The sequence below is a fragment of the Abramis brama genome (assembly GCF_963993115.1).
Source record: "Abramis brama genome assembly, chromosome: 21".
Lineage (NCBI taxonomy): Eukaryota > Metazoa > Chordata > Actinopteri > Cypriniformes > Leuciscidae > Abramis > Abramis brama.
The window spans coordinates 24,131,789-24,275,967 of NC_139983.1; the positions used below are offsets into that span (position 1 = coordinate 24,131,789).

The window sequence follows — 144,179 nt, forward strand, 5'->3', positions numbered from 1 at the left end:
CCAAAATAAAAGTCTTTATTTTATAGAATAACATACAATAACGTTTGATGTTGTTTCTTCTTTGACTGCACACTCTGCGACCCACCAGTTGAGAAACACTGGGCTAAATGATACCATTGATGTCAGATTGTATTTACTATTTCAGATTCAAATGTTATGGACAATTCAGTCCTTCTTCATTCAAGTAGACAGGAGCTGTACTTGTATGCCTACACACAGAAAATAACTGCCGGGAGGTATAACCAAAATGGCCAAGTGAACTGCTTTAAAATGACTTTAATTATGCTCTCATAACTGGGACTGCTGAAGCTTATCCTGTATTAGCAGAGCCAATCTACACAAGTCAGAGGAGAGAGCTGAATCCTTTACAGAAATCTCTTGAAGTACCTCACGACTTTACTAACACAAATGCAACATATTTCTAAACCACAAGCTCTGGTTTGCTTTTGGGCTACATATCATTTCCAGATGGAGGTCATGAATAAGAGTGATAGAAATAAGTTGAGTGAAACAGGAAACTAAAGAAACAAAATGGCAGGGAAAGAGCAGGACGCAAAAACAATCCAGTTCAACGCCACACAACTGCCCGGCTGTCAGTTAAAACCACAGCAGCATAGAGCCCCACTATGAGACACTGGGAGGTAAGGGCGACAGGAATCTCTATGTGCCCTTACACTAAAAACAAAAAGTAGAAATGTACTGTACGTTTCGTGACTTATGCTATGGTGTGGGCGATGCAACTGTGATTCAGACTGCGATTCAAGAGCCAACACAAATAAAGAAGAAAAAAAAAGAAAACAGTTGCCAACATGTTCTTTCATTCTTGACATTGTAAAACATATGTAGTGCTTTAAAAAAAAAAAAAAAAAAGCCTAGAGTGTGTTTTAGACACTGTAGTGTTTCCATCTGTGTGCTGTGATGCATGGTTATGTGAGTTTGGCCAAAAACAGCTACAATTCATGTCTGCCATTACCGTCTCAGTATATACAAGCCAAGAAAAACACAGCAGAATCCAGAAATTTAATTGTAGGTTGAAAGGTTGTAAACCCCATTTGATGATCATTGTATTTTTTTGTACTTTAAAAACACAGCCACAAAATGAGTGTAGTGGCTTCACTGTAAGGGTCATTGACAAATAAAAGTGTACACAATAAAGAAAATAAATCTCTTAAAAAAACTAGTTTAAAATATGTGCCAAGACAAATGTAATATTTATATTAATGTTGATTTAATATGTGGTACTGAAAAACTTGTAGCATTAAAAAAACGTTAATGTGAGTACACATCATTATATAGCCTATACAGTCATGTGAAAAAGAAAGAACACCCTATTGAATTCTATGGTTGTACGTATCAGCAGGACATAATAAAAAAAAATCATCTGATCCTAGGCAGGTCTTAAAATAAGGTAAACACAACCTCAGATGAACAACAACACATGATATGTTACACCGTGTCATTATTTATTTAACAAAAACTAGGCCAAAATGGAGAAGCCATATGTGCCAAAGTAAGTACACCCTTACTGCTTCCTTAGGAATTAAGAGGGTAAGTGGTGCTGCTAATCAAATGTCTTTGATTAACTGATCATCAGCAAGTGTGAACACCTTTATAAAAGCAGACGTTTTGGCAGTTTGCTGTTCTGGAGCATTCAGGTGTTTAACACAATGCCAAAGTGGAAAGACATCAGCAATGGTCTTAGAGAAGCAATTGTTGCTGCCATCAATCTGAGAAGGGTTAAACGGCCATTTCCAAACACTTTTAAGTCCATTATTCTACATTAAGGAAGATTATTCACGAGTGGAAAACATTCAAGGCAGCTGCCAATCTTCCCAGGAGTGGACGTCCCAGCAAATTTACCCCAAGGTCAGACTGTGTACTGCTCAGAGAATCTGCAGAAAACCCAAGAACTACACCTCAGACTCTACAGGCCTCAGTTAACAAGTTAAATGTTAAAGTTCATGGCAGTACAATTAGAAAAAGATGGGACAAGTATGGCATTTTTGGAAGGGTTGCCAGGAGAAAGCTTCTTCTCTCTAAAATGAACATGACAGCACAGCTTAGGTTTGCAAATTTGCATCTGAACAAACCACAAGACTTCTGGAACAATGTGCTTTGGACAGATGAGACCAAAGTGGAGATTTTTGGCCATAATGCACAGCGCCATGTTTGGCGAAAACCAAACACAGCATATCAGCGCAAACACCTCATATCAACGGTCAAGCACGGTGGTGGAGGGGGGATGATTTGGGCTTTTTTTGCAGCCACAGGGCATCTTGCAGTCTTTAAGTCGACCATGAACTCCTCTGTATACCAAAGTATTCTAGAGACAAATGTGAGGCCATCTATCCAAAATTGGGTCATGAAACAGGACAATGATCACAAGCACATCAGGAAATCTACAACAGAATGACTGAAAAAGAAAATAATCAAGGTGTTGTTCTGGCCCAGTCCAAGTCCCTTAAGGGTCTTTGGATCTTAAAGAGAGCTGTGCATAAACAAATGCCCACAAAACTCAATGAACCGAAGCAGCATTGTAAATAATGGTGGACCAAAATTCATCCAAAACAATGCGAGAGACTGATAAAGTCATACAGAAAATAGTTACTTCAAGTTATCGCTGCTAAAAGTGGCTCTATTATTTAAAAGTGGCTAATTATTTAAGATTTATTGACCTTGACACAACCACATGGGTCTGCAGGGGTCCTCTCTATGATATTCCTGTTATATGTTTTTTTCTGCATGTTGGTCGCACACTAGTCTATGGTCACACCACATGAATTTGATTTACCGGATATAATTTTTGAAATATTAATAATCAAGGAAGCAATATTGATAAAATATATACAAATTAGAATAAATGATGATACCAAACTACACTAAAAAATGCTGGGTTGTTTTAAAACCAAATTTGGGTCAAATATGGACAAACCCACCCGTTGTGTTACATTTTTTAATTACATTTTTAATCCAATTATTGGATTACAAACCACCTCACATTATTCTACCAACAGTTTGCATGGTGAGTGAACCTTTGGATAATTCCATCACTGCTGATTTACTCTACATTAAGTCATTCTCATATCAAGTGTTTCAGATAATGTAAAATAATTGCATAAGTTCTTATCAGTGGCCAAACCCCAGGAGCACCAGGGGAATGCAAGAGGGACAATGGCTCCCACCTAAACATTCCCTGCCCCTGAAACCATAGCTGGGCTTATCTGTGCATATCTATGTAGTCATGAATGGAAACCCCTAACTAGCAGATGGCAGCCCCATTCGTGTGCTAACAGCAGATTTACTTTAATTGTTCCTAATGCTCCTTTGTTTTGGGGCTTCTCCATGAGAAAGGGGCCCCAAACAAGCTGCATTTACATGTAACAATTAAACTATAATGACCCTGCAAGTGATTTATTGACATGCGTTGGAAAGGTTTTGTGTAAACTTTGCGCTTGGAGGTCTCTTCAGAAATGATTGCTAAAACACAAGCAGAGGAGAATGGAAAGGCCGACAGTTGATTTCACACCTGAAAAACGAATTAACAGAAAGCACTGATAACAATAAGATGGTAATGCTGCAATGTAGTTATGGCAAAAAGGTTTCTGTTGACGTGATCGGAAAACCGTCCTTAGTAATGAAAGACAAATATATTTTTTTACTTAGTTTGTATTAAAAAATGAATAAAACAAAACACAGAATGTAGAACAAACATATCCACACAAATAACATTAATATCTCTTTCTCTGAAAGAAGAAAATGAACACACCCATGGGATGAAGTATGGCGTATTTCCTATATATATATATATCAGTTAATACAGGAAAGACAATGGCTCCCACTAAACATTCCTGCACTTTTGTGGCTTCAGCACTTTTCCGCCTATTGACACGGTTCTCAGCACACACTGGCATCCAGCAAAACGCTGCAAACTTCTGGCCTCATTAACATCAAAGTAAATCTGTGAAAGAGCTTGTTTTCTTTTTCCTCCTGCAGGCATTAGCCAGTGTAAAATAGGCTCAATGTCCTTCCAGTGGACCATGCCATGTGAACGTAGGACAGGAGAAAAAGTTAGAAGGCTGTATTTTTCTTTCTGCTTTTTTTCCCTTCAGGTCAATTATACCTGAAGGGAAATCCTTTTAAACGCTCCTTGGCAGCGTGTAGGATTGGCAGGGAGATCAAACAGCCATTGAGTAAGATGCCTATAAATATAACACATTCATTTGTCTCAAATTCCCCCCCCCACCAGTTCCTCTGGCTTTCTCTTTCTCAAAGCACTGCTCCCGAGGCTTTAACCCTCCTCATGTACACTGCTGAGTTCACATCTGGAACCAGATGGCTGAAGCCACTTCTGAAAGCGGCAAGAAGTCGACCTGCAGACAAGTAAAGGCAAAGAGAGCCCTTGGGTTAGACACAGTCTGTTCCAGACAGACACAACGGTCATGTTTTCAGATGATTTATAATACTGAACAGAGGTAGTCACCACTTTATTGAAGGCCTGCTCATCGAATAGATATTTATTTGATGTTTCAGAGGTTTTTGTGCTGCGTTTTTTTCCAAAGCGAAACGGTCCTGAGGATTTATTGCTACCATTTTCCTTGTAAAACACATTCTTTCTCAAATAACACACTGCGAAAATCATTATTTTAATCATTATTTTTGGTTTACTTTAGAAGAAAATTTATGAGATATTTCAGATAATATATCTTGGATGAAGTTTATGTTTCATATTTAAATTGTGCCTGTCGTCATTATTTAAAGCATAAATCTAACAAAATTTAGTAGAGATTATGCGTAAGACATTTTTAAAATTAATTGCTAACTAAATTCAAGATACATTTTCTGAAAAAAATTATGTTTTTTTAAAAGTAAATTTAAAACACTGTTTTCACTAAATTTGGTAAGGATTATATAAATATTTTAAAGTTCTCAATTTTAAACACACTTTTAACATAAATCTAACAAAATGTATTGAGGTTTATTCATAAAATAAGAACAGAATTGCCAATGGGCTGAGAAAAATATTCAAAATATTAAACAATTAAAATATACACAATCTTGCAAAAATGTTTTACAAAATATGGGTACCACTTTACAATAAAGGTTCATTAGTTAACATTAGTTAACGTAACATGAATTAAGAATGAACTATAATTCTTCAGTATTTATTAATCTTAGTTAATTTCAACATTTACTAATGCGTTATTAAAATCAAAGATTGTATTTGTTAACATTAGTTAATTCACTGTGAATTAACATGAATAAATAATGAACAGCTGTATTTTTTATTAACTAACGTTAACAAAGATGAATAAATACTGTAACAAATGTATTCCTCATTGTTAGTTCATGTTAGTTAATACATTAACTAATGTTAACTAATGAACCTTCTTGTAAAGTGTTACCAAAATGTATGTTGTTTTAAAGATGTTTAGATAATTGTACTAAAAGACAAGACAAAAACAATACTTTTTATATATATTTTTTCTGTTTTGAGTTATACGTGGCTTTAACTGATTTTAAACTCAAAGTAAAAAGATTGTTTTTGGTTTGAGAAAATATAATTCATTATGTTGAGTGTCACTTTTTGCTTCACCAAAGAACAAATCTCGATTCTACTGTTGTAATCTAGTAGTCCAAAGCAAACACTGACCTGTCCAAGTTCGTTCGCTGCTGAGAGAGAAGCTTGTGCACTGTGGATGAGAACTGCAGATGAGCGCCGCCTCTCTGGCACTGTGCACAGACAGCACGCAGCCCTGCTGGTTGTACGACAGCCTGCATCTGTATTCCATATTCGCAACACTCCTCATTCCTTTCAGGACAGCATAATCTGCACAAAGAGAAAAAAAAAATGCATCAAAACCATTCCAGGATCCACTCAACACTGTTGTAACACCCATCTGTAAAATATTAGCACGTTCAGAGACTTTAAGAGAAAAGAGTCCTCTCACAGTAGAAGTGGCAGAATCTCGTGTTACTAAATGTGTGAGCGCACATGTGGGGACAACAAAAGAGCGGTGGCTCTGCCAAAATCTCAAAGTGTGGAAACTTTTTACAAGAGTTGCTGTGAACGCGTTTGGACATAAGATTTGAAGATTCTTTGACAATGCTTGGCTGTTTTAATGCCTCTGTGCAGGTTTATTGTGGCCATGTGATTGATTTATGGGTGTCAAAGAGGTAGCGATAGTCTTACGGGGTACAAAACTTGCCCTTGAAGATGGATTGAGTTACACATGTTTCATGACTGAAGTACATCTTCTTTAAGGTGCCGTCAGAGACACATCATGCTGCGAGCTCTGGGTATATCTGGAATGCTTTTTTTCAGTAGTAATGATTGAATATGTATGTAATGGGAGCTGAAAACTGTTAAGAAGTATAATTCATCACTAAAACCAATGCATTACCTCTTGTTATTGATGGCGGCAAATTCTCCAGGTGCAGACCAGATTTGTACGCGTGCAAAACCTCTTCAAAGGCGACCAGGGTTTCATTAATGCTTTGCTTCAAATTCCCTGTGACCAGAATGTAAAATTAAGCTTTCATTATACAGCTACTTTTGCTGTGATAGCCAAGTTGAGTTCATCAAGATGAATTTCAAAGCAAAACTCACCTGTGGAGTTCATTATTTGGTGAATAAGAGGTTTCACCAGTGGGGGAGCTTGATGAGGCAGCAGGTAGGTGAAAAAATACCTGAGGAGGAAAATAATGAATTCATATAATTCATCCGAGAACTCTGGCAAGAACAGCAGAGTGGTATTCACGCTGCGAGATCAATATGCTAACAACTGATTCCCTGACATTCAGCAGGGTGGAGAATTAATCATTACAGGCAAAGAGGGGAGAAGCTGTCCTGAAACTCCCCGCACCGACCATGACGGATTCTTGTACAACATCTCTTTTTATTATCTGCCTCAGACAATAAAGATGGAATGTGGGAAGTACTCACCTGTAGGCATTGTAGAGGTTCCTCATCTCGTTCAAGCCTTCACAGATTTTAGAGGGGGAACATCGTAGGGTGAAATTGCGGAGCGGAAACTGCAGCAGGCAGTCCGAGTCCTCCTGACAGGCTGGTTCTTGAATACTTGCATCATCCAAGTCTGTTAGCTTGAGTTCTCCTGACGCCATAACAAACTGTCGAGGCTGGAAATCCAGCAGGGCTACCGATCCCAGCGGCGAGTGCGTCAGGTATTGAAGAAGCCGCACTAAACCAAGACAGACCTGAGTGCAAACACAATCAATAGTTACTAAAACTGACAAAAACAGGCCCATGCTGTATTCATTTGTCGATCAGTTTTTGTTACAAATTTTATGTACAGGTAAAACCTATATATACTATTAAATAATTAGTATTATAATTACTATATACTGCTATTAAATCATTTAAATGGTCAGTTCATATGTTACCAATTTTATGAACCAATAAAACTTTTTTTTGTATAATAATATGATATTATATAATTTTTTTATTATATACTGGTTTTACAGTCTTTCTGGCAGTATTTCTGAGATGCATTTATTTGAGAGACAACATTATATATAAAGCTTGTTTTCAAAGAATGTGTGAAAGTGTGTTTTGTCTCATGCACTGGTAGAATGTATCACTTGTTTGTAACTTGTTTAAACTTAAAATGCGCATTAAAAACATGATATTTGCATTGTGAATAGCATTGATTTTTTTTTTTTGCACCTACATTTGATGTATTGTTTTACAGCCGAATTTCCCTCGGGCATCAATAAAGTAAGTTGATACTTCTATATGCACAACGTAAACTATATAAATCTGTAAATATGAACTGTAGTTTTACTAACTAGTCTTCATCATTATCCATAGTTTTTTCTTATATAATGTTTTAACACTGGAGAGCATAGCAATGGTATCAAGTCCCCTTTGAATAAGAAAGCGTAGCCACAGCTCTTTAAAAACAGAGGTGGATGAAACCAAACACCTTTTGAATAACTCTCGACCACGTGTTAAGACATTTCAGAGAAGGTAAGGATGTCAAAGAGACACTCGATTACAGCCCTTTAGCTTAAACGCATTTGTCATCATCAGAACCTATCAAAAATCAAAGGCACGGAGTTTCAACACCTGCTTCTTGTATACCAAAGTGAACGTGAAAGAAAATACTCTCGCCTCGTGAAACTTGGCATCGCCCTCTCCCTCAAACAGTGCAGAGAAATAATCAGGGTAAAGTAAAAGGATGGACATCTGAGACAGACATCTGTCCCTCGGTACTATTTGATCAGGCTCAGTTGGTATGGAGATGGGGCTCTAGTTAATCCACCCAAGCTGAAGAATTCCATCCACCCCCACCTCAGGTATGCCCTGTGGGGGGACAGTGGGTGGGGAATCTCTGATTAACACTCCATAGGAGGCCTGGGGGGTGGTGCTCTTACCCGAAAGCGCTCTTCCCAGGGGCTCTGCAGGAGCTGTATCATCTGAAGTGGCATCCCTTGCTCCAGAACTGTTGTGATGCCACCAACCAGAGCGCTGTCCTGACATTGACCTTTCAGCTGGAATGAACACAAAAAGATCAGTGGATGGATAAACTGGGGCAAAATGCAATGTGTGGCACATATTAAACATTTGCATATCTAAAACATTACATAACAACAGCACAACCTGGAGAATTGCATAAGGGTGATTTTCTTACCTCTACAATATTGGGGTGCTGCAGTTTCTGCAATAACACAATCTCCTTCCTCAGTTTGAAAGAAACAAGCTCATGACAGCCCTGTGAATCTTTAAAATCGTCCATGCACAATCTCATGTCAGTGCCCTGGTGGTTTACGGATTTCAGCGCCACAAATAATCCTTGTGGTAACTCTGCTTTTAACACTGTTTTAGTGTAACCTGAACCAAGAAAGTCAACAGCTTTTATGCCACTAAGTTCTTCACAACCAATAACAGTTTTAGCATTGATATAGTTTACACTCTCACTTGTGGATAAATGTGGATCCTTAAACCCTTCTAAAGATTTTATATTATCAAATGTAATGTCCAGGAGCTCAAGTTCTTGTTGTCTTTCCTTAAGTTGTTGGAGTAATCTCTCGCGCTCTGGAGTTAAACCATCTGGGCGGGCAGCATCACCAAAAGGTTTGTTCTCCTGGAGACCAAAGTGCCATTTTTTCAGAAAAACGGTTAAAGAAAAAAACAACAAAGCAAGAAGGAAAAAAGTACAAAAGGGATTCCTTGAGAAAGTCATGGTAAGTTCTTGTAAGTCCAGTCTGCACTGTCAAAATCCAACACGGTGTGTTCGGTCATACTTCTCTCTGGCACGGACAGAACGTGCGCACTGTAATTTAGTGTAGTAACTGTGAGCTGTGGTAACGCCCCCTGGGCGTGTCCTACCGCTCATGGCCAAATAATCACCTCCCACACAATGCAACCTCAATTGACACACACACAAAAGACGCTCTGTGTTTTTTACCATTCCATTGACCTTTTGAAGGATGTATGTTAAAGATAATGTACATTCAGACCCCCATTATCGCAAAATAAATCCTTACAGGGTTCAGGCAAGAGGCGAACTGACTGTTAGTGAACGAATAAATAAATAAAACACACTGACATGAAACATTGATTGCTTGAAGTGCAATTAGATTATCTTAGATGATAGCTTGAAGAAAAATAGTCCATTACAGAATTTAATACATTACAACAAAATAAATGTATAGCCTCTTGTTTTTATTAATCTGCAATCCAAGTTACTGTTTACTGTAGACCAGCTAGCGAATTTATTTAGCTTTCATGTTCTATATATATATATTTTTTAAATAAGATATTTTTTAAAGAATGTTGATAACCAAACAGTTGACCCTAACCCTGTAACCCTAACTCATTCACTTCCATAGTAGGGGAAAAATACTATGGAAGTCAAAGGGGCCGGTCAACTGTTTGGTTACCAGCATTCTATAAAATATCTTATTTTGTGTTCAACAGAACAAAGAAACTCATTTTGGGGGGAACTATCCCTTTAATGTGCATCACTTAGAAACTGCAAGGTGAGCTTACCTCTTTATGTCAGTAGGTGGTAGCAAAGTATCTTAGTATCTTAGTACCATGTACTTCCTTTTATATTTAACATGCATACCAAAGATTCAATTTTCAAGTTTGTTTTTTTAGAATGTATAGGGGAATATTGGTTATTAAATACAATATTAGGATGCAAATATGTGTACCACAGATGGTGAAAATGCATCTCACATGAACAAAACACTCTCATCCTAAATGTCAAAAAATACATCATGGGCCTTTTATTAGGCCTGGTATTAATATACTTCTTGGGTGATTCTATTGCAAATGATCGGCTGAGACACTTTACCGTTTACAAATGGTATTAACATGCATTTCCTGTGAGATCAGATTTCATCATGTTGGTTCAAAAAATCCTAAAACATTGATGTAATAAAGTCACACAGAGTTAATGTCTAATTTAACACATTATATATAAATGTGGTCCAATTTTTGTTGTACAGTTGAAGTAGTCTTAAAACTTAACATTTCCTCCACTTAGTGTCTGACGAAGAGTGAATTATAGTTGCTTGCAGTATTATTGAAAGCGTTTTAAAACTTTTACTGGACTAATGTGTGCAAACAGTGACACTAACACCAATCAAATCCACCCGGTAGGCTACACATTAAAACCAAACAGTTTAGAAACACAGCATAGAAATGTTATTTCACTCATATATCTCTTGCCACTGAGCCTTTTCTCACTGCTTTTTTATTAAGGAAATGTGTCTTTCTGTCTTGAAATACACCAAGGAAATAAAACAATAATGTAGCACTCACTGGGAGAAATGTGCCACTAGAGATTACTATAACTGCCAAAACAGAAACACCCATGATCTGAAGCAAACATGCTCGAATGGATTCCAGAGACAACACTGTGGGCTTAACACATATCATGTCAAAACTCGTTGAGTTAAGGCGCATGTGAGAAAAAGTATTTTTCTAGCACACTGTCTGTAGAGAATAGTGAGTCATAATAATAATAAATAATATATTACTTCGGTGCCATTTAAATTTGTAATGAATTTCATTAGTCTCATCATCACAGCTCAGTGTGTGATGTTCCCTTTCTGCCTATATAAAGCCCAATAACAGTGTAAAATAATGTTGCCTTTATCACAGTCGAATAACACTATAAATACATGGTCGTTTGCATATAAAATGGATATTCTATCAGCAGTATCTGATATAAATGGTTGTATCGCTTACATTTATCGGGATCTGCTGGACCAACCACTCTTTGTAACCAAGATCATTGTAGCTTTAGAAACAACAGAAACATTTCCTCCAGGAAAAAGGGGACCTGCATGCCATTAAATAGCATATTATATTTTTTTTCTTGAAACAAATTTAAATGGTAAAATAATAATAATAATAAATTGTAGGAAATTATAATGAATGCCCTTGAGAACAGTTCCCAAGAAATCTACCTCATTTACTCTTGTGTGAATGCATGCTATGATTTTACTGAGTTTGCTTTTTTTCAACAGCTATTGCAAAAAAAAAAAAAAAAAAGTTTTTGTAAAACATTCACATTTAAAATCACCATGAAATCAAAATGAACAATTCTTATTTTACTGGAATATTGTTGTATTTATTACGTGATTTGTTTGTGCACATAATTTTTTTTAATTAATGTGCCCTCTTGTTCTTCAATCAAAGTACTTCCCCTCCTTCTTGCAGCGACATTCACTCTTCTCTGATGACGTGTTTACTGGCGTGAGGGCGGGGCATCCTGTCACTCACATAAGATCACAGCATTTGCAAACCACCACCATCCAATCAATTCCTGATGGACAAAATGAAGTCCAGCCCTAATTTTTTTCTTGTTTGACAAGCCGTTTCGGATTTACTAATAGGAAAGGACTGTTTGAACTGTTATAGATGTTTGAAACCAACATAGCTAGATAAAAAGCATAATTGTGTAATAGAACTTTTGACTCAAACCCATAAAGTTATTAATGAGATATACACCACTATATTCCATTTCATTTGACAGTTAAATGATAACTGTTAGCAACGTATTGCATTGTATGCAGCAAATGATTGCGGTCAGCTACTGGGTCACATGACTTTGGAAAAAAATACCAAATCATTTTCGACATTTCGATATGGCTTTGGCTACAAACCCTTGCAGTGTTAACGCGATGTGGTTTTGTTCTCCAGCACCACCCTCGGGTGAACAGCGCGCGCTCAACTCACTGTCAACACCTCAGATCACACGATGAAGCATCCTCCATATACACACTAACGCAGGCTTTGCCTTCAACAGCACGAACACAACCCGATACGATTGCATTTCTGCACAGAATTATCTGATAGTGACAGGCGGATATTAAAACACTAAAGCATGGATACCGTGTCTATTTCTAGAGTGCGTGATGATGCTGAAATCACAGATTCATCCACGACAGAGGGACCTTCTCAGGAAGAAGCTCAAAGGTAGGCTACGTGTATACTGTACGCTACTGTGGATATCAAGCATTATAAGGCTAATTGTTGGAGGAAGTGTGCTTGTGAGCGAACGCAAGTCATTTAAAAGGTTGCTTTTGCAAATAATCAGAAATAATGAACGTGACGCTTTTTAAGGTGTCTCTCTATCAGACCCACTTTGGCTTTTGTTTACAAGGGAAAATACAATTCTAGGGAAAAAAAACCCGAGCAATAGGTTGAAAGTACAAGGAGATCACGTGTAAATACTACTACTACTACTAAATAGCCTACTATAATTTATTGGATTTGCGCTTATTTTATCTGGCACGAGTCACGACCGCTGATCAGTATGAATTATGAATTATTTTCAGGGTAAAAATCATGCTAGCCTAATGTATATTTGACTGACAATGCACATGCCATTAAAAAGATAAAGATTAAAAACTCTTTAAATTCTTGCAATGAATGACAAAATAATGTTATAATGTTTTAAATAGGCTAGGCCTATATAATAAGCACATTGTGTCATTTTTTATTTTATTAAACATTATAACATAATCAAGACATTCCTGTTATGCAGTACACTTTTTAGCTTTGTGAATAGTAAAATTAAGTAAAGTATTTCTAAATGGTATGCCATATCATAAATGTGGTATAATCATCTAAACTTCATTAATTATAGCTTGTGAGGAACTGATGTGATATCAACTTTAAGTTAATTTGAATATTTTTTACTGCAATGTTAATTTCATGTAATGTATTTGAAGTGAGATATGATCTTGACATTCCTGATGTTTTACATTTGTAAATGTAAATCTATTTATTAGATTAATAATAATAAAAACATTTTCGGGCTAAATCCATGTTAATTTGCATTTGTTCAAAAAAAAAAAAAAACTACAGTTCATCTACTATTCAAAATGACATTTGAGAAATATTCCAATTCCTTTAATGAATGGCAAAAAAAGGAGAGGAAATCTTTTCTTTCTATCCTCATTAATCAGGCATGTTTCATTTGTCTGGAGTAATTCTAATAATGAACTACACGGGGATCTAGGACTCTAAATGGAGGTGTTAGACGACTGACTCTGAAAAGGTTAATCACGGGGCTCATTTGTTACTCTGACTTAGACATTTTGCTTTAGCATAGATTCCCTGTTCTGCTAACATCAACAATGATTAACTTTCATGACAAAATCTTTCTGTATATCAAAGTATGAGCAGATGGTGAGATGCGTTCTCCAGCTTTGGTGGAGAAGATCCAGTTGAAGCTGCAGTGACTCATGTTTGAGTGTGACCCTCTCAGGAGAATCCTTGTCTTTATATTCCAATGCCATCCGCACACATTGGCCTCCCTTACCAGCGTTTGATTTGTTAATCAAAGGTTTTGTTCCATGTTATTATCTGTTGTTTATGTTCCTTAAAATGGCTGCACACGATACACACAAAAGCAAATGCTTCATCTCCCAAAACTGTCACAAACAGCCTTGGAGATTTTATAGTCTGGTGGCAACGGCATTAATCTGAATCTTTTGGTAAATAATTCAATTCTGAGATGACAATCAATCAACTTATGAATGATATTTTTACTCTCATCAAGTTTCATTCAGCCTGCATGTGTTCCTAGAAAGTATATGGTTTAGTAAAAAGGAAAGTTAATTATTAGATTTTAGGATTAGTAATTCAAATTCAGACCATTTAAAATCGAATTGATTATTAAAAATACGATTTTAGCCAATGTACAACAGCTACTTTGCACTTTGCGTGCAAGAAGATGTGCCTATGAGCAGTGTCATAGAATCGGTCCAATTATTTTTGATCTAGACTGAGTCACCATGTATCAGTGGCCTGAAGTAAATCTCGTGCAGTGTAAGTGTCCATTATACTGCATGATATTAGTCAGTGATTGTCAGCCAACATGGCTGATGTCCACTGAAATGCTGAGTGCATTTGTTCAATCAATTCAGTTTCTGTTACATTTCAGGCATTTATTCCAGATCATGACTCCTACCATGTAAGTTCCACAGAGTATTGAAAGCTTGAGGGAGATGGGAATATAAACTGAGTGATGTTTTGTGCTGAATATTTATATGCTCATAAGATTTGGTGCAAAGGGAGCAAACAAATTAAGTATTAATAAATATTTATGCTTGCTCCAGTAAATATTTAAGCCGAATTTAGTTAAAGAGGTTATTTTATGAGCAAATTCGCTCTGGAAATTACAATCATATCCATTAACCTTAGTTTTCCCTATCCTTGAGGTATTCAGAGTCATCCAAAGTGCAAGATTTCTAGTGTCTTTCCTTGTCTGATGATGGACTGATTTCACCCTTACATTCTGACAGGCCACAACAATCACTTCCGAGTCCTGGCAGTGCGGACCGCCAGACACGATGTACCAGCTGCAGAGCTGTCAAATCAAATTATGCCTGTGTTCCTTTTGATAGCCATCAGAACACCTGCAGCATGCGCACAACCTAAACCCATGATCCTCATCAGATGCTGAACTGAAGTCTTTTATTAACATATGTAGAAATTTGTAACATTATTGATTAATTCTGCAGAAAGCCTTGTAATGGGAATCTACTAACAATAATAAGCGAATTCATCACACATTACACTGCATTGTAAAATTTCCTGATGCTATTTTTACAGCTCTGTGTTTAGTAATTGATCCACAACAAAGATTGGCATGTTTTATTGCAGGCTACTCCGAAAGATGGAGTTAATGGAGATGAAGCAGCTCACATCCAAATACACAATGTGCAGATAAACATTTGAAGCATTTAGGCCAACCAAGATGTTCAGTAATGGGAGAGAGAAAAGGCATAAGGGTTAAGAGTCAAGGCTTTGTTTAATCATTATTCAGACACGTCTGGTTCAAAAGTCTTTTTATTTTCCTTGCACATGATTTATCCTGGTTGTTTATTTTGTCAGTGGCTAAATGGGTTTAGTCGTGCATATTATAATCCGCCCAATTTAGTTTGCACATTTAAAGAAACCAAAAAGGCATCTTATTTGTTCCTGGGATACATTTATAAACTTGAACAGCAGTCATTTGTTTGTTCCAGTGTTTGCATTGCTTGTCTCCCTGGTAATACTAAGAGTCATCTATATCTGTGTAATACAAGCTTGTTAAAAGCAAATAACTTAAAACGTCATACTTAGTAGGAGTTGTTAATGTTTAAGAGAGTAGTTTAATGTTTTCTCACACCAAACCTGAGACTTTATTTGAAATATGTGACCCTGGACCACAAAACCAGTCACATGGGTCAATTTTCTGAAATTGAGATTTATAGACTATGGTTTGTTAGGATAGGACAATATTTGTATCCGAAATTCAACTATTTGAAAATCTGGAATCTGAGGGTGCAAAAAAATCAATACATTGAGAAATTCGCCTTTAAAGTTGTCCATTTATGTTTCCAATTGTGCTGCATTCACTCACAAAAATAAATGTTTATATATTTAAGGTAGGAAATTTACAAAATATCTTCATGGAACATGATCTTTACTTAATATCCTTATGATTTTTGGCATAACATTTTTTTTTAATAATTTTGACCCATACAATGTATTGTTGGCTATTGCCACAAATATACCCGTGCGACATGTGACTGGTTTTGTGATCCAGGGTCACATATGGTAAAGAGGGATAAATAGAAACATGGTTTATATCATGACACATTATTTGATCAATAAAGCTTATACTGTATACTTTAACATTTCAGCACAGTAACAACTGATGGTTCCCCATAAAGAGCCATAATAAATGTTCATAATTAGTATTGTGAATATACTGAACGAAGAAAAAAAATGAATAGGCCTACTGAATCTTAAGGTTTGGTTCTTCAAGGTGATCTGCATTATTCAGCAGTACATTTTAAGCAGTTGTCGCACTCATATTTTTTCTGAGCAGTTGAGTTGCAAGTAGGCCTACTAGTGAGATTTTTTTTTATCTAATCTGAACAGGCTTTTTATGCGGTTGACAGGGTAAACTGATGGAGTCCCTCCCACTTGGCCTAATTGGGTCTTCAAGCATTTCGCTGATACATTTTCCAGACATTGCTTATCTAATATATAGAAGACAATCACTAACTATAATAGTTGTAAGCTTTAAACACAAATGTTAGAGGCACATTAAGTTAAGTACACTTAAGTATTTGTGGGACAACTTTAAACATTCTATTTGTTGGTCAACATGATGGATTCAGGCATTCAATGCGCATGATCAGCAAATATGCAAACGTTTCTTTTTGTTCATGTCTGACGCTAGCAAATGATTAAACGTTCAATATCAAGTAATCAAGTTACCAAATTGAAGTGTGTATAAAAACAAGTGAAATCAGCAGCAAAATATGACGTTAAATGCGGTAAGAATAAACACATTGTGGTCTCAAAACAAGAAGCCGTTTACAGCTGATTTGGCACTTAAACAACTTAGTCAATCATAACCTAAAAATTATTTTGATTTACAATTAATTAAATGATTAATTTAATGACTGGATCAGTTAGCTCTTAGCTCATCAACAGCAGCAGTCAGATCAGTTCATTTGTGAACCGGTTCATACAGTAAGAATCGGCTTTAAAAAAAATCATCGCGACTCGTGAATTCTTCATGTCGAAATAACCGTAGGAATGGTATGTTTGTATGTATGTTAAAAACATCTGATTATGCGATTATTTTATTTGCAGTGAAATCCCTGAGGTTTCGCTGTGTCCTCCGGACAATGACAGCACAGAATCTCAGATGTGTCCAGTCAAGATAGAAGAGAACCAAGTAGACAGCGACAGTCCATTCAAGTCAAACTCCTCTACTCAACTCCACCGTCAAGCATCGCAGGGCTCTGGCTCTCATTCACCACAACGCAAAAGATGCCCCTGCTGTGGCCACCAGCCTTCGAATCAAAGCAATGTATGTCCAGGTCAAAAGAATGCTTACCATCAAGCAGACTTGCATTCAGCGAGTCCTGTTAAGACTGTCCATAGCTGCAGTCCATCGCATCTGCCTTCGTGTCACAATAAAATGCAGTGCCATTGGCTTCATGGATCTCATGATGGCAGTAACCACAAACCTGTACAGCGTCACATGGTGACAGTGAGGTCCAGACACTTTTTCTATTATTAATATCATTCTAATGGACATACATCTAGTTGATTGTAAACATTTAAATATGTTATATCTCTATGTTTGTCTTCTTAGTAGGAATGATGGCCTGCATAGGATACCAAGGAGGTGAGATGCTTTTATAGCAACTGATGATAAAGATTTGTTTATAATAACATCACATGAAATTCAATATTAGGATTACTATTTACAGTAATTAAGTAGCGCACATTAACAAATTAGCCTTATGTTCAATATTAGATTTAAAGGAATCGGGAAGAAGCATTTAATGTAATGTAATTCTAAAATGCAGGGTGGCAAATACCAGTAGTATGATGCAAGTTAATGTGCCATACAGCAATTAGATTAAATTTGACCATTTGAACACCATTGATTTTTACAGCTATTCCCAGGTCATAGTGGAGTACCCGATGACTGTACTCATTTCATGTACGCTAGTTCTGTTTGCCTGTTCCCTGGCTGGGATTTTGACTGGTCCTCTGCTTGACTTTTCAGACCCTTTGTTGGTGAGTATTTGCATGTCTATAATATAGAAATAATGAAGTTTAATGCTTCATGTTAATGCATCTGTTTGTACTAAAAAAAGAAAGGAATTCAATTAAACATACTAAAAGTGATGTAAGAAAATAAGTATCAAAAGTTGTAAGATTAAGTTTAAAACAAGCAATTTTAAAATTCACAGTTGCAACAGTTACTGAGAGATTTAAAGTTTGAAAATTACAAGAAATTTTTACATTAATGCCCCATTTCACAGACAAGGCTTAAGCCTAGTCCCAGACCCAAAATGCGTGTTTGGGCTGTTTACTGAAAGCAACTTGCACTGACATATCTTAAAATATGTCAGTACTAATTGTTTTGTCTCAAGATGCACACAAGTAATGTTTTTTGCTAAGGCACGTTTATAAAAGTGACTTAAATGACCTAATTTATCTAAGGCCTAATCCTGCCTTAATTTAAGCCCTGTCTCTGAAACCAGGCCTAAGAGTTTATTTTCTGCTTGAATACATTTCTGAGAATAAACTGGCCAACGCTGGACTTTAGATCTTTAGAATTGTAAATTGGCCTCTCAAAAGACTTCAATTAATTTTTATAATGACTTCAAAGAGTTTCTGCTTACCTCTCATGTGTCTTTGATCGGATCGCACAGGGATTTGAACCTCGTGGAACAGACATCAGTATCCGTCTAGCAACCTGGATGAGGTTACAGCAAAACACTGGGCCTGGAAAATCATTGTCCCCAGTTCCATGGCAACTCACAGAAAGAACTACACCAGGGTATTTCTTGGCAATCGTATGATGCTAAACATACTTTAAATTTCTACTACTGATATTTTCACTAAATCAGACTTTTGCTTTCAATACTAAATGATTGTATGTTATGTTTATATTGAAAAACATATTTGTCTTACAGAGAGGGCACAATTAGATCTGAACCTCAGTTAAGAGAACGATCAAGGAGAATGTTGCACAGAGATTACGCTGAGCACAACTTTTTTTGTAATGCCCCAGGTGAGATTTTATTCAAGCATTTCCTAACCTAATAAATCAGTAAATAGAGCACAGCATGTTTTATGTGATGCTGTTTTCTGTCACCTAATCTGTGGTTCTGTAGGAGAGCGCTATGCTCAGCTGGTCTTCCGCTCTGGAAACTCTGCCAGTCTCTGGAGTCTAAAGGCAATTTACTCCATGTGCCAGATGGAACAGACACAGGTAAACCAAGGACTATATTTTTCCAAAAGGATAATATTCTCAAGTTCTCAAGAAAAAATTAAATGCAGTTGTTTTGTTGGATATGTGATAGAATCTATTCAGTGTGTGTTAATAATCAAATTAATATATTACAGGATGGAATCATTAGTGATCATTTGTAATCATACAGTAGGTACTTGTACAGGCAGTTTGGTTCTGAATAAGAAGCTATACAAATACATTTTCAATTTAAAAATAAAAGATTCATAAATATTTTTTTGGTCAAAGTCTATATTTTTAGCATGTATATATGCAAATGGTATGTACAAATACCTACAAAATATGAGATTAAACATGAAAACTGAAAGCAATACAACTTTTTTATATTTGCAATCTTTTTGCTGTGAAATGCAAGTAATTTTTTTCATTATCATTTTAGATTCGTTCAGGGACACAATTTGATCAACTCTGCCAGGTCAGATCAGAGTTGTACGGCTCTACAGTGGAAAATGAGTGCTGTCCAAGTTGGTCTCTGGGAAACTACTTGGCTCTTCTCAATAACGTTTCTTCCTGCTTTAGTCTGACTCCACAGCATGTTTCTGAAAGCCTTGGTCTGCTCAGATTCTGTGCCCCTTACTACCATGACAGAAGCCTGGTTGCATCATGTACTGAGAGAAGTAAATTTGGCCGTTGTGCATCTGTCCCACACCGCTGTAAACTGTCAAGCATCTTCCAGATTCTTCATTACCTTGTGGACAAGGACTTCCTGGGACCACAGACTGTTGAATACAAGGTCCCGTCTCTAAAATATAGCGTAGTATTTCTACCAGTGGAGAAAGGTGATCCATTGATGAAAATTTATTTGGACCATCTAGAGGGCCGCGAGCTCACCTACAACACCACCACCATAACAGGAATGGATTTGGGAATTAAACAGAAACTTTTCAAGTATTATTTGGCATGGGACTCTGTCTATCCTGTTCTTGCAGCTCTTGCACTTTTGTTCACAATGGGAATATATCTCAAATCACCATTTATAGCAGTTATGTCACTGGTGTCTGTCCTTTTATCACTTTCCACCTCATATTTTTTCTACAAAGTCGCATTTCGCTTGACATTTTTTCCACTCCTCAATCTTGCATCAGTCCTTGTCCTTTTGGGAAGTTGCCTAAATCAAGCCCTGACTTTTGTTGATTTCTGGAAACTACAGCTAAGCCACAACCCTCCAGCTGTCCCCGAGAAGAGAATGAACCGGGTTTTACAGGAAATAGGATACTTGATATTAGTGTCAGGTCTGACATCTAGCATCACGTTTTACTCAGGCTACATAAGTAGCATCACTGCTGTGAGATGCTTCGCTGTATATCTTGGCAGTGCTTCATTAATAAACACATTATTTGCTCTTGTTTGGCTTCCTTGCACCCTCATTTTGCAGGAACGCTATGCTGAGCTGTCTTCAAACCCTGTTGCAAAGGCAGCGTGGAAGCCCTGCTGCTCAAAAAATACAGGTGGATTCTGGGAGACAAGTTCAAGAAAGCGCTGTCTGTTTACCTTGAGGCAGAAGCTTCGGACGTTAGGCCGAGGGTTTTCTGACACATCGAACCTGCTTTTTTTGAAGATCCTGCCTTGTGGAGTAGTGAAATTCCGATACATATGGATCTGTTGGTTTGCAGTTCTGGCAGTCGGTGGAACGTACATATCATGCGTAGACCCTGGCATGAAACTGCCAACTTCGAACAGCAGGACAACTCAGCTGTTCCGTTCCAGCCATCCCTTTGAGAGATACGATGCTGAATATCGTCATCAGTTCATGTTTGAGCGAATGAAACAGGGAGAAGATGAACCCATGACGCTGACTCTAATTTGGGGCATCGTTCCATCAGACGATGGTGACCACTTTGATCCAAAAAGTAATGGATCTTTAGCTCTTGATCCAGGGTTCAATATGACCAGTCCCCAAGCCCAACTGTGGCTCCGGGATCTGTGTGGAAAAATTCAAAACCAGAGCTTCTATTCTCCATTATCAGCTGACCAAGAAACCGGAGAAGTCAATTTGTGTTTTGTCGAACGTTTGATTCACTGGGTTTCTATACGGCGCTGTTCAGAAAGCGAGGATGCATTTAGCTTTTGCTGCAATAATATTCCCTTTCCGTACCCACCAAGTGTTTTCGAGCAGTGCCTTAGCATGATGGTGGCAGAACAGTATGCAGAGGGGCGCTTAACCAGCGGTGGAGGCCTGAGGTTTGATTCGGAGGGTCGAATCACTGCCCTTGTAGTAATATTCAAGACTGTACAACTTTACAGCTTCAACTTTGGCAGAATGTCACAGTTCTATCAAGAGATCTTAACATGGTTTAATGGGGAAATTTCCAAGGCTCCAGTGGGACTGCAGAAAGGATGGTTTGTAAGCCAGCTAGGCTTATATGACTTCCAGCACTGCTTGAGTTCAGAGACATTGGAGGTGGCAGGCTTTTCGGTAGCTCTCACATTTGCACTGTTCTTACTGATGACGTGGAATATTCCATTAAGTGTGTATGTGTCCATTGCGGTGGGAGGAAGCGTGTTTGCTACTGTTGGTCTCCTTGTGCTTTTGGAATGGCAGTTAAATGGTGTGGAAGCACTCTTTATTTCAGCAGCTGCAGGTCTTTCTGTTGACTTTGTGGCCAATTACTGCATTTCATACAGCCTGGCCCCACACAGTGACAGACTGGGCAGGGTTGCACATTCCCTAAAGAGAATGGGTTACCCGGTAGCTACAGGTGCTGGGGCATACTTTTGCGTGGGTATTATTATGTTGCCCGCAACTGCATTGCTTTTCAGGAAGCTTGGGATCTTCCTCCTGCTTGTGAAGTGTGTTGCATGTGGCTTCGCCACTTTCTTCTTCCAGTCGTTGTGTTGCTTCTTCGGCCCCCAAAAGAACTGTGGGAGCATAACCCTACCTTGTGTTACAAAGCAAGCCACTGAAAATATACTGTCGTCCTGTTCGACTACAGAACAAGGGACCACCAATCCCGCAGCTAATGGGGCATTTGGCTGTGGCACAGGTTCTCGGGTTCGAAGAAGTTTTAATAAAGAAAGCGAAGGCTTTCTTTGCCCCAACCAGCAGCACCATAGAAAGCGCCAACCGATCGGAGGACGGGAGCCAGAACAGTACGAGCTGCAGCCACTTGCTTGCCAGCTGAGCGACAGCTTCGAGAATAGCACTTGCACCAGCAAGCTGTCCAACAGACCTTCTGTCCTTTCCGACGACATTCAGTTCTGTGGCCTTAGTCCAAGGCAAGACTATGATCGAGTCAGCATTGAGGCTGACAGCGCAGTCATGTGTAGCAGGCACCTTAAGGGTTGCAACCCACCTCCAGCACTCCAGACCTCATCCCCGTACAAAGAGAATATATTGCGTCCTGTAGTTGCTCCTCCACAAGATGCATCTAAGGAGAAGGTTTTGTGCAAGAAATGCCGAGGCCAGACGAGAGGTGGGCTCCAACTTTGGAATGTCTCTTTATCGTCTTCCTCAAGCATGGAAGAAATCATGATTACTCAGACTACAGACACTGTCAATGAAAGGTCACTCTCAATAGATGAAGCCACTAGCTGCCATCTACACAAACGGCTTTTGTCATGTCAGTCTCAGAGTTCCATGGAGGGACTCGAAGACTCCAATGAGATCTGCTTAAGTGAAGTAGAACCTGCTATCTTAGTCTCTCAAGCTGTTAAGATCGAGGAAGAGTTACAACCTGGCCACCTTAATGGCAAGAGAGACACTTTACGTCTGTCCTTGAAGGAGACTGTATATGACCTTGCCTCCCCGGGGTCTGGTAGGGTGAGGACCACACAAAGTGAGGTGCCAGTTATATTGCCCAACAGCAAACCTGACATGCCCGATGTCTGGATAAAAAGGGACGGAAAAGGTGAAGGTGGCAGCTGATCAATATTGTCAACACACTGAGCAAATCTAAAAAAACACAGCATGGCCAGTACTTTATATGTTGGGCTGAACTTTTGTACTCAGGAGCAATTACATTTCGGAATTTGTCTGAAAGAGACCTAGGCAATGTTTTTCAAACATCAATGAATTGTTTCAAAGTATACACAGTGCTTAAAAAATTTCAAGAGGAGACTGTTTTTTTTTTTTGCATGATTCCTTGCATGTCATGTAAATATACACTGAATGTGCACCCACAATAGCCTTTGAAAAAGCCTTTCTTCAGGGGCCTTGAACTGCAAACTTACAAACACTTAAAGAACAATTGTGCCTGATCTTTTACACAACCAAGCCATGAACTTTTAAACTAATTTCTATAATTTTAAGGCTACAATCATTATTATCAATTTCTTTACTGTTATTTAGACTCAACAACTAATTAAGTCCTTCAAATAATTTTCAGTTTTTATACACAAATTATCAAGCACTGAAAACCAACTAGTAATTTTACGCTTAACTTGGCATAAATGTGCTTGCTACTGTGGCTATAACTGTTTTACCCATGAATACCTTTTATTGCATGTTATGATAAATATTTTCAAACCAATTTTTGTTATTGCATAGCCATAAAAGTACCTCTTTTAAAAAAGACAATGACTGCCCATTAGAATATAGGCCAATTACAAAAGTATGTGCTGTAGTTAAAATGCTTCAGTGTGTGGACATGTTTCACCCATGCCCCAGATTTATAAATACCTGCAATATGACATTTGAACTCTATACAAGACTGTGAGTGTTACCTCCATGTTCAGTATGTATTTGAAAGATATGCATTAATCAGAATGCAAAAGGTTGTATGTAAAAAGTGGTGTTTTGTGATGTGCACAAAAATGGCAATTATAAAACTGGAATCAAAGGTTAGTTAAACCTGTTACACTGAGAGAAAAAAAGTTTGCTAGAAAGAACTTTCTCTTTTTTTATACTCAGATTGAATTAATGTTACTTCTTTAAGGCCAGCAGATGTGTCCTTGAAATTATCAAAGCATCTTAAAATACAAAGTGCCAAAATTTAAGAATGAATTGTGCCAAACGTTGTCCCTTCCCCTCCCCCTGAAATTATGCAGCTGTATTATAAAACCTGCTGGTGTGGAGCTACTGTTGTTGATAGCCTGTGTGTAAAATCAGATTTGAAGTTGTCAAAAGATAAACTATGATGAAGAATTTCAATAAAAAAATTAAAATATTTTTAATTGAGGTTACACTGCAGTCTATCTCTGACTTTGTGGGGTGGTTTTCAGGTCTCAACAGGTTGAAACTGGACTTCATAAGATGCAATTAAAATTTTGAATTTCTATGCATAACATGGCATTTTGCATGAGGCATTTTAATTAAAATTACTCCCACCTGTAAGGGGGAGAAGGAACTTCAAATTATGTACAGTATATATATAAACATTAATTTGCATTCCCACAAAAAAAGGTCTGTTTTATTGCTGTATGTTAATGTCAGATGAAATGTTGTCCTTATCAAATAAGGAATTGAAAAATAAACAGACAAAACACAGAAATGCACCGCCGTACAGACTAATAAATTCATCAATTTAAATTAAGAGAAATTCAGTCATTTTGAATTCACAATTAATGTATTCAGTAATCGAAGTGTGTTAAAAAAAGAAAAAAAACTCATGCGGAGTAGTATCTGGTAACAAATGTTGCATGAAAACATCGGATTTGAGTTTAATCCTGAAGCCAGTCTTCTTTGGCCCAGTCAGGCAGTCGGGTTGAGTATTCAAAGTCAGCTCCTTTGTAGCGTAACGCATGTAGATACATTATCAAATCCTTCTCTTTTGGGTCAGGGCGCACAATTTTACACTCGCCACATAAATTATCTCTGACAAAAGAATTTGATTTTGCAGTTCTTGGGGCTTCATCTGAGATCGAATTCTTTTCTTTTTGAGCACCATTCGTCTCGCCCTCAGACTCGACTGCAGATGTGCTCTTGTGAAGTCCTTGGCTGCCTTCTGCCTTCACTTCACCCAGAGGCACTTTACAGGAACTATCACCACATGCACCACCACTTGACTCAAGTACCGTTATCTGATCATGGTGTTCTTGAGCACCAACCTTACATTCTGTCTTCGGCCCTTGTTTTCCTGAGACCTCTTCATCAGGCAAATCCAACAAGTGCAGACTCTCCTTCGAACGATGTTCTTCTATAAGAGCTTCTAGAAGCTCCTCATCACTCATTCCTACCAGCCCTCCTTTGGCTCTATTAGGACCCCATGCAGAAGACCCATATATGGGATCGTTGAGGATTGGGAAGCCGAGGAACTGAAGATGGACACGAATCTGGTGAGTACGTCCTGTGAGAGGCAGACATCGGACCACACTAGAGCGTCCGTTATAGCTCAGTCTCTGGAAGACTGTGCGGGATTCTTTGCCTTTGGGATCCACTCTGCAAAGGCCCACCCGGAAGGACACTACCAGGATGGGTTCCTCACACACCACCTCACCCTCTGGAAACTCCCCCTCCACACGGCACACATATTCCTTTTCTATCTGTGAAAAACAGAACAAAAGTATGGTTAAATCTCAATGCTTCAAAGTTTAAAAACACTTCCAACAGATATCCATAACTTTTTAATTAATTTTACAAAAAATGGATTGAATACCTATTCTCCCAACCACTAGAATATGGAAATAACTTTTACTGTCCCTTCTGATCACGCTGAAAAGGTGATCCTCTGTATTTTTGTCTAAAAAAAAATCTAAATCAAGTTACATTAGAAAAATTACAATATAAGAAGTCTTTTTTTCTGAGTGATACAATAAACTGTTATCGATTAAAACAAGAACAAATATCTGCCAATGGTTTCAGAAAAAAACAACTTAATTCAAAGGGAAAACAAGATTTCATACACCAATGACATTTGTTTTTGTTTTAGGCATAAAATCTTTTTTTTTTTTTTAAACAAGATTTCATATAATTTTGCATCAAGTAAATGTATTTTAATTTAAGGATGTTTAGATATTTTAATGGGAAAACAAAACAAACAAAAAATACTGAGGAAGACATTCCTCTATTGCAATGCATGCAACATTTAATGCCACTTAATGAATTTTAGATTTTTTTGCTCCGATTTAAGACCTTTTTAAGGCCTTCATTTGTTGAAGGGTGAATTAAGACCCAAAGCAAAATATTGTATATTCTTGTTCTGATATGAATAAGATTGTTTAAAAACTTAAGTACAATTTAAATGTGATGAAATGTCCACTGATATGAATTTGCACAGCTACAATTTTAAAGCATAGTTTATGCAGGGTTCCCACACCTTATTTATTTTTAGTATTCCAGTCGTATGCAGTTATTGAATAAAAAAATTTTTCTTTTGAGAGATTGCATAAACATTTTATTCTTATTCATTAGAATTTTCTTATTAGTTACAAATTACACTAAAGATAAAACAATTTTACAAGATAGTGGCCACATTACCAATTAACTAAATTAAAACGAGGGAACAAATTAATAAAACAGTAATTGGAAGCAGATTATTCATTTGTAGCCACATTATCTATATATTTTTTTGCGGATATCATGTGCAGGGTTCCCTGTTTTATAGCTGAGCAGCACACTTAGAAAAAAAAAAAAACTGTACTGAAAATAGACACTTTCATGACGTTTCCAGGCCTGGAAATCAAACTTTTGAAAAATGCATGATATTTCCAAGTTGTCCATGATTGTGGGAACCATGTTATACCAATTTAAATGAATGCTCCTGGTTGAACACTACTTATTGACAGCATTAAAATCTATTGATCCTCATCAGAATATAATTTTGACTCATCCCTCATTGAAAGAATGAACAAAAAACCCAGTGTTGACAGTTACATACTTACAATGGAAGTTTCTAAGGGAGAGTTGACAAACTGACATAAATAGTCATTTGAAACGGTTTAATTCATGTTAAGAATGTTACTTAACAAAATATCAATATAACAATAATAATTGCAATTTTGACCAAGTTTTAAATTTAATAAAAAAGAAAAAAAAGAATTGAGTAATTGCTTTTCTTAATCCATTTGCCAACTCCTTCTCTATCCATTTGTCAATCAAGCAAAAATAAATAAATAATGAAAATAAAAATAAAAAGAGGCATGTGGGAGCAACCAATACACTTTTTAACAATAAACCAATATGATGTTTAAGACATGGCCTTTCGAAGTCATAGTTTACATACACAATATTTAGATAAACTACATAAAGACATTGACTGTATAAAACACATGCCTGCCAGGTTATACCAGTGTTGTGAGAAGCATATTACAACTTTTATGCACACTTATTTGCTAGTAGTCACGTGCCATGTTTTATGGAGGATGTGTCTTAAAATTAATTAGAAAGTGCATTGGTTCCTCTCAAACTGTCCAAGGGAACTTCAGCATTGTTAACTGTCCAATAAAATGTTTGACTTGATTGGCAAAAGGATAAATCAAAGCAATTTGTAAATGTTTTATAAATGCAATCATTACTTATTACATGCAACTAAATAGGCCTATATTTTTAAAGATGAATTAAACAAACATTTTTAAATGTGTATTTATTTGTTAAATTGAAAAATGATTAACTTACATTTTTTATTCTTGAATTAAAACATCAATAAATTATTTAAATGAGTGATCCTAGTCCTCTATAAGTCTGTACTTCACACCAAGTAGATTTTGATCAATTTTCCAAAGCTCAGGAATGAGTCAAAGTAATTTTCTGTGATGACAGAGCTTAACTTTACTTAACCTACGATTCCTTTAGTAAATGTGAAGGGGGTAACAAACAATGCAGACATTTCAAGACTGTAAACCAAGTAGGCGTCATTCAGAGAGTTTGTCTTACCTGTCTCTCACGAACCATTTCGTCCAGTTTTTGGGATACCTCGAGTGTACGAGCAAACAGCAGCACACCTGAGGTGAGGCGGTCCAGTCGATGTACTGTGTGAAGGCCACTAAGGCCTTTCTCCTTCCCCAGAATGAAGATGACAGTATTGTGACGGTAGCGCCCACAGGGATGCACAGGAAGCGAGCCAGGTTTATCCACCACCACCACTTCACCATCATCCACCAGAACCTCCATGGGCTGCCCGCTCACAGGGGGCTCGTGGCGATGCACGGTGTTCCTCAAAAAGTCATTGTTCTAGACGAGCAAAAGAGATACAAAACAATTAAACAGGACCACATACACAGAAACAGTCGGTGAGCATTGTCACGTGATCTCTTACCTTCAGTGTTATATTCAGGTCATCCACAGGCGTTTCATTCAGTTTAATCCGCCCCTCTTTGACAGCCTCATTGTAGTAGTCCAAAGACTCCGTGCGAAATTCACTCTTGAAAACGTCTAGTAGAGTTTTACCAACCCAACGTCCCTTACAGTAAGTCTTAAAATCGAAATAATAAGGATGCACTTTGCGCAGACCGCCTTCAAAATAGTAGGAGGTTTCCGCAAAATGTTCTTGGCTGAAACTCACACCCGCGTTGCGTTTCTGTGGAGGAGGCACGTACCGCTCTCCGGGACGCAGCTGTTTTCCGCCCCTCTTTCGCTTCTTACCCGGGCCTTGTCTTGCTGCCTGATCCGTCTCCTCATGTTTACGTTTACCGCAGTTTGTTCTAACCGTGCTGTCCGTATCACAGCTGTCTTCTTCCATGGTGGCCCCTTTAGTCTCCATGTCGTTTAACTGTGTGCAGCGCTGTTGTTTTGAGAAATTAAAGGAGACTTGTGCACTATTTCTACTGACATTTAACGCTGTTCGTTGAGTTCCCAGAGTTTTAACACTCACGGTTTTGTTCCGATACAAGTGTCTCAGGAAATTATTGTTTTCTCTTTTTACAAAGCAAAGTAATGAATTGAAACCTGCTACCTTCCCCTTCACACACGTGAGCCATGCCATCCAGCGGTTCAATGACAATGTTGTTTCCGTCTTGGGTTGATGACATCACTGTGACGTCACGTGTTTGCGAATTATTTGCATGTTATCGGTGTAAAATCTGCTTTCATTTTATTTTTTTCTGAGCCTGATGAAATTTACCGTATACATATTATTCCAAGCTATTTTTGCCTGAAAAATGGATTGCTTCTTTTTTTATTCAATGACAATAGTCAGCTAATTTCATCTCTTTCACACAATATATATGCATGCATGTTTTTCCCCCTACATTATGTTTTAATGCAGTGCTATATATTGTTATATTTCTTGGCAATTAAAAAAGTGTATATGATAGTTCATAAAACACATAACATAGATTTGTAATTTGTAAAAAATAAAAATAAATAAAACAAGGCTTTGTATTGTTTACATTTAATTGTGTACATTTAGCATGTAGATTATGACAGCATTTCTTAGATTAATTAAAAATGTAAATCAAATTACACACCTGATTAGACAACAGCAACACTTTAACTAAACACCTGACTCTGATCTGACAGAATTAAAAAGAAAAAAAAAGAGAATACATTTTTAAACTCATTCTTAATTTCAATAGCTAAACGTATTTTTGTTTCCCATTTATTTAAGCCTTGACATGTAAATGAGTGAGTAGTGAGACATCAAAATAATTCATCAAAAGGTAGCATGGTAGCAGTTACATTTAGAACTGTACTCTATTTTGATTGCTTCTTGCTGTCTAGTATGTTAAAGCTGAACACACAACCACTTATAAAGCATACTGAGATCACAAGCCTTAGATATGGAAGCTCTTGCTCCCTCAGTTTAAGTATGTGAAGGGACAAATTACAGCATTGATTTCAATCCACTGCTGCATTTGAACTTCAGTTTTTAGTCAAGAATCCGAATGATCCAGGCGAGTGTGTTGCTAGGCAGCAGGTGAGATGGGATGAGAGGTCTTCCCTCAGCACTAAGGGCTTGCTGAACCACAGCACCAGCGCCATCTCCTGCAGGGGCAACCATACTGCAATCAGAGCTCATCACTGGGAAGAGAAACAAATGTGATGAGCTACAGTGCAATATAAATCACTGCGTTCTGAATCTGATTCATCTCATAAGGACTGATACATACCTTGGCCACTGGTGGTGTTTGTCTGTCAGTGGGACATAAACCACACCCATCAGCGCTTTCCTGAGGAAAGTGCCATCGCTCTGACGGTCATACTGCTCGAGAACTTGGCTTCCACCCTCCGGGCCCACAGGCAAAACAAGTCTCCCACCTGGTTTCAACTGTTCCAAGAGCTGTTGATGCACATGTTTAAATCAGACCACTGGAGGCTGTATAAACAACAATTAAATCAAATGCATAATGTGCATACAGCTTTAGGGAGTGTAGGAGCAGCTGCTCCAACATGAATGGCATCATAGGGGGCTTCATCAGGAAAACCTAACCGTCCATCACCCACTGCAAAAAAGGCACAACACAAAAAAATATTTAAAACATTCTTATAATTTCAATAGCAATATTCATAAAATGCAAACAAACAAGTCAATTTGGCAATGTTTGTGCTTCTTGTACATGTATAAGAAATAACACAATTTATTTGAATCTATTATTTTAATCCCTCACCCACTAATTTAATTCGGCCAGAGGCAAGCAATTCTGGATCGTCCGCCTGGACATTTTTCATAGAGGCTTGCACCAGCTCATCTATGTGCTCAATTCCCACTACCTTTCCAGAGGGCCCTACCTGCAGTATAAACATAGTTAAACATATTGAAAAACATACATACATACATATACACTCACCTAAAGGATTATTAGGAACACCATATTAATACTGTGTTTGACCCCTTTTCGCCTTCAGAACTGCCTTAATTCTACGTGGCATTGATTCAACAAGGTGCTGAAAGCATTCTTTAGAAATGTTGGCCCATATTGATAGGATAGCATCTTGCAGTTGATGGAGATTTGTGGGATACACATCCAGGGCACGAAGCTCCCGTTCCACCACATCCCAAAGATGCTCTATTGGGTTGAGATCTGGTGACTGTGGGGGCCATTTTAGTACAGTGAACTCATTGTCATGTTCAAGAAACCAATTTGAAATGATTCGAGCTTTGTGACATGGTGCATTATCCTGCTGGAAGTAGCCATCAGAGGATGGGTACATGGTGGTCATAAAGGGATGGACATGGTCAGAAACAATGCTCAGGTAGGCCGTGGCATTTAAACGATGCCCAATTGGCACTAAGGGGCCTAAAGTGTGCCAAGAAAACATCCCCCACACCATTACACCACCACTACCAGCCTGCACAGTGGTAACAAGGCATGATGGATCCATGTTCTAATTCTGTTTACGCCAAATTCTGACTTTACCATCTGAATGTCTCAACAGAAATCGAGACTCATCAGACCAGGCAACATTTTTCCAGTCTTCAACTGTCCAATTTTGGTGAGCTCGTGCAAATTGTAGCCTCTTTTTCCTATTTGTAGTGGAGATGAGTGGTACCCGGTGGGGTCTTCTGCTGTTGTAGCCCATCCACCTCAAGGTTGTGCGTGTTGTGACTTCACAAATGCTTTGCTGCATACCTCGGTTGTAACGAGTGGTTATTTCAGTCAAAGTTGCTCTTCTATCAGCTTGAATCAGTCGGCCCATTCTCCTCTGACCTCTAGCATCAACAAGGCATTTTCGCCCACAGGACTGCCGCATACTGGATGTTTTTCCCTTTTCACACCATTCTTTGTAAACCCTAGTAATGGTTGTGCGTGAAAATCCCAGTAACTGAGCAGATTGTGAAATACTCAGACCGGCCCGTCTGGCACCAACAACCATGCCACGCTCAAAATTGCTTAAATCACCTTTCTTTTCCATTCTGACATTCAGTTTGGAGTTCAGGAGATTGTCTTGACCAGGACCACACCCCTAAATGCATTGAAGCAACTGCCATGTGATTGGTTGATTAGATAATTGCATTAATGAGAAATTGAACAGGTGTTCCTAATAATCCTTTAGGTGAGTGTATATATATATATATAAATATACACATAACATAATATAAGCACTGATGGGTGTGGTTTATGGGTTTATAATACTATATACAGTACAGTTTGGAAACATTACTATTTTTAACGTTTTTGAAAGAAGTCTCTTACGCTCATCAAGCCTGCATTTATTTGTTAAAAAATACAGAAAAATATTGGGAAATATTATTACAATTTAAATAATGGGTTTCTATTTTAATATACTTAAAATTTATTTCTGTGATCCGGAGCTGAATTTTCATCAGCCATTAATCCAGTCTTAGTGTCACATGATCCTTCAGAAATCGTTCTAATATGCAGATTTATTATCAATGTTGGAAGCAGTTGTGCTGCTTAATATAGCCTTTGATACTATTTTTCAGGAATCTTTGATGAATAACAATATACACAAGTAATTTTTCAGTTTAAAAAAAAGAAAAAGAAATTAATACTTTTATTCAGCTTTTATTGATTAAAAATGATGGTGAAGATTTATATTGCTGGAAAAAAATTATATTTTGAATAAATGCTGGGTTTTTTTCTAATCCTGAAAAAAGTATCACAGGTTCCAAAAAAACATTAAGCAGCACAACTGTTTCCAACACTGATCATAACATAGTATCAAATAAGCATATTAGAATGATTTCGGAAGAATTGTGTGACACTTACAACTGTTTCTATATTTTTTGAAATAAATGCAGGCTTGATGAGCATAAGAGACTTCTTTCAAAAACAATAAAATAGTAATACTTCCAAACTTTTGACCGGTAATGTATATATAGGACTAATATACTGTATATTTGGAGTATACCTGCATTTCTTCTTTTTCTGATTATTTGCAACAGATATTTGTTTTTATAAAAAATGGGGGGATACATTTTTTTTTATATATCAAAAACTTTCATGACATGCTAAAACAAGACTGCACTCACCATTCTGGCAAAGCATGCAGTCAGATACCCACTTCCTGAACCCACATCCAGGGCTGAGGCTCCTTCTTTTAACTTGTCACTGAGAACCTCAAGAGCATGTGCATGCTGCACAAGCAATCATTCATTAGAACATATTAAATATGACAGTTACATCTACTTTTAGAAGGGGTTGTTTGACTTACCATATGCGGGGCACTGATTGTAGCTTTGAATCCTTTATAGAGAGAAAAAAAAACAATGTGTAAGTGAAAAATGGCTCTGCACTCTTTTCAGTTTACTTCATCTATTTTGAAAGCAACATGCCTGCTGTTGAAAGAAATCACCTATGGACTGGGGAGAATCAGCATAAGGGTGGTCTCTGGAATAAATCCCTCTATCGGTGGCAAGCATAGCATTAAACACTCGGTCACTGTGGATGACTCCATGATCTGTCACAGAAAAACACATTAAACTCTATGCTAGTAAATCTATATCCATTAAATTATATAAATCTGTGTATTGACATACATACGTACAATGACATCCACGTATTGTTTTTATATGACTATCTCTGTCTATTTATATATCTATCTCTCCACTAACCTCTCAAGCGAGTGATGAGCTCTATATGTGTTTTGCCACTAGAGATCCATGCCATGGTTCTGGAGAGCAGCAAACCCATAGGGACCGCTACTGCAGCCAGTCTGAGCACAGTCTGCATTGCCTGACCGGCACCGCCCTGCAACAAATCACATTTTTATTTCTTGTTCATTCCACAAAAATAACTTTCATGTCCAGACAGTCTGTAAATTCACTCTGAGATACACCTGACCTGAGTCTTCGGTTATTACCCTGCTGAAAAAAACAACTTAAACAACTTATTCTTTGCCAAGCTGGTCTACAAAATCTATAAATACCTTTTAATCCAGCCAAAAGAGCAGCCTCATCTAGCTGGGAGAAATAAAAGCAGAAAACCTAGGCTTTTTCCCCCCAGCAGGGTACATTGAGAGTTCTTAAAAGGATATGCATGATTTTTGTGTAAATTAAAAACTAAACGAGTAATTGAATTTGTGATTCATGTTATACTGTGTTTGCTCCTTTTAATAGCTTTAATGTCTGGATACCTGTCTTTAGACCTCAGACCTCAGATGCGTCCAACATGCGTCCTTGATTCAGGTCAACAAACGTGAGAATCGGATCTGACCTAAATGTTGCAAGCCAGACAGCAAATAGACAGTGAAATAACCGGAAATAACAGAAGATTATTCTGTACGCAACAAACTGGGCTTTAAAATGTTATACGTAGTTTTCTTATTGCACAACTAAAGCATCACTGAGCAATAAAAAGAACAATATGCAGCACCTCAAGCATAAATTTACACAATTTTGTTTTAAAATGCTAGGTAGACTAAATGCATAACTGTCAAGACAGATCAAATGTCTTACTTGTAAAATTCGACCCGATGTCAACGTGCTGAAGAAGTAAACGGAAGTAGCGTTTCCAAACGTATCTCTTCGACCAATCGCATTCACGGAATAATTGACGGACAGGTGTGACGGCCAATCATATTCGATGGATAATCCCTGCCGGTTACGTGCATCTCAGTTGTAGCAGAGAAGGCAAAGCAATCGGAAGTATGGGTTTTACATGCTAACCCTTGAATTTATTTATCCTTTTAATGTGTCATTTTAAGTCTGTGCTGCGTTGAGAGCATTGTACTTTAAGGTAGGCACCCACTGCTTTAGTTTTATGACTGATAATGTTCTACAGCTCCATTATGCAGGCTTGCTTAAGAGCTAGTAATGTCAACAGTCGTTAAGATTTTTGAGACCTTGCTATGTAAACAACCAGCAAATGAACGCTATTAAAATGTTGCATTATTTATTCACAGAAAACTTGACAGGCCTGCCTTTTTTATTTTTAACCCATGATTGTTGATATCCCATGAATAACACGCGAGTTTGTTTATAACTTATTTTTCATTCAGAAACGTGATGATCGACGACATCGAAATCCATGCGGCCCGATCTAGTGGAGAACTGTGGTCTGAGATCTGCTCAAGTCTCCCAGAGCCTCAGGAACATGATGGTGGGCAATTTACAGACTCATTTGAGCCTTCCTCTCCAGGCAACCCACATACAAACTCCCCCAGAGCATCTTTCAGCCCCTGGGAACCAATGGCTGACTCTGACATTTACATTGCCAGTTTAGGTACAGGGAATTGCATTTGATAATCATGTTATTTAAATATGGTCTGTTGATTTGTTCTCTAAGAGCGTGTTATGTTCCTACTGTTCAGAAAATCGATTGAAGAGGATCAAGGGACAATCGAATGAAGTTACATCAAGGGAAATGCTCCGTTCCTTGTCCCAGGCTAAAAAGGAATGCTGGGATAGATTCCTCCATGATGCCCAAACCTCAGAACTGTTCCAGGAAGGAAACTTCGATCAGAGGTTAGGATGAGGCATCTTGAACTATTCACCCTCGCTTATATCTGCAGAATGGATCATTGTCTACAAGTATTGTAAAAATTCAACTTATATCATTCAGCTCACTTTAATTGTAGATTATAACCAATTTGAATAACATCTCTTTGTTAATTACAATTAGAAAGAAAAATATTACATTATTATACTTTATTCAGCAAGGATGCATTAAGTTTATCAAAAGTGACAAATCCATTTATAATGTTACAAAATATATCTATTTTGAATAAATGAAATATTCCCATGATCCTGGGAAAAATTGCATCATGGTTTCTATAAAATATTAAACAGCACAGCTGTTTTCAACTTTGGTAATTTAAAAAAAATGTTTCTTGAGCACTGAATCAACATATTAGGATGAGTTCCTGCTGTTAATAATGGTACTTTTTCTCATTATATTTGGACCGATCCTTTAATAATGACTGTTTTAGGCACACCAGCACTACAAATTTTCGAGCTCAAATCCTTTTAGCTAACTTATCAATGTTGCAAACATCTCAATTTGTAAACGCAGCGTTCACACTTGTAACACTTTACTTAACTGTCACCCCCTTTTTTGAGCATAGACTTGAAATTGAACTGTCCAAACTGAAATGTTGATTCATGAATGCTTTAGAATACAGACCCAAGGTTGGTCTCTTTTTAAAGAAGACACTTAGAAGATTATTGCTAAAGAGTAAAATGAAAGATGTAAAAAAAAAAAAAAGTTATAGAAGTTTACTGTAAAGCAGACATACTGTACTAAACATTTTATGTTTTATACAAAATATATATTTTACAAAATATTTCATATTTTTCTAAAACTGTTATAAAAAAGCCACATATCTAACCAAGTTGTGTTCCAAATTTGAAGTTGATAACACAAAAATTGAAGTTCCCATGAGATGAGAAAGTGCCAAGTTACTGTAACAGTTAAGGGGTTAAATTGCAAGTAGTGTTGCTTAAATTAATTTTAAGTTCCATGTTCTTTCATCTATTATTCAATTTGCTTTTGCTGTGTTAAATAATGGTATCAAATCAATATATTTTAGTTGGGTATCGTATCAAAGTCATCATTTTGGTATTGTGACAAAACACTACTGAAGACTTAAAGGGATGGTTCGGCGTAAAATCAACCTAGGGTCCTTTGCACCCTAACCTCAAGCCAAACACCCCCCCAGAAGCCTTTTTTTGTAGTGTAACGACGCCCAGTTCCAGGAATGCACTAATATTTTGTTGGTAGTACCAGTTTGCAACAATTATTAGTTAACACTAAGTTGTTTACACTTAGTGAAAAAATAATCATTCGTCATTACACTACATCCTTATGCATCGCTTTCTGCCAGGACTTTTACATGCTTTTCCCAAATCACTGAAGTGACGTCGACGTCCGGGTTAGCGGTAGCATGAGCCGTCAAGCAAGTGTTATTTAAATAAACTCCTGATGTACTTACAAACTTTCCAATGCCTCGTTTTATGAGTACAGAACCTATTTGTACTACTGTAGAAGTTTGGTACCATTACAGGCTTTATTACTGGGGTAATTTACGAGATACACTAAGCCATCCGGCTGATATCTCTAGATAAGCTCTAACTTTAATAATGTTCAAATAAGGGAAAACAGGCTTCTGGGGGGGTGTTTGGCTCGAGGTCATGGTGCAAAGGACCCTAGGTTGATTTTACTCTGAACTATCCCTTTAAGTAATGGCTGCTGAAAATTCAGCTTTATTTTAAAATATATTTTAAAACTGTAATAATATTTCACAATGTTTTTTATCGTATTTTTGATTAAAAATAAAATGCAGCCTTGGTGCGCATTTTAGACTTCGTTCTAAAATCTTAGCAACCCCAAACTTTTGAATGGAAGTGTAATATATAACAATCGTGCATGTAACAGTGCCTTTTACTGAGAAAAGGCATAAATTAATGGAATAATTGTGTGATGTTGACTATAACCTCTGCATATTTACTCTTCCAAAAATAGGGCCATTCCTCTATACCAGACTGTTTCAGCATATATCATTTCTTGAATTTCTCACTGGAATGGTCTACTTTAGATTACACAGTAAAATGTCAGGGGGAAGGTCATGACTCTGACTTGGCCAATCTAAAAAACTTAATTATTTCAGCTTGAACCATTCTGTTGTTGACTTGCTCTTGGATTGAGTCTGTGAACCAACATCGCCTGTAACAAGTGCAAAATATGTTTTGCTACTTAGCCAGATAAGATGCCCACATATAACTCCCATGTTTGTTTTAAGAGCCTGTTTTATTAATAATTATGACTTGGGTCAAGATTTTAGGAGCCATTCATTCTGATTATGTTGAACAAATGCCATTTATTTCTATGGTCAAATGATTTTAGTGTGCATGTAATTATTCTGTGTTGTCTTTCATGCAGTGCTTTGGAGCAGTTCAAGCGCTGGATGTCTCCTGAAAGGGTGGCCATCAATGCAGAGGAGCTGGAGTTACTTCTTTTGCCCACACAGAACAGTGAGGCTCTTGCTAGCTCAACCCAAACTGACAAGCCATGTGAGGAGGAAGAGTGCCCAAGCCCAGAGAAATAATCACATTCCAGCGATAACCTGACCAGCAGTATTAGGGGAATGAAGAGTATATGGGCTCTTGTTGTGGAAAGCAACTAAATTATGATCCATTTAATGGGATCATTTGTTTCACATAGATAAATGAAGGTGACTTCAGTTGTTTGTCTCCCTCAATCCAGTTGTCAATTCAAGGTACATTACTGCATCCTTATATTGAAAGAAATACACGAGTGATTAAAAAAATAAAATCTCTATCTTGGAGACATTTCAGAAGTCATGTATATTCTGAACAAAGAAAAAGAAACAGCCAGACGAACTTCACTACGTTATCATGAAACATTCCATTTATGTATCATCAAATGAATTTTATTATTTACTTGTGATTTTCTTTGCTATTTACTCCTTTCCTGTAGTATTAAAACTTGTATACACTAATCCAAACATACATTTTTTTCATTACATTATTTCATTTACACATTTGTATGAATTGATAATCTAATTTCTGGCAGGTTCATTCTCCTGAATTTAAATGTAGGTTAGTGGACTAAATTAAACATGAGTAGAGAATGTTAAGTGTTTCTAAACATGTTAGTAACTGTTCGCTTTATTCTAAAAGGATAATAAAATCTTTGAAGGAGCCGTAATGAGATTCCTTTGTGACCTTTGTAGTGATGCATACTGATATGTTTGCCCAGCAGTAACCAATAGACGTCACTATTGTTGAATATGGATGAGTCACCATTAGGGCATTCCTGTCATTTTATTCTGGAAGCATTATTGCCTTGTTCCTCAGCTGACCTATTTAATATAAAATGTTATTCATATTGTGTGTGTAAAATTAATTCTTTATTGCATGAGTGCTATATTTATTATTAAAATGTATGTTTTCTGCTTCCAGTTTCTTCCTCAACATCATAAGTTGTTGTTGAGTTAGTTTACAATATATTTGATTGCCTTCCTCGATACATTAATGAAGCTGGGGGAGAAAATCCAACATTGGTCAACGTCTCTTTTGACGTCCGTTTTCTGTCTCATTTATTTATTTATTTATTTGTAAGGGTAGTTCTTAAATTACTAATACGAAAACTGTATGGTTGTGTCTCAAAACCTCGCGAGCTGCTGCGCGTTGGACATTAGAAATGCTCGATTCGTTAAAACGCAGATATGAGGTCCAAAAAGTGTCTTGGCAGGCAGCTCAGTTCTGTATTTTAATTAAATGTGTTCATTTTTAATGAAATATTTTTTTATTTAACATGGTTCTTATTTTTGTCGATTTTATTTCTTTTTATTTGTTCAATTTATTTGGTTACATTTATTTATTTAGCAGATGAGGTCTGAAATCGTGTTGGACCCATGTAATGGTTCATGATAAGATTATGTAAGCACTGGCAGGCTGGTCGTTACTGAAGGTTCCTCACACTTATTGCGCATTGACGTGTAGAAGGACGCGCGTGTCTGGTGGCGATCTTCGCGCCGAATGTATAGCCTACACAAGTTGTGAAGCTTTCAAGAAGGACATTTACAAGGGTCGCATTTAATAGAAAACGTAGTGATTTTCTCAGTCTGTGAAGAAGTCTTACCTGTATCCTTTTATAGAGTAAGTGCTTTTGGATCATGCATCATCCACTGAAGAAGTGATCAAGAGGACAAAGGTGGGCAATTCATCCTTATTGAAATAATGCTGTGTGTGTATCGCAATAATGTTTTAATTAGAAAGCTAAATATAGTCATACTAAACAATCTGACAATGTTGCAAGGATTTTTAATTGATTAATCAGTAAATCAATAAGTGTCTGTAAATGCAAATATGCAGAATTACAGTCGTAAGAATATTTTGAACTTGAAAACATGCATTTGATGGATGTTAGATTAAATGATTGCTCATCATTTTTTATAATTTCATTCATTCAAAGAAGTGTTTCGTCCTCTAAACTCATTTATCATCAGGGGAAAATATGTGAAGTTAGGATCGTTGCTTATCTCACACTCTTGAGTTAGCCTATATGGAATTGAATCTGACTTTTAGGTTTGTGGGCAGTGACTCCACCATTACAACTGTTAAATTGCCTCTCTCTCTAGAGCTGAGAGAAGGATCTTAGTAATGTAACTGCTGTCTTGTTCATTTAGACTTGAGGTGTACTGCTATTCATACAGTTTGGTGGGAAGCAGCATCATTTTGTGATGATCCAACAGATCAGATCACAATTACTGTATTCTAATTGAATGCAACATGCAGGACTTTGCCAGTCTTACAATGTTCTGTTCATGTTCAGAGTGAACACTCAATGGAAACTGCCGTTATTTCAACTGTTAATGGCTTTTCAGCAAAATGCAAACAGTTAAGCCATCTATTGAATTAGCTTAAATAATAAGCAGGCTCTGATGTTTTCTTGTTCTATTATTTCTTCTTATTCCATTGATCCTCTACAGTTAACACTTGTAAATCGAACATCTTGTAAGGGTCCTCTAACAGATAGAAGCCAAAATGCCTGCTGAAGTTATTCAGTCTTAGCCAATTTTAAAGTGACTTCTTACTCACAAGTACGTTCAAATGGTTGTTCATGGAATTTTATTTCAAAGAGATAAAAGTGGTTCCTCCTCGGTACACCAAATGCACTGTAGATTTCAGAAAATGATGAAAGACTTAAACGTTTTGCTATCTCTTGTGTAGAATCTTGCAATGATTGAAGTCAAAAATAATAGAGCAGAGTCACGAATCACTTCAAGATGATATTTGTACATCTTGTCACTTATGTGAGGTCAGAGAACCGATCAAAGAGAAGATTTACTTGCTATATTTTCTGCAATACACCATGGTCTGTTCATTTAATCAGTATAGTTGTAGATTACTTTGCCATTTAAGTCTTTCCTTTATATGAAAGATTGGTCTTGTTCTAGAGACATAGAGTACATGACCTATCCACTTTAAATTACACAAATAATCCATCCAATCCGGTCTGGTGTGGTGTAGTGATCTGTTGATTTCACAAAGGACATTTAGATCTAAAGAGTTACTGAACTTGTTTCAGACCAAAATGCTTCAGCATTGGTTCTCAAAAATGGGTCCAGATTTCTTAAAAAACGCTTACCTCAAAATTCCAAATGAGATATAAAATAAAATTTTATATATAGGCTACATTGTTTACATTTCTATTCAATTTATTTCAAACAGGTGTCTGTTTGCTGTCATCACACCATGGACTATCTCCATAACGAATCGTGGATAAACATGTCTTTAGATGCATCTGCGTCTTCGTTCAGTGGACTCCAGCTCCTGATGGACCTGAAGCCGCTCTTCATCCCTCTTTATGCCGTGCTAGTCCTGGTAGCGTGCTCTGGAAATCTTCTCCTCCTCATCCACATCGGACTGAACAAGAAACTTCACAGCACCACAAACTTCCTCATCGGAAACCTGGCCCTGGTTGACCTGGTTATGTGCCTGTTCTGTGTTCCCCTGACCGCGTTTTACGCCTTTGATGAGCGCGGATGGGTTTTCGGCCAGTTCATGTGTCACTTTGTTACCCTGATGCAGACTGCGACTGCGTTTGCGGCAGTCCTGTCATTAACCGCCATTGCGGTGGACCGATATGTGGTGGTCGCCTACCCTATTCGGCGGCGAGGAGGTCGTTCCTTCTGCGTCTGGTTGGTGGTCAGCGTATGGCTCTGTGCTTTGGCAATGTCCACCCCCACTGCTTTGCACACGGTGTACCTGGATCTGAGTGCAACTGGCCACGAAATGGCAGTTTGTGAGGAGTTCTGGCACGAGGAGGAGCTCGGTCGTCTAATATATTCATGTTTCTTCCTGCTTCTTTCCTATTTTGTTCCTCTAGCAGCAGTTTCCATTTCCTACTGTGCAATCTCCTGCCACCTGCAGCACAGAGCTACTCGGCTCATGGCCGCTACGCCTTCCAACCAGGAAAAGTGGGGGCGCAAGAGGCGCAAGACTTTCCGTCTCCTCCTGGTGTCTGTGCTGTCATTCGCATTCTCCTGGCTCCCCTTGCAGGTAGTCAACCTCATTCGCGACCTGGACACCGACTTCGCCATCCTGAGCAAGAATCACGTCAACGTGATACAGGTGTCGTGCCACTTGTTAGCCATGAGCTCGGCTTGCTACAACCCCTTCATTTATGCTTCTCTTCACAAGAAGTTCCTGTCATTTCTATGCCAGAACATATTTCAGAGAAGAAAACCTAATCGTACTCAGAGCAGCCTCACAAACTCCAGCCGAATGATCCGCATGAATACTTCTAGTACTCAAGCTGACATTCCCATGGCCATTAGTAAGATCTCACAAGATTGAATGTGCTCCACACAGTTGTTGCTTCTTTAGGTTCTAGAACAGTCTGAAGGCAAATTCTGTACCATCACAACTGTTTTGTTAAACCAATGACTCTTTTCTTAAAGCTATATATGAAAATCTTCATTGAGCCCTGAGGGAAAATGTTAGCCTGGGAAAACCTAGACAACTTCTGGCAAATTTAGATTTGCTCTGCAAGTAGTCTGGCAAAGATTTCTAATCAGTCGAAATCGCGGCACCAATCAGAAAAATTGGGGCGGGCTTTACACAATGACGATCGCTCTGATTGGTTTTAGGTTTATCCAATTGCAGAGGCTTTTGAGCGACGTCCATTGGTGAAGCGCACCAACTTTTAAATGCATTATTATATTCAAATTGCAAACACATGAGGACAGTCTCCATGAAAGACCCACTGGCAGATGAACGTGCTACTACATTTCTCTCCGAAACGGTAGGGAATTAAATTAGATTTAATAGAGGATTTTAACTGTGACACGATGATTGACAGGGCAGTTTAAGTGACAGGATGCACGCGACAGATCCGTCCGATAAAGATGACAAAGTAGTATGTCCCAAAGCTTGCCTACTTTTTTGCTACACATTCAAAAGTAAATACCTTTTCTTCACAAAAAGAGTACATACTTTTATGGCGTAGTGTAACTTAGGCGAATTGGGACGCAGCATATGGCTTTACACGATGACGATCGCTCTGATTGGTTTTAGGTCTATCCAATTGCGCCCAGAGGCATTTGAGCGACGTCCGTTGGTGACGCCCCTTTGGAAATGAGTTATTAATGAAGCTTTGCCAGACCATAACTCAGTTACTACTGAGAATGGTCTGGTTTTAACCAGACTATAGGAAAATGTATGTATCTGCTAGAAATGTTAAACATGTGAATATCTCTTGACCAGTAGATGGCGCTGTGCCAAAGCTACTCGTGTACCCTCAGGTCATGCTTGTGATGACTTGTACCAAGTTGTGTGTGAATATGCTAAAGCTTTGCAGAGATATAGCCTCACGTCCATTTTGGCCTGCTCTTCGTCTAATTCGTTTGTGCGCTATTCATACATGAATTCCATAACTTTTTGTCGGCATGGTCTGGAGGTCATGAAAATCGGAGCATGTTTAAACAGTTTACATTTGTTTCTGTTTATCAAAATTTCGATGTCTTAAGTTAATCCTACACAGGGTTATTCCAACTACGAATACACACAGGTGGTATCAATGAAAGAAAAAAAAAAACTCAGTGTGCTTCTGTATTCATTTAGTGGCATTGTAAGGCAATGTATTAATTATGTATGTCCATTTGTTTAATGTGAAGCACTGCACTCAAGTGTCCATTAGAGGTTTACTTAAAACAAAAACCCCTCTGTAATACAATTCAATGTAATACATCAAATAATAAATTCAACGCAATAAAGGTGTAGCAAGCACAGTATGCATTCTCAGTATATTCTTTGATAATGTAATGTTTACACATTACATATAAAATGTTGGTAACACATTAATAAGGTTCCATTTGCATTAGTTAACTACATTAGTTAACATGAACTATCATTAAAAAGTACTCCTAAAGCATGTATTAATCTTAGTTCATGTTCATTTCAACATTTAGTAATACATTTTTAAAATCAAGAGTTGTATCTTTTAAAATTATTTAATGGACATGAGCTAACACAAACTAATGGGAACTAATTAATTGAATTTACTATCATTACGTATTACTTGTTAGGTAATGCATTAACTAATGGGACCTCTTGGTAAAGTGCTACCAAAATATTTTACATAAAAAATATTACAAATATTATTATTATTATGACTGTTTATTTATTTTTCTTTTGCAAGATGAGTCAGTCTCTGCTTTAGCAGTGGGGGCTTTTTCAATGATTCTTTATGCAGGTTACATCAGTTTGAGACAAGTGCCAGTTTTCATGAGTGAGTCCATTAAACCGATTCATTTAGAAATGGAACATATGATAGTTTTCTCAACATTATTATTTTTTGTTTTGTTTTTGTTTATTGAACTGTTGTATAAAACTGGCTATATAACACTGGCAACTGAGCTTCCTCTATGATTTCCGGCGGCTTGAGCTTGCTTGTGTGATATTGCATTACATAAATTTAAAATAGATTTAAAATATTTTCATATATTTATATAGATTATTTTTATAAAATGTCTTGATATAATTTATCAAAGAATTAAATAAATAATATGTGTCCATCTCTTGCATATGAATATGATATATTCATGTGGCTTTAGTTCATCAGATAGTAAATGAGCCAAATGCAAATGACCTAATAAACATCCAGCATTTAAAATGATCATGGAGCACATTTCTGTTAAACCATTAAAAAAACAAAACAAATCATACACACTCCATGACCTCAAATCATAGCCGATTACATTTCAGTAATTTCTAATTAATGCAGTTATGCTTGTTATACTTTAAACAAAAAGCTAGTGAATGCATCTAATATTGTAAATTACCTCAGATTTATTATGCATGGAAGTACACGAGGAGTCTAGTGTACGCCCAAAGATCTTAAATGTAGTGTGGATTGTGTTTTGTACACTGCACAATATTTAGGTATTACTGCTCACCATCTTCAAAAGAAAATGCACAAAACACTGTCAGGCTGCATAAAAGGCCATGGACTCTCTAATACTGTATTATGAAAGTACTTTCATCTGTGGCACCTTCTGTTCATTCTTCCCCCCTTTTTGTTTTATTCACTTGGCTGCTTTCATATTGTTATGCATCAGAAAACAGATGAAACATAAGTGTTAGACCACTGATGGTTTTTCTAATGTCGGAAGACCTTTTAGTGATTTATTTTTAGTTTTCCTTTAAGTCGTCTGTGCCCTCAGACGTACATTTATTAATTTTGCACTGAAATCAGCAGGATGTGGAAAATAATGTGCATAGTTTAATTTGTGTGTACAGTATTGGTCTAAATGGTGCAATTACACTTATTCAGTCTCTTATTCAGAATCATAGACTTATAAAATGATGCATTTGGTCAAGGAAACTACAGGAGTATAAGGGATAGAATATAGCACACATTAACAAGATGAGAGATTATTGCAGAGCCCTTCTGCCAAGTACATGCTTGAGATTTGCCAAATCAGACAGTAATTAAGAGCGAATTAAATCGCTATCAGCCAGGTGTTTCAGAACATATTCCTTGCATTCGTTCTCTATTAACACAAAAATGCAGTCTCAGAAATTTGCATTTGTCTCAAACAACTCTGAGTTTCATAAATGTACCATGAAACACCAATCAAATGTTTGTACATTTACATATTTGAAAATGCACTGTGAAGCACTCAACATAAATGTCTACACTGGTAAATGTTCTGCTACAGGTCAGTCTCCCAGACTCAGCACACTGAATAATTCAATCCAGAAGTGCTAAAAAGTAAAATAAAAAAGTAAAATAAATAATAAAAAATGGCAGCACACAGCATTAGTAGGTGTGTAAAAACAGAGCCACTGTCGCTGATTACTCTTGGGCACCAAGCTATTAAATATTTACTTTATAAAAATATACTTATTTAAGATTAGATATAATATAATGTCTCTTGGTGCAAGGTAAGAACGAGATTTACAGTATGATAAAGGATGTTTCAGACTCTTTGTCCTGTCTGTCTGTCGTCTGTCTGTCTGTCATCTGTCTGTCTGTCTGTCTGTCTCTCTGTCTGTCATCTGTCTGTCTGTCTGTCGTCTGTCTGTCTGTCTGTCTGTCTGCCTGCCTGTCTGTCATCTGTCTGTCTCTCTGTCTGTCATCTGTCTGTCTGTCTGTCTGTCTGTCTGTCATCTGTCTGTCTGTCATGTCTGTCTGTCTGTCTGTCTTTCTGTCATCTGTCTGTCTCTCTGTCTGTCATCTGTCTGTCTGTCTGTCATCTGTCTGTCTGTCGTCTGTCTGTCTGTCGTCTGCCTGTCTGTCTGTCTGCCGTTTGTTTGTCTGTCTGTCTGTCGTCTGCCTGTCTGTCTGTCATCTGTCTGTCGTCTGTCTGTCGTCTGTCTGTCTGTCGTCTGCCTGTCTGTCTGTCGTCTGTCTGTCGTCTGTCTGTCGTCTGCCTGTCTGTCTGTCATCTGTCTGTCTGTCGTCTGTCTGTCTGTCATCTGCCTGTCTGTCTGTCTGTCGTCTGTCTCTGTCTGTCGTTTGTCTGTCGTCTGCCTGTCTCTGTCATCTGCCTGTCTGTCTGTCGTCTGCCTGTCTGTCTGTCGTCTGTCTGTCGTCTGTCTGTCGTCTGCCTGTCTGTCTGTCATCTGTCTGTCTGTCGTCTGTCTGTCTGTCATCTGCCTGTCTGTCTGTCTGTCGTCTGTCTCTGTCTGTCGTTTGTCTGTCGTCTGCCTGTCTCTGTCATCTGCCTGTCTGTCTGTCGTCTGTCTCTGTCTGTCGTTTGTCTGTCGTCTGCCTGTCTGTCTGTCTGTCTGTCTGTCTGTCTGTCTGTCTGTCATCTGTCTGTCTGTCGTCTGTCTGTCTGTCTGTCTGTCGTCTGTCTGTCTGTCTGTCTGTCTGTCTGTCTGTCTGTCATCTGTCTGTCTGTCGACTGTCTGTCTGTCTGTCTGTCATCTGTCTGTCTGTCGTCTGTCTGTCTGTCTGTCTGTCTGTCTGTCTGTCTGTCGTTTGTTTGTCTGTCGTCTGTCTCTGTCTGTCGTTTGTCTGTCGTCTGCCTGTCTGTCTGTCTGTCGTCTGTCTGTCTGTCATCTGTCTGTCTGTCATCTGTCTGTCTATCATCTGCCTGTCTGTCTGTCGTTCTGTCATCTGTCTGTCTCTCTGTCTGTCATCTGTCTGTCTGTCTGTCTGTCATCTGTCTGTCTGTCGTCTGTCTGTCTGTCTGTCTGTCTGTCTGTCTGTCTGTCTGTCTGCCTGCCTGTCTGTCTGTCTGTCGTTTGTTTGTCTGTCGTCTGTCTCTGTCTGTCGTTTGTCTGTCTATCTGTCATCTGTCTGTCTGTCGTCTGTCTGTCTGTCATCTGTCTGTCTGTCTGTCGTTCTGCCATCTGTCTGTCTCTCTGTCTGTCATCTGTCTGTCTGTCTGTCATCTGTCTGTCTGTCTGTCTGTCTGCCTGTCTGTCTGTCGTCTGCCTGTCTGTCTGCCGTTTGTTTGTCTGTCTGTCTGTCGTCTGCCTGTCTGTCGTCTGTCTGTCTGTCGTCTGCCTGTCTGTCTGTCATCTGTCTGTCTGTCGTCTGTCTGTCTGCCTGTCTGTCTGTCTGTCTGTCGTCTGCCTGTCTGTCTGCCGTTTGTTTGTCTGTCTGTCTGTCGTCTGTCTGTCTGTCGCCTGCCTGTCTGTCTGTCATCTGTCTGTCTGTCGTCTGTCTGTCTGTCGTCTGCCTGTCTGTCTGTCATCTGTCTGTCTGTCGTCTGTCTGTCTGTCGTCTGCCTGTCTGTCGTCTGTCGTCTGTCTCTGTCTGTCGTTTGTCTGTCGTCTGCCTGTCTCTGTCGTCTGCCTGTCTGTCTGTCGTCTGTCTCTGTCTGTCGTTTGTCTGTCGTCTGTCTGTCTGTCATCTGTCTGTCTGTCGTCTGTCGTCTGCCTGTCTGTCTGTCATCTGTCTGTCGTCTGTCTGTCGTTTGTCTGTCGTCTGCCTGTCTGTCTGTCTGTCTATCTATCTATTTATCTATCTCTTACAAAAAAAGGTTAAATGGGGTTCAATATAGAACACTGGGGTTCTTGACTCAATTTTAGTAACTCTTTATGCCAAAACAGTTCCATAGGACAAATGTCTTAAATGACTGCATAATACTTTCATGTTCAAGTTTTTGCATTTTTTTCCAGTGATAAAGTATGTTTATGAGACGTTTAATTCATAACATTTAATCAAAATCAAAAATTCATTAAAACAAAATTGATTAAAACTAAATCCATAACATGATCCCGTGATAGGAACCACTAAAAGGTTCTATATATGAAGCTCATGACGGAACCCTGAAAGGTTCAATAGAACCTTTTCTTCTAAGAGTGTAGAAAAGAGTCATTACGAACATCCTTCTAAACATCTCTTTCAATGTTTCAGTAAAAGAAAGAAAACTGTGGAGTTTTGAGATGATATGAGGGCGAGTAAATAATGGCACATTTGAAAGCTTCACAAGAAATGAGAAACAGACTCACCAGAATGGCACGTTTATGGATGAATATTCAAAGGGAGTGTGGGCTGAATATTGAGTGCAGGGAGAAATTGATTCAAAGCTAATTACAAGAAAACAGAGGAGGTCCTTGTGTGCTTTTTGTAGAGTCTGGCTAGTTTAAAAGATGAAAAGTAAATTGGCATCTGACAAAAGTGGGGAACAAGCCTCTCAACAGAGATGCTCACCAGCAAAAGGGTATCAATTATGGTCCATCTAAAGTGCTCTCTCTCCCTTCACCTCTAAGTTTCCCATTTGCCACTATCCTGCATCATGCATCTGGAGCTTGCTCTACACATACTAATACCATGTTTTCCTGTTAGATTGCTAGTGTCAAAATTGTGATTATATGGCTGCCTGCATGAGTTTTATTTTAACAATAGTTTGAACTGCATAAGGAGTATCTCCAAATCTGCTGAACTATGGACTTAAAGTATATTTTCACAACCCTCCCTCCTGTTAGATTGAACAGAACTGAGAAAAAAATTGGATAATTGGATGAAAAACCAGTAATTGCAGTACATTCATGTTCATTTCCACATGGATGGACATGCAATCAAATATGCATTGGAGCAGATTTCGTCTTAATCACTGCAAGCTGAAACAACTGTTTGCTTGCTTGTCCATGCAGAAATAGAGAAAAAAAAAGACTAAACCACTGCAACGGATTATTCTTTTTTTAAATGGTTTATTCATTTTCTATTTCAAATCTGCTTAATATGACTCATCATATGAGAAAACAAGAGAAGCCAAATTACTTGCTGACACTGAACATAATATACATCATAGGGAACTTCCTCCGCTCTCACATATAATTGCCCCTAGAGATGATGGTGCTAAATTTAAGTGTTTTTCTTGGGTTTCTTTCTTATTATAAAGATGGAAACCATATTTATTTAATCACATTTTTTTTTAATGTTCACTATTAAGTAAAATGAGTTTTTTTGTTATGTGTACATGGTAACAATAATAACATCATTACAAAGCCAGAGAAAATTACAGTTCCTTTATACATGTTTTGGGGGATTTTTGTTTAATCTCCAAAGAGTTTAAAAAGGATTCAAAGTCATTATTTAAATTTAAGATAATCAGTTTAACAAGAGCTAATTTTTCTTGTCTATACGTAATCGTCCCAGTATAATAATTAACAGTACTATCAGTCGTTGCATTGCAAAGAATTCTTTAGAATTCAAAGAATCTTTAGAATAAAACATTACATCAAATACATGTACATTTCCAAACACTGAAAGGTTCCTCAAAGAACAGTTAAAAAAAGTGTTGTATAGAAATAGTCTCTAAAATTACAACACAAACATATATTTATATTTATATTATATTTTAAAAAGTTAGTTCAAAAGATAGGTTAGGAATTACCCTCCTGCCCATCATACAATAAGTGCACAGCAGTGTAAACACATTTAATTGAAGTGTTTCAGTCCATTCTCATGTCAGCTACATGTTACACTCTGCTAGACAAAATGCATTACTGTCTTTCTTTTTTGTTCAATCCACCAAATTCACTGTCCACTTGAGAGACAGAGGCGACTCTTTGCAAATCCCCATATGCAAATGAGGCCTTCAGTATGCTTCTGAAGGCATTTAAACTTCCATTTCTGATCGGCCCCATTTTGTCAGCATGTTCCATTCCTGCTTCACAAGCTTAAGTCTTGATGAATCGCTTCTCATAGCAATTACACTGTCTCTGCTTGGCGGTCAGTCCCTCAGATTTAAGAAAAGGTCTCCATAATGGTTTCAGGTTAAGACCTGAGATCTGGGAAAAGCAATGAGTGCCCAAGGTCCAGTGGCTAACCCATTTATGCCGACTTATTATCCGTGGCGGCAGGAGGCAGCTCTAATGAGTAGCACACAATTACCTGAGAGAAGGAGAGGGTGACCAAAGGCAGGAGGCAATGCTTATCAATCAGTCTTATTTGAATGAATCACTCGCAGAGCGGCAGAGGTGATGCATTAAAGCATGTAGTGCCAATGAGCTAACCGTGCTTTCTGGAAAATATGTCACACATGACTATAAATTTCACTGGGTTAAAATTGCATTGTTAAGAAAGAAAACACAGGTAAGTAGGTAAGTGTACAGGCTAAGTCAAGTTTTAGCAAAATACCAATAGCCCTAAATAATCCAAAAACCTTTATAAACATTTTAAACAATATAAACATTTATTTTAGTTCCTCTCACTCCACAACAAATCCTTTAACTTTTTCAGTACTCAGAACAGAACAGGAATGAAAAATGTAGGGCCTGTTGACACCAAGAATGATAACTATAAAGATAGCGTCCACACCACTGGATGTAACTTGTAACGCGATATTGGGCTTTGTATGATGGGTTGACCTAATTTCAACATGAAGCTAAGGCGGGACATATTGAATGGCCCCTCCCCCTTTTCAAATAGCCAATAGCGTTTAGTTTACCTCACAGACAGCAAGTCCTACTTGACAGCACCATGGAAGCGAATCCGAGCGCTGATGATACGTTGGATTTAATAGTAGAGGTGTGAATAAATAGCCATTTCATTCTTAACCAACGTACAGTTGGAAAACGGAATAAAACTCGAGCGTTTGAGAAACCGAACACACATCTCCAACCCATATTGCTCCGTGACGTGTCAACGGTCGCTTTGTCCAGGTGGTATTTATAGCATAAGGGGCGGAGCTTTAGATTCTTGAGAGCATTTGATTGGACAGAAGATGTGATGAGAAGCTGAAGTCCGCGGTGATGTCATAAAAATCTGTCATCCATTTTAGCGGAAGTGAGAGATTGTAAGTTTTGAATGATTATCTCCTAAATGCGAATTTTAGAACAGACCAGCTTATTTATAACCTTAAGGCTAACATATGCATACTAAAAGCTAAAAAACTTACATTTTGATTTCAGGGGGCCTTTAAAGTCAGATGGATTCTGATTGGCTCAGTGTTTTTATCGTTAATCAGCTGAGGAAAAAATCTTTACTAAAATGATTCAATGATATTGTTCCTGTCATTATTGTTATAGTTGTGGTGTATTCATTAAAATTTTGAATTATTTTTAAAACTAAATCTTTATTTTTATCTTTACAGTTATCACGCTTGTTGTGAACAGGCCTTATAAGTATAAAGCAGACATAAATCAGATAATGATGGAGAATGTATGGCTATTATACCAGCCTTAACAGGAATTTTCATTTAAATGCTCAAATGGAGCTCAACAACCAGGCATTTATGACACAGCGGTTGTTAAGTAGTATTGAGAGCATTGATGGATACAAAGGTATTGTCCCCTCTTTTTGATCAAGAGCGGGGTAAAGTAAAATGAAATGAAAAAGGTCTGTATTTTTTCATTATGCAAATGCATGACTAAGTAGAGTTCAGTGACCTCCATCATTAGTGTTCAAGGTAGAGTTGCTACTGGATGGAGATCTCATTGTCATGCTGCACCAGAAAACAGTGTCTGGTTTACAAACACTGGTGACTCTGGATGAGGTAAGAAGTAGACAGCGGGGGTAAATGCTTTAAAATTATTTTTCACAGAGAAAAGAAAGTCCTGAGTAGTATCTCTTCCATTGAAAATGACCAATGAAACATATGAGAAAACAGCATTACACTTGAGACTAGGTGCTCTTCTTTTGAAAGATTTCCTTTTCCACAACTATAAATGCATGGACATGAAATATTGATTTGAGTTAAATTCATTTTATAAACATATCTGTATTTCATCTTACGGCTTCCGCTAATAAAAAGCAACCACCTAGCAAAAAGACGAATACTGCAACAATATTATAGTGATATTGATACTAAAGTCCTCTTATTTTCACTAAAATAAGTACTGAGATGGGGGAATTTCAGGTTCAGTTATTCATATGATTTGGACGAGAGGACTAACATACAGCTGCTTGTTTTGAAAGTGACTTTGTTGTGAGCTGCGTTTCATACATCACTACACTATTGACAATAGACAACTGACCTTTTTTGCTTTATGCTTAACCTTTACCGTTGTCTGGCAAAAAGTTTGTTTGCGAAATCCAGTCATTTCAATAAGAATCTTCGCAATCAGAAAAAGAAAAAGCTACTTGAAAGCTGCTTGGTTTGACAGCGACTTCTAGGTAACTACACTATATGGACCTTTTTTGCCTGCAGAAGTTTGCTGAAATTTTGCTAATAGGTATTATTTTTCATTTCATTTTACTTTACCCCGCTAATTACCTATTAGGTATAATAGGCATGCTAGTCATGTCAAAGCAATAACTAAATCAGCATATTATCATCTGAAAAATATTGCCAGAATTAGATGCTTTGTTTCCAGACAAGACTTAGAGAATCTTGTTCATGCTTCCATCACCAGCAGGGTGGATTATTGTAATGGACTCCTCACTGGCCTTCCCAAAAAGACCATAAGACAGTTGCAGCTCATACAGAACGCTGCCGCCAGGATTCTGAGCAGAACCAGAAAATATGAACATATCACACCAGTCCTCAGGTCTTCACACTGGCTCCCAGTTAGATTTAGGATTGATTTTAAAGGATTATTACTGGTATATAAATCATTCAATGGCCTAGGACCTCAATACATTGCAGATATGCTCACTGAATATAAATCACTCAGATCATTAGGATCATATCAGCTAGAAATACCAAGGGTTCACACTCTAAGCATGGCGAGTCCGCTTTTAGCTACTATGCCAGCCGCAGCTGGAACCAGGTCCAGAGTAGATCAGATGTGCTCCTACAATAGTCACTAAGTAGCGGAGGTAATTATGTCCATATATAAGGAAATATCTGACACTGAACCAGTTTACATTGCTTGTTTTTCTGACATTGAACAATTACAATCAAGTATTCCACAAAGGACACCTAACTGTTAACCAAAAGCCAAATATCTTTTTAAGGATTGTTTTAGCACTCTTGTTTTTTTTTTCTGTCTCCATTCTCAAACTGCCACTTTATTCTGAAGCCTTTTTTTTTTTTTTAGCTTTTTTGTTTTATTTTCAAGAAAGTTGTTGATATACATTTGAATGCTCTAAAGAACTCTAAAATTCAATTGCTTGTAAGATTCGTTATGGTATTTCAGAATTGTATGTATTGTAACCCTCTTAGAATATTTACTTAATATTTAGAACTTTTTAGAATTAAACAAGAAAATTGTGAGATGGGAATTTGATCATAAAAAGTGGCCTTTTTATGATCAAATTCTCATCTCACAATTTTTCTTGTTTAATATCTCATATTTCTCATCACAGTGTGGAAGTAAAATGGATTGTGAAAGACAATACCTGCTGACTTTAAATTAGTATTAGTAAATTTAGTATTTATGTTTGTTATTATGTGTATATCTAGTATTTATTATAGCCTATCATATTTTGTATTTTGTACATTTCTTTGTGCATATGTGTTCAGAGAAACAGTGGGCCACATTCAGTTTTACCTCACTAATAGTCAGTATGTCTTTCATGTGTCATGCTTCAAAACTCAGACAGGTGCAGAATATATAGAGTAAAACAGCTGCAAGTCATTTCCTCCCTGGAAACATCCATCATATCGAGACACTCTCAAGCTATCAGAAGCGTACTGATTTCCCCCACTTAGATATATATCACACTGTTCCTCCACGCTCTCTGAGTTTAGTTTATAGTAAGCATTGAAAGATTTACTACTTCTAAAAAATTCTAATTCAAATCATACCAAAACCAAAAATTTATATTATGATTATTTTTAGGCTTTGTGTTACTATACTACTCACAGACACATCTTAAAAATCACTGTTCAAAACTATTTGGTAATGAATATCAGGTGGGTTAACCATTGTCCATATGAGCGAGTCATTGAATAATTCATTCAACCAATTCAGTCAACACTGATTCATTCAGGAATGACATTTAACTGCCTTTACAAAAGAATCATTAAATAATTAATTTACCTGATTCTCTCGAAACAGATTGCTCAGAGTGATTCTTCTTTGACACTGTTGATGTAGCAAAAATAGATGGAAAATGACTGACCATATTGTGTAAAACATAATTTACTGACTACTAACTTCTTGTGTATTTAACTGTTGTACACAAACAATATCACATTTTAATATGATTTTTAAAAATGCATTATACGGTTTGAAATCAGTGTGTGGCTACTGTATATTAATAGAATTTACAGTTAAAAGTTACCTAAAAATAAGTTTCTTCACAGAGATATAAGCACACAAAGCAAGCATTTTTTTCCTGATACATCTGTTGCTCTCTCCGAAATATTGTGTTTATTATGCATTTCTTTTACTGACATTAAAAAGTCAAGGAGGAAATGATGATATTCTATCCGGAAAAAAAAAAAAGACAGAAAAATGCATATACATTTATATTATACATGTCAACATAAAGAAAAGACAGAAGTAAACACCAGTCCTTGATGATTTAATTTCCTCTCCCGTCTATAAGCAAAGCTGCTGGTGTGAGCAATGGTATATTTTTCTCTTTTCATCTCCAAAGCCTCACTTATCTCACTTGGGAGGACTGAGGAAAAAGTGCACTATCCAAGTCTCTCACAGAGATAAGTGAGATCGAATACAAGGACTGATATGCGAATAAATCAGATGCCTCATGAATATTTATAATGCTGCTTACCTGCTCAATTAATTTACAGATTTAAATGCCATGGAAACATTTTGAATCTCTAGCGGAGTGCATTTGGTTGATAAGGGATGAGTTGCAAAATTTGATTTTGCTTTCTTTCATAATCTAAGATTTGATTACAGCTCTGAAATGGTTTTGAAACTTGTTTATATGTTGGACTGAGAATAAACAATACATCTGTGTTGGTTCTGCATTATAAACATCTGCATTTTATGATTTGTTTTCCCTGCTATGAATAGATTTTAAACATTCGTAAGGTACATTTACTGTCACGGGGACACACAGGAAAATAGGTAGATCCAAATGCAGTATGGCAGTAGGTGTTTATTAAAGGAACACTCCACCGTTTTTTGAAATAGGGCTTATTCACTTTCTTTCCTACATTTAGATAGGTGGGCAAATGCATTTTTGTCTCAGTGCATGCATTGTTTTAGTTTGACAGGGTCGGCGCTAGCTTAGCTTAGCATAATGAATGGAATCCTTTGTTGCCAGCTAGCATGTCCTGAGTAAAAGTGATATAAAATTTTTTTAAAACCCACCTAATAACTTCTTGTGGTCTGCGTATTCACAACAAGTACAAATAGTGATGCAGATTAACACTAGGCGATATCCTAGGCAGATATTGACTTATATATTAAGGAAGCACAGGCGAAGCACTGCTACTTGGGCGTGATATCTCTGCGCCTAAGCAGCAGTGCTTCGCCTGTGCTTCCCCCTAATATAGTCCCAAGTCAATATCTGCCTAGGAAATCGCCTAGTGTTAATCTGCATCGCTATTTGTACTTGTTGTGAATACGCAGGCCACAATAAGTAATTAGGTGGGTTTTTAAAAAAATTTATATCACTTTTACTCAGGACATGCTAGCTGGCAACAAAGGATTCCATTCATTATGCTAAGCTAAGCTAGTGCCGACCCTGTCAAACTAAAACAATGCATGCACTGAGACAAAAATGCATTTGCCCACCTATCTAAATGTAGGAAAGAAGGTGAATAAGCTCTGTTTCAAAGAACGGTGGAGTGTTCCTTTAAAGTGTAATCCATCTTGTAGTCATCCAGGCAAGGTTCAAAGTCCATGTTAGCAATCCAAATACAAATAAACAAAACAAGAAACAGGCAAGGAACACAGAACTCTGAAGTGTGGTGAGTGACCATATACAATGACTCCGTGACAAGGACTAAAACAGACAGGGTATTTATACACAGAAACTAAACAATGTAATTAGAAACAGCTGTGTGCAATGATGAGTGATGAGAACAGACAAAGGATCGTGGGAAATGCAGTTCCAGAGTGAATGGTGACAGTATGGGGAAGAGACCTCTAGTGGACACCCGGGGAAACACAAACCAGACACTGTGACATTTACCTATGCACAAATTTGCATTCGCCTAAGAGCATTTTATTGTTAAAACATATTCAATATTTTCCTGCATCTCCTGACCCAAATATAACTTTGACATGTCTATATGATTTCAAATAATCTAGGAAACAAAGTAAAGCAAAATGATTAAAATAGCAACAGTTTGCTCTTTAGGGTAAACAACAGTTATTCTGTAAATGTAGGCATGAGCCAATGAAAGCACTTGTTTATTGGACAGATGGCAACATCAAATTGTGCTTATCTTACAACATTAGCATAACTGAAGGACTAAAAATATCATTATTGCTTCCAAGACATTAACATCATTTTTCACACAGATCATTAATAATGCAAACAAAAGATTGCAGAAGAATCTAATTTAGCTCATGGTGTGAGCTTCATTCAGGCCCTCTGCTGAAGTTTTCAGAATTCACCAAATGCACACATATTTATACACGAATCAAATGTCAAATAAGACCTGCCGTACACGGCTGTTGCAAATCCATATTTCTGTAATGTCAGCAGCATGACAATTTGATTTAGTAAAACGTTTGCGGGGCATCATATAAAGCAACACCAGTAGAACATAAAACACGAAGAGCAAATGCCTTTCTGGCTTCAAATCTATATAAAGAAATATATTACAGCTAGCAGATTTTTCAATCTGATTGCAAGTACTTTCCCAACTGGTCTCCATGAGGATTGAAGCATCCAGGCAGCAAGATAAATCTACAAGTGGATTGTACTTGTAGTACACAGAGAGGGCACAGAGAATTTGAGAATGCCAAGGAGAAAAATTAATTCAGGAATTTCAGGAAAATTCATTTCAAGTCACAAACTGGACAGCTTCAGTAGGCTCCTGAGATGACGCTTAAGAGACAATATGCACGTATGTAAATGCATCATATAAGCAATTAATAGAAATGAAAATGCATGGCAGTTACATGCAACAAAATTTTGGGTCACACTTTATATTAAGTGGCTTTAAGTACTATGCACTTACATTTAAATTAATAATTTGATACAATGGACGTATTGTGTACATTTATTACATGGCTTGGTTGAATTCCAATGTAGAATGCGGCCTGTTATTTCTTGATAACAGACCCCTGCGAAGTATAACACACCGTTGCCATGAAAAACAGAGCGTTGCTATGGACGCGGAACGGACTATTTTCTTTAGCGGAAGCAATACAATCGTTTTTAAATCAATAAACTCCTTTTTAAATTAATATTTTGTGTCAAATTATTTATTTATTTTGTAGGTAGCCATGTAATAAGAGGGATAATGTATAGCGAGGAGGTTGTTATAGCGAATAACAACAACCCCTTCAGGCTGATTCCCGTCCAGCCTGTCGGGGTTGTTATTCGCTATAACAACCGCCTCGCTATACATTATCCCTTAAACATTGTACTTACATTTTGAAAATACCTGCTTGTAATTACAGCTGTAATAAATTAATGTAATTAAATTTGTAATTACACTGTTGATCCTTCCCATACACCTTAATCCACCCTTAAAGCTACCCATACTACCACACCTGTCCCTAACCTTACCAGTACATTGTACTTATTTTTCGACATAAGTACATAGTAGCCTACTTAAAGCCACTTAATATAAAGTGGGACCAAATATTTTTGTTGATTTGCATTATAAGGCGACGTGGCAATGTTGGATGTTTTACTGCATAATAGTATTTGCAACTGCTAGCAGTGCTTCATTTCTCTAATAAGACAGTGTTGTTGGGCAGAAGAGGGTCCAGGTAGGTCCAGCATGACACCCTGTGGCAACTCTGCACCAGTGCAGCTTGTGTTCACTAAAATATATTAAAATATAAGTTAAAATTTTAATTTTATTCAGTCATTCTCAGTTATGCATTGAATAACAGCTTGTTATGTATATTCTTCCTCATGTTTTTGTTTGAAAAATGTGTTTAATAATTTCAGTAATAAGGTTTTTTAATACACAATGTAATATTAATTGAACATTGATTTAATTTAAGTTACAGCAATACACAAAGCCTACAGGAAAAATACACACACATCTGAGGAAAACCTCATTATGTAATATGGATTTTTTTGAAAGATGCCTCAGGATGGGCTTTGAGAAGCTGTTATCATCTCACAACCAGTGTTAAATGTAATGATGTGCTTTATGGTTTATTTGGATCCACATCAATACATCACAAGTCAAGGAACTCAATTCGGTATTAGTAAAACAAACAAGACAAAGGATTTGATGCTCATATATTATTTATTCCTTTTAAATATTTTCCTCTTATAATATACATTTCTATCTTAAATAATACAAATGCGCTGTGCTAGATCTATTATTTCAAAGAATGCCCAGTACTTCCATGCTGCACTGAAATATATATATTTGTATAGACACGCTCGCCCACATACACACAAACAGCCATTCATCAAAGGAGCAAAGAGCTTGGAATTCATGGTCAGTTTTGTATACAGAGGAATGAACGTAATCCTCTCTACCTCTCCTCATTTTGGTACACAATATGTTGTATTTGCCATCCAGAACATTCTGCTAGAGAAGTATACATTTCAAAAATACATAATTTTGACAAAAACAGCAACCATCAAGGAGTCTACTCAACCACATTGCCAACCAAAGCAAAAGCTCTGCTGAAAATGTTCCACGAAACCGCTATGGCATTAACACGTCTAAACTGGCATATCTGACGCTGGGAGATAACATTAACTGAGAAAAAAAACAAACAAAAAAAACAGAACGGAAGATCAGGACGAGATTATTTCGCTTCTGCTTTTGTATAGTTTGGTGTATATATATATATATATATATATATATATATATATATATATATATATATATATATATATATATATATATATATATATATATATATATATATATGCAAAGGGCGTATAACTACTAAACGACAGAGGTCATATCTCAACTTCATCACAATGACATAATTACTTCCGATTGATTAACATTCACTTAGATCTGAATAATGTGAAAGGAATGGATTCAAAAATACCTCAACAAATCACATCTGAACATAAAAAACCTAAGTCAAATAGTCTTTACATAAAAAACAAAACAAAACAACAAACAGGTCTCCTTCTTCATCAGAGGTTGACCTTTTTTGGAGTCCCTGTGAGTACAATATCACTTTGTAACTCTTGTGTAAAGTCCTCTTGATTTTTGAAAAAAGTCCAAAACAGGGAAGTGTAAAGGTCAGCATAGTGCGATCAAACAATCTTATCGACGCTTTTTAGCATAGATAAAAATGTGGTGAAAAACAAGCAGGCCAAAAACGCGAAGAGGCTTGAGGAAAAACAAAACCAATCAACCAGTGTTTCTTCACATAGCAGACTGTTAACTATTTAAAGGCACAAACAGACCATATAAAACAGCTTCCTCATTTCATAATTAGCGATCTTGTAACAAAACTACCATGTAGGACGAGAAGCAAAGGGCACATGTTGAAAGCAGGCCTGTGCACGCGAGATAAAGTTTGTCCATTCACATTTGTAACTGACAGTTTGCGAGTTCTCTCGTATCTTTGTACACGTACAACAAATACACAGTATTTTCCTGCATTGGAGATCAGTAGCAGGTGACATTTTGAACTGAGTCAGACTGCTGACTTGGTGAATGATACATTTTAGTGCAAACTAATGGAGTAGCGAAGGTGGATGTTAAGGAGTGGCGTGATAACCTTTGGTTTGCTGGGAAGGCAGAAAACGGGGAAACTCGGTGTAGGATATAAGGCAAGTCATGATGGGCGACGGGAGGACGAAAGCTCATTACACATTGGTCAGTCAACAAGAATGGTAAGTTAACCAAATGCATTCTGGAATATTTGGTCCGCCACAATAAATCTATGATCCCCCACACCCTGTTATGATGACTAAATGAATGATTGGCCAGTGAGTTGAGGATCAAACCGATTGGTGCCTCCTAAAACACGGGGCTTGTGTTCAATTTATCTAAAAATAAATATTTTGAACCTTCCATCTACAGATAATTAGTTCAATAAGGGTGCGTTTACTACCAAAAAGAGAATATTAGAGCTCTATTACATATTTCAAGGTCATTGTTAATGTACCTGCATTAATTTTTTGTTCTTTTTACACTCATTCAGCAAATATAAAAGATAACTGCAAAAATAAATACTCGAATTCATGGAGTGAAAAAAATCACATTTTGGCGATCGGTACCTTTGAACTCAAGGTAAGTTGTGCTCAGAATGCCGTTATATAAAGTCACAAGGGATAATAGTTGAAACTTAGTTTTTTTTTCAGGAGTGCTACGCCGAGAGCATTTATCCTAAAGGAAAAAAAGTGGGAAACAATAACAACTCCCTAAAGACTTGTGGCCGTCCAGTTGATAGGACTTTGATTGTGTCATAACGTTTTGGATTCTGGTTTCAGTGTATGGCTCCATCCAGACCTACTGCAGGTTTTTCAGCAGACGGCCGTAGCGGTAGTCGTAAACGTGGCGGCAGACGAACACCAGGTCAGGATCGATGTCGTTGGGCACGCAACGATGAGCTGGAATTACATAGTCGGAGGGAGGGACCAGGGGGCTACGTCTGGGTAAGCCCTCCTCATGACACTTCACCAAGGCACAAAATCTGAAACATTAAAGATCAGATTTGTACAAAGGATAGGAGGTGATGATACATTTGACACTTGGCGATAAATATGATCGCTTACCTACAGTACTGTGCTAATGTCAACACATAGCACTTATCCTCGATACATGCCACACTATTTTCATCCTGATGCCGAGACGCGAAAATCTCATTCTGGAAAAATTCACACAGCTTTAATATTTTATATTTAACTTAAGGGAATCCATGCTGTAAGTGTACTAAATAAATATTGCAAAACATACAATGTGAAATGAAAATGCAGATACATATTGAATCAAATACATGGAAGTTGGAAGATACAGGCATGTTAAAATATCATTCCCTTCATGAATTATAGTAGATATACAGTGTTCATAACATGTTTGAGAGTGCTGGGAGTCATTTGTTTGTCCAGTGTCCCTATTCCAGTGGTTTACTGAACACAGGAAACTTGTGCTGCCTACTTCCTATATGAAACTCATAATCAAAGGAAGTCAAATGTTGACATTGCAAGTCCCCGGAGGACCACACGGCTGTGCCATGAGCAATTCTAGACTCACCTCACAGTGCATGCTGGGAATGCGACCCCCCTGAGTGTGTTCTGGGCGGTAGTACCAAAACAAGCTCATCATCAGCTCCCCTAAAAGTAGGATTCAAGAATTGTGAGCTCTTCTGTGACTTTCATTGATGTATTAGAGAAAACAGCGTTTAGAGGAAGCCTTACCTGACTCAGGGTCTTCCCAGAAGGCGGAGACTTTGGCCACATAAGGCAAGGACTTCTTCCTGGGACCTGAGCGCAGTAGCACGGCGTCTCTGACCCTGATCACCTCTCCATCTCTCTGCACTCCTTCATAGCATCTGCGCAGGGATGTTGATTCCTCACCCTTCAATCAAATGAAAAATATAGAGTTCCACATTTTATCTCATTATACACTTTTGTATCACGTTAGACATGTACAAAAAAAAGGTACACATTTTAAAAACTCCAATAAGGGATCAATTTGAAGCCAGCTGAATTATTTAAAGCTTTACTTGATATAGATCAATCAAGTAGTGGGTGGGTTGTCTGAACGACTAGTCTCAAAATGCATTTCAAAAATTGCACTAATTTTAACTTGACACACTGTCTTTCAAATGCAACATGTGGAGAGCTATGAAAAACAGCATGAATTATGACGCAATTATAACAGATGTTAAAATACATCTAAATGCATGACTGCAGAAGCGAAAGGAGGAAAATTAAAAAAAGGACTCTTTAAATAGGTCAGCTAAAGCACAGCATGATGTTAACATGCTAATTGAGAGCACCACCGCTAAAAATATAAAAACTAACACATGGATTGGTAACACTTTAGTTTAGGGTCAAATTCTCACTATTAACTAGTTGCTTATTACCATGCATATTACTAGGATATTGGCTGTTTATTAGTACTTATAAAGCACATGTTAATGCCTTATTCTGCATGACCATATTCTACATCCCTTAATCCACCTGATCAAATACCTAAACTTAACAACAACCTTTCTAACTTTTAATAAGCAGTAATTAGGAGTTTAATGAGGCAAAAGTCATAGTTAACAGTTAGTTAATAGTGAGAATTGGACCCTAAACTAAAGTGTGACCTATGGATTTAATACTGAAATATATCTACACTACCATTCAAGTTTTGGATTAATAGAATGTTTTCTATTATAAGTATCTTATTCTCATCAAGGCTCAGGCTGCATTTATTTAATCAAAAATACAGAAATATTGTGAAATATTATTGTGAAATGTGAAATTTATTCCTGTGATCTGTATTCAGTTTTGTGTTCCTGTGGTATTTTCAGCAGTCATTACTCCAATTTTCAGTGTCATGTGATCCTACAGAAATCATTAATTGGTGACTATAAAACATTTCTTATTATCATCAATGTAGAAAACGGTTGTGGTTTTTGTGGAAACCGTGATACTTTTTTTTTCTGTAATGAAAGTTCAGAAGACAGCAATTATTTGTAAGTAACAAATAAGTAACATTATAAATGTCTTGACTGTCACTTTTGATCAACTTAATGCATCCTTGGTGAATAAAAATATTAATTTCTTTAACAAAAAACTTTCTACATCGAAATTTTGCACAAATACTGATGAGGAAAAATATACAGTATCTACCATCATTACATAGTAGAGTCTTTCATGAATTAAAATGACTTGTTTTTAGTACTCTATTTGACAAAGGGTAAAACTAGTATCCAAATTCCAATAGACCTTATGTAGTCCCCGCCCATTTTCAGTACTGTGCTCTTTGTGTTCTGTCTACCAGTTTATACTTCCACAGCATGAAGATAAGATCTTACAGATTTATGAATGAACCACTTGTTTTAAAATCTTCCCAGTCTACTGAGATTTGTTATGACATCCGCATTAAACATTACAATGGTCATGATAACTTTCGTTAACTCTACAGTATGTAAATCTGCATGCTTGTTTCTGGCGCATAAGGTCTACAGAGAAGCCCAAAGAACAAGTAAAGGCATGACTCTGCTGTGTGGCGAACTAAATAGTTCTTCTGCTGAATCCTGAAGTAATGCGTGTAAAATTTCATAAACTAATTTTCTTAAAGTTATTTATAAGTTCTTAAAAACACTAAAATGGAGAAGAAAACAGCAGCATGAAAATACTTGTTTAAAAGCACCTCACTGGAATTTAATAATCATGACCTTACCAATGAACGCAATACAATGTTTACTACTGACATTTTGCAACAGCTGTTCAAAAGAAATTTGCTTGGGGCATTATTTTGTAATTTACCAGGAATAATAATAATAATAATATAATTAATGCAATATCTTTCAATGAATCGCTGCTTTAAAAGATGAATGAAAATTCTGCCATTAATTACTCACCCTCATGTTGTTCCAAACCCATTCGACTTTGGTTCAACATCGTAAACACAAATGAAGATGATTTTGATGAAATCTGAGTGTTTTCTGTTCCTCCTTCGACAGCTATGCAATTGACACTTTGATGCTTCAAAAAGTTCAAAAAGAGATCGTAAAACTAATCCATATGAATCCATACTAATCCATATGAGCGGTTCAGTCCAAATTTTCTGAAGAGACACGATTGCTGTATATGATGAACAGATTGAATTTAGTCTTTTATTCACATTTAAACATTGATCAGTGAACAAATTCAGTCGAACCTGCTTAATGCGTGAGAACAAACCTCTCGCTGAAGCTCACACGTACTGCGTAACACGAGAATGAACCTCATTGGTTCTTGCACATCAAGCAATCATGATTGAGTTTCCATTTACCATATCTGATGTGTGAGTTGATGAACGTTTATATGTGAATAAAGGCCTAAATTCAATCTGTTCATCATATAAAGCAATCATGTCTCTTCAGAAAATTTTGGACTAAAGCACTCAATTCATATGGATTAGCTTTACGATCTCTTTATGAATTTTTTGAAGCGTCAAAGTGGTAGTTGCTAGCTGTCAATGGAAGGACATAAATAATTCAGATTCGATTAAAAAGATCTTAATTTGTGTTCCGAAGATGAACGAAAGTCTTACCGGTTTGGAACGACACGAGGCTGAGTAATTAATGAAAGAATTTTCACTTTTGGGTGAACTATCCCTTTAAGTCTGGCTCTGGGCACCTCCTGAATGTCTTTTTAGGAAACTTTCAATACGCCAGTCTGTGTTGACACCATCCCCGGACAGGGCAACGTACCACGATGAATACTTCCTTTTCTGTTGCCACACCAACAGGCATCCAGCCGTTTGTTGCCCGGCGACGACTGATCTTAGGCTGCTTGGCAGAGCCGCTGCCATGGCCTGCTACCAGTTGGCCATCCTTAACATGGGGGCAAACAGCAGAGTCCCGCACCCCAGAACGAGAGCCACTGGGCGGCTTGGCCCTCTGAGGGCATTCCCGTCCCACTCTAATCTGCACCTGGGGTCGACTGGCATCGGGAAGAGGCGTCTGCAGGTGGGGCACTGACTGGGTGGATGGAGGCACACTGGAGATGGGGCAGATGGACAGAGGCAGGGCAGAAGGCATCGTGATGGATGAGCTGTGGTCATCCAGAGGGTAAGAGTAGTCTTCTACAGAGCGGAGAAAGCAAAAATCATTGGTTCATAAAATGCTCAACATGCATTTATGATCATAAACACCATATTGCATGTAATACAACACAGCAGACTAATGCAGTCATAAATGAGTCAGTGTGCCAGATGCTGCGTGGTCAGATGCAAAGCTAAGAGCTGTAACCACAATTATATACAACCTTGAGGGGATTGGATTTTATGACAGGAACTACATATCAATTTAGAAATGTGGAAACAGTGAAGCACTTGATTATTAATTCATTATTGAACTCGAACAAAACAATGACGGTGCATTATCATTTCAATAACATCCAATTGCTGTGATCCAAGGGTGTCGTAAAGGTTGTGTGGGCAGTTAAAAAAAAATTCCGAGTGGATGAGCCAATCTTGGGAAACCTGTCAATTGCCTATGTGGTTCCCATAGTGATGAGGAAATTTGAGGTGTGAGCAAGTACATGTGATGCATTCTTCTGGTAATGCATAAAGAGACAAGAAATGTGCATTTTTAGGGTTCATCTTGACCCCAGAAATTAAATTCTGTCATGATTTGTTCCAAAGCTGTACTGTATCCTGATTTTTATCCATGGAGCAAAAGGTGATTTTTTTCTTCACATTTTGATCTTTCGTTTTCCCATACAATGATAAGTTCAATGTGACCACATGGTCTTAAACTATCTAATATTCTTTAAAATATTATTTTATAGAGATATTTTCTAAATTAAATCATAAGTCTTCCATTTTTAAATTAAATTGGAAATCTTGTGAGACTGCTGAGTTTCATTTTCAGTCATTTAAATGCAGTTTAGTCTATCTGCATGGTCAAATCAGGGTTAGAGGTCAGACAGTGAAGGCATGAAGACTTGTCTGAAATTAATTCTCTCTTATCTCTTGATTTTCTGTTTTACTGGCCACTTCACCACTGCAGTGAGGGAAGAGGAATGACTCTTTAATAGCTGATTAACAAGTTGGTGGTTTTAAACTGCAGCAGGGCAGACTCCTCTCATGCAAAAGATCAGGTCTATCAGTATTACCCTACTCATCCCCTGAGGTTTGACATCAATGAATAGCAAATGCAGACATTTTATTACAATCTAGACTCCAAATCTAATAGAACCAACAAGCGTAAATTGAACACCAAATCTGACCAAATCAAACAGCCAAGTGCACACAATGACATGCCGTTGGAGTGGTAATCGCACTCAGTCTACACAAAAAAATAGATAACAATACTTAAGATAACCCAGTTCACAGCGCTTGGTCTCTGTGGATCGAGTCTGGGTAAGCGTGTAAGGAAAAACACAATCATTGTACATTCACTCAAGCAAGAAAGTGTTGCGTTATTGGAGGAAAACTTCACTTCCCCCTGCAGTATTCAGACAGTTTTAATAAATTTACACTCAGTTTTAGCTCGCACAGTATTGAACGGTTCAATACAGCACTTTGTGCATGTGAGATTTTCTTAAAGTGTAAAGCTTTGCACTTTCAAAAATTACACAATTTCCACATCCATTTAAATATACCAACTTCAAATTAATACTAAAATGCCTCTGCTTTGCTTGTTTGTCTTGTCACGGTGAAAGTCATTCTGTACCTAAAGAGAAACCCACAGAGAGTCAGATTACTGTCTCATTAACGGAGATTACGGTGAGTGAAAAATTACATCGTATAACGGAGCCGTGTGGTTAAAAACCAACAAGGGAGCATCTCTGCGGAGGTCTCTGCCTGTACCGAGGTTCACATGCGTCTGCGAGACCACAGCTGCCACCTCACAATGAACAGACAGTTCAAGTCTCCTGCCAACAAAAATAACCAGCACCCCTTCCCCACCTGTGGCAATTACTCACATGCAAACCAACAGCGAACAGACTGCAGGGAACATGCAGCTACAATGACGTGGCTGGGGAAGGGAATTTCATTTCTTTTGTCTCCTATTCAAGCAGTTACTTTTTTCCCTGCAACCTTGACAGGGTTTCTCTTGACATCTTTTAATGTCTTTTAATGTATTTCTTGTGTACACCTTTAGATCAATCACTTTGAGACTGTGTGAGCTCATTCATAAAGATGTCTACTGCTGAGACTGGGTCAAGGCTGAGGATACAAACATGGCATAGAATGATGAATGTGGAAATCCTTCCATCCATTTAAGAGATACATTTTCTCTAAAAATAAGTAATTTGTTAATTTACATAATGATATTTCCATCTCTCACATTATAGGGGAAAGTGAGGCAAGATGTGCCATTGTCACTCTTTTTATGTATACCTTATGGATAAATAAGGTAAATAAGGCTTAATACAAGTCAAATTGTATTTTCATTATTTTATTCATCCAGTCAATTTTCTCCTCCAAACAATGTGCAAATTAAAATGTGTGTGTGTGTGAACTGTGAAATATTATTAATTTAAAAAATAACTATTTTAATATATTTTAAAATGTAATTCATTCCTGTGATGGCAGGTCAGTCTTCAGAGTCACATAATGATGATTTGGTGCTCAAAAAACATTTCTTATTATTAGAGACGGACCAATACTAAATTTCTCTGCTGATACTGATAGCCGATTATTCAGAATGATATTGATATTCATGATATTACATGATATTGACCTGGTATTTATTTTCATATTTAATAATTACACAAATAAAAACTGAAATGTATGCAACTCGGTTGCACATACGTTTTTTTTATAGATAACAAACGAACTGCTAACGCTGATTGGGCGATTACATGAGACTTAATTCATTTCGGTTACATCATTTTTTGTGTGTGTGTGTTATAACTTGTATTAAAGTGGAAGAGATGACTCGTGCTCCACATTGCTGCTTGAACGGAGGCGCTACAGCGATCTGTCACGTCACATTTAAGAGTGCCAAAACTTTATTTATTGTTTGAATTTTGTGATAAAATGGACAGAATTTGAAAGCTGAGACTTAAAACAAAGCGCAAAGCTCTTTGCGATTATTGGATGGGAGGTGCTACAAATAATGTTTGATGTAGGGAAAAAACGCAGATCTGGCAACCCTGGCTTGAACTACGGGTGATTCATAGGGTCAAATAGAGCCAGCTTTAACATCACTGTTTTTTTTTTTTACTGTTAATGTATTTTCTGTATTGTCACATTAACTTGCCCTAAATTTAACACAAGAGAGATTTTCTTCACACACAGTATGAGTTGCAGTCTGAACATGTTTTTCCACCCCCCTTTTGATTGGCAAGATAGAATTGGACTGGATCATCTTGTTTTTAAACAATTGGCTGATGGCCGATAGTAAAAATAATTGCTTTTATCGGCTGATACCAATTATTGGCCTATACATCGGTGCATCTCTACTTCTTATTATCAATGGTAAAAACAGTTGTGCTGCTTAAATTCTTTTTGGAAACTGTTTCACATTTTACATTTTTCATTAATCTTTTAATAGAAAGTTCAAAAGAATAGTATTTATTTAAAATAGATCAATCTTTTTTGTAACATAAATCTCTACTGTCACTTTTGATGATTCTCACGTACAGAGAATCATTAAGAAGTGCAGAAGTGTATTGTCAACACTGTTGTGATTTATCAATATAATAGCTTAGAAACTGAAATGTTCTAGCATAAATTTCTTAGTAAAGAAAAAAAACACAGTTGCACTATTATTCGAGACACGCTGCCAGGTAGAATTAATTCATACTCAACTACCCTCTCCCTAATGCATTCATATAAATGTTATATTTACTGTGCTACTTTATTGGCATCTGATTTAGAACAAGCAGAAATCTGTGAGGAATATAACGACCCAAAGACAAATGAACTGATAAAAATAAGCTGTTATGTTGGAGCAATAGCCTTGTGGGCAGCGCTGTATCATATGCCATAGCTGTGCACAAGGCAACCCGCGTTCGAGTCTCAGCTCCAGGTTCAGGCTTATTCGTTCATTAATGACGTCATCAGCGATTAATCAACGTCGACCTGACTTTAATCACAGAAATGTTGACTTTAAAAAACCTATCTGTTGCATTTACTGTTTGACGCACATACTGTATGTGCATATTTGCTTTATGAAGTACTTAAACTTTAACAGTGTCTTGCAAGCTTGCAGTTCTTTACTAAATGCAGCCCTACTTAAACATAAAATGTGGCACAGTTTACCAACTCTCACTCTCTCCTCCATACTTCAATCACAAAAACAGCAGGCAATCTGTTTCAGATGCTCAAACATCCTTGTAAAGTTAAAGCGAGAGACATTTTTATCTTTCATTCCATTTCCCATCCTACCTTTTTCCATTTTGTGCATGCAGCTGGAGCATCCTGCGTTGTACGAGCAGCCCCTGCTAGCGATGGGTTGCGTGGGTCTGTAGGCATAGCTGTTGAGCCTGCAGGCTTCTCCGTAGCAGGTGCCCACAGAGTTACAGTATGCCGGATGAGGGATCCCTGTGGTATGGGAAACTGAAGAGGGTAGCAATTTTGGTCTCTGGACCCCACTAGTACACATCGCCAGCTGGGGTACTGACGAGGGCGTGTGGCTTCCTGGATTTGAGCTTACGGGATGCGCCGGAGTCCCGTGATGGGCAATGTGGACATAGTACCCAGGATAACATGGATAGGAATGGGCACCGATGGGCATCGCTGGATGCGTCAGGGTGTGAGGAGAAGGAAGAAATCCCTTCAGAGAATGTTCATCGGTTTCCGGGAAGGTTTTCTGGCCGAGGAACAAGGCTAGTCTATGGCAGTACTCCACTGATCTCTCCTGGGAACAGCAGTAATATGATTTCACATCAGTCTCCGTTTTCTCTTCCTTCACAGGCTTCAGGGGAAAGCCGAGCATGGATCTGCACTGATATCCGGGGCTAATAAAGCCATGGCTTCCTGTGCTCCCGTCCCACAATGCCTCTGTGTGGAGGGCTTGCTTCTCACAGAGGCTGCAGCATTGCTGCGCTACTTTTAACTTGGACTGACAGGCCAAGTTGTGCTGCTGTTTACGCGATTTAGACTGTAGCTGTTTACCTCGCACCCCTCCACCGCTCGGTTTGCCATCTGTTTTACCTCTGCGCTTCACTCCAGAGGACGTGCTGGTCAGCTTGAGCAGGGCGGCCGCATTTAAACCAGCCAGGCGCTTGGGAGCAGGACTGTTTAGAGTCTGGAGATCAATAGCGTTGGCTTCCGCCTTCGCTTTTTTGGGGTTTCGACATTGTTCGGTCTCTCCGATACACGTGCGTTTTCGGTTATCTTGGGTTTTCCTGGAACAATCATTATCTTTCGCTGTGTCTTTAGAATGACAATTGTCTCCTTTTGTCTGTTGCTGCTTCTTTGAGAGTTTTGATGTCTTTTGGGGGTCCTCTCTGTCCAACAGCAGACTGTTAACGGCCTCTGCATTCAGAGAGGCCAGCCGTCTCTGGCGAGGTTCGGGGATGAATTCTGTGTATAAGGCAGATTTATCTGGTTTCACTTTGCTTTTTGGTTCAGGCGCTGACCGGCAAATCTTACAGGCTTTCTTGCGACACTTGCAGATTTTCGCCTTCCCCTGCATTTCCTTCACCTTGGCCTTCATGCTGTTCCTACACGTTTCGCTCTCATCCAAGCGCGTCAGTACGACACAGCAGTTAAGCGCGCTCACTTCACCCAATCCATGTCGTCCCCTGAGGGGGTACAGCTTCCGGTCTCTCTCGGTGGTCTTCCCTTTTATTTCCTTACCTTTTCTTCTTTGGGTAGAGCATGTTTTAGCCTTCTTTTCTGGCCAAGTTCTGTCCATAGTTGTCTGACAGCTCACCTGGTCCGCAGATTCACTCTTATATCCACATAAAGAGTTCCTCTGCCGTGCATGGGTCATCACACTCTGTCATGCAAAACCTATAAAAATAAATATACAGCATTTTTTAATTATTAATTTCAAAGCTGTAACTGCTATGATTAAATATATAATGTGTACAGGAACCATTAAGAATTTCATAACCTTTACTAATTAATATTAATGCAACTGACTATGTAAACTAAAGCTGAAAAATCAGCACAAATGTGGCCTTATGTGCCACCTTAATCAGGTTTCTGGTTTGGCAAGAGTTTAAAGAATTTTAATTGGTGGGACAAACATGGTTACTAAACTGCGTAGGTGCAATAAACAATTTTTAGCATATGTTGTTTTGGCCTTTTGTAACAAACATCTTTCTACGTGAATTCACACAATGCATAAATAACATTCTTTTAATATTTTATCTTAGCAGGCTAGTAACACTTCTGATATTTTAACTTTGAGATTTTACATAATTACTTTAGCATATAATGGCATCACAGGCTCAAGAACTGATTACATTCGACTAATAGACCTGACACAGTGCCATAATTAGCCTATGTCCGTTATTTAAATGAATGATGATGTAGTTGCTAAAACATACAAAGAGACAGCAAAACATAATATTATGACATTGTGTGTTATGATTGATGTGATAGTACCACAATGTCTGAAACCTAGGTCAGCTATTCCTATTTACATCTTGCATCATTTAAAGGGACATTTATCAGAATGAACATTCTGTCATCATTCATTCACCCTTGTGTTGTTTCAAAATAAGTAATTTTGCTTTTTCTTCTTCTTGAAATAACAAAAACATGTTTAAGATGCCCTTTTCCATGTAAACTCAATGACTGGACCTTTCAATAGCTTTAATAAATGACGTAAATGAATAGCATTGATCTGATGACGAGTAAATAATGACAGGATTTTCCTTTAAGAAACACCTGATCTGTAAATATTACATAGTCAGGGACAGGGTGCTTATCTTAAGTGCCCATTAAACTGTTGCTCTCCAAATAAAAACTATTTGATTTGAAATTTTGTGGTACACAAGGTTGAATACTTGTAACCTCAAATGTCAGATGAGAAATTAATGCTAGAAATATTTCTGATGACATTCTGGAGATTTAACATGTCCAACATGTTTCCCCGAGACCTATTGATTAACTGAAAGGCAAGTCAGGGGTCAAACACACACAGAGACATATGACAGTAATTGGGCTCCATGTGAAACTTAACACTAACTGACACAAAACACTAACTGCTTTGACCTATTGACAAGTTCCTCTTTCTTTAAAAGGAACAGAAGTCCTTGAGGCTTTCCAGCTGACTCTGAAGTTAGACCAAGCTATTATTAGCCAAAGACATCTTTTAATGTTTGATGCATCGCTTTAGTTTTAAATATGATTTTGGAGTTTTATGTTCTGTATTATTAGTATCACTGTGCTCCACCATGAAAGACAGAAGAGCTTTGGAAAAGTATGAATGCTACAGGCTTGCTTGGATTGTGTGAATAGATCCATTTATTCATGTGCTCAGTTATTAAGTTTGACAGCTGCTGTATTTGAATCTCCATCTGTCAAATAAAAGAGGTCATCATAAACATCAGTCATCCTCAGACGCAAGCAGTGCTCTCCTTTACAATGCACAGAGCAAGTTCAGCACCCGCGAAAGAAACATTTTTGTGTTTCACATTTCCAAAACCCAACTGTAAAATATGGACACAAAAAGGCAACTGTAGCATTCTCTCATTTCAGCAACAATCCTCTTCACTCCTACTGCTCTACCATTTAAAATCATCCACCCATGTGCCAGATAAAGAGGGGAATCATTACTTCCAATACTTCCAACCACAAAAGTGACTACTTTAAATATTTAAACAAACAGGTTATACTAAAAGTAAAATAATCAAACATACACATTTACAGTAAAGATCAATAATTATCTTTATGATATTATTTATAATTACAGTTATTAAAATATTCATAAGGTTTATTAAGTTTTGTTGTTGTTGTTGTTAACACTGAAAAAAAAGCATGCATTAAAAATATTAAATATTGTATATATATATATATATATATATATATATATATATATATATAAACATACAATCTCCAATTTACCAAGAATCAGCATTAACCCAGAAAAAGAAAAAAAAAATCTATAGGTTGAAAGCATATTAGCCTACTTCTCTTCTCTTGCTTTATAAAGTCATTTAAAGATTACCACAATTAAATCCTACAGTGTGTGTTCACAAATGTGAAAAGCTTTAAATAAAATTTCTAAGTGCCTCTAAAACTAAATTAACAGTCTGTAATTCTGGGAATGTCACAAGTTATTGATCTAAAGGGAAGTGTGGCTCATAAAATAATAGACTAAGTGCTGGCCATGTCCAATTGAGTGACAAAACACAAACTCTCCAGTGGAAGGTAGCTGGAGGATGAATTGTTGGCACGATATTGTGGAAAATTAGAGGTTCCCTTTCTAGTTTAAGGAGGGGTGAAGGGAAATGGACTGCTGCCCATAATTTACCACCATTCCGGGTGTTTTTCTTTTTTTCGGGTTGAGGTATCAACCCGACTTTCTGGCAAATATCCGGATAGCCTGGCGTTTCGGGCGTAAAACGTAAACGTTAAATAGAAAATGTATCCAGTCTGCGCTTTGACGGGTGGGTTTATGCGGTTTAACGTGATATCTGACGTGTAGAGACGAAAGAAGTTGTTCTTTCCTTCGTGTGATTTGAAATTCACCCCTCACTCACTGTACACAAATAGATGTTATTATTTTTTCCTCCTACACTGCAGATACAGAAGGGAAAGGTGTGGATTGGGGGAAAAACTGAAAAAAAGAGGAAACAGAGTGAAATGTACAGCGCGATTAAAGTAATCCGGGATAAAGGCGGCAAGCGCGTGCTGGAGGTGTATGATGATGAGAGGAGCTCGCGCGGCTCATAGGGCGTATCACACACATACATACATACACACACTAAAAAACAGCGCTGTTCGCCTCACATCCTACGGTTTCTACCACCGCATACCTCCCAACTGCGAAACCGAACCAGCACGGTCAACTCGAAACCGAGCAATTAATGTCAGTGCTGAAAATGACACTAAACGGCCAACCGTGAGAATCAAACGCCGAAGCGGGTAGCGCTCGGTAGGTCCCTGCCGAAATTTCCGAGCTTCGCGATGGTATCCAGAGCACGATAAAAGAACAGTTTTCGCAAGTCTCACTAAAAAGCGTCTCTCGAACCGAATTCATACAGCAATGATTACGAATCATATGTCATATTTCAAGCTATTTCCCCACTAGAGGAGAGAGCGAGCGCGAGAGAAAAGCGCATAACCAAGATAAAACAGATTAGTAATCCTTCATTTACCTCGTCATCCACTCACTCCGCTGTATTCCCGATCAAATAATCACATTCCGCGAGCAACGAGGCTCCTGTTGTTGGGCTATTACAACAATATCGATGTTCAACAGTGAAATGAAACGAGGGGAGCACACACAGCTGACAAGACACGTTTAATCGGTGACCTACTTCCGAAGTAGCGTGCTGCTCGAGATAATATTCATGCGCTGCATTCGTGAGAGCCGCTGCTGCGCTGGGACGAGGTCTCGTTGGCATCACTCAGGTAGTTGAGTGATGAAAAATGCAAAAATGACAGGCATCGGCTCAGATTTAGACCCCATCACTCCGTAAAACTCACTGTTGGTCAGTGCTTGGTCTCACGCAGCGAGCAAGTCCCTTGGATCAACAGCTATTACATAATGGACAGCCTTGGACTATCTCATCATCAGCAATACTCAGAAACTAGATAATGAAATAATTGCCAAAGGGAAAAAAGTTTGCATGGGGTTATCAGAGCTGTCTAGGCACGACTTCTAGTTTTAAAAGATTATAGGCTAATTACTCACATGTGGTGACTTAATGCTTATACTCCTACTTCCAGGAACAAGCTCTACTTCCATATTCAAATCTAATTCAAAATGGTTGGTTTTTGACCATTACAGAATGTTTGTCAAGCTTAGGTCGTCACCTCTTTAATGTGAGATGCATGTGAAAACAAGTACTCAGGCTAATATAAACAAATTACACTGTAAAAGACATCGCCTACAATCACTAATCCTATTTTATGGTTTTAGAACACAATTTCAGCTGAATAATGATTTAGAGTCATTCTGTGTCAAATCAACCAGAGGTTGAACCATCGAGGGCCTTTAAAATGAAGATATTAAAAGGAAAGTTTGTTAAGAAGCAACAGAAGGATATTGAGATACAGTACCTTTAATTCTTCTTAAGTTACAGGCACACTTGAAGCAAAAAAAACCACAAGTGCTTTTTCATATTTGGCATAACTGTCACCGTTGGCATATAGCACAACCAAGATTGCTAAAGTCGACAGATTTTACTAATAGACCTACCAATCTCTATGAAAAAATAAAATAATGATGCTGCCCCCCTCAAAACAGTGGATTACTCAGTAAATACATCCATGACATTTAATATTTTGGTTTTCATCACTATTTATGTTTGTCTTTAGATGAAAAAAATAATGAAAGATGAAAATTTGAGCTGGGGAAGTTTCCAAAATTTGGTTGATTTCCAGTTTAAGTAACATTTCCACAGAGAAACTGATGTTTGTTTAAAGAATGCACCTAAATGCCTTTCATATGCATATGAGATTTATGGATTCAGTGTGAGAAAAAAAGTGTCGCTATGTGTTTAGTTTGTTCAATACTACTACTTCCACATAATTACTAAAACAAGTTCACAAATAATGTTTTGTTATTAAACCAAGATATTGAATAGTGTGTTAGACATTAATACAAATCTAAATCCAAATCTCCAACATACACTAAGAAAAGTCCATGCACAGAACTTCCTTGTATTGTTTTTTCACAGGTGTTTTACCTGTATTTTAAATTACTGTATTAAACTGTTTTATGGTCAAAGGAAATGTCCGTAAACTTGATGAAAAAAGTACTGGTAATCTTCTGCCAGGACATTATCTGTTTTTCCAGAGAATTTTTTTCTTATGGTGTACTTCTCCTTACTTGTTCCTGTTTCACGAGTTCACACTTACATACAATTAGAGGGGGTAAAGTTTAATGCGTATTTGGTGTGCTGTCCAGGGGGGAGGGCTCCGAGCTCGGAGTTCGGCCCGAACCCAGAGTACTCCCCCCCAGTATGTAAGTGGTTAGGACTAGAAGTGTGGAGAAGGGGTGGTGGAGGGATGCTGAATGTATACCTCTTACCATTGATTGCTGAGTGCTCTCCACTTGTGTTAATTATCTGAACGTGCTCCTGCCGAACTTTAATAAAACATCATATGAACTGAATTCGCAAAAATGTACAAATAAATTGAGTCATGGTCTTAATGCCTTAAAGTCAATGTTTTGTGTTGTTTTGAAACAAGTGTATAATATCTGGATGCTGTTGTTGCTAAAGAAATACTAATACAATAGATTTGGTGATACATTTGCTTTCTCTTGAAGGACAGTATCCAGTTAGAGACTCAATAGAAGGATGAAGGAAGATGGGGCAGTTGAGTGTGAAGACCGCATTGTAAATTAATGGGGAAGTATAGCTGAAGTTTTACAGCTGCAGCCTGAACAAAACACTATTTTTCTAAGATAACCAACACAGAAGGATGATATTTACACTAAGCTTTAAGTTACATAAACAACACTTAATGATTTAAGCTTGAAAACTTCACAAAAGTGCTGACTGTAATGAAGATATGACGTCTGAAAGAAATTAATTATTAGGAATACACGTGTGGGTATATGAAGCTACATGCAAAGTTGATATGCTTGAGAGCTCTTTGAGCAATCCATAATGATAATCATGTATAGATAGAATCTCAAGCTTCAAGGTCCTACAAAGGCTAATCTGAGAGAAACGCTGCAAAAAATACTCAAAAGCTTCATTTTGTACATATAAATTGATGCGTTTAATACCATTCAGAAATGTGTTTAATTTAGAAAAATGAATGGAATTTGCATACTTAGACTAATAAGCTCAACAGATCAAATAGATAAGCACTACAAATCTTCACAAAACTTGCTCGAGGCCAGATCTTAACACACACAATGAAACATTAACTAGGATCTCATGCTCAAAGATTCTTCCTCTGAGGCTGCAATGTCTCAGATAAGATAGGGTATCAAATAGAGATGTTAAATGAACGATCCCTAAAATGTCTGGTTATCCTGTTGATTATGCCGTTTTAATCAGGGAGCTTTTAAAACACACTGCATGTGGCAGGATGGCAAACACAGCCGAAGCTATGACATAAATCTTAGAAATAAAAAGTGGGAGGAAATATTAGACCTTTCTTAGACCAAGCCCATTAGTATCTTGAGTGGAAAAAGCTTTAGAAAGCGAAACAGTGATTTTCTGCTTCATGATAAAAGCAATTGTCTGTGTCATATCAAATTTCCGTCCGTCATTTAAAACAGAAAACAACTGAACGGAGGTAACAATCAACACTGCAAGCAAAGCTCATTTTACACTGACACGAGCTCATAGCATAAACCTCAAAGTAAAGATGTTTCTCCAGCAGATCAGCCTTCAGCTTGGCCTTCTAATGAACGTGATTATCCTACGCTACTTGAAATGTGTTTTCATGTTGATTTAACGAGAGAGAGAAAACAATTTCAAATAGGCTATTTAACTCACATAATTCAGCCTCATTTAACAGACGCTCACTGCCTTTGATAGATCAGATGGTAAAGCAAAGGACTACGATTAAAGCTTGGTCGTACGTATGTCATTGATGCCAACAAGAGGAAATTACTCTTTTGAATTTCCCTATGAAGATCAATAAAGTTCTGCATATTAGTATAGAAATTGGTAAACAAAATTCAAACACAAAAAAGTAAACTAAAACATTAGTTTGTTTTAGTATCCTTCTATATGCAGAGGTGTGAAGTTCTAAAAATGAAGCTCTATCAGCTCAGGTGGCCATGAGCACACTGGTACCATGGGTTCATTTGCACACTGGCATTTGAAAAGCAGTGAATTCACTGAGAAGAGGATGAAAAGGCGTTAATGTTAACCCACTGCGTCATCACACCAAGAGTGCAGAGGCACAGTCTGATACTGACACTAACACATTGTCCAAGAGTTCACTGTCCACTGAGCGACCTTCTGCCAGTTTAGCTACTCAGAGTTTACTCCATTTCAGAGCACTAAAGTGAAGCTTTTGGAGAAATTTCTTCCTAAATTTGCCTCAGCTGCTCCTCTCTGTCAACTTCCACATTAATGCAAGATTGGCATTCATTCACAGAAGAAATTGAACGGTCATGAACTTCCAGATGTACGTATACAGCAGCACTCATTCCAGGACAAAAGTGGCAGAAGACATTTATTTGCATGTTAGTGATTTTATGAAAGATTTATAGGCCTATTTTACTTTTTATGCATGCAGGCCTTAATAAAACTTATTTTAAAAGACATGCGCAATAAAGTGAAATCATTGGTCTCCAGGTTGTCTAGACATTGACAAAAAGCCAAAACCAGTTCTGCTTCTAACAGCAATTATTGTAGAGAAAAATACACTTTTAGATTAATCGATTAAACCAAACTAAATGACCATTATCACTGTTCATTAATGCAGATTTAAAAATTATGTTTACTCAACAAACCAATAAAACAACGGAGCAACACACATGGGACAGAACATATAGGTTAAGTTTTGAACTACTTGAGCTTTTCCTTTTCTTTAATGCTTTCTGTGCAACAGTTCTACAGTCAAAGTACTTGAAAGATATTCAAAATACACTGCCGCATTTATCTTTCACAAATATCTTAATGATCTTGATAACATTACAGCTAGTGGTCTTTAATGACATCTGCGTGTGACAATCAAAGGCAAACTGAACAAAAGGAACATAAATACAAGGGTTTCACAGGACGATGACTTGATGTAAAGTCCAATATTATATAATAAAATCTAATTCTCTTATCAATATATAATCACACTCAAATGAGAAAAGCTGAAGGGTTCTAATAAAAATATGGCATCTAGCTCTCCAATTACCCCTCTACTGATGTGAAAAATATGCAAGCTTTAATATCAGTGGCTCTAAAAATTTGGCTCTCTAAATGAACAGCATGCATTGTATAACCAGATTTGCTAATATTCAGTCCCACTGACTGAAAAAACTGTTTGTAATTTGTACAGAAAAATAAACTGTAAAAAAAACCAACAACCTGTTAATAGGTTAACTGTAAGTTACCTTACCATATATTATGAAAAAACGTAAATGAGTTAACATTATATATAATTTTACTGTAAAATGCTATCAAATGTATGGTTTTTGCAAACAAAAACATGAATTGCCATTCAACTTAAAACAGTAAAAGGTCATTCCCAGAAGTCCCTGCGGGACATCAAATATGATTAAAGTTTATATAAATAATTTAACTCTTCTCATTTTTGTTATCAGATGTATGTTACACCTTGATGGCATTTTGATGATCCTGCGCACCATTTCTGTACGAGTAGTGCCATGTTTTATGGACAGGCTACTTACGATGATTCCTAATGTGGTTTTCTATTGTACCACCTGTATTATTATGGTTGTTACATTTTAAGGTAAAAGACAAATTTTGATAATCAAGTATATTCGTACATTAACGTATATTAACATTATATAATGAAATGCGGTTAGAAGTGGTGCAATATAGGTACACTGTAAAAAATGATTTTTTGGTGAAGTAAATACTACTGGAAAAAAAACAATGTAATTTACATGAAAAAGTTAGTTCAGGCAAGAATTAAAAAAAAATAAGTAAATTCCATATCAGTACTTAATTCAAGCGAGTAGAAATGAAAGCGTAAATATCAACTCAATAAAATTAAGTAAAAATTACTCAACTTTTCTGATACTGGGGTTCCCATCATGCACTGGACCTTGAATAATTAATGAGGTTCATTTTTCACTGGTTTCCAGCTGTATTTACACTGTTTTATCATTGCTTTTGTTGTCAGGATTAGTAACTTGCCATTTTGTGACATTTCGAGTAAATTTTCTGCTCAAAATGACACATTCAAACACAAAAATGATCCATCAAATGTTACCGTCATTGTGTATTGTCTACCAAGTATTGAGGTCTTTGCATTCACATGAAGCTTAACATCTGACATGATGTAGTATAAATTACTTAGATAATCTAAGTAAAGCACATACTATATATGACTGGTATAATTCAATATTATTGTTTGAGTCAAATGTAATGCAAAGGAAATTTCAACTAAATCGATATTAACTAGCCAAGTTAAAATTACTTATTTTCTTTGTTACTTTCACTTAACTAGGTTAAGTAAAGTTTACTTAATTCCATATTCCAAGTAAATTTAACGTAAAGATTTCTAATTAAAGCTACTGATAAATATGTTTAGGATTTTACTTGGCAAATCTTTGTAAATTTACTAGCATTTTCTGAGTGGAAAAAGTTGCCTAGCTTTTTTCAAGTAAATCCTACTCCAAAGTTTTTGTACCAATATGCCATTCCGCAATGGTGATTTCTGCAACCACAGCTGCTGTTTTTTTTGTGTGTGTTTTTTTACACTTTTTCTTTTTTTACACTTCTTAAAATCTAGTGAGATCTTACATATCTCAAAAAATTATTGTTATCATTGATCAATTTACTTAGTTAAAATGAACATTGTTTAGTTTCCACTACATAAGGTATAACTCTTAAGATCACAGTTATTGTAAAAGTCGGCATGAAACGAAAGTTACGATAGTCTTTTCTTCCCTGTTGTGATGTATATCCAAGTGAAACAGTATCTCGAACAAGAAAAAATTTAGAGTGGGACTTGATTTTTTTCCATGGGGAATTGATTGGATGGCTGTGGTTTGCTATTGCTGTGATGTCATATGAGTGACAGGTTGTCCCACCCTTACGCCAGTAAACACGTCATCAGAGAAGAGATGTCGTTGTAAGAGGGAGGGGGAGTTATTTTGATCAAAGATTATTAGGGAACTTGAATTTTTATTTAAAAAAAAGGTGTGCACAGACAAATAATTTATAATCAATATTGCAATATTCCATAAAAAATGTATGTCAATTTTGATTTCATGGTGACTTTAAGGGAAACCCATTTCCACAATCAATTAAAGTTAATTTGATGTAGGCTAACGTTGTTTTCAAGTATAACAACGTGGTTTTGTTTAGCTGTACACTATTGCCATGAAAAGAGCATAAAAGATCTTTCAATGAATCTTAAGAAACCATAAAGAGACTTTGGATGTACACAGCATGTTAATTTGTTTGCTAGTGTAAGTTCAGACTCTCAGATGACAGTTTGTTGCCACTGAACTGACAGAACACAGGAAGTCAAACTCTTGTTAGTTGTTAAAGTGTCTGTCTTCAAAAGCATGAAAGACACAGGGCAAAGTGCCCAGGAAAGCGGAAGGGATGTTTTTTTTTCTTCTTCTCAGAATACACTCTTATGACAAATCTTGTTAAAATTACAGTGAAGAATCAACACCGTTAGATTCTTTCTGAGAAAAAAAAAAAAAAAAAAAAAAAAAAATCAACAATAGTTTGACTGGATTTCCAGCTGTGTAACAACCAGCACAAACAACAATAGATGCTCAATCTTGTGTTCTCGCACGCTGGGTGCTGCCATCTGTGATTTTGGAGACCATGTGCTCTACAAGCTTCAGGGGAAGCCTGAGGTCTGGCTTGGAAGATTTTAGCATGGCTCATGAACAGGCTTTATCATCCTTTTAACATAAACATTTTAGCAGTGATAATAGACCAGAGCTTCAACCCCTTCACGTCGACCACAGCTGCAAACCCTCAAACAGCTGAATCTGGTTTCAGTGGCCACTTTTACCCCCAGTTCTCTCCTCGAACAGACCAGTAAATTTCACAGCTGCGGCTCTGGCACAGGACCAGGTCGTGTCTGATGGGTTTAAGATTAGCCACATGAAACGACTCTTCCCCGTCAAGCATATGTGAGCTGGAAATCTATGGGACACATGTCCTGAAGGTAATGAAGAACATTCCACAGTGTCTTCATTCAAATAGAAATACTGTAATCAAAGTACTTTTGATGCAGTCTGAAGAATGTCTTGCCTTTGGGCATTTCATCATGGGATGAGAAGAAGGGACATTTGAGCCTTTGTGAGTCTGTAACTGACATAACTGCAATCTCACCCTAAATTATCCAAATAAATACGATACATTTGTTTCATATAGTGTCACTAGTGAGATACTGCATCTCTATAGGTTTCCATGAACAGCGTTCAGTACATTGCCCTCAAGGGAAAACAACAATTAGTCATCAATGATTAGTCAGCTGACATTTTGTACACATTTTAGTGCTGTTCAAAGAACTGTTTGTAAATGAATTCTTAAATTTGCATGAGGAGGAAGATGATCCAGACATTTGAAACAAAGCATGAAGAGTTGGTTTATCTGGTCAGATTAGATTTTTTCAGTGCATAATTAAACTTTCCAATCAGTTAAACAGGTTTTGGAAACGGAAGGAAGGCTATCAACAAGTCTTGACTTTCTCATGGTCAAACTGTGCAACATTCAATGTACATTGTCGGTAGTGATGCACTGATACTATAATTCTGGCTGATATGATTCTGGCGATAATTATCTAATGTTATGGCGAGAACTAATAAATGGACCAGTTCAGCAGTTGTTTTTTCTAAATGCATTTTTTTAAACTACAATTTAAAGGGGTCGTGACATGGATTTTGTTTTTTATTATTTTAATGTTCCTTGAGGTTCACTTATAATGTTAATAAAGTTTTTTTGTGCAAAAAACATGCTAAGAGACATGCTAACATTATTCTAACCCTAATTGATGGAGTGTGTAACTTTTAATTTAAATTTACAAAGACGTATCATAGCCATATTCCAGGATGACAATGTCCAGATTCATCAGGCTCAGACTGTGTAAGAATGGTTGGGAGGAGCATGAAAAATTATTTTCACACATGAACTACAGTATTATGCAAAATTTACTTTTACATGGTGTTTGAACATTAATGTGTGTCGGCAGTGTGTGTACACAACCACGCTACAATGGTAGAATCTTTTTTTTAAATCCCCATAAATCATAAGCAGTGCCTCAAAATAAGCCGTTTGCAGTTTCTATGCAATATGACATCGCACTGCACAGGCCACACCCACGACTGCTGACAGACTCTGCCCTATTAGCATAGACCAGCCCTGAGTGAGCTGTACACAGTCCACCATGTTTATCTCTTCATCAGAACATTTAACAGCAGCATTCAAGAAATGTATTCTTATTAAAGCTACTAAAGTTATTTAATCATATTTCGCACCAGGAAGTTCTAGGAACTAGACACCAGGGTGGTTCCCTGAAAACTAATGTTGCCCTAGGGCCATTTTCCTGGTTGCATTCGCACCGCCAGTAGGAACTCTGAAGTGACGTAAGATGTGATTGTTGTTGTGACTTTTATTTTGACGGTACGGTGGACATTTATTTTGACATCGCTGAGAAAACCAGAGCCTGAGCACACAGCACTCACATTCTCCGTCTTCTTCATTAGTTTACGATCTGTTTAACAGTCCTGTCTAATACGTTATTAGATAGAACTGTTATACAAAGAAAGTAGACAGTATATGAAAAAGTATTAGCGTTTGCCGTGAGGTTGATGTCCAATGTCGATAGCTGAGCAGAAATACATAATCATGTTTCGCTTGGTCCCCTCAAAGTTGGGTTGGATTTTCTCTTTAGCGTAAAGGTTGAGAGGTCCATCTATCACTGTTTTCCATGTTGGTAGAGTTAGTTAGTGGAGTAAATATAGGCTGTAAACTGTGTGTGTACACAGCTTTTTAAAAATGGCGGGGGCTGGTGTTTAGCGTGCGTTTGGCCAATCAGCGTACACTTACGTCACTGATAGTTCCTATAGTGCTGGTTTAGACCCTACTCTGAAGTAGGAGCTAATTTAGTTCCCCCAAAAGGAGTTCCTAGAACTAAAATCGTTCCTAGTTTCTGCGATGCGAACACACCAAAAAGCGGGTACTTCCGCCAATAATTCTAGGAACTATAAAAAGGCTATTATCTGTTCTTCTTTTGTTGTATGATTCCTATTAACAGCATATATAGCAGTAGGTACTGTATATTACGCCGCTTTCACTTTAATACTAATACACACATGCTATTTCTTTACATGCTGTTTACGATCACAGACATAAACCGACTGTGTTTGAGAACTTTGTGTGTTTTTGACATAACCTTGTGCGTATTTGACAGTTTAAGCACAATAAGACGTGAAAGATAACTTAATTTATTTCTCATGGGACGCACCATCTGACATCCAGCTCTCTGAGTGTTTGCTTCGGATGTGTGCGCTCAGAAAACATCAGGGCCCGTATTCATAAAGAATCTTAATGCAAAGAGTAGCTCCTAGTGACAAAATTCTAAGAAAATTCTTAGAAATGTGGGCGTTTACTCTTAAAATTAAAGAAAAACTCCTAGTAAAGAAAAAAGTAATTCAGAAAGCATCTTAACCCTTAAAAGAGGTTTTAAGGTCAAAATTGTTAGGAGCACAGACGAGGACTTTTAAGAGGCTTAAGAGTTTCTTTAGCAGAGGAGAAAATGGCAGAAAGACGAAGAGGGAGAAGAAATGTGTTGCAGACAATGGATGACAGTGAGTTAATAAGACGCTATAGATTAGATCGTGCAGGGATCATGTTTGTGACTGATCTTATTAGAGACACGAAAATATCTCCAACACAGCACAGAAATACCATAGCCCCTGAAATGAAAGTAATCACTACATTACGATATTTGGCAACTGGGAAAATTCCATGTTTGATACATTAAAACCAACATTCAAACCACCACTTAAATAGACATGCCAGCAATCAGTGTAACTGGAAAGAGTGGAACAATTTTTATCATTCTAAGCCAATAAAATACCTTATAGGAAATTAACAGCATGGTAAATAAAAAAAGGATTTATATACACATATATAATGTGTGTGTGTGTGTGTGTGTGTGTGTGTGTGTGTGTGTGTGTGTGTGTGTGTGTGTGTGTGTGTGTGTGTGAGAGAACGATCAAATAGGAAAAATTACGCATGTAAGTTCAAAGTGAAGGCTTAGAATAGACCCTATACTTAAAATCACTTTTTTTTTCCTTCTTGGACAACCAACCAATCACAGTCTTCAAAAGATTGTGTCATACATAGCAACGGGGTCAACCCCGCCTCCTTACTAAGATAAAAGTTTTTGTCTTTTCCTTGCTCAGAGTTGCTCTCAGATCGGTCCCGAATCGCTCTTAAGCTAAGACTCCTACATAAAAGTTTTTAAGCTAAATTAAGAGTTCTCTGAGAGGATTCTTAGAATCTTTATGAATACGGGCCCAGAAGTTTAGGCTGATATGACTTTAAAATGCATGCAGATAATAAACTTTCATGATGATGAAGAACTGTAACGTCACATGAGCGTGACAGCCATAGAGATGAAAATCAAAACCAAAAAGTAAAAAATTTTCAGCAGAGTATCCGAGGCACGAGCGGGCAGGGAACAGCAGCTCATTTGCATTTAAAGATACATGCACGAAAACAGCATGTTTTTCCTTCCACTCAAAAATGGACATTTGCAACATGGTATAATAAATGATCTGTGGGGTGTTCTGAGCTGAAATTTCACAGACACATTCTGGGGACACCTGAGACTTATATTACATCTTATAAAAAGGGGCATAATAGGTCCCCTTTATATTCATTGAAAGTCTTTGGGATGTGCTGAAGTAGACTTTACAGATCGCTTGACTCTTGCAATACAAGATCTTGACCAAAAATCGATGCACCTCTTGATGGAAATTAATGTTGTGATGTTTCGTGATGTACTGAAAGTTCTAATCACACCGGTGTGATCGTATGCTTCAAAGGGTTAAATAAACACTTTGTTTATAATGAGGAAGGCGCTTTAATATGAAACTTGCATGATGTTTAAATGGTACAAAGACCTCTTATATGTCAAAAGATCAATGCAAGTTTGATTTCTCATGTCATGATGACCCCTGAAAATGATCAACCATTTTAAATGCTACACATGAATTTACGTTTCACAACATTATAACAGTGTTATTAAATGTTATACATAACATTAGCTTTAGGTGAGCATTTAATGACGGCAAAGGTAATCTAAATGTAAAAATAGGGGAAATGTGCCTGTACAATTATACAATATCAAAATTAAATCTCTAATATCATTTAATAACTGATATGGCACCAATATATAGAGTGTATCCCTAATGGATGGACAATGGAACTTGCATCTACACATATGCCAAAGGAAATGGACCTGTGCATCACAGGAATCTGGAGGCTCTGCTTTGTTACAATTCTGTATGTGACTTTGTCCCCGAGTCCCACTAGAAGACGTTTATATTACCAGCAGCAAAATGATTTTATTAAATCAATAAAGGCTATTTCTTTATATCTTGTTTGTATCAGCAAAATAATCAATGCTTTAAAGATAAACTAGTGTACACTCTGTATCTCCACTTGTAAAGCATATCAATACAGTGAAGCCGTTGTGTAATCATTACAACTTTGTCTTTTTAAATCCAATTCTCCATGTCAAATTTTTAGATTTGATGTGCAACAAGATGAGATGAGGCGGCCCTGTTATTCTCCATGTTGTACAAATTTGGTAAAAGGGGTTATGGACCATTAATCTAAAAGTCAATTTGCTGCACATAGGCTGCCGTCTGTAATGGGATATCACTGATGATCTGTTCAGTGAAAAATCCTAATCATGCATGTACGTATATTTGATGGATTCCTTTTTCCCAAGAGGTGATAATTCATGTTAAGCATGAGTCGAATTGATTCAGTGAGAGACTGATCTGTACTAAGTGCACTTGACACTGAAAATAGGATGAGTGAAAAAGGAAACTATTTCTATATCTCAAAATTGTTTGACATTTAATCATGATATATCTGTACCTATCAGTACTGTCGATGTTTGATACATTTAGATTTGATTTAGATTAATTTAATGCCTACAAATTAATCTTTAAATCACTAATAATTTCACATACTGTCAAACGTAATCATGAATATCCATTTTTCCATACTGTACATTATAATGTTTTGATGCCTAAATTCACTCGTAGAATTTAAAGGCACAATATGTACGATTTTTGGATTATATCTAAAAACCACAAGAACAATGTTATATATTTTTTGACTTGTGTACATACATTATCCCAAATATTTCCAAGAATGTTTAAATACAGAGAAATAAGCAATTTTAACCGCAATTTTAACCGTCGCCTATCAATGGTAAATGGACTGCATTTATATAGCGCTTTCACAGACCTATGGCCACCAAAGCGCTTTACATTGCCTCACATTCACCCATTCACTCACTCATTCATACACCGACGGCGGTGTCAGCCATGCAAGGCGCCATCCAGCTTGTCGGGAGCAGCTGGGGTTAGGTGTCTTGCTCATGGACACCTTGACACTTGGTCAAGTGGAACCGGGGATTGAACCACCAACCTTTCAGTTTGTAGGTTGTCATGAACCACTGAGCCACTGCCGCCGAATTTCCAGGTTTTATTTTTTGGAAACCATGGAAACACCAAAGACACTTTAATATATTATGTGTTTTATTAGACAACTGTTTGGATACATTAATCGACAGAAAACGAATCATTCTTATGTAGCTCAACACAGTTAGTTTTATTGTTTAAATCTCGTTTTTCTTGATTTACCGCGAGTACAATGTTTTACCATGCCTAATATCGATCTAGCTCACTGCAGTGTCTCATAGTAGCCGCATAGTAGCATTGTAACATAACTTTCAACACACTGAAATGTATCTAATATGATAAAACAACGCTGCGTTACCCCACATACCCATGACCGGAAGAAGCAGAAGCGGCCGTATGCGGCATAATAAAAGCTTGTCTTTCATTAGCAATCGCTCCTGCGCCTCATTCCACTCCAGCGGCTTTCAGCCCCAGCCTGCTTACTACAGTAATGTCAATAAAACTTTAATACATTAGCTCATCCATGAATATGATTTCTGCCCGAGTCCCGTCGGATACTTTTCCACCGACTGTAGAGGTGAAGACAACAACTCCTATAATCCCGTGAAATCAAGGCATCATCAAGCTATGCCTTTGTTTTGAATAAGCGACCTCTACCAGCGAAAATTACATATTGTGCCTTTAAAATGATTGATCTATAAATACTCAATTGAATTTTATTCTCTGCCATTTATCAGTATAATCATTTGCCAGAATTTCAATATCAGTGCATCCCTAATTATTTATGAAATGACCAAAGTAAACATTACATTTTATATTAATTGTCCATATGTATAAAACTGACCTATAACCACTGAAAAAAAAGGTGTATGATTTACTTTGAAAAAAGTCAAAAAGAATTTCGCTCAGAAATTGTTAAAGATTGAAAGACTGTAATGGTAAAACTTACTCCAATAATCTGTTTTATTCACAACTATGAAAAATCAAGTTCCCAACACATTAAAATACTCTAAAAATGCTAGCAGTAAAACACCTGCAGTTATTTCAACTTTTTGAGGATTTTAAGGCCTCTCATTGCTATATACCAATCCTAATATTTACAAGGAAGGTGTACACAACATACACCCTGAACCAAGGAAGGTGTACACAACATACACCCTGAACCCCTAAACAGGGAATAAAACTCTTTTCAATTTTTTATCCATACTGCTTTTTCTTTCCCTTAAGTTTCAGCTTCAAGCTTTCAACTAAGTAATACCATAATTACTGTCACTTTATATTCAGCAGACCCGAGTGCTACTTATATCCGCTTCTGATAATAGCATTTAGACCATAGGTTATATTTTACCTTGTCGGTTTAGTCAAAACATTTCACCTTTAGCTCACTGTTTTGGAGCACATTGCCTTGTAAGTGTATTTTCAACTTACAGAACATTTTTACTTTTTATGAAGTTATTTAGGTCAAACAAAACCAATGAAACGTAAAAACAAAACAATCATCACAGAATCATTATGCACTTAAAAAGGGCAGCCTAAAGGAATGTGAATTAAGCCACATTGAACAGCAGACTACATAACCCAACATCATTCAAAAATCCTATAATTGGATCATAAAATAGGACAACAGAACATACACTTTCTCCTCAAACATGGCAAGGAGGTTCTGGATAATAATGGCATAAAACTGGAAAGCTAGCTGACCAGCCCAACTACTAACTGAAAAAAAAAAGAGAGAGAGAGAAAAAAAGAAAAAAGCTTCATCAGTTTCAGTCGTGACCTAAAATGTATTTTCCATACCAGCTTGTTTGTCATGCCTTTTGTGTGTTAACATAAATTAAACCTGTGATTCATATTCAGTGTGTTAGTGACAGCATATCAAAATAAAATACCTAAATTGACAATAATGCCTTTTCAAACGACTGCATATAAAGTCTGGGTGTTATGTACGTAACTTAATTTGAAAAAGCTAATGACAATTGACATGTCAAATTAAATTTTAGGTAAACATCTTTTCAATAAATATGCAAAACCAAAGTGTCTTACAATTCTCTTTTGATGAAAACAAAAATGTAGATAGCACTTGAAAGATAGCAAACTACAATGTCATCTCTGGTCAGGTAAGTATTATCTGTCTTTATCGACAGAAACAAAAGTTTCAACTAGTATTGTTGTCACATCCCTGCACAGCAATATGGTGACACGATCATACAATAATGTCATTGAAGATAAATATTCCATTAAAGCAGATTTTACATGCACCATTATCTTGTAGTACACTTAAAATTATGTTATTCAAATAAGTACATTTTTATATAAATCAATCACTCAAAACATCGGAGGGTTTTCATTCTGTCATTAATTACGGACCCTCGTGTCGTACCAAACCCGTAAGACTTTCGTTCATCTTCGAAACACAAATGAAGATCTTTTTGATGAAATCTGAGAGATTTCTCTTCCTCCTTTGACAGCTACGCAACTAACACTTTGACGCTTCAAAAAGTTCATAAAGAGATCGTAAAACTAATCCATATGAATTGAGTGGTTTAGTCCAAATTTTCTGAAGAGACATGATTGCTTTATATGATGAACAGATTTAATTTAGGCTTTTATTCACATATAAACATTGATCAGCAAACATTAACAGAAGCTCAACTCAGAAGAACAAACCTCTTGCTGAAGCTCAAACGTGCTGCGTAACACGAGAATGAACCTCATTGGTTCTTGCTGAAGCTCAAACGTGCTTCGTAACATGAGAATGAACATCACTGATTCTTGCACTGCAAGCTAAATTGATTGAGCTTCTGTTTACCATACCTGATGTGTGCGTTGATGAATGTTTATATGTGAATAAAAGCATAAATGTAATCTGTTCGTCACATAAAGCGATCGTGTCTCTTCAGAAAATGTGGACTAAATCGCTCGACTAGTTTTACGATCTCTTTATGAACTTTTTGAAGCGTCAAATTGGTAGTTGTATAGCTGTCAATGGAGAGTATGCTACAGAAAGCTCTCAGATTTAATTAAAAAGATCTTCATTTTTTGTTCCGAAGAAGAACGAAAGTCTTAAGGGTTTGGAACAACATCAGGGTGAGTAATTAATGACAGAATTTTCATTTTTGGGTGAACCTTTAAATGTGCTATTCTTCATCCCTAACACAACAAATGTAGCCTATTCATAATCATAATATAAAACTCTACTTGTATAAAGTCTAAATTCGTGTAAGTATAAAAGGTCAAATTGCTTTTTGGTGGGAGACATTCAAAAATGAATTTGCCTAATTAAGGCCTTTAAAGAATTAATAAAATGCAGTAGCCTATACAAGAAGCAATGAGTCAATGGACAAGTTTCAATGTCAGTCAGTACAATAACAAAATGTTCTAAACTTATTACTATTTTTTTTTATCGGGCCATTGACTTTTATACTCGAATAAAAGTCAGACAATGTGAACAGAGCAAAAATGTCAGTTTCAAGTTGATGTTCCAGTGTTTTCGACAGGGAACAACCATAGAGAACAGCCAGTGCAAAGACTAACCCGTGATTGCGTTACTAACTAACAAAAGATTAGACAAACAACTCATCACCTACACCATAGTCTTTGCCTTTACTCACTGCGAGCGACAATCTAGGACGCTCCCTTTATAATCTAGCAAGCGCGAGAGTTTTCGGACAAATTATTTGATTATATTGAGAGCATTCTAGTTTTGACGCGTCGCGTAGTAATGTTATGCAGATGGATAACATGCCTGTCATTATGAATAACGAAACTAAATGATGGATTAGACTTCTTTCCTAAAGCACTCTTAATTACTTCAGAATGACGGGCTTCTAAGAAATTTAATATAGGAGGACAGCACGCCAAAAAAATAATCGACTTGTGCCTACAAACTTCCCGTATTCTTACAAACGTAGAGATTATCTTACCTTTAGTGGTGTCGTGGATTTAAATGACATACTTCATTGGTAACACACTGCTGGTCCGCTTTTGTTTCTCTCTTGGTCTTGTTCTCTTGAATACATGGGAAGCTCATAGTACTGTCATCCTGAGGAGAACACCTGGAATAGAGCAGACTCATGCAGAACTGACACAAACACTTTTGCCATGGAGTTTACGTAACACCACCATCCGCTGTTAATGGCCGTGTCCCAAACCATAGTGATCTGCCTGCCTAGACTCCATTTTTAGGCATCACAGTCAACTGAACTGACACACAACACGCCTCTGAGTCTCTAAACATGCTGCACGCACCTATAATGCTAAAAAATAGTGGGTGAGGAATGCGTCTACTATGTCCATTATGCTGTCTAGGTAGGCAGCTCACTAGGTTTTGTAACACGGCCATTGTGTTGACGTATGGCATGCTGGGACAACATGGAGTTTCTTAAAGGGCTATTGGCACATGTGAAACCCAAGTAAATGTGAAGTGAAATCTGCAAGTAGATGATGCTACTTTTTCTGAGACAATTTTAAAAGTGACTTTATAATCATTTTAGTAGATTCATGAAGTTGTAGTTTATCACATTGACTACAACACATGGACTATTTTATATCTGACAAGCAGAAAGTGTCGAACAACTTTCATTTCAAACAACAATTCCAGTTTTGACCTTTTTGTAACTGCTTTTTGATATAAATGAGCCAACTTGTTTCTTTAAGCAATCGAGGAATGTTGTCACAAAATATCAATGCATGTTCAATGAACTGCATCTACAAAACTTCACAACTAATCTTTGATCTGATGATCATTTAATTAACTCTAACAATCAAGTATACAGATTATTAACTTTACATTGATGAAGTAGGCAATATACTGAATAGATATGAAAAAAAAAAAATTAGTTAAAAGAAAGTAAATAATTCTATTTGCAATGAAGAGTCATTGTTCAGTAATTTTCCACAACACCTGCTCAATGAATCAACCAGATGGTTAACATATAGGCTATTTAAATATCACTTTTTGTGTAAATGTTCTTAATTATTTTCCATTTCAACCATTAAAGAAATGTACTGATAGTAGAAATAGTGAACAGCTCTATGAGGCACCTTTCAAGTAGAAAATAACAGACTGTAAATTACATTGTTGTTTTTGTTAACTAAAAATGGTTTAAGTTACATGAAATAAAATAAAATATTAATATTTGATGAACAAACAACATGATTGAAAATGTTTCCTTGGCAACTAACGGAAATAAAATAAAATAAAAATAAAGCCAAACAAAAATATTTTTCCTAAAAAGTAATAAAAATGACAAGCACATTACAAAACTACTAAAACTGAAACTAAAATTAAAAAGAAAAATATCAAAAAGCTTAAAATATTAATAATATAAATCCTACTAAAAAAACACTAAATTAAGACAGTTATAAAAACTAACAATAAAATCTGAAATAACACCACAAATACAAAGAGTATGCAATGCTTTTTATACAACAGAAATTCAAAAGAGATGGAAAGAGGATTATGTTTATTCTAAACAATCATTATACAACCAGTAAGTTTACTTCAAAAACATCAAGTGATTATTCAGTAAGGCAGAATTCTGAAACCCAAAGGTTTGATGGGTCGGTACGATAAAAAAGTGCAACTTCTTTTGAATCTTAAGATGATACAAATGAAGTGGGAAATGCATAATGAAAATACAAAAAGAATGGGGAAAAAATGTTTGAATTACACCGACTTCAATAAATATACTCTATAAAGAAATCTTTATTGTATTCACATAAGAAAACGATGATATGCAAACCAGCTTACACAGACTGACCAAAAAACAAGTCAATTACATGTACCATGTGCTACAGAAACACCCGAGTCACATGACAAAGTCTACTGTGACCAAATAATTGTTTTGGTGGTTTACCTCAAGTGTTTTATTTGCCTTGCAGTTAACTGTGCAACTAGTTAGTTAAGATGAATTCATAGTCTGTCCTTACAAAATGACTTGGAGTCTGAGAGGTACATCTCTTCCTACTGTTTGTGTTCTTGTATGCGAGACCACTTGATGTATTGTAACAGAACATCATATAAACAGCTTTAGACATCCAAAAGACATATTGTAGTTTTATAACACTGCTCTTGAAACTGATTAGCAAGTACGCTTCACATGAATGGAAGTGTTAAAATGATGATGCCAGATGACTGTTTTGTGTTAAATAAAAGCAACACGGTTCATGTGGGATCAGATTAAACATGCTCTTATTTGAACATGGCATTGAAGGCTCTGCCAATGATCATCCTTCTGACCTCACTGGTACCAGCTCCAATCTCATAAAGTTTAGCATCTCTTAAGAAGCGGCCCATTGGGTAGTCATTAATGTAACCGTTTCCACCTGTGAACAGATGCAAAAGTGAGTCAACTAGGACTTGAGTCATAAGACCTAGGCTTACTAAAATAGCAGGATTTCATTCACTCCCCGTATCTGTAAATAGAATTTTTTTGGCAACAAAATGTTGGATATTTTGATTGAGACGTTGGGTGCGTCTCAATCAGCTCCTTATGTCGTGAATCAGTATATATCGTGTACATGAATTCGGCCCTGGTAAGGACAGTAAGCACCCGGGAACACTACACATTGGGAAAATGATGACTTTTTCCAGAGACACTAAAAGCAGAACTGATATCTTTCTGACATTATGTTTTAATGTAATTTATATTGTTATAATTTTCACTTTGCTTGTTACATATACGTGCAACATTTTGGTTGTAAACAAATAATAAATGTTAGCCAGATTATGTGCGATACCTGTCTAGCGAGGCGTTTATGTCGTAATATAATTAAATAATGGTTTGTTTTTTTAAAAACATCTATCGCGTGTCATTATGTGTAGTGAGCTGGCTCACATAATTTATGTTTTGCAATTCAGAACTTCAGTTACGGGAACATAGTGAGCATCAATGCTCCCTGGTTTTCACAGTGGATTGTGGGACGTTTTAGGGAGCGAACATGTCAGTGCACTGATAGGATTTTTCCCGACTCCTTGATCAGTGCCCGGATTACTGAACTAGGGAGCTGATTGAGACGCACCCAAAATCCTGAATTGATCAATTTTTTATCTCAAAACTGCTGACATATCAACAGGACTAGTCTAACATTGGCTGTCCAAATTGTTGGATAAATATATGTCCCATATACATTCAATCAACACATGAATGCTTAAAGATGCAGTAAGTGATTTATGAGAAATGCAATCCAAAATCCAAAACAAGCACGCCCTTCCCCAAAAGGATCTCGCCCCTACTTTTATAGCCCCGTCCCCAAATTCAACACATGCACCTCCCCCTAATGAGTACGCCCTTACTGCTGATTGGCTACAAGTGTGTTGTGGTGCTCAGTCCGATCCACTTTCAACAGTGTTTTTCAGAAATCGCTTACTGCACCTTTAATGATCAAAATGTATATGCAAATCAAATTTGCCTATACATTCAAGGAACAATTCATCTACGGCAACAGGTACAAGTTTGACTTGTTTGCTGTTTATCCACCCAGTAATTGTTAAGAATGAAGACAGAAGGGTTTGGCCCTGATATCTGTCTAAGGTACATTGAGAGCTTTTTCTCTGTTTTTTTTGCTGTGCTAACTACTAGGCACTCACCAAGGCATTGAATTCCATCCAAGGCAACCTGAGTCGCATTCTCAGCACAATAAAGGATTACCCCAGCACAGTCCTACAATAACATCACAAATCAATACTGCTACTACACACTCTGGAAAGACTGTATGCATCATTTCCAGGCTGATATGTAGCATTACAAAATAAAGCAGTCAAATAACAAAAACTGTATAAAGAGCTCTTACCTTAGAACTGAAATGGCCTTTGTCACAAGCACGGGCAACGTTGTATAAATACTGTCGACATGAACTAAGCCGTGTGTACATATCAGCCATTTTTCCTTGCATTAGCTAGTTAATGGGAAGAAATTGTTCATTTTATTGCCAAGGGGACATAGTTGTTTAATCTCTTTTCATAACTTTACATGCATACATTCAAAAGTTTGGGATTGCATTTATTTAAAACACAAATCTTTAGTTACAATGGGTTAGTTACTTCTACACTGACTTTCTATGAAGTTCAAAGCAGTAAATGGATGCTGGTTTATAGAAGGCAGCTGTCTGACTCTGAGATGATGAACAGGAACATGGTTTATGTAACATTATAAACACATTATTAGCTGTTTGATAACGTAGTCAAGCCAAAGTCTAATCATATCAATTACCGCTATGTGTCAGACGTTGTAGAGAGCAATAAATAAAGCGCATTACCATTCTGAAACACTGACTTGTAGATGAGCCTGTATAATTCGCTCTTCCTCTTCTTCTTCTGAATTTGTTTTCAAATTTATTCAGTATTTATGTAACAGGTTGAGTGCACATATAGTGCCACACTTCTAAAGCATGAGAAACCTCAAAATAATTACACGTGTGTGTGTGTGTGTATACTGTATATATATACACAGGGATCAGGCATAACATTATGACCACCTTCCTAATATTGAGTTGGTCCCCCTTCTGCTGCCAAATCAGCCCTGACCCCTCGAGGCATGGACTCCACTAGACCCCTGAAGGTGTGCTGTGGTATCTGGCACCAAGATGTTAGCAGCAGATCCTTTAAGTCCTGTAAGTTACGAGGTTGGGCCTCCATGGATCAGACTTGTTTGTTCAGCACATCCCACAGATGCTCGATTGGATTGAGATCCGGGGAATTTGGAGGCCAAGTCAACACCTCAAACTCATTTTTGTGCTCATCACACTGCCTCCGCCTTCTTCCCATAGTGCATCCTGGTGCCATGTGTTCCCCAGGTAAGCGACGCAAACGCACCCGGCCATCCACATGGTGCAAAAGAAAACGTGATTCATCAGACCAGGCCACCTTCTTCCATTGCTCCGTTGTCCAGTTCTGATGCTCACGTGCCCACTGTTGTTGCTTTCGGCGGTGGACAGGGGTCAGCATGGGCACACTGACTGGTCTGCAACAAACTGCAATGCACTGTGTATTGACACCTTTCTATCAGAACCAGCATTAAACTCTCGCCAAAATGCAACCTTGGGTCTTTTTGTTAATCCACCCGAGGCAAACTTTCGTTTAAAAGCATAATTAGAATGGAAACGCCACTTTTAAGTTTGACTGTATTCTAGTTTTCGGTCAAATTGCCTTTTGAATGGGAGTGCTTGGGGCACTTCTATGATAGCATCAAAAATCGCTATTTTTAAAGCAACACTAAGTAACTTTTTTTAACTTAAAATAATGTTTCCAAAATCGCATCAGTGATTCATCAAGTCGTAACAGGGTGAAAGGCACTTCTGGATTCGCTTTGCAGCCCTATATCTGCTATAACCACACTATGCAAGTTTGCCAAACCGGGTCGCGTTTCTGTAGTTCGAATGAGACATAAGAAAACTACAAATTTGACTTGCTTTACGTCAAGCGTTACAATAGTCATTATTTAGTTTTTCTTCATTTCTGATGTCGCAATACATCATACTTTAATGAAATCATGCAACATACTCTACCTTGTCTGTGGACATCGTTCATTCCAAAGCCGGTGCTAGATAAAAAGCGAGCGTGCGTGAGTGCGACAGTAGCTGCGGGCGGCGAAATTATTTACGACAGTGGTAATGGACAATTCCGCTTCCAACCTGTAGGGCGACCGAAGAGGAAAAGTTCCTTAGTGTTGCTTTAAAACACTAAGAAGGCTCGACACAACATAAAACTGTGCTCGAAATTAGGGATGTCCCGATCCGATCACGTGATCGGAAATCGGGCGTTACCTCCCGATCAGGACTCGGATATATATGTATATATATTCTCATTATTTTTTAAAACATCTATAGTTATGCGGTGGCACAGAGTTATGTCGGTTTCACACTGCACGCGTTAGCAGAGCGTAAGCAGCACAGGAGCAGTACGTATGGTGAGCAGGAGCAGGACACGCGCGTTTGGCTTTCACACTGGCAGCGTTTGTCACGCGCGGCTGAACCGCGGGTTGTGTACAGACAGAGTACTCTATAATGGATAAGTTGGCATTGCTTTATTTCGTTTTCAAATACATTTAAGAGAAAAGACTTGTCAAGAAGCTTATTTTATTAATAATTTCATTTATATAACTTTTGGTTCATCTTTGTTTTTATTGTTCTGGCAACAAGTTTGTTTTTGGACATTTGTTTTCTTTTTAAATTGCTGTTGGTCATTTGATCGACTGTTTAAAACACAATAGATAATCATCAATGCACTTTTTGGATAAAACTGCGGTGTATTTTGGCCATGATCAATGCATTGTCACTTTAATTCAGCGTAAGCGGCGCAGCAAAAATAGACTCGGCGCCGAAACTATCGCGGCACTGCTGCTTCTGCTCTGCTCCTGCTACGCGCTGCCTCTGCGTGCGGTGTGAATGCTCTAATCTGTTAACATGGGCGCCGAAAAAAATATGCGCTGCACGCTCTGCTAACGCGTGCAGTGTGAAACCGGCGAGTGCAGTTCCTAAAAGCACATTACTGGCTTTGCAAACACTGTGGGCACTTTTATTTTTTATTTGTTTACATGCCTGCTGGGTGTTTTAAGTTGAGGTGCTATTTGTTCATATATTAGACTTTTTTTTATATTTACTGTTGCACTAAGTCCAAAAGTGACGAATTTGTGTTATTTATTACTTGATTGTTCAAGCTACTTCACAGAAGTGCTCTGTTTGTTAACAGAGTTGTTGAATGTTAAAATCAGGTGAATTAAATAAAAAATAAGGAACATCCTGGATCTGTTTTTCGCTCTTCTTTATTCTTTTTTTATGTATTATAGAAGTATCGGATCGGGACTCGGTATCGGTAGATACTCAAAATCAAATGACTCGGACTCGAGGGCAAAAAAACCTGATCGGGACATCCCTACTCGAAAAATATCACCAAGGGCTCTTCACATGAACTCGAGCATTGAGAACATTGGTTGTGTACACAGAGTTTACTAAAAAGAAAGATTTTGAACAACTCACTGTAGCTGTGTCCGCCGGCATTTTGACAGTCAAAAATAGTCGATCTCCGAATGTGAATGAACTGACTCTGAATTTTAGTATTACTTCTTATATGAGCATCCTTTTTCAAATACAAGGTCAATATTGATTTTCACTAACGACAAAACAACAAATTATCCGTGAATTTATATGGAACTAAGCTTTAGGAGCTTTCCATCTTTACTCTCCTCCCTGTTACGTTGCATTCGGAAATTGACTATTTTTGACTGTCAAAATGCCGGCGGACACAGCTACAGTGAGTTGTTCAAAATCTTCTTTTTTTTCAGTAAACTCTGTGTACACAAACAATGTTCTCAATGCTCGAGTTCATGTGAAGAGCCCCTGGTGATACTTCGAGCACAGTTTCATGTTGTCGAGCCTTCTTAGTGTTGCTTTAAAAATAGTGATTTTTGATGCTATGATGTGCCCCAAGCACTCCCATTCAAAAGGCAATTTGACCGAAAACGAAAATACGGTCAAACTTAAAAGTAGCGTTTCCATTCTAATTATGCTTTTAAACGAAAGTTTGCCTCGGGTAGATTAACAAAAAGACCCAAGGTTGCATTTTGGCGAGAGGTTACCCTTTAACTTCTTGAGCAATTTGAGCTACAGTAGTTCGTCTGTTGGATCGGACCACACAGGCCAGCCTTCGCTCCCCACGTGCATCAATGAGCCTTGGCCGCCCATGACCCTGTTGCCGATTCACCATTGTTCCTTCCTTGGACCACTTTTGATAGATACTGACCACTGCAGACTGGGAACACCCCACAAGAGCTGCAGTTTTGGAGATGCTCTGACCCAGTCGTCTAGCCATCACAATTTGGCCCTAGTCAAACTTTTTCAAAAACTTGCACTTTGAAACCTATTTCAAAGTTTGCATTCTAAGGTCGTATAAATGAATGGCCATAGCGCATAAAAAGTTTTCTGTTTTCAGTTAAAAACAGTGTTGTGTAAACGGCGCCTAAATTAAATGAATAACTAATGATTTTTACAACAGAAATTAATCAATGCTGAACTTACTTAAACGGAACAATGACTTTCTTCTAGAGCTGCTGTACAACCAAAACAATCTTTGTTGCATTAATTTCCTGTTATCACTATAAAGCTGCCTTGAAACAATCTGTAGAAGATGACTTGACTAGACACAAATCCTTGCATAGTGAAAAGCATACCTGGAAGTGGCCAATTTTCTGTCCAAAGGCTTCACGAATATGAAGATAAGGAATTGCATGGTCAAGCACAGCTTGCATGATGCTGAGGGAATGTATAAAAAGGACAAAAATAACTATTCGACAATCTTTGTCAGTTTACATTTTTAAGCATGCTACTGGAAATAAACAGTAAGATTTACCCAACAGGTCCAGAAGCCAGGACAAGTCTCTCTAGGTCCAACCCACTCATCATTACATATACTCCTTTATTTAACGGGCCCAATATGTTTTCCTCTGAAACCACAAAATAACATTCAAATGTTGTTTGGACCTCCAACACATTCAGACTCACTAATATGCATAATAATAAACTCGTGTACATTCACACACCAGGGACCTTGCAGTCTTCAAAAATGAGTTCACAGGTGTTAGATCCTCTCATTCCCAGTTTATCCAGCTTCTGCGCTGTGCTAAATCCTGTCATGCCCTTCAAGAACACAAGCACAATGCCTATGATATGATCACATTTGAAGTTGTAGCCTTATGGAACAAGATTAAAAATGAAACATTCAATCAAAATCTGAATGCTAGGTGTAATGCAGTGTGAACGGCACACCATAATCAATCATCCAAGAGGAAGTGGTTCATCTTCTCTAACCTTCTCTATGATGAAAGCGGTGATGCCACGGGCTTCTGCCTCTGGGTCTGTCTTAGCATACACAATCAGAACATCTGCATCTGGTCCGTTCGTAATCCAGAACTTATTACCGTTCAACACGTAGTGATCCCCTTAAAGATGACAGATCAAAAGGAAAAGAAGACAGCCAAACATGTGTTGTCACATTCTCGGGGCAAGATGCATCTTTTATTCATCAGATAGCCATTCAAAAGCAGTTATGTATTATGATTAAATTATTTTTGCAAGCAACATAAATCACTTATTCGTCATTAAATTATAGTAGATGTTTTGCCAGTCACAAATTTCTTTAAAAGGCCCTTCCAAAGCATGCAATGGTATAAATAAGCATAACTAACATAAAATACAAACACTAATAAAAAGAATGAACAATATATTGATAACATTTTAATATACTGATTTTTTAAATTAATGTTATTGGAGATACTGGAAATCAACCAATATCAGCCAATATTGTTGTGGCGAGCAGGACGAGGACGAGAGCCGTGAGAGAATAGCGCGAGGCCGGTAGCGTGACTGAAACTGAGCGTCACCTGTGCCGGTCTCGTATCTCTCATGGAGGAGCTTCGGAAGCATAAAAGGAAGAGCGACGATACAGTGAAGGACGAGAGCAGACCAGGCCTGGACATTTATGTTATGTTTTGGTTATGTGTGTGCGACAGTCATCCTTGAGGCTGCTTTTACTTTCGTTTTGTGTTTATTTTTAATCAAATTTGTTGAACGTTCGCGGGTTCCTGCCTTCTTCCCTTATCAACATAACTCATTACAAGTGTATATTTACGTTAGTTAAAAATAGAAATAATTTAATAACACGGTTAAATGTAATCTTTTGCAAATCCAAAATGTGTTCCTCATAGTGTACATTATAATATTGTGAATCCTAAAATGATTGATTTTAGTGTTTATTTTTAATTGATATAGACAGAATAGTGTTTTACTATCCATTTATTGGTTATTGTCCATAACATGAAAATAATTATGGGCTTATTGGTTTAATCTGAATATTGGTGCATTCATAATAAAAAGATATATTCCTTATACAAGCATAAATAAGTACATACAAAAGTTTTGGGTCGGTAAAATTTTTATGCTCACCAAGGCTGCAATTATTTGATCAAAAATACAGTAAAAACAGTAATACTGTGAAATATTATTACAATTTAAAATAATAATGTTTACTATTTTAAAATATTTTAATCTATTTTAAAATGTAATTATTTCTGTGATGACAAAGCTGAGTTTTCAGCAGCATTACTCCAGTCTTTAGTGTCACATGATCCTTCAGAAACCATTCTAATATGCTGATTTGCTGCTCAAGAAACATTTCTTATTATCAATGTTAAAAATAGCTGCACTGTTTAGATTTGTGTATATTTTCAGTAATCTTGATGATTAATAGAAAATTCAAAAGAGCATTTATTTGGAATAGAAATCTTTTGTAAAATTATAAACTTCTGAGTTTTTTTTTTTTTTAAGTCTTATTTGACCCAAAACTTTTGAATGGTAGTGTATATTAAAGGACAACCAGTTAACAATATACTGTAACATGCATGGATCTAACCAGTTATGACATGTCCATGGCATTGATGTAACAGTGTTTTTTATAGCAGCAGACAGTGGTGACTAACAGAGCAGCACATAGAGTGATAACAGAAGGCCAGTCACCTTGTTTTTTCGCCTTCAGTTTCATGGACACCACATCAGAGCCAGCGTTGGGCTCACTCATGGCCAAGGCACCCACATGCTCCCCCGTCATCAACTGAAGCACAAACATCGTGAAAAAACCCAACACTGAAATCCATAAATAACCTAAATGCACTACTTAATTAGCCTGCATTTACCTAATGCATTATGTCATGGGTCTGTTTTAGAAAGCTAGCTTAGAAAATGTAATAGACACATTAATAGACACAGGTTTGACTCACACCTTGGGCATGTACTTCTCTTTCTGTTTCTGGTTTGCATGACGAACCATCTGATTTACGCACAAATTGGAGTGCGCTCCATAGCTGAGAGCAATAGCTCCTGACACACGGGAGATCTCCTCCATAACAATCACATGTTCAAGGAAGCCCAATCCTGTTCCACCATACTCCACTGCACACAATCAAAACCGTTGAATCATATCAGACTATGCTCAATACTGTCTCAGCAACAGTTTTCTCATTAACAATATTTTTTGAAGACAGACTGTAAATAGTCCGACCTGGAGCAGTAACTCCGAGCAGTCCAAGGTCACCCATCTCCTTCCAAAACTCCTAGTTTATAAAAGATCATATTTGTTCTGATTCATTACTCTGGATTATTACACAGAGACTCCTGAGATACTTGTCATGTACAGGAACTCACCCTCATGCGGGGAAACTCGTTTTTCTTGTCAATCTCATCAGCGTGTGGAGCGAGCTTCTCCTGGCAGAATCTCTGGATTGTCTGTCTGAGCTGGTGTTTAAAAGAAACATGTGTGATAAACGCAAGGGGGTCTGTCCACAAACAACATGAGCTGCCAAAAACCTCAACAAAACAATTCAAATGCACACATTTCATGGTGCTTTAAAGACTATCAAGGCATTATATAGACCAACAAACCATGGCTTTACCCATTTCAGGGTAAAAGAAGGCATGGGAGACCATGTCTCAAAAAAGAAAAGAAAAATTTGAACAGCACAAAAACAAAACAAATATAAGATCAAATGTATACTTTTTTTTTTTTAAGTAATCCTGTCCAACAGCTCCCCAATGCCTTTAGGAATCAAGTTATTTTTAATAACAATGAACAAAAGACAAAAACAGTTAATACTAATAAATTAATGATGTAAAAAAAACATGATAATAATATAAAGTATAGGTCAAAAGTTTGGAAACATTACTATTTTTAATGTTTTTGAAAGAAGTTTCTTCTGCTCATCAAGCCTGCATTTATTTGATCAAAAATACAGAAAAAAAAATGTAATATTGTGATATATTATTACAATTTAAAATAACTGTTTTTCAGTTTATTATACTTTAAATCAGTGATCTCAAACTCAATTCCTGGAAGGCCACAGCTCTGCACAGTTTAGCTCCAACCAGCTCCAACTCACACCTGCAAGGAAGTTTCTTGTAATCCTGAAGACCTTGATTAGCTGGATCAGGTGTGTTTGATTAGGGTTGGAGCACAACTGTACAGAGCTGTGGCCCTCCAGGAATTGAGTTTGAGATCACTGCTTTAAATTATCATTTATTTCTGTGATGCAAAGCTGAATTTTCAGGATCATTACTCCAGTCTATCACATGATCCTTTAGAAATCATTCTAATATGATGATTCATTATCAAAGTTGGAAACAGTTCTGCTGCTTAATATTTTTTCATAACCTGTGATACTTTTTTAGGATACTTTGATGAATAAAAAGTTAAAAAAAAGAAAAAGAAAAAAAAAAGCAGCAAATTTTTTAAAAATAGAGATCTTTTGTAACAACAATATACACTACTGGTCAGTAATTTGGGGTCAGTAATTTTTTTTCTTTCTTTTTTTTGAAATAAATCAATACTTTTATTCAGCAAGGATGTGTTAAATTGATAAAAAGTGATAGTAAAGAAGATTTATATTATTAGAATTTTTTTTTTTTTTTTTTTATAAATGCAGTTCTTTTTAACCTTTTATTCATCAAATATATTAGGCAGCAGAACTGTTTCCAACACTCATAATAAATCAGAATATTAGTATGATTTCTAAAGGATCATGTGATAGACTGGATGTCACATGTGACACTGAAGACTGGAGTAATGATGCTGAAAATTCAGCTTTGCATCACAGGAATAAGTTATTTTTTAAAGTATATTCAAATAGAAAACTATTATTTTAAGTTGTAATAATATTTCACAATATTACTGTTTTTTTTCTGTATTTTTGATCAAATAAATGCAGCCTTGATAAGCATTAGAGGCTTCTTTCAAAAATATAAAAAAACGTAATGTTTCCAAACTAATGTTCATATTATATATATATATATATATATATATATATATATATATATATATATATATATATATATACAGTGAGGAAAATAAGTATTTGAACACCCTGCTATTTTGCAAGTTCTCCCACTTAGAAATCATGGAGGGGTCTGAAATTGTCATCGTAGGTGCATGTCCACTGTGAGAGACATAATCAAAAAAAAAAATCCAGAAATCACAATGTATGATTTTTTAACTATTTATTTGTATGATACAGCTGCAAATAAGTATTTGAACACCTGAGAAAATCAATGTTAATATTTGGTACAGTAGCCTTTGTTTGCAATTACAGAGGTCAAACGTTTCCTGTAGTTTTTCACCAGGTTTGCACACACTGCAGGAGGGATTTTGGCCCACTCCTCCACACAGATCTTCTCTAGATCAGTCAGGTTTCTGGGCTGTCGCTGAGAAACACAGAGTTTGAGCTCCCTCCAAAGATTCTCTATTGGGTTTAGGTCTGGAGACTGGCTAGGCCACGCCAGAACCTTGATATGCTTCTTACAGAGCCACTCCTTGGTTATCCTGGCTGTGTGCTTCAGGTCATTGTCATGTTGGAAGACCCAGCCTCGACCCATCTTCAATGCTCTAACTGAGGGAAGGAGGTTGTTCCCCAAAATCTCGCAATACATGGCCCCGGTCATCCTCTCCTTAATACAGTGCAGTCGCCCTGTCCCATGTGCAGAAAAACACCCCCAAAGCATGATGCTACCACCCCCATGCTTTACAGTAGGGATGGTGTTCTTGGGATGGTACTCATCATTCTTCTTCCTCCAAACACGTTTAGTGGAATTATGACCAAAAAGTTCTATTTTGGTCTCATCTGACCACATGACTTTCTCCCATGACTCCTCTGGATCATCCAAATGGTCATTGGCAAACTTAAGACGGGCCTTGACATGTGCTGGTTTAAGCAGGGGAACCTTCCGTGCCATGCATGATTTCAAACCATGACGTCTTAGTGTATTACCAACAGTAACCTTGGAAACGGTGGTCCCAGCTCTTTTCAGGTCATTTACCAGCTCCTCCTGTGTAGTTCTGGGCTGATTTCTCACCTTTCTTAGGATCATTGAGACCCCACGAGGTGAGATCTTGCATGGAGCCCCAGTCCGAGGGAGATTGACAGTCATGTTTAGCTTCTTCCATTTTCTAATGATTGCTCCAACAGTGGACCTTTTTTCACCAAGCTGCTTGGCAATTTCCCCGTAGCCCTTTCCAGCCTTGTGGAGGTGTACAATTTTGTCTCTAGTGTCTTTGGACAGCTCTTTGGTCTTGGCCATGTTAGTAGTTGGATTCTTACTGATTGTATGGGGTGGACAGGTGTCTTTATGCAGCTAACGACCTCAAACAGGTGCATCTAATTTAGGATAATAAATGGAGTGGAGGTGGACATTTTAAAGGCAGACTAACAGGTCTTTGAGGGTCAGAATTCTAGCTGATAGACAGGTGTTCAAATACTTATTTGCAGCTGTATCATACAAATAAATAGTTAAAAAATCATATATTGTGATTTCTGGATTTTTTTTTTTTAGATTATGTCTCTCACAGTGGACATGCACCTACGATGACAATTTCAGACCCCTCCATGATTTCCAAGTGGGAGAACTTGCAAAATAGCAGGGTGTTCAAATACTTATTTTCCTCACTGTATATATATATAAAACACTATGTATATAGCACTAAAAAATTTTTTACATAAAATTATTTAAAGATTTTTTTTAACCCTCTGCTGTTTTTGAATTTTTTTTTTTTTTTATATATTTTTTTTTAGAATTCTTTACTTCATTGGAACGTACCGGCAACTTGGTAAAGGTTATGGCACTTTATGTGTGAACACTCACAAAAGAATTATGAAGGTCACTTTTTTTTTAAATACTTTTATAATATATATATATATATATATATATATATATATATATATATATATATATTATATATATATATATATATATTTATTTATTTATTTTTTATTTTTTTACTTAAGTCTGTGCTCCAAAGCATTCGAGATTAATGGCAGTTTAAGTTGGAAAATTCTTTTTCAGGTCCATGCTAAATAACTCAAAAAGTAAATAAATGGATTATAGATAAATATAATTTAGTACCATAAAATCCCCTAAAAATACAAAATATTAAATACAAATATATTATTGAGCTAAAATATAGTACAATAATTTCATTGAAATAAAAAATTGGTCATTTTTTATCTACAAGCGAACAGTACCAGAGGGTTAAATGTATTTTCTTCCTGTTTACTCCTGTGATGTCATTACTTTCAGTGTCACATGATCCTTCAGAAATCATTCTATTATGCTGATTTGGTGCTCAGGAAAGTCTTATTATTATCAATGTTGAAAACAGTTGCACTGATTAGTATTTTTGCAGGATTCTTCGATGAATAGAAATTTAAAAAGAACAGCATTTATTTAAAAACACAAACTATTGTCACATTATAAATGCCTGTACTGCATCTTCCACAAATATGCTGTACAGACATTTTTAATGTGAAAATGCAGTGTAAAGAAAATTCTATTTCATATGCATTTAACCTGAAAACCATATAAACATAAAATGGATCTGGATCATGAATTTATATTAGACTAAGAGGGACATTTGTCACTTCCTCACAATGAGACTACCATGTCCAAACAATATGCAATTGCAACAGATTTTGAAGTGGCGTTATGTCCACCATTCAAGTGGGCTGCTGTGGAAACTAACGAAGGTCATCTGAAAAAATCCTGTCCAATCAAAACGCGCAGACCGTTCACACCCACGAGCACGAGCATTTGACACAGACTGACGTAACGTTATTATGAAAACCGTAAAAACTCTCCGTTTTAAATCTTATACATTTTAGTTCGTGTTTTTTTCTTCCAATGTCAGATCAGAAACACGACAACTGTGTGAATGATGCTCTAATTGAAGTTGAATATAATTGCGATATAATGATAAATGCCTTGCGACTAAACGAATACAATATCTTATGAGTTCCTAGAATTGTGTGAAAGGTCATCATGTGAGCTAGCACGGCAAACAGACTCATTCCAACAAAAATTCCAACAAGACGTAAACAAGAAGCAGTGATATTTCACGAGCTTTGGCTCTCGGTTAGGTAGCGGGGGGTGTGTGTGGGATACCTGGATCTGCTCCTCGGTCAGACCGTTCACAACGTCGTCCACTGGAACAGCTCCAACGCAACCGCGTCGCGAAACACTAACATTCGCCACTCTATGACAAAGACGCAGTGCTCTTCTGACTGCAAACATTTTGTAGTGACTGCAGAACAAAAAGGGAAAACAATAAACTGCACTTGGACAGGTGAAAAGCGCAGGAGGACAATCCTAAACTTCCCTAAAATGCACTGGAACTGGAAGGAATTGCGTTCTCCTTCTGTTCTGTTGTGTAAAGTGACCTCTACCTGCCACTAGAGCTTTACTGCCTCCTACAGCGATGAAGTACAAACTACAGCCCAACTCTATGACAACCACATCAAAACACTGTAGAAAAACAACAGAAAGGTGCTACTACAGTAAAACCTGTACATTGATTAACAGTAAGTTACCTACAGTAAAAAAACGACTAAAAATTATATTTTTTAAAAATACATGTGATTTTATTTTAAAATGTTTTATAGAAGCCAAAAAGCATGAATTACCTTCTAATTTGCGGAGAGAAAAAAAATATTTTAACAAATCAATATGTATAGCCTACTTATTGTATAGGATACAATATTTTTGATTATTATGTTTTCAGAAGTAAAAGTAGGCATGCATTAGAATGTAAGATGAAAGAGCCATTTCCAGAATTTTGTAAATCATCACATTTGTCTGGATTTTATTAAAAAAATTAAATTGATTTTATTTTTTATTTTCTGTTATCAGTTATGTACATTGGAATGTTTTATGTTATTTAGTTAATGTTTATTTCATTATTTTAGTGTCATATGTGTTTTGTGTTATGACACCATAATTAAAAGTCAAATTTTTTTTTTAAAGTCATTAGGTGACAGTAACGACAAGCTTTAATAGCCCCAATAGGTTTGCATTATACTATAATACATTGACATACAGTTAGGCATTTTTAAATGTCATCCAAATGCTAGTTTCACCTGTAAAGTTTTGACAACCACAAACCTTTTTTATGTATGAACTAGCCTACAGGATAAAATATATAGTAATAAATTTATATTATAGTAATATGCTATTATAGTAATATTATAGGCCTAGGCTATTAAGCTTTAAAGACTTTAAAGTATTTATCTGTTTTGACATTTGCATACCTTACATTTTTTATTATAATTTAACATAAATCTGAGAAATAATCAAAATCATTTGTATTGGGAAAAACAATGCTTTATAATATTGTTAGATATCTGAACATAGTTGCATGTAATAGATTTGACTGATACATTACAATAAACAGAGGTCTGGAATGCTACAATGAATGAGGAAATGAGCTATAAAGCAAAAGCCGAACAAATTAAAAGTCAGGAAGAGCGCTGAAACGTTTCAAATGCGGAAGATGTGTGTTCACAGAGCTCGAGCGCTGTTAACAGGGTCTCTGTGGCTGTGAATGCACGTCCACACACTCCCACAAAGCCAAACAAAGTTATCCGGATGGAGATCGTTTGTTACATAACTTACTGGAAATAAAGTAGCTTATCTGGACTGAACCGACTGAATATTTTCCGCGGCGATACGCAGGATTTATTTTTTGGGGCCCCCACTCACAAGCAGCGTGTGGCCCCTCGGACAGAGGGGGGTTAACCTGAACCCTCCTGTCACCTTGATGCCCAAACAGAGGCGGAGGTCGCTGAGAGAGGCGGTGTTCTCCCGTTCGTCTCCTGTTTGCGACGGATCAGGGAGAGGAGGAGGAGGAGGACGCGCACGAAACTTTTCATCCACAGAGATTTGTGATGATCAAACACAGATGGCGGAACAGTACAGTGGGCAAGCAGGGTTTCTCTGCGACGGTAAGCCGGTTAGAGGGTGCCTGGTGCCGCAGGTGACCATCACGTCTGATGGGGACTCACGGGAGATCACCGAGGAGGATCTGGAGGAGGAGGTGAACGGACGGTTGCGCCGCAAACTCTCCAACTCCTCAATCTCTTCCAACGGATCCTCAACGGCGTTCGACGAATCTGAGGATGACATCCTCAGCGACAACGAGACCAAAAGCAAAGGCATCGTGACTCTGGAACATTTGGGGGACTCGGTAGACTCAGGAGAGGTAGGTTATAGTGATTTACGTGCGGAGGCACTAACAAAAATAAAGTTTCTTTATTGGCATCTAGCCTATGGTTCCACAAAGAACCTTTAACACACATGGAAACTTTCCATTGCACAAAATGTTCTTTGTAGTGGAAAAAAGTTTTTTTTTTTTTTTTTAAAGAAATGTAGGCTAACTGAAATGTTCTTCAGGAGTGTAGAGCAAGGTTATTTGACAGTAGGTTTTATAGTTGTCACACTTTTTACTCTTGTGAATATTTATCAGAATAATGTATTTTTAAGTTAAGTAAATTTCTGGCTGGAGTTTTTGCTGCAGTAAGCTACATTTCCACTATTTTTGCCCAGGGGGGAAAAATACAGTTCTTTAGACAGATGCTGAGCCTTATGTTACCATGCATGTTATCAGACTACAAGGGGCAAGTTTTTACACTTGAATCTGACAAATAAAGAACACAAGATAATTAATGCAACAAAACAATAACAAAAATATAAGCATTGTCTTGGCAAACTATGATTGTAATTATATATATACGTATAAACACACACACACACATATATGGTAATAATATGTAATTTTAATTAAAAAATATTTTTTCAAACTAAAACTAGGACTTTGAGCTAATTGAAATAGGAGTTTGAAACCCACATACAAAACCACTTCTAGGGCAACACACATTTGTGTGGCCGTTTGACTCAAAACTGAGAGACATTTTTGTGACAACTTCACTATGTGACAACTAGTCCCGGTCTTCAATATATAAGATAAATAGAAATAGCCTTAAGTTTTTATTGTGATTCATTTGTTATATGGTAAATATAGACTTTTAGAAAGACTTGGGGTGAATACAATTTTGGACTTTATTTTTACACATCTCTTCTTAAACTAAATAAAAGAAGACTATTCAAAACATGTCATGAGAACATGAGACTATTAGTAATGAGGAACTGTCGTGTTGTTAAGTAATGAAATCCTTTTTTATCTGTTCTTGAGTTGCCAATGAGGGTTTTGATACCTGTTATCTTCATTTGACCCCATAACTGAGGCATTAGGATACTTTTGATTGAAATCTGCATATTTCCACCATTAACACAATGCCAACTGTGTGTTCGATCTTTAGCTGTAGAGCTCGTGCTGGTTCATCATTATGGTATGTTTGTGTGGGTGTCTGTTTGTCTGTACTTGCTTCTGATTGTGAAATCATGTCTGTTCACCATTTTCAAAAGTACTGTATATGTGACACAACGCGTGACATTAGCGGCTATGTCGATCTGTATCAGGTGGCTCTTGAATGCTCTTTCTGATGAAACATTTGCAGTAGTGGGTTACTAAAAATATAACAGAAAAATCCATCATCCATCCATAGCAGATTGATATGTTTCTCCCTCATTGTTTACGAAGTAGGCTGTTCAGCGTTTTAATTGGAATTGTTTAGTTTTTGTTTGCATTGAGCGCCGTCAATGTATATTGAGTTGCGCAAATATCACAGGTGTGCAGCTTTAATAACCTGGCAGCACTTCGAGCGTTAAAATGACAAGCTCAACAGGCTTAACCGCTCTGTGCCAAGGCCCTTTTTTTCATATGCCTACTCACATGTTGTTAACAGTGGGTGAATTCGAAGTGATGACCTTTGCAAATTGTTTAGAAAATATTCCTGTTAGTGGATGGGACAAGCAATGAAGATGATCTCTAAATACTAATTTGAAAATAATAATAATAATTCGTTACATGTATATAGTGCTTTTCTCGGCACTTACATCGCTTCACATGGAAGGGGGAACCTCCTCAACCAGCACCATTGTGCAGCATCCAACTGGATGATGAAAAAAGTACATAAATTAGCCCATATTATTTCTGTTACTCGGCTAGCAACTACACTGAAAAAAAACAATAAGTAAAATGTACTTGATTTTCTTTGGCAAGTTTTTGCACTCATATTTTTAAAGTAAATTTCACATGGAATTAAGTATACTCTACTTAACTAAGTTAAGTGAAAGTAACAAAGAAAATAAGTAATTTTAACTTGGCTACTAGTAAAAGGTTGAGTAATATCTATTTAGTTGAAGTCTCCTTTGCAATACATTTCACTCAAATATAACATTGAATTAAACCACACTTTTAAAGTATGCGCTTTACTTAGAAACATCTAAGTAATTAATACAATAGATATGGTGTGATACACCATATCTACTTATCAGAAATTACGCAACACGTGAACGCAGAGACCTCAGTACTTAGTAGACAATACACAATGACGGTAACATTTGATGGATCGTTTTTGTGTTTGAATGTGTCATTTTGAGTAGAAAATGAACTCCAAAAGTCACAAAATGGCAAGTTACTAATCCTAACAACAAAAGCAAAAGATAAAACAGTGTAAATACAGCTCATTAATTAATCATTTTTATAAAGTTGACATTTACGCTTTAATTTCTACATGCTTGAATTGAGTACTAACATAGAATGTACTTCGGTTTTTTTTAATTCCTGCCTGAACTAACTTTTTCATGTAGAAATTACATTGTTTTTTTCTGTAGTATTTACTTCACCACAAAATCATTTTTATCAGTGTATAGCAACCAAAGATTATGGCTTCAATTCCCAAAGGAACATCCTAATAAAAAGGACTTTGAACTGGTTTCAGATAGAAGCATCTGCCAAAATATGAGAGAATCACAAATAAAAATGTACAAATAATACATTTAAATTAGATAAATAAATCTAAGCGATCATCTCCTAACGTTTTGTTTCTCACTTCTGCCATGTCTGGGATTATTTTGAATGGATGCGTTATGTATTGTGGTCCTCAGGTTCATTCAATACCGTAGAAGGCCTTCGCTGCCATTGTACGTTAAACACTTTGCCTCTGTAAATCTGGACATCATGTCTGCATAGTATCTACTCTTTCCTTTTCAGAAAGTTAGACATCTTGCACTGAATGAATTGACTGAATGTTGATGCTCAATGACACATGCAGAGCCACTGTAAAAAGCCTATGTTTGCACAGACCTGTTCCTGACTCTAATATTCTGAGAAGGAAAGCACATGCAGTGTCACAAAGTAGCAAACGCTTCATTTTTATCAGCCTATATCAAAACAAACTCATTGCCGCTTGACATTTAGGCAGAAGCCACAGTGTCACAAACAAGTTTCCATCCGCAGTTTGATATAGACCAACTTAAGGTCAGTTTTATAAACTCTTGAATACTCACAATGGAAATTAGATATTTTATATGTAATTTCTGTAGTTAAGAAGCACATTTTAACAGTGGAAGAACAGTTGTGAAAATTGTCTATTTGTCTAACTAGCAAACAAAAGATACTAAAGGTACACTCAGCTTTTAATGTGTAACATTTTCACTTTGATTTGTATATAATTTCAAGTCATAAATGCCTTATTAATATCAGATTTTCAGTTGCTTGTAAAAGGAAAATAGAGTGTTGACTGTTTTATGTTATTCAGTATGTCATATGTTTACTAAAGGTAAAGCTTTTTATGTTTTTGTAAAAACATGTCACACTTTTATACATCATGATTGGTAGTTGTTTGAGAGTTGGCACCATAATGTTTGAATTGTCTGCATGACGGTCCCGTTCAATATTTAGTTATGGTGTGTTACAAATGTGTGTATGCACAGTTCCACAAAGTGCAGGTCATTGCCTTAGGTTTATGGCTTTTCTCTGTATTTATACAGGGCCGTATGCAGTCTTCTTGACTTTAAATATGATGTACTATCTGGATATTGTCCAACCTTCAAAAGCAGCTTTATGTACTACGTCCAATTTAAAGGCTCAATAATTGCTGCATGCTGCATTGTAAAGAAGGTTTTCAGATCAGCTCTTGTGCCTGAGGGACAATTTAACATGTTGGCAAACTTGAATCATCTGCTTCTGCTTCCACGGCAGAGATAGAAAGTAAGAAACGTTTTTTCTTTCCATGTCAAGTGGAAGAACAAACACTGCACTTCACTACACCCTTACTATTTCAACACCTGCATATATATATATATATATATATATATATAATTTCCACTATTTTCATACCTCCACCATTACACTATGACTTTAAAATCAACATGAAATGAAAATTGACCCCACTTTGCTCTGTTGGAATAGCATGCAATGGAGAATTCACAATAAGACCAGCAACATTATTTAAGGAAGGACATGGATAAAATTGGATCAGATGGATAAAACAATCTCCCATCCTACATTTTTCCTCACTAAATATCCTGGTTCACTCAGAAGTATGTCACATTATAGAAGTAATATGCATTGTGAACGCATTTCACGTTGACATTTGCATTGCACTTAGCTATCTTTGCCTTTGCTTCATTTAATGTTACTCCTCAAATGAACAGAAATGGTTTCCGGGATGCTTATTTGAAATGGGCAGCAAAACAAATGTCTATGTTATGGGCTGCAGTGCCGGATTACTGAGCTTCACAGCTCCAAATGAGACCATGTGTGTGTGAGTCAGTCTTACACACTTAAGGAACATTGTGCAGTGTTTAAAAAAACACTGTCAGTTGGTTTCAGTCACTGGTCACTCTTCTTTTTTGGAATCCAATCTCAGACTTATTGTTGGGTGGCCAAGGGTTGAGCTTTATATAAATTCAGCAGAGAGTTTGAAATATTTAATGCATTTCTATCATAGTCATGGATGATTATGTTTTAATGTGTTCCAGCAAAGCAATGCCTGGTGGAAGCTGAAGACTATTGTCCATTGCCCTTTGGTGGCCACACAACGAAGACGCCTGTCCTGGGTTCAGTTAGCAGGCCATAAAGGTATGCCCAAAAAATGCTGCTCATTTTTGTCTGATGTACATTCATGTTTCAGTTCCATATCTACACAGTTTGCACAGTTTCCGGGTTAAATGCATATGGAACAGCATTGTACCTTATGCTTGGGACTATCAATTTACTAACAGTAATTTAATTATTTATTAATATATTACTTTTTACTTACATGTTATCAAAACCAAGTCAGATTTGAATGCTTTTTAGTCTATTATTGTAATTATCTGACTTCATGTGTAAAAAGCATATTTTGTGTAGCTTTGCTTTTTGTAGCTTTTAACTTCTTTCTTATTTATTTCTGGACAATAAGTAATTCTCTTATTCAAATTTATTTGCAGACAGATTGTCTCTGTGAAAACACCACTGATTTTAGCTCATGTTTTCTGGCTGTGTTTTTGTAAACAGGGCTTTTATGGGGAAGTAGAGTCATTTGATACCATATTTAGGGAAGTGGTTATGAGCAGTGTGATGACGCTTGAGTCTCATGTCAAAGAATACACATTTTACGTATGATCTTACTTTCATTTACACACCTTAAGCTGCAGATATAAAAATAAAATAAACACATGCGACATCTAACATTTTTTAACACTATGAATGCGTGCACACTCATCATGTAACGAAAGCATATATTGCGAATAAGATCTGGTAGACTGGCTGAGCGGCTCAGTGTTGATTATATGTGCTCCAGTGACTCCAGTCTTCCTTTGTGTTTGTGTTTCTGCCCAGGCAGCTTTAAAGCAGGGGATGAGGGCTCCATACTGAAGAAGTTCTCAGAGAATGAGAAGCTGTGTTTTGAGAGGCTGAAAGAGGATGCTTTACATTCCTTCGTGCCCAGCTATTATGGAGTGGTTGAGAGAGACGGAGAGCTCTTTCTCAAAATGAAAGACCTGTTGGCCAACTTTGATTTGCCGAACGTCATGGACTGCAAGATGGGAGTGAGGTACAGTGATTGGATAACAGATGCTCTTTTTTTTTTTTTTTTACATGGACACGTTTTACACACTTAGATTATTATTGTAAAATTGTAAATGGACACGTTTTACACACTCAGATTATTATTGTAAAATTGTAAAAAAAAAAAAAAAAAGCCAAATTAAAGGGTTAGTTCACCCAAATATGAAACTTCTGTCATTAATTACTCACCCTCATGTCATTCCAAATTCGTAAGACCTTCGTTCATCTTTGGAACATAAATTAAGAGATTTTTGATGAAATCTGAGAGCTTTCTGACCGCCACATAGACTGCAACGTAATCACCACTTTCAAGTCCCAGAAAGGTAGTAAAGACATTGTTAAAATAGTCCATGTGACTACAGTGGTTCAACCTTAATTTTATGAAGCGACGAGAATACTTTTTGTGCACAAAAAAATAACAAAAATAACGACTTTATTCAACAATTTCTTCTCTTCCATCAGTCTCTGTCAGTTAATAATTATATATATATATAATTATATATATATATATATATATATATATATATATATACTGCCATTCCTGTGATGGCAAAGCTGAATTTTCAGCAGCCATTACTCCAGTCTTCATTGTCACATAATCCTTCAGAAATCATTCTATCATGCTGATTTGGTTCTCATGAAACATTTTGTATTATCAATGTTGTCTAATTTTTTTGTTGGAATCGTGTTTTTTTTTTTTTTTGATAAACAGAAAGTAAAATAGTGCAAATATTTAAATGTATACTATTAATTATATTGCTATATAATGTTATATGTTATAATTCAATATTAAATAACACACAATATTACAAATATAACACAGCAAGTATTACTTCTTTTGCTAATGTTTAATTCTCTCCTTTTCATACTCATGCTAACATATTGTGCATGATGAGTTTACTCTGTCAGCTGAAACACCTGTTCTGGTTGTTGGCCTGCATCCTGTCAGGGCAATGGGTGGGGCTCATGAAGAGAGAGGCCCTCTCACCGCGCACAATAATAACCGCTTCCTGTGCACATGCAATCAAAACTTACATGCATGCTTAGCAAGGCAGACAGGGCGTCCCTGAGGGCTTCCTTCTCACATGCATTTCACGCACAGTTTTTACACACTGAGAGACATTTTGTGCAAGGAGTCCCTTGGTGACTTCCTCTTCTCACACAGGAAGTCAAGTAAAGTTCAAGCTTGCAATAAAAACAAAATGCACATGCACAAAATAAAAAAATGCACATGATTGAATCAACATTTCAGCCATGATTAATAGACATTTCCATCAGGTTCCACCATTTCCAGTACATTTTCAGGTAGTTAAATATCCAATTCTAACTTTCTTTCTTTCAGGACATATCTAGAGGAGGAGCTGGTGCGGGCAAGGGTGAAGCCAAAGCTGCGTGAGGATCTGTATAATAAGATGATGGAGGTGGACAGTGAGGCTCCAACAGCGGAGGAGAAGAAGCAGCAGGCAGTAACCAAACCACGCTACATGCAGTGGAGAGAAAGTCTCAGCTCTACTAACACTCTGGGCTTCCGCATTGAGGGTATCAAGGTAGCCAAAGTGCCTTAAAATCACAGCAAATTTGAGTTCAGAATCTGAGTTCAGTAGAAAACCAGGACATTGAAACTTGTGTTAGGCTAGATTGTTATATTAAATAAATTCATTTAAAAAAAAAATATATATATAGCTATTTGTAATGGATCCACTGAAGTTCTGAACCCAATTGCAGTTTATTCCAAAAGTGTACAAAAATAAAACGATGACTTAAAAAAATGAACATAACTTAAACATGAACTTCACTTGGTATGGTGTGGCATGGACGTGAAACTCAGGACAGCAGGTTACAGCGTAACACTTGAAGAAGCACCTGGAAAATCACATAACATGGAAAACATAACGACATGAAATACAAAGCAAAAAAACATGAAAACAAGAGCCCAACCAAACACCAGCCTTACATATCTCATGTCTCTAGACACCCAAACCACAAGAACATTTTTCAAAAAAAAAGTCCCAGAGGATGGTGGAGCGGAGGCGTACAAGGGGGAGGGAAGGCGGGCCAGGACCATGAAGTGGTCTGTTACAAGGCATAATTCATGGCTTGATTTATGGCTTAAGTCCTGCAACAATGAAATACCATGACTGTAGAGCATGGGCAGGCCTGGATCGTGGTACAGAAACAGGAACATCATTCATGACTATGACATGGCTGGCATGTACTGACTCCTTGGATGTGACACAGTTGGCATGGACGACCTCATTGAATGTGACATGAATCATGGACAGTTCATTAACAGCCTCCGTTGACTTGATTATGGTTCATGAATGGTCTCTGTGACCGTGATTTGAGACAGACATGGTTCCTGAATGGTCTCTCTGGTTGTAATTTGGGGCAAGAAAAGTTCATGGACTTGGTCAATGGTTGTGACTCGATCCTTAAACCTTTTATGGATGGTCTCCTTGACTGTGACATGGTTCTCAGAAGGTTCAGTATGGTCTATGACAGCTGCTGCATTCTCTGTAGGTGTTGTAGTGGACGCTACCACCTTGAGAGGATCTATAGCTGTAGCCGCCCCTTCTGAAGAGGTGTATGTGGCCCACACACAGAATAGCAGTGGCTATCACTAGAAGTAGTGTCAACCATGACGTGACTTGACTCTGCCGTGGTGGCCATTTCATGAAGAGGCTCTGAATTGGCATTCATGACATGACTCGACTCTAACATGACGGTCTTGACATAAGACTCTGGTTTGGTGGTCATTATATGAGGTGATTTTGACGTGGAAGACATAACGTAACATGGCTTTGGCATGATGGATACTTCGGTACTAAGGGGATGTCTCATCCGCAATCCCTACGGTAAACAAGGATCTGCTTAGTAACAAAGCATGAGCAATGAATTGGATCAGAGAAAAATAAATCTTTCCACCTGGTAACTTGGAACATGCGGGCCCTTTCAAACCTGCACCGAAAATGTCTTTAAGCGCCACCTCACAGAAATCAAATTTCAGATATTGTCCTCAATCTGCTGATTTGTAAAAACTCTTTATCTGACTTTTTTGTTTTTACATTCAATACATTATTTTCTTATTTCAGAGAGGAGAAACCTGCAAAACAGACTTTAAAAAGACCCGGTCAAAGGAAGACGTCATTCAGGTCTTTAAGGATTTCGTCGAGGGCAATAAAAACATAATTGTGCGTGAGTTCTTGAGAACTGGATCAACCTGTTCTGACATAATGCACACACACCTACATTTCCGTGGAACAATGCTCTTAGCTTAATGAAAACTACACCTTGAATGCTTTGTATCCAGGATATACATGTCTGATGTAAAAAGGGCAGATGTTGTTTACTCTCAGTGATGCTCCAACAAGCTCATCATAAATCATAAAAGCTCATCTGTTCAGTTTGGGGTCTACATGTCACTTCAAAAGAAGGGTAAGGTGCATTAAAGGGATAGTTCGCCCAAAGATTTGCTCACTCTCAGGCCATCCAAGATGTAGGTGAATTTTACAGTAAAGAAGATTTTTAGCTGAAATCGGGGTCCTTGGTGATTTGTATTGGTCATTATGTGACAGGAAGCTTTCGCTTCAGACTGTTATGAATGCACTCAGGACCGTTTGCAGACGCTGTGGATTACAGGTAATAATGTTCAGTTTCTTGCACAGACCGATCGTTTCGCTTAATAAGAACTCACTGTATCATCAGGAGCCACAGGTATTAATTTTGTTTTGCCTGTATTTGTTTTTTTGACTCTCAAAGTGACAGTCGCCACTGACTTGCATTATACGATTTCAGCTAAAAATCTTCTTTACTGTTCAGCTGAAGAAAAAAATAAAGTCACCTACATTTTGAATAGCCTGAGGGTAAGTAAATTAACAGCAAATTTTAATTTGGGTTAACTGTCCCTTTAAAGGAACAAGGGGAGTTGGTGATAATGTCATTTAAATGTATTAAGTGTTTTACAGTAGAAATAGAACTAGCAGATATAGCTGGAAGGTTTAAAACAATTATGTTTAAATAATATTTTATAATAGGCAAGCACAGAAGATATGATGTCTCAACAGAAAACAAATTAACTGCACTTACAATGTGTCCTTGTGTAATTGGAGCCTCTCTCCAGTGAATACTGAAAAAAAAATCACTTGTAGGATAATTCTAGTTGAATTATTGATTATTGATGTGCTCTTCTCCTTCACTTTCCTAACAGAACTCCTATATTACAAGGCTTGAAGATATTAAACAGGCACTGAAAGCCTCCGAGTTCTTCAAGAAACATGAGGTAAAATATATATATTTTTTGTTCTGTAATGTTCAGTTTTACCTTATTTTTTTAAGTTGTGCTATGTAAATATTTACTGATTAATGTAAAACATTTTTTTTAAAATTGTTCTTATTATGTAAGCACTATATGTACACTTCCAACTAATATCTAATTAATTAATTAACATGAGATTTTTGGAGTTAATCATTTTCAAATTAATATCTAACTATAAATGTCCAAGAATATATATTATTTTATTTATTATGCACCATATTTTTATTTAACATTGTACTATATTGTACTGCAATATTGTATACACTACAAAAGTTTGGGGTTAGTAAGATGGCATCCACAAAAAAATGTATCAAATAAATCCAGCTTTATTTTTGTCAGTATAAGAGACTTCTTTAAAAAATGTAAAAAAAATAAATCTTACCGATCTTTAAACGGTAGTGTAAATCTTGTTTTTACATATGATTTGGTCCTCCTCAACAATTCCTCAAAAATTTTCATGCATCATCATTATGTGATTAGAATTAGATTTTGGCAATATTGTGATTAAACTTTACCTTGTGTAAATGCAATGCTTCGATCAAACTAATGCGATTAAGCTCATAATCATAGTTAATAGCCATACTCGCATTCAATTTTGTGGCATATGATGATTTTAATTGCGATAAACAGGCATGCAAACACTTTAATTACAAAGTGTGCGTGTGCTCGGACGTACACGGATGACGTGTGTTGTTCACAAAACTTCATGAATAAACTCTGTGACATTATTCTGAAGTCCATGTAAATATGTAAACATCTTACTATGATCAAGTCCTTATTTTGATTATTGTAAAAAAAAAGAAAAGAAATCTAATTATTGGTGCACATGTAAACATAGTCACTGTTGGATGTCTTTCAGGTCATTGGCAGTTCGCTTCTCTTCATTCATGATCACAAAGAGAGAGCTGAGGTCTGGCTCATTGATTTTGGTAAAACCACCCCTCTCCCAGAGGAACAGAACCTGGATCACTACAGACCCTGGGAGGAAGGCAACCGAGAAGACGGATACTTATGGGGCCTTGACAACCTGCAGCAAACCCTTTCCTTATTAGCCAGGGAGTGACCTTCTTACTGTGAACTTTTCACTTACTGTCCGAGTGACAGCTACGGCATGCTGATAGACACTTTTAAACCTTCTGCAGTGCATTATGGGGAGACTACCAGTGAGCAAGTCCATTACTTTACAGTATTAAGCTGTAAAAAGCATTTCGCCATGATCATGGTTTAAAAAACCCAATTGTTTGTTGTCATTGCACATCACACAATTACTCTTCCCCAATGTCCAAAAAAAAGAAAAGAAAAAAAAAGGAGTTCAAAACAAATAAAATTTGAATTACAAATGAAGTTTGTAAAAAAAGAAAGAAAGAAAAAAAAAAAACACATGAACAGGTACAATATATATTTGTCTACAAAACTAACTTCAAACACTTAAGCATAAACCTTTCGATCATACGGGACAAATTCAGTAAATTTTTTTGGCTGGTAGTTTACATGCTGGAATCTATCAAAATCAATCATTTCTTCACACATCATATAAGGTTAGCTGTTAGCAACATTGTTCCATGTCTAGGCCCAACAAACACTAGTCAAACAATTGACGTTGCACAACTGACTGTTTTCTTAAAGTACCATCAAGCTAACATGTACAGTAGAACAGATTAGTGGAACGCAATAGTTTACAGATACGTGGAACGCATACAGTGATACAATGTGATTAATGCACAACACTAGTGCATTTATAGTACAATATGATGATATTAATCGCTTTGACTTCAGTGATCAATCAAGGGTGGTGTAATAGATTATTTGGATGATTGCATGGATATATAGTATTGGTTTTATGTATAAGGACCTGGGTTGTGATTTTCTATACCTGCACACCACTGAAAGTGTTTCATTATCAGACAAACTTAACGTTGTGACACTATATTTTTTTTAGGGGGGCAGGTGAGTTTCATTACAGTGTTCCCTGTGCAGTATGTTTATGACAAATAAAACATCTGCTCAAAAATCATTCTGTATTTCCGAAATTCATTTAAGTATGGTCCTTCATATCAGGATTATAGACAAAAACAATTTATTTAAAGTTTGCTATTATGCAGCAACGTCCATATTTGAAAATAAAATAAAATAATAATACAGGTAGTACATGTACGTTAAAATTCACTTCATATGCTGGTACATTTCTAATCTGGCTAGTTAGAAATGAGCCACTGCAAAGACAAATGCAGAAGATTGGCAGTGATAACCTCAACATAATCCAACAAAAACAAAAATAATAATAATAATAATAAAAATACACCAATAAAACTGAGATTAAATATTACAGCTACATAATATAAGGGTTAGTTTAGTGTGAAATGAATATTAATTCAAGAATACAGCACTCATTTTCCTGTCTAATGTATAACTTTTTCTACCCTTCTATCCCATTATAATCCTACTAAAGAATAAGAACTTTAAGATCTTAAATTGCAGTCAAATTATGAAACTTTTAAATGGTTAAATAAGACAAAAATAAATGTAAGATTGTGCTAATACACTTTAGTCTCATCTCTTTGCATAAGGATCCTCTCAGCAGTCCCTAACTAAAATGACTAAAAAAAAAAATGTACACACAAATAAATCTTTTCACATTAAAACATTAATCACCTACAAACTACAATATTTAATAAAACATTTGAGAATAATTAGGAATAAGATCTAAGAATAATGTCAAAAATCAAACTTCTCATGCATCACATTATGCACACTGAGGTGTTATGTGGTTTGTTGTCATTTGTCTGCATGTATAAAAGTCACAGTTAACTCAGGGTATCTTAAAATCTAGTATAAGGACATTTGGAGATAAAAAGCACTTCTATTTACTTATTTGTTTTTGAGGGAAAAGTACTAAGAAAATAGATTGCAAAAGTGGTTGTCTTTTAACAGCTTCCTTGAATGCATTGACATGGAAATCAATACAATCACCACAGCAATCGCCCCCTCGTCACATGCCTCATTTACTTCTAACACATTCAGGTGCAACACCTTTGTAAAAATGTCACAGTTATCTCAGTGTTTCACACACAAAACACACCCTCAATAAAAAGGCAGCATGCTGATTGCAAACGTGTTGGTTTTTCAAAACTAACAACAGAAAAAAAAAAAAAAAAAGTAGTCTAAATTAATGGTACTTAATGCTACTTTCCAGTCAAAAAACCCTGTAAAGTCCACCTGATCTGAGATTAAAGATAAAGGTCTGTCAGCATTTCTTTATTACTAATGCAACACACAGTCACATTTTTAAAGTATACCTCTGAGTTACTGGTGATAGTCCTTAAAATGTTTTAATGGGACAGCTCACCCCAAAAGATTACAATTATTATTCACCTTCATGTCATTCCAAATGTGTATGACTGACTTACGAACACAAAAAAGTTACCCTTATTTAATTGACCCTTTTCACATTTCAGAGGCTCTCAGAAGCAGACTTCGCCATAGTTGGGTAAATTTCAATAGTGGCGAGGCAATATGATTTTTGCATTCTCATTTGCTCCAATAACAAAATAATTTTAGCCAATAGAGAGAAAGATGTCAAATTGACTGTATTAGTAGTATGTCCAAATACATAGTATTCGAAAAACAGTAGGCGAAAAGTCTGAAGTGATATACTGAAGTGCGCATACACTATAAAAAATTATATGATCAATAAGTTATGATAACATATGTTTTTACATTGCTTTAACTCATCAAAATAAGTTAAGCAATTTTCTAATTTTTTACAAGTTAACTCAAACTCAAGTTTCAACTCAAATAATTTAAGTTGAAATTACTTAAACATCCAAATTGATTGTACTTAATTTAAGACAGCAACTTTTTTTACAGTGTACTATCACGAGGCCAGAGGGTTTGTGAATTGAAGTGAAGCGACGCAATAACGCTGGTAGGTCACATGACAGTAACAACATGGCGGATGTCAGAATTTCATTCATACCACCCATATTCATACTACTGCAAATTTTTTAGCAGTCGCAAAGTAAATTCAAATTCAATCATGGTACCTATTCCAGACGCAGCCTGAGACATCTTTTAAAATAAGAAAAAAAGTCATACAAGTTTAGAACAACTAGAAGGTGAGTAAATAATGACAGAATTTTAATTTTTGGGTGAACTATCCCTTTAAGACAAAGCTCTTTTTTGTGTGTTTATTTTAAAGTTTTTCGAACAATTTATTTTAACAAACCAATTCAATTTTACTAGATTGTGTGACTGATCGTTATGTGGCATAAAGTATTCTATTTGAGGTCTGAACATGCTTTTGGTTCTTCCAATATTACACTCCTAAAACCAGCTAAAAATGTGAATTCATCTAGGACAACTAAACCTCCATATATATGCATTGCTAATTATGACTAATCAGTTAATTTCACGTGAACATCATGTGTTTTCACAGTTTTGACAGAAGATGAGAATCCAGTGTAAAAGGGCTGCTATTAGCCAAGTGGAAGTTTCCATAGAAACCATCAGCCATTTGTAGGAGAGCCACCTCTTAATGACAAATTGGTTACGACTCCTCATGTCCTTAGTGTTTTTGGCACCACGCTACAATAATGTAGTCTCGCGCACAAACATTTATCTACTGGCAGTAACTAAAGGCTGGAATACACTACACAAATTTCGCTTTTTAGCCTCGGTTTACTGTCTGGACGAGTCAACGCTAGTAGCCAAAATCCAGAGCCAGTCTGCAGATTTGAGATGACATATTTCACAGAAAAATCTGTGTATAATGGATACTGACTATATTTAGTTTCAGACTATTGCTTCATCCCAATTCGGATACTATCCGTCCTAAATACAATTCAAAATTAGAATTAGTGTGTCCCATATCATAGTATGTTGAAATAAGTATTCCAAAGATACCTGGATGAATTTCAAGTTAGAATTTGAAGTGCAGATCTGTGCACACTCTAACGGCTAATATTGCCCACAAACCATAGAGTGCAACTGTGTGGTTCCAGAAGTAAAAACTCCATTGATTTTCCCCATAGGGAAATTGATTTTAAACGACAACTTATAAGCCTTTAAAGACAGCCTTACTGTGAGCTACAGTAAGAGGTTGTAAATCGATAGCATTTGCTTCTGTTGAAGCCGTCAGCCCCCATTATTTTAACTTAGTTTTAAAATAATCGTGTTTAATAGCGGAATTTGTGGTGAAAACTACATTACCCATAATGCTGTACAGAAAATTCGGTTACACTATTTTACGTGAACTTACAGTTTGCTTAGAATGTAGTTACCCAAGAAAGTACTGGTAATATAATGTAACTGGGTTAAGGTTAGGTTTAGGGGTAGGTTCAGGATTAGTACCTAGTTGTAACCCAGTTATTGTAATTGCTATAATAAGAACATGGTATGTGGAACAGGACTAAAATAAAGCGCTACAGAAAATCCCAACAATCAGAGAATCAAAACAAGCAAAAAATGCCAAAAGATCTCTTTAGATTTCCCTATACTCAAAATATTTAAATATTTTGATATATATGCATATTTTCTATAAACTTTATATATATATCATGGGATTGTGGTTCTTTCCCTTACTAAAGCCGTTAAGTAGCCTACACAGTCTTGTACCTTTGCATTTTTGCCCGATTTTCAATTACGTTTTTGCTTCAAATCAAAGTTTGTAATGTTATGATTCACCTCGTAGCTGGTTGACTTGGTTCATGGCTTATAACACTTTACAAAGACTTTTTTGCAATCCCTATGGGAGAAATAAATGGAAAAAATACTTCCGGAACCAACGCCGCTGAAAGAGCGGGCGAGCACTGTTTTATTAAATTCATTATTATTGAATTATTTCATTTTGAGTAATTTGGTCCTCCATAGAAAACTACAAACATGGCAGATGTGCAAGACCTACGGTTAAGGGGCTTGAGTGATTAATAATCAGTATCTAACCTGACGACAAAAATATATATTCAATGTTATCCACATTATATTTAATCTGCAGCAACAGTGTAAAATTTTATAAAGATATGTTTGGTAATTAATTTTTAAACGCATCATTATGCAAACACATAAGGAGAGTTCTCCTCATGAAATACCCATGACTGCAGATCAATAGGATCGGTAGGACATTAAATTGAATGTGGAGGATTTTACCTGTGACAAGGTGATTGACAGGGCAGTTTAAACTGTGACCGGATGCACGTAACTAAGCGACAGAGCGGTTCGTTAAAGACGCAACGAAGTGTAGCTGCCATGCCATGTTGCAATTACAGTAATTTCGAGATGACAACACATGACGTTCTACTTGAAGCTGTTCATGTCCTCGGACTGGGAATAATGCGTAAATGAATCTGCAGAGGTCATGTGGTACAAGCAGAAGCTCTCAGAAAATTTCCAGCATACAAGTTGTAATTATGAGCTCTACAAGGACATGAATGCTCTTTACAATTTGAAATCTCAATTACGGTAATTATGACATGGTGTGAACACATCTTATGTCCCAAAGCTAGCTTACTATTCTGCTACACACTCAAATGCATGTACTTTTTCTTTCAGTAGTAAATATAGTAAATAAGTAGTAAATACATAAAATAAGTTTATGTAGGTGAATTGGGATGCAGCATTTAATTCTATCCAGTTTGAGGATATCAAACACGTTTTATATTTTGAGCTCATTTTTTAAGGACTCATTGTTTTAATTTGTCATGCGTTTCCTAGCAAGCAGGGGCATGTTTCTGTACGAGTTTGTTGTGTTTGGATGGAATGACTTGAAAGTCTGGTCCTCAAGGTGTGGCCACATAGTTGGCCAGGAATCCAAGCAACAACGAATTTTGCGTGCGGCTGAAAGATTTCCCCACGCAGATTTTACAACATATTCAAGCTGATCACACCAAAAGAAAAATGCTTGGTTTGAAAGAGACTTCCATACGAGCGGTGATTCATACATCGCTTACACTATGTATTCCAGTGCAGTGTATTCCAGCCTTAACCTGCCATTCTGCCTCTAGCTAATCCACTTCCATTAGCACATTAAAATGCACAAAAGAAAAGAAAAAAGGTGTTTCCTCAGTTGAATTGTTCTTCAGTGCTAAACCGCGGTGACACTGAGGTCTTCAGACAAGGAAAAGCCAGAATCCCTGTCTCTCGTTGGCTTCTCAGACTGGGAATAACTCCTTACATCCTCGTGTCCGTAACTAGCATGGCGCTTCACCTGAGGTTTGTGGGTAGGGGTCGTGGCCAGGCCAAGGGCAGCAAGTGAAGACGTTGCTCCAGAGCTGGTGCTGGGTTCCACAGATTTGGCCACAACTACAGGCAAACTCTCAGTCTCGTAGCTCTGCTCATCATACGCATAGTTTACATTGCCACATGGGAAGCTCTGGAGTTTCGCCAAGTCCATAACAGCAGTGAGCGAGCAACCCGTAGCCACTATTGGACCCTTCCGAGAGGGAGGCCCTGTGGGACTGGATGTGGTCTGGGAGGAGACGGCAGATGGAGGTGGAGACGTTGAGACATTTGTGTTAACCACTACTCCGGGGTCCATGTGCTCTGAGGTAGAGGACGGGGCAGATGTGGATGTGGGGTTGCAAGACAGAGGCATGGACTGGGTATGGCACAGGGCCGTCTTCCCTCTTCCAAAGCTCTCCAGGACCCAAGAACCGTAGGTGGGGTTCCAAAGGTTTTTAGTCTTGTTCTTTAGCTTCTGGCTGCCTGACGACGAACTGCTCCTGGAGCATGGCTGGTGATCTGGGACCTGAAGCCATTGTCCTGGACAGACTCCAGAAGCAGGAACAGGCTCAGCCCAACACGGCTCCAATGTTTCTCGGTACGTGCCCACCTCCTGTGCAAAATGGAGCGGTCTTTGTAGCTGCAAACAGGGTTTGAGAGCCTGTGGGGCTGCACCGGTGATGCCCGGTCGAGGGGAAGCATCCTGGGACATAGAGTGGGCCACTAGAAGAGGGGTCATACTGCCTGATCCTTCAGGATGGATCACAGTGCCGCCTTCTTCGACAGCAGGACCGTACTCCACTGGAAGAGGGGTGTTAATGACATCAGGGTCCTGACGAATCAAAGGATGCGTGCCAGAAAAGTCAAAAAGGGTCAACACTATTCATTTTATTAAGTCAGGGGTTTTCATTTATTAATATAATAGTCATGGTTATTATTTTACTCTTGACATCTCAAGTTTATAAGATTAAGAAATACAATAACAAATGTGCATGTAGTTTTGTGAAGAAAAAAATATTTCTACTGTAAGGGTTTTATTACAGTTTCTTCTTTCCACTGATTATAAGTGTTGTTAGTTAACTAAAACTTAAAAAATAATTTTCATTCATTGAAACAGAGCTGAAATAAAATAAAATCTAAATATTTGATGAAAATGTAAACTTAAAAAACTTAAATGAAAATTTGAAATGTTGATAACGTAAATAAGTTTAAGTTAAAGTACAAAAATTACAAAAATAAAATAAAGCTAAATAGAAATATAAAAAAACGAATAAAAACAACTAAAACATTACAAAATAAAAATAAATAAATAAAAGCTAATATAAATTAATTACAAAATGTTAATAAATACTATAATAGTATATAAATAATACTAAAATAACACTCAATGGTTATAAGGCAATTTATATTTAAAATGTATAATGATATCATTATAAAGGCAATTTTCTCTGTAAAACTGCTTAGAAATGATATTTCCTGTAAAAAGATTCAACACACATTTTTTTTAAACAATTTAAAAGGATATTTAATTTCGAAACGTGTTTGTAATAACATGCTTAAAATTTTTTCAAACAGTGTAAATGATTCCTTATACACAATATATAGGCTAGCTTTCTTTATATTTTACAGAAATCCAGATCTGTTCAATTCCAACTCTGTTTTACCTGTGTACAGTAGTTGATCCTCTCTAAAATAGTAGTAAAGTTTGGTCGATGTTCTGGGCAGTGTTGCCAACACTGCGTCATGATCCGGTAACTAAAATAGAACAAAATCCAAAACTTCGTTGATTATAATTATTAAAACAGATTAGGCACATTTCACTAACGCTATACAGCTTCTAACAGTACATTTTTCATTTACGCTTATTTAAAAGGTAACTTCTTTTTGTTAAAAATTGACAAAATTTATATAATAAGACTACATCATGAATCCATCTTCCAAACCGCTAGAGTGTCAAAAGTCACATAGTGTACCTTTCAGGTTAGGGCTGAGATCCATTTTCAATTTGAGTAACAAATCTGCTATTGTTACTTACACAGGTCCGGGGCAGCTCTTAGGAGGATCCATACGACCTCCACCTGTTACAAATTCCAGTACTTCCTGATTGGTCTTGCAGGGATAAGGCATGTATCCAAGAGAGAAAATCTCCCATAGTAGTACCCCGAAAGACCTACAGATGGAGACAAATTGTATGTAATTATTAATGACTATAATTTCTGGCATCTGGTCTCTGCAGATGATATAAAAAAGTCGCTGTTTGTATTTAAATAGGCAAATGCTCAAGAGTCTGTTGGATCATTGCAGTGATTACAGCATGTTATATGTTTGGAAACAGTTCTTCTAACCCTAATTGATGGAGCGTGTAGCTTTTCATTTATTAAACAACCATGTAGAAGACACATCATTGCTTAAATTGTGAAAGAATGGTTGGGAGGGAGCATGAAGAATAATTTTCACACATGAATTGGCACCTCTGAGTCCAGACCTTAAATTCATTGAAAGTCTTTGGGATGTGCTGTAGGAGACTTTGCAGGGTGCTTGACTCTTGCATTGCCAATACAAGATCTTGACCAAAAATGTATGCACCTCTTGATGGAAATAAATGTTGTGATGTTATTTTTGGTCAAGATCTTGTATTGACAATGCAAGAGTAAAGCAATCTGTAAAGACACACAAACTATTATAGTTAATAAATTAGAGTGATTAAGAGTGAGTAATAATTTAATAAATATTTTACATACACAGTGTGTATTTCTATGTGTTACCTGAATCTTGGACATAACAGTCCAAAGCACTAATCAATTAAGTAAAACTACAATTCTTTTAAACCACTGCTGACAAAATAAGGTTTTTTTTCAGTAAACTAATATTACCAGGTATCAGTCTTGCATGTAAAAATGCCTTCTAGGAAGGCTTCAGGTGGCATCCACTTCACTGGCAACATGGCACGGCCACCCTTCCTATAGTAACTCGCCCTGCAATGCAAAAATACTCAATCAATGCCTGTGTTCATTATTATACTTAACAGGTACTAAACCACACACACAATTTTTTGAAATAAATAAATAACTAAATGAGATAGTGAAAGCACCTGTAAATATCTCGAGCCATCCCAAAATCTCCTATTTTAGCCACTCTCTCTGGACCAGGACAGGTCAAAAGACAGTTTCGTGCTGCAATGTCCCTGAAACACACAACAGACACACATGCTTGACTTATTATATGCGTGCGAGACATCAAGGTCAAGGGCTGCAGCGAGTTAATGACGTCTACATATCCACTGAAGAGCGATTTCCACTTATTCTGACAATGAAGGCTACTTGAGGGCAAAGTTTACTCAGGTTTGGCAGTGAGAAATCACCTGTGAATGAAGTGGTTCTCTTCTAGGTAGCGACAGCCAAGTGCAATGTCTCTGGCCATCTGAAGAAGATCCAGCATACTTAGAGAAGATGGCTGGTTCTGTAGGAGAGAGTCAAAAGACAAGACGCTAATCTTTCTGAACTAACCATATACACATATACACACATACACTTACATTTCTTAATAATAAATGGCACATGGTTTAATATGGTTCCATTTCTAATGCAAAATATGTTGCACACATGTGGCAAACCCACATCATAAAAGCGAAATGTGTGCTAACTGATAAACAGAGGATGGAATAATGTCTATACACACAAACACTCACAGTTCTGGGTCGGTTTAGTCTCAAGAAGCTCTTCATGTCTCCTCCTGTCATGAGCTCCAGCAGTATGAAGCGAGGCAGGATCTGCAGACTGACTCCGATACAGCGCACAATGTTCTGATGGCTGAACTTACTGCAAATGATGAAGAGATAAACTCAAATGGACTATTGAATGGAAGAACGGGTCAGCTTGTCAAGATAGTGCCAGAGTTACATAATAAGGTCATTTTAAATTATGTGAAATTACATGTCTGTAATTTATATTGGTTCATATTGGTTTAGAAATAATATTTAAGCACCTTGAAGACTATTAATATTATTAGTATAAAGCACCTTGAAATAAAGGGTAACATATGTGTGAGTCAAAGCCAAATGAAAATCAAAATATCCTCTGGAAGATCTAGCCCATGCAATGGAAGTATGAAGGATATGATAATTAACTACAGCACAGTTTGCTCAGAAAAGTATGAATCACTAAAAAAACATCTGTTGCCTGACTAAAGACGATGCCATACGCTCAAAAACAAACAACAAATGTGAACCTGATAATCGTAACAAATGAAAAAAAATGAGAAAAGATTTCATAACCTAAAGCGAGTTTGACTGAGAGCAGAGGATTGAAATGACAGTGCCATTTTCTGTCTGTCACACACATGTGCGGTCATTGCAATGCTGTGTGTGTGTGTGTGTGTGTGTGTGTGTTACAGCCAAGCATACCTCATAATCAAAGCTTCCATTAGGAAATCCATCTCATCCTGCTCAGAACAGATTTCTGGAAGAGTCTATAAGAGGGATGGAGAGAGAGAAAACACAGAATCAATTAAGAGAAACCAGAAACTGCTTTCAAAGGCAAAGGTAGATCTGGGAAAACTCACCTTTATCGCAACCTGCATGGCTGTGTTTTCTCCATTCATACCCAAAACCTGTCCTTCATACACTTCCCCAAAGGCACCGTGTCCCAACGCCCTATAGCCAAAGACCCCAGACAGATACGTATTACTCACATGTGTAAATATGGAATTAATTTCCAGTACTTTCTCATGTCATCACAGAATATTAAAGGAATATTCCAGGTTGAATATGATTGTTACATACTGCAGACCTCCAGTGTAAATGCAGAACTGTCAGCACAATTTTGTTTGTTTTATGTATGTCAGTCAACTATTTTTTGCTGTTATACATGCCAGATATGCTGTCAACAGAACTCAACTTGCATTTAACCCAGAATATTATTTTAACTAATAACTGGACCAGCGCAACCTGTGGCAAGCTGCTTAAACAGCCACTATGTTAGGACTAAACTAAGATGTTTCCTACTAACTAGTCTGACCAACTAAAAGTTAGCCAAGACGGGTTAAAATTAGACTTGCATCGGAATTGAAGCAGCAATTTTCCGGATACCAACCTTGAGCTTTAATCACTTTAACCTTGCATTAAGTATCTTAAACTAAAAATAATACTTTTACAGCATTAATGTCACTTTTACAGCATTTATTAATAGTTTAATGCTAACTTCCACATGTACCATTATATATTTTACTTGATTTATATAAATTAATATACATATATATTATATTATAACATGAATCTAGAATAATAAATGCTGAAAAATATGCATTTTAAAATATATTAAAATCTTATTCTTTAAATTTGTAATAATGTTCCACAATATTATTGTTTTTACATCAGATAAATGCAGCCTTGGTGAGCATAAGAGACTTATGAGGCAAAAACATTTAAAAACTCTTACAGACCCCACACATTTGAACGGTTCTGTACATCTACACAGTATAGATACCTGAGAAGGGTGATGTTCTTGCGTGGCACCTCCTTAAGCTCACTCAGTGAGGCCGCCTTGCCAGCAAAGCAGTAGTTAGGGTTGTAGTCAGTCATTATGGTGGACGAGCGAATTTTGCTAAGCTTGTACTCTGGGCTCTGCAGACGAATTCTGACCGCATGCAGGTGGTTCTTCTTACGATAATATACTGCAAAGAGAAAAACACAACAGGAATCAGCAAAAAGGGAACATGCTTTTAAGGGGTTTTCTTTAGGAGTAAATCCACCTGCTTAATTTGCATAATTATTGGTCTCAGAGTACGATGCGGATAAGATGATCGTGCATCCTAAAAGTGTCTTTCAATAGGCTTTCAGCATGATGGTAATTTTCTCAGAGAAACAGCCATGTGCACTTATGTCTCCCCATTGAATTCTATCAAGATGACAAAATTGTGCATTTTAAAGCCCCTCAGGTGAGGACTGAAGCTCTGGGCCTGTCTGTCAGCAAGCGATCGGGCAGGGTGGACTCACCCTCAGTGGAGGCTGCCCATGTCCCCGATGCAGGTTGGTAGTCTGCTGGGGAGGGCGCTGCGTGGAGGTGAGAGGTCCCCTTTTGCCGTCGGGCTGCTGGCGCAGTGGCGCGAAGCGAAGCCGGCAGGAAGTTGACCAGGTATTAGGGGTGCGAGAGGGGAAGCCCGAGCAAAGACTACCAACCTGCATGGGGGAGATCTCAGGGGAAGACACACAATTAGCATCCAGTGGAGCTCTGCTAACTAAGGACCCAGAGACCGCGCTCTGCTGTTAATATTTGACTTTTGAGGTGGTTTTGTGTGCATGTCGAAAATTAATGTCCAGAATATACAAAATAACCATTTTATCGAAAAACATGCATCAAATGTAATTTTAGAGGTCTGTTTCACTTCTCTTTAATGATTTGTTTCTTTATTTAGTCTTTATTTATCTTACAAATACATATAAAACGTGTCATGGCACAGCATTGTACAGTTAGTGCACAAGTCAAACAGACAATATATGTTTTTTTTTTAATCAAACATAAGGAGGATACTTGATATTAAGCATAGTTATTAAAAAAATAAAGCATTTATAATGATGAGTCCATTGCATATACATAAAGTTAGAGCATTGTGACAGACTGTTGGTTTAAGGCATAAATCAATCAAGGGTTTGGGAAATTGAGTTCACTGGGATTCTAGATTAAAATTACATTAAATAGTGATTTCTAGGAATGCATATTTTTTATTTATTGACATTAAGCTGATGGTAAAAGCAGGTAAGGTTTTCATTTAAGCATACACAATTTTAAATTGCGTTGTTAGAAAAAAAAATCAGCTATCATTTATGTTCTCATATCTGTTTTCATATCTATTTAAAGCCAATAAAATATTCTGAGTGATTATGTGTAATAAATTAATTATCAATATAATCATCAAGATCTATTGGTGAATCCCAACTTCCCAAGTCATTGCTTTTTACTTTTGATATAAATGCTTCTAGAAGGACTTTGACCATTTTTTGTTTCCCTTTACGAGAGGTAAATTCAAAAGGTCAGTATGTTGGACTGCCACCAATTTCCATTAAAGAAAAAAAATCATGATATCCTCATTAATTCCAGAAGATGCTCACATTTATAGGGACAGTGCATTATGACACCCTCAATATTCCCTCACTGTCCTGTACTGGAAAATAAACCTTTTTTTAAGCATAAAATGTTGTTGAAAGTACAAAACACACAAGTTAAATAGCAGCAATTGTAATTAAGATACTGGTCAGCACGTATTTACAAAAAAGCCCATCTGTGAGACTACAGTTAGTTTTGACAATAATTTGGCTTAATTGTTTATTTACATTTAATATCAGAGTCCATGTTTTAAGGATAATAGCAGTCCCTGTCTTAGTTCCCTACTCATTCCTTTAAGGGGTATTGTGCAACACTACATAAAGTAGTTAGTTAGATCAAAAACAAGCAAGCGATTTGTAAAAAAAAAAAAAAAAGACAACTCTGTTCAAAAGCCAAGATAACACAACCTGTGTGAAATTAACTAAACAGCAAAAGCAACGGACAGAATGATGAGAAATAAGTAAATATATGTGAATATTGCCACAGGTCTAACTGGCAGTTTGATTTTTTAACATGGCTTAAAGCTTCTGCAGTACACATTAATGTATGTGATAGTTTTTAAAAAGGGTGTGAAGATTCACGTCATTCATATTATCCTGTGTACACTAGGCTTCAAAAGTTTGGAGTCAGTAAGATTTTGTAATATTTTTGAAAGGAGACTCTTATGCTCACAAAGGCTATATTATTGAATACAGTAAAAACAGTAAAAAAATATATATATTTTGTGTTTTATTTGTAATTTATAAAGCTGAGTTTTGAGCATCATTACTCTAGTCATCAGATTCACATGATCCTTCAGAATTCATTCTAATATACTGATTTGCTGAAAACAGTTGTACCATTTAATATTTTTGTGAAAACTGTGATACATTTTCTTTCAGGTTTCTTTAATGAATAGAAAGTTGAATTACATTACAAATGTCTTTACTGATGCTTTTAATCAATTTAATGCGTCCTTGCTGAATATAAGTATTAATTCTGAAATAATTTTATTGATGCCAAACTTATGAACAGTAGTGTGTCATTTGTCACTATATTACTTGCGCCCTTTCCCATGGTATTAAAAGTGGTGTATGAAAATTTGGCCACGTAATTGTCCGTAATGTTTTTTTTTTAATCATGTCACAGTTTTGTTCATGTCAAATTTTTAAGCTGTTAAAACCCTTTTCTTTTAGGATTTTTAATGATGAAACACTAATGCCCAGTGGCTCCAACAATTTAAATAATTTTTTGTACTTTTTTTTGCAAAATAATTATAGGGTATGAAGAAAAAAAGTCACTAACTTTGTTTATAATTTCCGCTGCCTTTCCTGTTGTTATTATTGCTTCTACAAAATCTAAAAGCACTGATGTTGCACTTGCCTGAATGTTCTTTTCTGGGAAATGCAATTTTATTCTAAATCTGTCCTGCAATGTCACTAGGACTTAGACAAAGCATGTCAAAGACGATGGAATGTTGACGGCACAGAGTTGACGCAGAACTGGAAGAATCTCTTACTGAGCATGAGGCTGGCACATGTGAGAACGACACCCGTAACTACTGTGGACGCGATCACCGCCAGGATAAATATCAGGGATGGGGGTCCTTCTGCCAAGGATCCCAATGGAACAACTGGAGGATGACATCATGAGGGACGAATTAGAAATATTTCAAAACAAATGCATATATAAACATACTTTTGAGAGCGAATAGACACAGGCTGTTTAGGTACCTATGCAGGTGACGTTGTCTGATGCAAGAACCTCGTCGCTGTCACACAGGCAGAGGATGACTCTGGTCTCTTCATCACGCTTACAGCTCTGGGTCTGACAGTGGCTACAATTCTGATACACCTCGATCTCAGCTTCCCCATGACTCTCCATAGCTAGAAAACATGAAAACACATCAATACTGCACAGTAGCTGTGCAAAACCTCAGTGCTTCTGTCTAGGGAGTTTTTTTTTTCTTTTTATCTGTATATAACTGCTTTGAGCTAAATCAAAATTCTGTGGTAAAACAAGCAAGATAACTATTAAAGTAATATGTTACCCTGGACCACAAAACCAGTCACATGGGTCCATTTTTTAAATTGAGATTTATACATTACATGAATATAATACTTTATAATAGAATGAACAAAAAATATCACATTATAAACTAATAATTAGTGAATTAACTAGCAACTAGTTGCCTTTTTTAAATTTTTGAAAGTGCCCCTATTATCCTTTTTCAGATATTACCTTTAATGTAGTGTGCAATATAGCTGTTTGTGAATGTAAAAGGTCTGCAAAGATTCAAAGATCAAAGTGCATAAACAGAGTTATTTTCTCCCAAAAGAAAGAATCGATTGTGAACTGCCTGAAACGAGCCATCAGTAATTCCATCTTACTTCCTGCTTGAACCTATGTTTGTAACAAATATGCATAATGCCAGCCTATGGTCTTCATTAGCTGCCCCCGAACAAAGACGTCATCAGCTGAATTTGATTTCACTCTTTATAAAATGTTCATGAATCAACGTCTTTGTTGATCCTGGAACAAACCAATCAGATCTGAGGGACAAGCTTACAGTTTATGTCAAGTTAATGCTTACAACAAAGGTTAGGTGTTTCCACATCAGTGTTATTATTATTATTTCACTCTGATTTTATGGATATGTTGTATAGAAAATGAAAGTGCTTTGTGACCTTGGATGCATGTAAATCTGTTGTGGGAGACCTCGCAACCCAAATTAGGAACCTCCAAAAAACGCATAATGGGGGCGGTTTAATATATTTGTATTTACTAATATTTTAAGCACTCAATAAATGAAAGTTATTATGAAGTATTGACAAAAATCTGTGCTTGGCCTCACAAGCAATAGTCAGTCTAAATTCTAGCCCTTTACTCCAAACACACTCGCAGTAATAAACAGTGGCGCCAACTTTAATAAGTCACATAAGGTCTTCTATTATCTACCACGAGTTACATTTTCTCAATTTCACGTTTATTACTGAATCAGTGTGTGTGTGTGTGGGGGGGGGGGGGGGGTGCTGGTTAACACTACATTATGGGGAAAATGTCCCCACAAAGATGGCAATATCCGAAATCCTTGTGGACATGTTTTAGACCCCATGAGGAAAACAGCTTATAAATCATACTAAGTGATGTTATTTGAAAATGTAAAAAAGTTTTCTGTGATGGGTAGGTTTAGGGGTAGGGTTAGTGTAAGGGGATAGAATATACAGTTTGTACAGTATAAAAATCATAATGGAAAGTCCCCATAAAAAATGAAAACACACAACGTGTGTGTGTGTGTGTGTGTGTGTGTGTTGCCTGTTTTCTCAATACAGCCAATTTCTATGAGAAAGCAAGTTAGCAGAGTTAGTAGTGTACACAAATGTAGTTCTCAAAATCTGCAAGATTCTGTGACTGTTTCTAGACTTTTGTAATAAAAAAACACATTTTATTAAAAACTGAGGGTATGTAAACTTTTGAAAAGGGACTTTTTTATTACCATTTTTTAAGACGCTATCAATTTTATTTAAGATGTTATCTTGCTCTTAAAACTGCTAAATGTCTTACAGATGTAAGGGGTATGTAAACTATGCACAACTGTACACCATTATAGACAGTCTATAGATTAAGGCCTGACCTGCCAGCGGTTGTAGAAATATCTTTCCCATGGGGTGAACAAAAGAGACACCATCTTGTCCATCTGCTGTGATGACATCAATAAGGTGAGCATCACCACCTGGGCAAAAGTGACAAAGATAAATATTCAGTCATTACATCAGCTAATCCACTTCCTCAAAAAAAACACAAAGACTTTTGGATTTTATTGGGCTGCAAATGCCTTTTTACAATTGCTGTACAATAATCTTCTTTTTAAAAGAAACATCTGCCTCATAAACCAAGTACTTTAGTGATAACTCACAACAGATCTTTGTTTTACAGTATGTTTCAAAAGACAAAAAAGCCTCAGTGATGATTCTGTAACTTTATAGAACATCTGAGCTACAGTAGGATCTAAACATTTTCTACATTTTCTAGAAGATACTGCTTTTGCATAGTGTAATATAAGGGTCAGAGTTTAAAATAAGTAAATAAAATACTATAATACAATATCAAGCAATGTGTATCGTATAATATATGTATATGTGTGTCATAACAGGTATATTTGTGGCAATAGCCAACAATACATTGTATGGGTCAAAATTATTGATTTTTCTTTTATGCCAAAAATCATTAGGATATTAAGTAAAGATCATGTTCCATGAAGATATTTTGTAAATTTCCTATCGTAAATATATAAAACATTTATTTTGGTGAGTGAATGCAGCACAATCACGAACATACATGGACAACTTTAAAGGCATTTTCTCAATGTTTTGATTTTTATGCACCCTCAGATTCCAGATTTTAAAATAGTTATTATCATAATATTCCTTTTATCATATCATATCAAATATTGTCCTATCATAACAAACCTAATGTCAATGGAAAGCTTATTTATTCAGCTTTCAGATGATGTACACATCTCAATTTCAGAAAATTGACCCATGTGACAGGTTTTGTCATATAATACAATTTTATCATTTTTAAAATGATACACACTACCATTCACACTTGGGTTCGGTAAGATTTTTTTAGGACAATTTTATTTAGCAAGGATGCATTAAACTGGTCAAAAGTGACATAACAGTCTTGAAGCACATCATTTTGTGTTTGTATGGTAGTGACTGTGACATATGTGCAAGTGTTTTTAATCTAACATTTACCTCTGTATCCTCCACCACCCCCTCCAGCGGTGCAAGCGCCCCCTCCTCCCCCAAACCCCCCAAATGTAGCCCATTTCAGCACTGACAGAGCCTCAGGACAGGATGAGCCTCCTTGACCACCTTCAACAAGAGCTTTCCCTCCCCAAGGGAGAGAGGATGAGTCACTCCATCCACCTCCTCCACCTGAATACACACACACACACACACACACAATATTGAACTGCTTTTTTATTCAGTGCTAAGCATGTTAGTTAAAAGATGTTCCACAGACAAGTTTGCAAATACTGTTATTCTTTGTCTGCTCTTCTACTTTTTGTGCAAATTTGTCTATGAAGTTAGAGCCAAGAACTGCTTTCATATGACAATTCTGCATTACAAAAGCCTCTTCCAGATGTCAATCCCACAAAACATCCGTCATAATTTATAGGATTGTCAAAAGATAATGTGATCCTGGTGGCTAAACTGAAACAGCACCATCATATTGATGAGGAAAAAACTGGTTGGTAGCTAATGGAATTAAAGAGCCAATAAAACATTCACAAATGTGGGATTAGCTGGAAATTGCTGGAATAATACTTTCCCTTCATCCAAATCTAAACCGCAGAGTAATTGTTAGCATTCAAAGAAAGCAATTTTAATATCAAATCACAGTAAAGAAGCAGTGACTGAGAGAAGACTCACCCTAATGCTGAACATATGGACACAAATATTGGGACACACCTCTCAATTATTGAATTCATGTGTTTTGATCAGACCCTATTTCCACAGGTGTAAAAAGTCAAGAACCTAGTCATGCAGTCTGCATTTACAAACATTTGTGCTCAGTTAATTCAAGCGTGGTACTGTGACAGGATGCCACCTTGGCAATAAGTCAGTTCATGAAATTTCATCCCTGCTACATATTCCACGGTCAACTGTAAGTGGTATTATTGGAAAGTGGAAGCATTTAGGAACAGCAGCAACACAAAGGTGGAAGACCAGGTCTGCTAATTCCATAGCTGAGAGTTCCAAACCTCCACTGGCATTAATATCAGCACAAAAATGACAGGAGCTTCATGAAATGGGTGCAGTGCAGCAGTTGCATGCAAGACTCACATAACCAAGTTCTGAAGCAGTGGAAACAAGTTCTGTGGAGTGACAATCATGCTTCTCTGTTTGGCAGTCTGATGGGTGAGTCTGGTTTTGGCTGATGCCAAATTTAATGGGTTTGGTGTGGAAGAACTTGATTGGCCCACACAAAGCCCTTACCTCAACCCTATCTAACACTTTGAAGTGGAACGGCGATTGCGATCCAGGCCTTCTCGTCCAACATTAGTGTCTGCTCTACTGGATGAATGGGCAAAAATTCCCATAGAAACACTCCACAATCTTGTGGAAAGCCTTCCCAGAAGAGTGGAAGCTGTTATAGAGGGTATGCATTGACGTCACTTTCCCGCCAGAACATATTGACATGACATTGCCACGAAATATGTTTCCTGACATTTACACTACTGGTCAAAAGTTTCAGATCGGTAAGATTTTTTACGTTTTTAAAAGAAGTCTCTTCTGCTCACCAAGGCTGCATTTATTTGATAAAAAAAAAAAAATTATATTGTGAAATATTATGACAATTTAAATGGACTGTTTTCTATTTTAATATATTTAAAAATGTAATTTATTCCTCTGATGAAAGCTGAATTTTCAGCATCATTACTCCAGTCTCTTCAGTATCACATGATCCTTCAGAAATCATTCCAATATGCTGATTTTATGCTCAAAAAACATTCATTATTATTTTCAATGTTAAAAACAGTTGTGTACAATTTTTTTTCAGAATTCTTTGATGAATAGAAAGTTCACTCAGTGGGCGTAACCGCAATCACTCTGGCCGACAGTGACATCACACGCATACCCTCTATACCAACACTGTCTCACGACCAATTCGTACGAATTCGATTTGTCTAAACCCCAGTGACGGTTAGGTTTAGGGGCGGGGTCAGGTGTAGGTCATTCGTACGAATTCATTTCATGAGTTGGGCAACTCATAAAATATGTACGATTTAGCAAAAATCGTACAAATTCGTACGAGTGAGGTCGTATGAATTTGTACGAATTTAGCCCCCTCATAAAATTCGTACGAATTGCTGTGAGATCGGGCTGTCTATACTGTAGCTGCATAGGGGGACCAACTCCATATTAATGTCTACAGTATGTATTTAAAATGCAATGTCATAACAGTCCCTGTTGGTGTAATGGTCGGGTGTCCCAATACATTTGTCCATATATAAATATATGATAGCAGAATGAGGTAATTTCCAAAATCTTTTTTTCATTCAAGAAATACTGCAGTGAGCTGTGCTCATACTGTACCTGCTGCTCCAGATTTGCCATTGACACCAGAGGCGGAGGTGTCATTCTCATATTGTTCCAGGAAAATCTGGTCCAGGCTGCTTTCAGGGTCCTCCAGGTAGGCCTTTCCTCCCCCTCCTGCTGCAATCAGTAAAGGCACTAGTTCCCCGTTCTCCATCTGCCCCGGGCATTCCAAAAACAACATCAGAGTTACTTTTCATCCAAGTAAAAAACAAAAGCCAGTCAGGCCCTCATTTACATCTGTGTTTCAATTCAGATGACTCCAAATTATTTCAGGATGTCTCAAATATGCTTGTCTAGACAGGCACTATCAGACGACGACTGCTGTCCACATGGCTCCCCTTAAGGGTACTCACAAAGCTGTGATTGATGTTTTTAAAGATGTGTTTGAGACAAGAAAATTGAAAGAAAAGAAAGATCTTACCCGATATATGTATGTGGCTCCCCCACCACCACCACCGCCCCCCGCCCACTTCAAGGCCGAACCATCACTGTCAAAACCATCTTCAATCACAGAAGATTCGCCCAGACAGATTTTATGGGTCAGGGGGTTCCTCTGTACATACGAGAAGACAACACTGAAATGTACAGTAGACAGAGAGCTATACATAAATGCTTTGTAAATAACCAAGTTTCACTCACTCCTGGACAGGCATCTTCTCCTTGGTGACCAATTAGGATATAGAGGATGTCCCCTTTCTCCAGTGGGAAGATAGCTGAGATGATGACACCATGTGAGCGCTTGTTATGGTTCTTTGCTCCTTTGCCTCCTGCGGCTCCATAGGCTGAAATCCTGGAGAATGAGGATGTTTCCTTAGAATTCCCAAAGCACTGAACTAACAGAGGACACACCTGCTATATCGAATTACTAATACCCATAAAGAGAAGCAGAAAGTATTTAAAACATACATTTGAAAACAGATGAACTATGGTCTAATTATACTGTATGTATATGGGAATGATATGTATTGGGGCTGCATGATATTGAAAAAAAAATTACATTGTAATATTTTGTTTTTCTGTGATATAAAAACAATTTCACCAGATGATTTGAATGGCTCTATTTGAAAAGAATGAATCATTCTAGAGTAATTGGGATGATTTTATAGGGGAGTGAATCTGCATAGAAAATAATAAACAAATTAAAAGCATATATATATATATATAATGATATATATATTTTGGGCCCACTTATGATTTAATAGCCTAATATACTACTGGTATATTAATAGTATATTTTCAAACTCAAGAATGATGATCCCCTTGCGAGGGATATATATATATATATATATATATATATATATATCCCTCGCAAGGGGATCATCATTCTTGAGTTTGAAAATATACTATTAATATACCAGTAGTATATTAGGCTATTAAATCATAAGTGGGCCCAAAATCATCACCATTATCCCTGTGAATATAAACACTATCATTTTAATAACATTCAACTTAAGCTGAGCTAATCCTGAAATGTAAAAGCAAAGACTTTCATTCCCTCACACCACTAAGGTAGATAAAACTTCCTGTCTGGAGGCAAATATAATATTTTGTTATTAAAACCAGTCAGTGCTTAGGGCACCAAAACAAAAGGATACAATAAAAAATAATTCAGTTTACGAATGAGGGATAGCCGGAACTGGATCTCTAAATTTCAGTCTGGCACCCTGAATGCAATAGTATCACAATATAGTGTCGTCCAAGTTCATCTGATAGTTATCTGCTATATTTTCCTGTCTCCTGCATCTCCTCTCCTGCATGCCCTTCTTTCGCAGACAGTTTTGGAGTTGTTTTTAATGAGCTCCCATGACTAGCCTCTATAATCACTGTAAATCAGTTCAAAGGCTTGACTACACAGGGGCCAGATTAAGTGGAGTACAGGAAGAGATTTATCTGTGCCTACAGCCAGTGAGTCATGTCTCTCTCTGACTTTACAAAAATAAGTGAATGAGACAGAGGGGAAAAAAATAGATGAATACAGGAAGACAGTAAGAAACTGTTCACACCTGATATTAACATCTGCTTAAATTCGATTGGATTTTGAGGGGAGAATCTCTTTTTCAAGACCACATAGATCATGTTTAAATGAGCACTTGAAAAAACAGTTTAAATGAGCGCCACACAAATTTTCACATAAATATTTGAATGTTGTGCATTTTGGATGTTGGTCGCTAGCATATGATGATCACCACCAGACTTTGATCAAACAGCTTCTCCAGAAAGACCATGCATGTAGTACCTGTACAATAGCTGTTTTTGAACCCAAGATGAATCTAAACCACAATGATTTCCAGCTTCTAAACTTACTTGTACATGTTGGTAGCTGGGACCTTCCACATCTGAACCCCTTTGAAAAAGCCCTCCTTCCCCACCACCACGCTGACGTTGGTGTTACGGTAAGCGCTGTCACATTGTGCTTGAGTCGGCCCTAGCGGTCCGCTTGCTCCACAGGAAGTAAACCACCATGTTATAAGGGATGCCTCTGAAAATAAAAGACACTGCTTTCTTTTTTCATGCTTTTGAAAAGAAATTACTTTTAATCAGCAAGGGGGTATTAAATGGATCAAAAGTGACAGTAAAGACATTTAAAATGTTACAAAAGATTCAAATAAATGCAGTTATTTTGAATATTCTATTCAACAAAGAATCCTGAAAAACTAAATCTATAAAATATTAGGCAGCACAACGGTTTTCAACATTGATGATAATAATAAATGTTTCTTGAGCACCAAATCAGCATATTATAATGATTTTTAAAGGATCTTGTGACACTGAAGACTGGAGTAATGATGCTGAATATTTAGCTTTGCCATCATAGCAGGAATAAATTACATTTTAACATTTCTTATAATAGAAAACTGTACCTGATGCTGAGGGTTCTGGGAGAGGGCTGAAGGAGTCTAAATTATGCAGTAGTCCTTGTCCAAGAAGCAGTTCGTTTAGTTCTTTTAAACCAGAGGAGAACGAAGAACAAAGAGAGGAAGAAAAATGAAAGTGTGAGATGTTAGAATCAATTCTTGTGAAATCTTTTATTATTTTATTTTTTTAAATTTTTGCCATTTTTATTTTTTGTTGACAAGACCAGCGATGTATTGGTGTCACGAACGGTAGCTGAAATAAACGCATGAAGAATGGAGTACAACCAACTAACAGTCTTTAATAATAATTCCAAAGG

At 37.0% G+C, this 144,179-nt stretch overlaps 10 protein-coding genes across 15 annotated transcripts in view; 4 read left to right on the top strand and 6 right to left on the bottom strand.

Moving 5' to 3' along the window:
* Positions 1–2,941: 2,941 nt before the first annotated feature.
* pkdccb (protein kinase domain containing, cytoplasmic b) lies at positions 2,942–9,295 on the bottom strand. The gene is made up of 7 exons (XM_084096853.1): positions 8,652–9,295; positions 8,395–8,511; positions 6,944–7,215; positions 6,608–6,687; positions 6,402–6,509; positions 5,651–5,827; positions 2,942–4,370 (listed from the first exon to the last, which is right to left on the bottom strand). Exons 1-7 carry the CDS (start codon positions 9,201–9,203, stop codon positions 4,267–4,269), a joined length of 1,410 nt encoding a protein of 469 aa, XP_083952979.1. The 5' UTR covers positions 9,204–9,295; the 3' UTR covers positions 2,942–4,266.
* A 2,857-nt stretch (positions 9,296–12,152) lies between these two features.
* On the top strand, positions 12,153–24,486 carry disp2 (dispatched RND transporter family member 2). Of its 2 annotated transcripts, none has more exons than XM_084096269.1 (8): positions 12,153–12,454; positions 17,141–17,548; positions 17,649–17,681; positions 17,956–18,079; positions 18,721–18,848; positions 18,985–19,082; positions 19,186–19,283; positions 19,702–24,486. In XM_084096269.1, the coding sequence occupies exons 1-8, from the start codon at positions 12,363–12,365 to the stop codon at positions 23,185–23,187; spliced, it is 4,467 nt and encodes a 1,488-aa protein (XP_083952395.1). In that variant the 5' UTR covers positions 12,153–12,362; the 3' UTR covers positions 23,188–24,486. The 2 variants fall into 2 exon arrangements, with proteins under 2 accessions (XP_083952395.1, XP_083952396.1); XM_084096270.1 differs by having other exon boundaries at positions 17,652–17,681.
* Positions 24,487–24,642: 156 nt separating this feature from the next.
* On the bottom strand, positions 24,643–29,160 carry rpusd2 (RNA pseudouridine synthase domain containing 2). The gene is made up of 3 exons (XM_084096271.1): positions 28,454–29,160; positions 28,072–28,368; positions 24,643–25,742 (listed from the first exon to the last, which is right to left on the bottom strand). The coding sequence occupies exons 1-3, from the start codon at positions 29,117–29,119 to the stop codon at positions 24,921–24,923; spliced, it is 1,785 nt and encodes a 594-aa protein (XP_083952397.1). The 5' UTR covers positions 29,120–29,160; the 3' UTR covers positions 24,643–24,920.
* Positions 29,161–29,511: 351 nt separating this feature from the next.
* Positions 29,512–34,563, bottom strand: pcmtl (l-isoaspartyl protein carboxyl methyltransferase, like). Of its 4 annotated transcripts, none has more exons than XM_084096407.1 (11): positions 34,496–34,563; positions 34,174–34,253; positions 33,967–34,000; positions 33,653–33,788; positions 33,394–33,498; positions 33,253–33,284; positions 33,071–33,175; positions 30,744–30,864; positions 30,493–30,578; positions 30,246–30,415; positions 29,512–30,120 (listed from the first exon to the last, which is right to left on the bottom strand). In XM_084096407.1, the coding sequence occupies exons 4-11, from the start codon at positions 33,768–33,770 to the stop codon at positions 30,084–30,086; spliced, it is 774 nt and encodes a 257-aa protein (XP_083952533.1). In that variant the 5' UTR covers positions 33,771–33,788; positions 33,967–34,000; positions 34,174–34,253; positions 34,496–34,563; the 3' UTR covers positions 29,512–30,083. The 4 variants fall into 4 exon arrangements, with proteins under 4 accessions (XP_083952533.1, XP_083952535.1, XP_083952532.1 ...); XM_084096409.1 differs by having other exon boundaries at positions 29,512–30,156; XM_084096406.1 differs by lacking the exon at positions 33,967–34,000.
* A 71-nt stretch (positions 34,564–34,634) lies between these two features.
* On the top strand, positions 34,635–38,705 carry ccdc32 (coiled-coil domain containing 32). The gene is made up of 4 exons (XM_084096410.1): positions 34,635–34,775; positions 35,038–35,261; positions 35,350–35,503; positions 37,917–38,705. The coding sequence occupies exons 2-4, from the start codon at positions 35,045–35,047 to the stop codon at positions 38,080–38,082; spliced, it is 537 nt and encodes a 178-aa protein (XP_083952536.1). The 5' UTR covers positions 34,635–34,775; positions 35,038–35,044; the 3' UTR covers positions 38,083–38,705.
* A 2,543-nt stretch (positions 38,706–41,248) lies between these two features.
* Positions 41,249–42,679, top strand: prlh2r (prolactin releasing hormone 2 receptor). The gene has a single exon (XM_084097507.1). It carries the CDS (start codon positions 41,258–41,260, stop codon positions 42,359–42,361), a length of 1,104 nt encoding a protein of 367 aa, XP_083953633.1. The 5' UTR covers positions 41,249–41,257; the 3' UTR covers positions 42,362–42,679.
* Positions 42,680–58,697: 16,018 nt separating this feature from the next.
* Positions 58,698–91,630, bottom strand: bahd1 (bromo adjacent homology domain containing 1). Of its 2 annotated transcripts, none has more exons than XM_084097027.1 (7): positions 91,393–91,630; positions 69,439–71,010; positions 64,805–65,178; positions 61,809–61,968; positions 61,645–61,724; positions 61,167–61,258; positions 58,698–61,084 (listed from the first exon to the last, which is right to left on the bottom strand). In XM_084097027.1, the coding sequence occupies exons 2-7, from the start codon at positions 70,988–70,990 to the stop codon at positions 60,901–60,903; spliced, it is 2,442 nt and encodes an 813-aa protein (XP_083953153.1). In that variant the 5' UTR covers positions 70,991–71,010; positions 91,393–91,630; the 3' UTR covers positions 58,698–60,900. The 2 variants fall into 2 exon arrangements, with proteins under 2 accessions (XP_083953153.1, XP_083953154.1); XM_084097028.1 differs by lacking the exon at positions 91,393–91,630 and adding an exon at positions 74,331–74,839.
* Positions 91,631–92,917: 1,287 nt separating this feature from the next.
* Positions 92,918–107,729, bottom strand: ivd (isovaleryl-CoA dehydrogenase). The gene is made up of 12 exons (XM_084097029.1): positions 107,441–107,729; positions 102,662–102,751; positions 102,519–102,570; positions 102,240–102,409; positions 101,978–102,071; positions 100,274–100,404; positions 100,006–100,102; positions 99,816–99,909; positions 99,637–99,718; positions 95,264–95,368; positions 95,061–95,133; positions 92,918–93,796 (listed from the first exon to the last, which is right to left on the bottom strand). Exons 1-12 carry the CDS (start codon positions 107,567–107,569, stop codon positions 93,663–93,665), a joined length of 1,251 nt encoding a protein of 416 aa, XP_083953155.1. The 5' UTR covers positions 107,570–107,729; the 3' UTR covers positions 92,918–93,662.
* Positions 107,730–108,775: 1,046 nt separating this feature from the next.
* Positions 108,776–121,615, top strand: itpka (inositol-trisphosphate 3-kinase A). The gene is made up of 7 exons (XM_084097031.1): positions 108,776–109,532; positions 114,218–114,317; positions 115,059–115,272; positions 116,629–116,833; positions 118,379–118,477; positions 119,494–119,565; positions 120,461–121,615. Exons 1-7 carry the CDS (start codon positions 109,092–109,094, stop codon positions 120,662–120,664), a joined length of 1,335 nt encoding a protein of 444 aa, XP_083953157.1. The 5' UTR covers positions 108,776–109,091; the 3' UTR covers positions 120,665–121,615.
* Positions 121,616–121,655: 40 nt separating this feature from the next.
* Positions 121,656–144,179, bottom strand: part of ltk (leukocyte receptor tyrosine kinase) — a 53,637-nt gene continuing 31,113 nt past the window's right edge. The window contains exons 11-29 of the mRNA XM_084097030.1: positions 143,869–143,949; positions 143,312–143,486; positions 141,647–141,797; positions 141,429–141,560; positions 141,005–141,161; positions 138,656–138,838; positions 137,530–137,628; positions 135,629–135,781; positions 135,415–135,528; positions 132,300–132,486; positions 131,377–131,467; positions 131,219–131,283; positions 130,505–130,634; positions 130,178–130,275; positions 129,908–130,000; positions 129,690–129,791; positions 128,852–128,986; positions 128,481–128,571; positions 121,656–127,648 (exon numbers count right to left, since the gene is read on the bottom strand). Coding sequence (XP_083953156.1) covers positions 126,680–127,648; positions 128,481–128,571; positions 128,852–128,986; positions 129,690–129,791; positions 129,908–130,000; positions 130,178–130,275; positions 130,505–130,634; positions 131,219–131,283; positions 131,377–131,467; positions 132,300–132,486; positions 135,415–135,528; positions 135,629–135,781; positions 137,530–137,628; positions 138,656–138,838; positions 141,005–141,161; positions 141,429–141,560; positions 141,647–141,797; positions 143,312–143,486; positions 143,869–143,949 — 3,206 coding nt within the window. The 3' untranslated portion in view covers positions 121,656–126,679. The remainder of the gene's footprint in view (positions 127,649–128,480; positions 128,572–128,851; positions 128,987–129,689; positions 129,792–129,907; positions 130,001–130,177; positions 130,276–130,504; positions 130,635–131,218; positions 131,284–131,376; positions 131,468–132,299; positions 132,487–135,414; positions 135,529–135,628; positions 135,782–137,529; positions 137,629–138,655; positions 138,839–141,004; positions 141,162–141,428; positions 141,561–141,646; positions 141,798–143,311; positions 143,487–143,868; positions 143,950–144,179) is intronic.

Bases quoted from the DNA above. Each gene is read 5' to 3' on its own strand.
- pkdccb (XM_084096853.1), bottom strand. From the start codon at position 9,203: ATGACTTTCTCAAGGAATCCCTTTTGTACTTTTTTCCTTCTTGCTTTG. The intron at 6,688-6,943 runs GTGAGTACTTCC...TTTCCTCCTCAG, and splicing joins AACCTCTACAATGCCTACAG to GTATTTTTTCACCTACCTGC. The intron at 5,828-6,401 runs GTAATGCATTGG...CTCTTTGTGCAG, and splicing joins GCCGCCATCAATAACAAGAG to ATTATGCTGTCCTGAAAGGA.
- disp2 (XM_084096269.1), top strand. From the start codon at position 12,363: ATGGATACCGTGTCTATTTCTAGAGTGCGTGATGATGCTGAAATCACA. The intron at 17,682-17,955 runs GTGAGATGCTTT...TGATTTTTACAG, and splicing joins CTGCATAGGATACCAAGGAG to CTATTCCCAGGTCATAGTGG. The intron at 18,849-18,984 runs GTATTTCTTGGC...TTTGTCTTACAG, and splicing joins ACAGAAAGAACTACACCAGG to AGAGGGCACAATTAGATCTG.
- rpusd2 (XM_084096271.1), bottom strand. From the start codon at position 29,119: ATGGCATGGCTCACGTGTGTGAAGGGGAAGGTAGCAGGTTTCAATTCA. The intron at 28,369-28,453 runs GTAAGAGATCAC...TTGCTCGTCTAG, and splicing joins ACCTGAATATAACACTGAAG to AACAATGACTTTTTGAGGAA. The intron at 25,743-28,071 runs GTAAGACAAACT...TGTTTTTCACAG, and splicing joins AAATGGTTCGTGAGAGACAG to ATAGAAAAGGAATATGTGTG.
- pcmtl (XM_084096406.1), bottom strand. From the start codon at position 33,770: ATGCAGACTGTGCTCAGACTGGCTGCAGTAGCGGTCCCTATGGGTTTG. The intron at 30,865-33,070 runs GTGAGTGCAGTC...TTTATACTGCAG, and splicing joins CTGCATGCTTTGCCAGAATG to GTAGGGCCCTCTGGAAAGGT. The intron at 30,579-30,743 runs GTGAGGGATTAA...CCTTTTTTGCAG, and splicing joins TGGCCGAATTAAATTAGTGG to TGGGTGATGGACGGTTAGGT.
- ccdc32 (XM_084096410.1), top strand. From the start codon at position 35,045: ATGATCGACGACATCGAAATCCATGCGGCCCGATCTAGTGGAGAACTG. The intron at 35,262-35,349 runs GTACAGGGAATT...CCTACTGTTCAG, and splicing joins CATTTACATTGCCAGTTTAG to AAAATCGATTGAAGAGGATC. The intron at 35,504-37,916 runs GTTAGGATGAGG...TCTTTCATGCAG, and splicing joins GAAGGAAACTTCGATCAGAG to TGCTTTGGAGCAGTTCAAGC.
- prlh2r (XM_084097507.1), top strand. From the start codon at position 41,258: ATGGACTATCTCCATAACGAATCGTGGATAAACATGTCTTTAGATGCA.
- bahd1 (XM_084097027.1), bottom strand. From the start codon at position 70,990: ATGACCCATGCACGGCAGAGGAACTCTTTATGTGGATATAAGAGTGAA. The intron at 61,259-61,644 runs GTGAGTCTAGAA...GAATTTTTCCAG, and splicing joins TTCCCAGCATGCACTGTGAG to AATGAGATTTTCGCGTCTCG. The intron at 61,085-61,166 runs GTAAGCGATCAT...TTAATGTTTCAG, and splicing joins ACATTAGCACAGTACTGTAG to ATTTTGTGCCTTGGTGAAGT.
- ivd (XM_084097029.1), bottom strand. From the start codon at position 107,569: ATGTTTGCAGTCAGAAGAGCACTGCGTCTTTGTCATAGAGTGGCGAAT. The intron at 102,752-107,440 runs GTATCCCACACA...TTTAAACACCAG, and splicing joins TGACCGAGGAGCAGATCCAG to CTCAGACAGACAATCCAGAG. The intron at 95,134-95,263 runs GTAAGAGCTCTT...ATGTTATTGTAG, and splicing joins AAGGCCATTTCAGTTCTAAG to GACTGTGCTGGGGTAATCCT.
- itpka (XM_084097031.1), top strand. From the start codon at position 109,092: ATGCCCAAACAGAGGCGGAGGTCGCTGAGAGAGGCGGTGTTCTCCCGT. The intron at 116,834-118,378 runs GTAGCCAAAGTG...TTCTTATTTCAG, and splicing joins TCCGCATTGAGGGTATCAAG to AGAGGAGAAACCTGCAAAAC. The intron at 118,478-119,493 runs GTGCGTGAGTTC...CTTTCCTAACAG, and splicing joins AGGGCAATAAAAACATAATT to AACTCCTATATTACAAGGCT.